This window comes from Gopherus flavomarginatus, chromosome 5, assembly GCF_025201925.1.
Source record: "Gopherus flavomarginatus isolate rGopFla2 chromosome 5, rGopFla2.mat.asm, whole genome shotgun sequence".
NCBI lineage: Eukaryota > Metazoa > Chordata > Testudines > Testudinidae > Gopherus > Gopherus flavomarginatus.
Window position 1 is genome coordinate 155,109,794 of NC_066621.1, and position 144,179 is coordinate 155,253,972.

The 144,179-nt window shown below is 42.7% G+C and overlaps 2 protein-coding genes and 1 long non-coding RNA gene across 4 annotated transcripts in view; 2 read left to right on the forward strand and 1 right to left on the reverse strand.

The window, feature by feature from the left end:
- The first annotated feature begins 7,190 nt into the window (after nt 1–7,190).
- SOS2 (SOS Ras/Rho guanine nucleotide exchange factor 2) lies at nt 7,191–103,289 on the forward strand. The gene is made up of 23 exons (XM_050954592.1): nt 7,191–7,323; nt 22,082–22,207; nt 26,249–26,380; nt 30,771–30,935; nt 31,439–31,642; nt 33,259–33,402; nt 43,271–43,381; nt 45,919–46,017; nt 58,647–58,774; nt 59,460–60,115; nt 68,424–68,505; nt 72,030–72,152; nt 79,447–79,550; nt 85,786–86,005; nt 87,091–87,210; nt 87,582–87,744; nt 89,772–89,889; nt 90,689–90,861; nt 92,883–92,999; nt 96,977–97,238; nt 99,160–99,201; nt 100,662–100,771; nt 101,374–103,289. The coding sequence occupies exons 1-23, from the start codon at nt 7,237–7,239 to the stop codon at nt 101,881–101,883; spliced, it is 3,996 nt and encodes a 1,331-aa protein (XP_050810549.1). The 5' UTR covers nt 7,191–7,236; the 3' UTR covers nt 101,884–103,289.
- On the reverse strand, nt 8,134–9,235 carry LOC127051853 (uncharacterized). The gene is made up of 3 exons (XR_007774625.1): nt 9,220–9,235; nt 8,549–8,598; nt 8,134–8,169 (listed from the first exon to the last, which is right to left on the reverse strand). It is a non-coding gene; the product is annotated as an uncharacterized LOC127051853 (long non-coding RNA).
- Nucleotides 103,290–134,548: 31,259 nt separating the features above from the next.
- Nucleotides 134,549–144,179, forward strand: part of VCPKMT (valosin containing protein lysine methyltransferase) — a 9,668-nt gene continuing 37 nt past the window's right edge. The window contains exons 1-6 of one of the 2 annotated variants that reach the window (XM_050954743.1): nt 134,549–134,798; nt 136,052–136,162; nt 136,546–136,618; nt 137,668–137,787; nt 139,831–139,941; nt 143,688–144,179. The exon at nt 143,688–144,179 is cut by the window's right edge and continues 37 nt beyond it. In XM_050954743.1, the coding sequence (XP_050810700.1) occupies nt 134,581–134,798; nt 136,052–136,162; nt 136,546–136,618; nt 137,668–137,787; nt 139,831–139,941; nt 143,688–143,702 (648 nt within the window). In that variant the 5' untranslated portion in view covers nt 134,549–134,580 and the 3' untranslated portion in view covers nt 143,703–144,179. The remainder of the gene's footprint in view (nt 134,799–136,051; nt 136,163–136,545; nt 136,619–137,667; nt 137,788–139,830; nt 139,942–143,687) is intronic. The other variant, XM_050954742.1, reaches the window with a different exon arrangement.

A 144,179-nucleotide genomic window follows, 5' to 3' on the forward strand; every position in this document is an offset into this window, starting at 1 on the left:
CTTGCTCTGAATCAGTGCCCTGCCCTTTCATTATTTACCACTCTCCCAATTTTTGCATCATCTGCAAACTTCATCAGTGATGATTTAATGTTTTCTACCAGGTCATTGATAAAAATGTTAAATAACATAGGGCCAAGAACTGATGTCCACTGGAAATACACCTGCTTGATGATAATTCCCTGATTACAATTACATTTCAAGACCTATCGTTTAGCCAGTTTTTAACCCATTTAATGTGTACCATGTTAATTTTATATTATTGTCATTTTTTATCAGAACGTCATGCAGCACCAAGTCAGACGCCATACAGAGGTCAGTATATCAAATCAACACTACTACCTTTATCAACCAAATTTGTAATCGCATCGAAAAGAGATATCACGTTAGTTTGACAGGGTCTATTTTGAATAAACCCCTGTTGATTGGCATGTATTACATTATTCTCCTTAACTTGTGTATTAATCAATTCCTGTATCAGCTGCTCCGTTATCTTGCCTGGGATCGATGTCAGGCTGACAGGCCTATAATTATGCCCATCATACTGTTTACCCTTTTAAAAATTGGTACGTTAGCTTTCTTCCAGTCTCCTGGAATTTCCCCGGTGCTCCAAGACTTATTGAAAATCAACAGTAACAGTCCAGCAAATGCCTCAGCTCTTTTAAAACTCTTGGATGTTATCTGGACCTGCTGATTTTAAAATGTTTAACTTTGGTAGCTTCTGTTTAACACCCTCTAGAGCTACGAGTGGGGAAGCATGAGTGTTCTCACCATGTGATGAGACTCTATCGTCTGCTGCTGTGCCCATCGCCCAGGATAAAGTATCCAGACTGCAGTGGTCAGCAGCTCCCAGTGTAGACTACTGACACTTTGCCACAGTTCTGGCAGCAGTGAAAGGGAGGTAGTAATTGCCAAGGGTGCCCTCCTAAAGTTACATGGGTTCCAAAGGAGCAGAAGAAACTGTACAGTAACTCCTCACTGAAAGTCATCCCAGTTAACATTGTTTCATTGACGACTCTCTTGTTTATTCAATTCCTTTTTGAAATCTTTCTTGTTTATCCAATTCCTTTTCGAAGTCGTCATCTTCTGAAGAATTGATGCTTGAATTATCTCCATTTCCCCATGAAGATTGAAGATGTCTCCAGGATGGACGCTCAAACAAGCTCAGAGTGGAGATGGAAGTTTGAGAACAGCCTGCTATTTCTGAAGGATGTGAACTTTCCAAAACCTCAAATTTGATTGTTGATGACTCCTTTTGTTGTGTTTCATTTTCTTCAACCTCTTTCGCCGAGTTCAAATGTAGCAATAGTTTTTGTTTTTTGAGTTGGCTAGCAATATCAAGGAGCCCTTCCTTTGCCTTTGGTATTTCCCTTGAGGTAAGAAGAATCCGATATTGTGGGTCAACATAAACTCCAGCAAGGAAATGAATGTTGTCAAAAAGCTTCTCTTTGAGTTTCTGCATGGAGGATAGAATTCTTTCTGCAATTTGTCCATCATTTTCTTGCAAGAATTTTGACAGTTTTCGCCATTCCTTCATTAAAACTCCCAAGGTTACATAGACAGCTTGAAGATTCACGGTTGTTTGGTTTGGCTTTGTCAAGAGGTCTCACAGGTTCTTCACTTTGCCCCATTCTGGTTTTGTTAACTTGAGTTCTCTTATTCCAGCAGCAGCCAGTTGTTCACAGTAAGATTGAAAAACGAGAAGCCAATCAATCATCGCAAATGTTGAACCCCAGTTAGTCACAGTATCCAATGATTGAGTTACCTCATGTAAATCAAGCAGAACACTTCAAATACTTGGGGTTCGTGGTTTGACAATTACTTGTCAAATTTTTGCCAGAAATTTCTTTGCATGTTCCTTGTTCAGTCCATCCCAGATTGCCAACTGAAGAGTGTGAATAGTCTTTTGGACTTTTGAGTCATCCTCATGAAGCCAGATGTTGGAAGTATGAGACTAAGGTCATTAACCCATTGTGCAGCAGCATCCATTTTGAGTTTGATTTCATCCATTCCTTTAGTTCCTTCATCAGGCAAAATAGCTTCATTTCTGTTCACATCCCTGTTCTCAGAGGTAGAAATGATTTCATTGTCCTCGCTGAAATTTTTAACAGCACACATCATGTTTGCTGCATTGTCAACGCAGATGCTCAGCACTTGCATTTCACTGATCCCAAATTTTTCTAAAATAGCTTTTACTTGATTTTTCACGTACAAAGAGTTGTGATGCCCTTCACCGTTGATTATGTCCAAGGTTTTTACCACAGCTTTATCTTTTCCTCCTCCGTAGTACTGAGTATTGATTGCAAGGAAATTTCTGTTTCCATGGGTTGCCACATGCATTTTCAGGTAGCACACTTTTTGCTCCAAAGCTTTCTTGAGCTCTTTGCAACCAGACTCAGCTGTGCTGACAACTATATGACACACTGCATCGTGCCCTGTTAAAATGCCAAGCTGCCGATCCATTTCACCTGCAATTTTTTTGAATCCTTTGTTCTTTAGCCTGAAGGTAGTGAGCAGTGTTGAACTCAAGCAAACCATTTCCCATCAGCCCTTCACGGAAAGTATTGGCATCCATGGTGACTGTAACCTTTGAGGACTTCAAATATGAATCAAGTTTTGTTTGCTCAATTTTGGGTTTCTTTTCAGATAAAGCTCTACAAAAAATCTTTTCTCCAGGAGTTTTCAAAGAGACAGATGAACGTTGTTTAGCCACATCAGCTTTCGGTTTTGCCTCATCTTCCTGGTCCTTTTTTGTAACCAGAGCCGCATAGTTTTCAGGATGGTTATGTTTTACATGCCACCAAAGGTTGAAACTTTTCACAGCACGTGCTTCTCTTGTCTTGAAGCTACATGGTTTGAGCTCACCATTCACTTCCTTTTCCACCTTGCACATTGCCGATTTCTTTGCTTTTCCCAAAAGCCCATATTAGGGCTTTTCAAATTCAAAAATAAAGACGTCGTTGAGATCCTTTTCCATAAATTGGCTATCGATCATGGGGGCAAATTTGATTTTTTGGTTGAAGCCATGGCCAAATCTTCTTGTGCTGCTACTGCATCCAAATGTTTCTTGTTATGATCTTCGAAAAGCAATGAACAAAAGCATTACATTTTTTTATAATGTACCTGCATGTGATATCTTAACCACTTAAGGTACTTTGAATTTATTTTGGATTTTCTGGACAAAAATGATCACATTTTCTTTTTACACAAAATTATTATTAAAGTATATTTTAATATTTTAACATTTCTTGCAGTTTTTATGAAATAAGAGGTATTTCAATATACATAATTAATATAAATTTTTTTGATAAATAGCCAGTTACTTTTTCTTATGAAATGTTGTGGTAAAATATTCAAAATATTTTCCAAGTTCTTAATTAATATCTCAAAAATGCTTTAATATAGATATATCAATGAAATTTGGTATGTGCCATAGCCTTAGTACGTGCTATCGCTGTTCTACAACATTAATTGTTGGGAAGTAACGAGGCTACACGTTTCCAGCCTGATGAAAGAAAAACATATTTCCAAAAATTTGCTGTCTTTACTAAAGCCTGTGCTTGCAACTTGAATCTGCTTTCCCACTGAAGTTTATTTCCAACATTCTATCATGCCACATCATTCAAATAAAATTATTTAAACTACAGGCATCGTGAGCTGGGGGGACTTGGCCAATTTTATTTAATATTTTTAAAATCTTTGACTATTTAAGAGATACAACCCTGGATATGATTTAATGCTAAAACGTTGCATTAAAATGATCTTAATTTATTTTGTTTAATTAACCGTTTCCGAGAAAACTGTTTAAAAATTTTAATCTGCTTAGATGCTTAGAATGATACAAACATTTTTACATATTACTTATTTTTCAACTTTGGAACCATACATTTTAAATGTAATAATAAATAAAAACCTAAAATTATTAACTTATTATGGAACATAATATTACCTGTCATAGCCAGGGGCAATCGACAATAAGCCTTTCTTGACAAATGAAATAAAAGTGACCAATCGTCATTTTGGGATGCTTATGGTTTAAATAATTTTGGATAATGTAATATGGTAGCACATACTAACGCTGAGAGACACACATAATTTCATTACTTTATATTAAAGCATTTTTGAGATATTAATCAGAAATTAAATTTTCATCACCTCCTTGAAAGGACTGTAGCTCCCTTAGGAAGAATTTTAGGACATGGGTTCACAGAAACGTTTTTTCTTTGGGATTCACCCCCAAAGTTGTGTTGGACATTTTCCAATCACTCAGGATATATCACAAAAATCACTCCTAATTTATGCAAAAATGTTTACTGTATATTTATATGCCTGCTGCACGTGACTTTTTCAGTAAATTTAAAATTACAAGCAACACTACCAAAACAACACTACCATTGAACAGATAACATATAAAATTACAAACAACACTACCATTGAACAGATAACATATAAAATAAGTCCGCCAGAGTGATATGGGAGCATGTACAAACGAACAAATGTACCAGTAACGGGAGCCTGTGTGAGAAAGGAGCTTAAGTGGTTAATATCTCTTGCAATATCTTAATATATCAATAAACAAAAACATTTTTTGCAATATACCTGTTTGTGTATCTTAAATATTGTGTCTTGCATCACACTTTTCTGTAATCGCAGCACTTAGCGTGTCTCGTTGATCAACCCTTACAGAAGAAGTATCAACACATACTAATCTAACTAATCTACGCGAGTATGTACTCACCTAACCTTGGCACAAGGGTGGGAGCTGTCTGCAGTGTTGCCGGATGTCTGATAATTATCTGAATCTTTAATAAAACATCTCCAGAAAACGTTGTAATTTTGTATCTGTACATTAAATCTTGATTTCGACTGAAGTGAGAATAACTGTGACATATTACGTAAAGTGGTAAAGTAGATGTTAATATAAATTGTTATACAATCTAAAACTTTTTGGCACCTTTAGGACTTTCTTGCTAAATATCATTCATTTTGGACTGAAAATGAAAAAAAACCAAAACAAAACTGGAGCAGTCAAGATTTTCTCTGCTCCGGTTCTGCTCCAGCTCCGGGCAAAAACCTGCAGCTCCACTGCTCCGCGCTCCAGCTCCGCTCCAAAGCCCTGTTTGCGGGAATATGCAATCAGTCAACCCTACGCTCCACTGATGCAGCAACTCATGCTGTTGGACGCCATCAGGGGTCGAGGGACATCTACCTAGAACACATCACCAGACATCAGCCATACCAGGAGAGAGGAGCTGGAGTGCGGATGAGAAGCACAGTCAGGAAAGTAACTGAAATACTTCCCCTATAGATTGTATATTCTAATGACTCTAAATCAGTGGTTCCCAAACTAGGGTTCATGAAATGTTACAAGGGGTTCTCAGAAAATATTCCCTAATGGCAGACAAAGCTGTCTCTAGGGATCCCAGGCAGCATGGGGCCAGCAGCCCAGACTTCCAAGAGCAAAGCAGATCAAAGCAAGCATATCTATCACACTGAGACAAGGAGTCGTCCAGTGGCACTTTAAAGGCTAACAGATTTATTTGGGCATAAGCTTTCATGGATAAAAAAACCTCACTTCTTCTGCTCAAATAAATCTGTTAATCTTTAAGGTGCCACCAGACTCCTTGTTGTTTTTGTGGATACAGACTAACACGGCTACCCCCTGATACTTATCTCACTGAGGAGATTTAAACTTCAAGACTCCTTATAAGAAATGGAAAGGGAGGTGGATATCTTCTGCTGTTTGTAAAATTAAATAGGCAGCTAATATTGTTTTTAAAATGATTATGAAGAACAAGTTTAAGCTTTGTTGTAACGTGCGTTGTTTGCCCGGACTGCTTAAGTCCTGAATGCTTGTGTAGGAGGAACTCTTTGAGTTGGCTTCTTAAATACCTTCGTGGTGTTTCACATCTGATATTTCTTGATGAAACATAGGAGCCTTGTCTTATAACAGGCTTATTCAAAGTGATACAGGCTACAAAAGTGAGATCTTGGAAGAATGTTGTTGTTTTCATAATGTAATAAAAATACTATAATGATAAATAACAATAATAAATAGTAATAAGCATGTCATAAAAAACAAATTTTATATTTCCAAGATCACTGCTTTTATAGTTTATTCTCAGGTAAAGGAGAAAATCCCTGCCAATATTCATTTTTAGGAGGGGGCTCATGAGACTTGACAGTTTAGTGAAAGGGGTTCAGAAGTTGTTAAAAGTTTGGGAACCACTGCCCTAAATTCTCCCTTACTGAGGGACCATCTACACTCAGTGCAATATTTGCTTTCTACCACCAAACTCTTCATGAGTGATGTACCCCTGTGTTCGGATTCTAATATCTAAACTATCATTAAATGTATCTAACTGTGGGTTATTGCTGCTGGTGTACTAATGTATCTGATGACTTTTAAAGCAAAGGTTGTATTTGTGAAGAATCAGAGGGTTAGGCGTGTTAGTCAGGCTCTGTAATCTGTAGTCTGGAGCTTGCCTCTCCGAAGTGGGTATTCACCCATGAAAATTTCTGCCCAATACTTCCTTTGTACTTGTGGAGAACCTAAGCACCCTGCCCCGTGTCCAGACACACTTTCCTTAACCTGAGCATTACATAAGTATTTAGCATTAGCTTTAATAACACGTTTAACTAGAGGAGGACGAGCCTGGGCTGGATGTGACGGACACTGGGGGCTGCTCGGGAGAGATGTTCTGACTAGACAGGCCGGGCCGGGCGCTCTCTGCACACACAGGCAGCTGCTCCGGCGCGGCCCCTAGGGGGCGCAGCTGTCACTCTGAGGGGGGGAGCCGCGCGCCTGCGCAGTGCCGCGCCGGAGGGAGGTGCGGCGTGAGACGGCCGCGGCCCAGGCAGGCAGAGGCAGGTCGGGCAAGTGGCCGGCAGCCCCTCCCCCCCGCACCCGGCCGGGAGCCCAGCCCCGGCCCCTCCGGATGTGATCGCTGGCCCGGCGGGGGGAGAGCGCCGCCCCCTGCCTGCGCAGCGCCCAGCGCGGCCTGCGGAGCCCGGCCCGCATGAGGAGCGGCCAGCGCCGGCCGGGCCGAGCCGAGGGCAAGCGGGGGCCGCCTCCTGGCGCAGGCCGGCCTGTCCCTGCCGCGCGGCGCCGCCCCATGCCCCGGGCGCTGTAGCCGGGGCTGCGCGCTGCGTTCCGGGGGCGGGAGGCCGGGCGGGCCCGGCGCGGAGCGGCGAGCCGGGCCCCACAGCCCCCGATGCGGGGGAGCCGCCGCCGGGGCCATGCAGCCGCCGCCGCAGCCCTACGAGTTCTTCAGCGAGGAGAACGGCCCCAAATGGCGGGGGCTCTTCGTGCCCGCGCTGCGCAAGGTCAGTCCGGCCGCCGGCTCCGGAGGGGTGAGGGGGTGTGACGGGCCTGGCGGGGCTCGGCTCGGGCCTCCGCTGCCCCCGCGCGCCTCCATCCTCCCCTACCTCTGCGCGCCAACCTGGGTACACCCCTGTGCGCCCCCTTCACCTCCTCCCCTACCCCCCCGCGCGCCCCCTTCACCTCATCCCTAATCTCATCACCTGTGCGCCTCCATCCTCCCCGGTCCCCGCGCACCCAGCCTATGTTCACCCCTGTGCGCCCCCTTCGCCTCCTCCCCTGTGCGCCTCCATCCTCCCCGGCCCCCGCGCGCCCCCTTCACCTCATCCCTAATCTCATCCCCTGTGCGCCTCCATCCTCCCCTACCTCTGCGCACCCACCCCATGTACACCCCCGTGCGCCCCCTTCACCTCATCCCCCGTGCGCCCCCTTCACCTCATCCGTCATCTCATCCCCTGTGCGCCTCCATCCTCCCCTACCTCTGCGCACCCACCCCATGTACACCCCTGTGCGCCCCCTTCACCTCATCCTCTACCCCCGCGCGCCCACCCTGTGTACACCCCTGTGCGCCCCCTTCACCTCCTCCCCTACCCCCCCGCGCGCCCCTTCACCTCATCCGTCATCTCATCCCTGTGCGCCTCCATCCTCCCCGGCCCCCGCGCGCCCACCCTGTGTACACCCCCGTGCGCCCCCTTCGCCTCCTCCCCTGTGCGCCTCCATCCTCCCCGGGCCCCGCGCACCCACCCTGTTTACACCCCTGTGCGCCCCCTTCACCTCCTCCCCTACCCCCCCGCGCGCCCCCTTCACCTCATCCGTCATCTCATCCCCTGCGCGCCTCCATCCTCCCCTACCTCTGCGCGCCCCCTTCACCTCATCCGTCATCTCATCCCCTGTGCGCCTCCATCCTCCCCGGCCCCCGCACGCCCACCCTGTGTACACCCCTGTGCGCCCCCTTCGCCTCATCCCCTACCCCCGCGCGCCCACCCTGTGTACACCCTTGTGCGCCCCCTTCACCTCCTCCCCTGCGCGCCTCCATCCTCCCCTACCTCTGCGCACCCCCTTCACCTCATCCGTCATCTCATCCCCTGTGCGCCTCCATCCTCCCCGGCCCCCGCGCGCCCACCCTGTGTACACCCCCGTGCGCCCCCTTCACCTCCTCCCCTACCCCCCCGCGCGCCCCCTTCACCTCATCCGTCATCTCATCCCCTGTGCGCCTCCATCCTCCCCTACCTCTGCGCACCCACCCCATGTACACCCCTGTGCGCCCCCTTCACCTCATCCTCTACCCCCGCGCGCCCACCCTGTGTACACCCCTGTGCGCCCCCTTCACCTCCTCCCCTACCCCCCCGCGCGCCCCCTTCACCTCATCCGTCATCTCATCCCCTGTGCGCCTCCATCCTCCCCGGCCCCCGCGCGCCCACCCTGTGTACACCCCCGTGCGCCCCCTTCGCCTCCTCCCCTGTGCGCCTCCATCCTCCCCGGGCCCCGCGCACCCACCCTGTTTACACCCCTGTGCGCCCCCTTCACCTCCTCCCCTACCCCCCCGCGCGCCCCCTTCACCTCATCCCTAATCTCATCACCTGTGCGCCTCCATCCTCCCCGGTCCCCGCGCACCCAGCCTATGTTCACCCCTGTGCGCCCCCTTCGCCTCCTCCCCTGTGCGCCTCCATCCTCCCCGGCCCCCGCGCGCCCCCTTCACCTCATCCCTAATCTCATCACCTGTGCGCCTCCATCCTCCCCGGTCCCCGCGCGCCCACCCTGTGTACACCCCCGTGCGCCCCCTTCACCTCCTCCCCTGTGCGCCTCCATTCTCCCCTACCTCTGCGCACCCCCTTCACCTCATCCCTCATCTCATCCCCTGTGCGCCTCCATCCTCCCCTACCTCTGCGCACCCCCTTCACCTCATCTCATCCCCTGTGCGCCTCCATCCTCCCCTACCTCTGCGCACCCACCCCATGTACACCCCTGTGCGCCCCCTTCACCTCATCCCCCGTGCGCCCCCTTCACCTCATCCGTCATCTCATCCCCTGTGCGCCTCCATCCTCCCCGGCCCCCGCGCGCCCACCCTGTGTACACCCCCGTGCGCCCCCTTCACCTCCTCCCCTGTGCGCCTCCATCCTCCCCTACCTCTGCGCACCCCCTTCACCTCATCCCTCATCTCATCCCCTGTGCGCCTCCATCCTCCCCTACCTCTGCGCACCCACCCCATGTACACCCCTGTGCGCCCCCTTCACCTCATCCCCTACCCCCGCGCGCCCACCCTGTGTACACCCCCTGTGCGCCCCCTTCACCTCATCCTCTACCCCCGCGCGCCCACCCTGTGTACACCCCTGTGCGCCCCCTTCACCTCATCCCCTACCCCCGCGCGCCCACCCTGTGTACACCCCCTGTGCGCCCCCTTCACCTCATCCTCTACCCCCGCGCGCCCACCCTGTGTACACCCTTGTGCGCCCCCTTCACCTCCTCCCCTGCGCGCCTCCATCCTCCCCTACCTCTGCGCGCCCCCTTCACCTCATCCGTCATCTCATCCCCTGTGCGCCTCCATCCTCCCCGGCCCCCGCGCGCCCACCCTGTGTACACCCTTGTGCGCCCCCTTCACCTCCTCCCCTGTGCGCCTCCATCCTCCCCTACCTCTGCGCACCCCCTTCACCTGATCCCTCACCTCATCCCCTGTGCGCCTCCATCCTCCTCTACCTCTGCGCACCCACCCCATGTACACCCCTGTGCGCCCCCTTCACCTCATCCCCTACCCCCGCGCGCCCACCCTGTGTACACCCCCTGTGCGCCCCCTTCACCTCATCCCCTACCCCCGCGCGCCCACCCTGTGTACACCCCCTGTGCGCCCCCTTCACCTCATCCCCTACCCCCGCGCGCCCACCCTGTGTACACCCCTGTGCGCCCCCTTCACCTCATCCTCTACCCCCGCGCGCCCACCCTGTGTACACCCTTGTGCACCCCCTTCACCTCCTCCCCTGCGCGCCTCCATCCTCCCCTACCTCTGCGCGCCCCCTTCACCTCATCCCTCATCTCATCCCCTGTGCGCCTCCATCCTCCCCGGCCCCCTGCGCACCCACCCTATGTACACCCCTGTGCGCCCCCTTCGCCTCATCCCCTGTGCGCCTCCATCCTCCCCTACCACCACGCGCACTTACCCCCCGCACCTCCACCCTGTGTACACCCCCTGTGCTCCCCCATCCTGTGCACCCCCCACCTCATCCCTCACCTCATCCCCTGTGCACCTCCCACCCTTTGCTACCCCCCATGTGCACTTATCCTCCGCCTACATCTCCTGCACCCCCTACCTTATCCCCGCTACACTCCTCACCTCATCTCACCTCCATCCCCTGTGCACCTCCCACCCTCCGCTACTCTCGCAGTCACTTACCCCCCCACATCTCCTGTACCCCCTGCGTGCCCCCTTCCTGTATACATCCCCGCTACGCCCTTCATTCTCATTCCCTGTGCACCTCCATCCTCTGCATGCCCGTCTCCTGTGTACATCCCTGTGCATCTCCCTCACCTCATCCCTCACTCCATCCCCTGTGCACCCGCATCCTCCGCTACCCCCCGCACTCATCCCCCCAGTCTCCTGTACACCGCGCACACCCCCTTCCTGTGTACATCCCCTGTGCACTCTCACTTCATCCCTGCTACCCCCCTCACTTCATCCCCCTATGCATCCCCCTCACATCATCCCTCAGTACATCCCTGAGACTGCATCCACTGTGCACCTCCCACCTCATCCCTGTGCACCTTCATCCTTCCCTACCTCTCGCATGCCCCCTTCCTGTGTACATCTCCTGTGCACCCCGACCTCATCCCTGCTGCACCCCTCACTTCATCCCTCTGTGCATCTCTATCCTCCGCTACGCTTCTGCGTGCCCCCATCCCTTGTACATCCCCTGTGCACCCCCTCACCTCATCCCTCACTCCATCCTGTGCACCTCCATCCTCCACTACCCCCAGCACGCACTTACCCAACCTTGTCTCCGGTACACCCTGCTTTACCCCCACCACTTGATTGCATCCCCTATGCACCTCCCACCTCATCCCCACCACATCCCTCACCTAATCCCGTGTACCCTCATCCTCACTACACCCCTCACCTCATCCCCTCTGCACCTCTCACCTAATTCTGTGCATCCTCATTCCCTCTGCACCTTCCACCTCATCCTCACTACACCCCTCACCACATCCTCTGTGCACACTCATCCGTGCTATACCCTTCATCTCCTCCCCTGTGTATCCTATCCCCACTACAGCCCTCACCACATCCTCTGTGCACCTCCGTCTCCTCTAATGCGTCATTTCTGAACCCTCCACCATGTCTACATCCCCGCTACATCACCTATCACATCCACACCCCTTTGCACCTCCTCTCACTACGTTCTCTCCCCCAATCCTGGGGCAGCCCCACCATGTCCCTGTCCCTTCATCCCCCTCCCTAGTGTACCCCTCCACTAATAATACATCCGGCCATCCCCTGTACACCCCACCACCACATCCACACCCACCCACCCCCTATGTGCAGCCCAGCCAGCCAACTGCTATACACCACGTCTACCCGTCTTCTATATACCCTCCACCACATATGCACCTACCTACCCACTATACACCCCCATTCCCTATACTCCCCCCAGCCACCCAGCCCTGTGCATACACATCCAGCATCCCCGAGACACCCGGTCCTCCTACTGGCCTATATTTGGTCCACCCCCTATGCCCACAGCCTTCTCCTCCTAATGCCCCTGTCCCCACCATGCATTCCTCAGCTCCATCTGATAGGTTTAATAATGTGCTCAACAGACTGTCATAGTAGGGGCTTCCATTACATAACAGTCTCTTTCCTGCCCCACACACCCAGCGATCCAATACGTTTCCTAAAGCCGCTGTCCCCACTTTACATCTAGTGCCTCTTTGTGTAGAAGATGCTGTTGGGTACTGCTGTGTGCATGCTAGACATTGAGGGGCCTAGGCAGGAGCATTCTGCCCCGTGCTCCTCCCCGCAGCACACTCTTGAATTTGGCTGCTGTGCTCATCCATGGGAGACTCCTCACTGTGCTACCAAGTTGTCTCCAAAACACCTTGTGTGAGCGGGCAGCCCACACACATACCATAATACCCTCCCAGAAGAAGGCTGTTATGAACAGTTGTCTATGAGATTCTGATTGGCTTACTAAGCTGCCCCTCGCCTACCTATCTCCTTCCTCCCAAAGCCAGACTGCTTTACAGAACTGTGTGAAAGACTGTTAAAGGGTACATCCTGTACCCCAATACCCGTCCCAAACCAGGCTTTTTCACTGACTGTCTTACTAGTGTCTCTAATGTACTCTGAGAAGAAAACAGCTGCTCCTGGTTATGTAGATTGTGTATGTTTGTGAGAAACAACTGCCCTAGTGCATAAATGGGAGAGAAGTTGTGTATGGGAAACTATTTTAATTGTAAGTTTCTTGGGGAGGGGTCTGTCATTTGGATAGGAGTTTATGTAGTGCCTAGCACAGGGGTAGGCAACCTATGGCATGTGTGCCATAGGCAGCACGCAAGCTGATTTTCAGTTGCACTTACACTGCCCAGGTTCTGGCCACTGGTCTGGGGGGCTCTGCATTTTAATTTATTTTTAAATGAAGCTGCTTAAACATTTTAAAAACCTTACTAACTTTACATACAATAGTTTAGTTATATATTATGGACTTCTAGAAAGACCTTCTAAAAACATTAAAATGTATTACTGACACGCGAAACCTTAAATGAGAGTGAATAAATGAAGACTCGGCACACCGCTTCTGAAAGGTTGCTGACCCCTGGCCTAGCACAGTGGGGTCCTGGTCTAGGTTTGGCATCCGTAGGCACTATCATACAAATAGTTAATCATAATAATTAGAGAGATGCTAGTGTGTGCTTCAAGGAAGGAAGGAGAGACTGTTTCTTTTTTCCAAAAGCAGTTTTAAGAGTGACATCAGATTGGTAGACTGCGTAGATGTGGGATACACACCTTTCGCCTCTTGTGTGTATCTGGGGTGGTGTTTCTCGTTATCAAAGGCCACCGAACTCAGCTAAATGCTCTTGTGGCCAACCTAAAGAGAGCACCTTGTCTGTAGTAAGAATCCTGGATGCTTTGCTTTTCACCCCTGAATTTCCTCTTTGGGTCAGTCAGAAGTTTAGAGCATGCCACACTGTGCAGCTTCCACCCCCAGATGCTTGCCAGGGTTTTAAAGCATGCAGCATCTCTCCATGCATGTTGTTCTTTCTGTATCTCTCCAGTTTCAGGATTACACTTAAAGATGGTAAACCTCTGTCCCTTCCCTCTGGATGAAAATGACTTATGGTGTAGCTTTACCAGTTTGATCCAAAAGGATAGGATGTATTTTAATTTCAAATTTTGTTAAGTTGAAATTTTCTTCTTGGGATCCTAAAACAAAAAATATTGATACAGTCTCTAGTCCGTTAATGTTATTGTTGCCAATTTACTGCTATAAACTTGGTTTTGTTATGAGGAAACAGAACTGGGGTATTTGAATTTCTCTAAAAGAGAGAGAATATGTGTGAATTTTTGTAAAAGATTCTTAGCTGCTTATGGAAACACCCACCCCCCCCATCAAAGTTCCTTGTCTGGAGTACCCACCCTTAATATGAAGCAATCCTATTGTAATGTGCATTTGTTTAATAAGTATGAAATGTCAAAGAGTCAAAGTAAAATTGTATCAGTGTTCCAATTATTGTAATCCCAGACAGGATATTAAAGGGCAATGTCAGGTTTAAAACCACAGCAATGAAGGTGTTTACAGTTTTAAAATTTTCTTTTTTAATGTGTCACTGTGCTGTTTACACATTGAACTTATTTCACTTTAGACTATGAAAACAGACAGCTTTGTAGTTCTGCCGGGCTTGGGTTCCAAATACTTAAAGGGAAGTTGTTTTGTTTAAAAAAAAAAAAAAAAAAAAGCTTCCACTGAAACTAAATGCAAATACATTAAAACATTTGTTGGTCCCAAAAGAAGCTATCAAAGGGGATAAAAATTGATAATTAAAAAAAAATCACAACCTGGATCTTTTATGTGAATACATTTTTATTAAAAATAATTCTGTTTAAAATTTGAAATTCTGGCTATGTTAAGGCCTAAATCTATTAATAAATAATTTAAATTAAAAAAAGCAGTACGTTTGCTGTTGGAGTTTTAAAGACAGTCAAACCACTGAACTGGTGGAAGTCCCTGGCTAAATGCATGGAACCAGAGTTTACTGAAGTGCTAAGCCAACCTTTGACAGCACTAGCACTAGCCTCGTCAGCAAGTTTAGAGAGAATATTTTCTTCATTTCAGTTTATTGATCAAGTTCATGTCAATTACTAGTTCATTCAAAGTTGAAAAAGCAGGAAAGTTTGTTTTTCTCTTCCCATCTATGAATAAAAATAAGCTGAGAGAGAAAGAAATCTTAGATCTTTTAGAACTAGTAGGATATTGTGACCAGAAACAATCAGTAAAATTCACTAGCAAAAGATATTTTCTTTGCTTAATATATCAGTTAGTTTTAAATGCAAAATGCGTTTTGATAAACATTTTTCTTACATATCAGCACATTTAAGGTAGTTTTATTTAAACAATTGTAAATATTTTGTGCATTTTATTTGAATTCCAATTTCCATCCCCATGCAGCTTGACACAAATCATAAATAAAAAATTATCTAGGAAATATATGTTCACCATTTTCTAACATAAATGTTAAAAATCAAGATTTGAATAAATGTGTGTTAAAATATATCATTGTTTAAATGTATAGAGAGGTAGTGTAGCAAACAGTACAAAATTATGTCTACCAATGAGTATCTGCTATTCTTTAGGAAAATAATTGATATACAAATACAAAACAAGATTAAAATTAAAGATTTAAATAAGGGTTTCCAGCAGGCTGATTTCATTTATAACAATCTTAAGTGTTACTTTTAATAAGTAAAACATTTCAAAGAGAAGTGTGTTCTTTTTTTGAAAAAAGAACAGGAGTACTTGTGACACATTAGAGACTAACAAATTTATTTGAGCATAAGCTTTCGTGGGCTACAGATCACTTCTTTGGATGCATAGACTGGAACATACAGTCAGAAGATATTTATACATACAGAGAACATGAAAAGGTGGAAGTAGCCATACCATCTGTAAGAGGCCAGTTGGTATGGCTACTTCCACCTTTTCATTCTCTCTGTATGTATAAATATCTTCTTGCTGTATGTTCCAGTCTATGCATCCGATGAAGTGAGAAGGGAGCTTACCGCAGGTCCTGTCAGATTTATTTAGACATAAGCTTTCGTGGGTAAAAAACCCACTTCTTCAAGATGCATGAAGAAGTGGGTTTTTTTACCCACAAAAGCTTATGCCCAAATAAATCTGTTAGTCTTTAAGATGCCGCCGGACTCCTTGTTGTTTTTGTGGATACAGACGTACATGGCTACCCCCGATACTTGACACCCTCCTTTCTTGTCATTCTCACAGGTTTCTTACCATGTCACCTGCCATAGTGCCCCAAATTCCCTCCTGGCTTCTCTTTCTCCCACTCTCACCCTCTCCTTCATTCTCCGTAATCTCACATCTCTCTGTCTCCCTCTCTTCCTCATAGTACAAGTATGCCCTAGTCTCCCCCATTCTGGAAACGATGTCCTTTGACCTCCCCACTGTGAGCCTGTTGTAACTACCACCCTGACTTCCTTTGTCTCCAGATACAGCAAGTGAGCCATTTACAGTCGCTGCCTTGAGTTCTGCCTTTCTGGTCTGGCTTCCACCCTGGCTTCACCCTTCACTCTATTAATACCACATTCATCAAAATCACTAATGACCTCATCCTTGGCATAACTCGGAGCCTCTACTTCAGTGGGTCTCAAACTTTTTTACTGGTGACTTCTTTCACAACTCAAGCCTCTGAATGCACCCCCCCCCAAATAAATTAAACATACTTTTAAATATATTTAACACCATTATAAATGTTGGAGGCAAGTGGGGTTTGCGGTGCAGGTTGACAGCTCACGACCCCCCATGTAAAGACCTTGCGACCCCCTGAGGGGTCCTGACACCTGGTTCGAGAACCCTGTTCTACTTCATCCTTAGTCTCCTCACTCTCCCAGTAGCGTTTGACACTGTTTCCTTTCCAGCCATGCCACCCCTTTGTAACCCTTCACTGGCTTCCCTTTCTTCACTGCATCACGTTCAAATTTTTTGTGGTTGTATTAAGGCAGTATGTAACTCTGCTTTCCCCTGCTTATTACATAGTTTCTTATTACATCCCCTGCCTCTGTGCCCTTTGCTCTGTCAGTCATTATAACCTCCAACCTGCTTTGTGTGCTTGTCTCATAATGCTCTGCTACCTTCCATACTTTATGCATGGAATGCCCTTTCTAAACTGGTTTGCAAAGCACTACTCTCATTTAAATCCCTTTTGAAGACCCACTTCTTCTACAGCATCCAAAAAAAACTATCTGACTACTTATTTAATCTATTTTCTGAGTGAATTGTTCATTTATGTGTCAGGGAGGGGGTCAGATATTGGGAGGGAGGAGCCTGAATATGCTGGAGTTGGATTGCTGTTTGGGAAGCAGAGTGGGTTGAATGGTGGCGGGAGGAACTGGCTATGTTTTTCTAAAAAGCAGTTAAGACGTGCCTATCATCATGCAACTCTGTATGTTGTTTCTCTCTCTCCTATTTATGTTTAGATTGGAACAGGGTCTGTGCCTAGAACAGTTTGACACTACCATAGTTTATAAGACCTTAATTCTTTTAACATTTCTGGAGGTTTACTTTTCTAGCCACTTTTAAGGTGCATGGCTTTTGTTCAGTGTCTTCTGGATCCTCTGTTTAATGGAATACAATCAGCTGAAAAAATCACAGTTATGTTTTACGACTATATTTACAGGTAACACCTAAGATTGCTATAACTGAAATAATTTGGTGAATTTTTTTTTCTGTATCTTCAGTTTGCATCTGACAGAACTTTAAGGTCATTATAATTTAATTGCAATAGGGCCCAAATCCTCAGTCAGGATCTAGAGTTACAAGTGTATAGGGAAGCACATTGCCTGTCATATAGATTTTATGATCAGAGGCTCTGATCCCTCAAGCTGATAAATTCAGGTGGGCCTCTGCGCTTATATGAAACTCAGTTGACTACGGTAGGATTTTGTGGGCACATAAAACGCTGTTGATGTGGATCCAGTTTGCAGGCTTGAGGCTTAATTTAAGATGTGGCATAAACAAATGAGTATGAAAAACAATTGGAAGGCAGACAAGGGCATCAGTAATACGATTATGTGCATAGTCTATGTAACTGCGCAGCTATATGGTTCCAGAACTTTTAAGTACTTTTTCCCTCTTCCTTTTTAAAAGAAGCTATTTTTTGTTTTGTAAATTTGAATAGTGGTATAAGTGAGCTTGGGACTGTGGCAGGGAAGAAGCCAGGAGAGCTGTTGGTGAATGATGGATTACGAAACATGGGCAGAAGATGAGTGGGTAAAGGAAAAGTGGCGTGTGCATTAGGGAAAGAGGCATGCCACTATTTGGGGAAATGAGTCCATGACATTAACAATGAAAGTCTTGGAGAACAGTCTGGGAGGAGGTGAATCCCAATGAGGAAGGAGTGGTCATGTCTGGTGCCCTAGTTCCTCCAGAGCTGCAATACCTGTAGTCTGGGGAGTCAGTTTCCTTAAACCCTACAGAGTCAGCTACCATTCATGCTACAGCTACACAGGATTTTATAACTAATTAGAACTACAATCAACCTAAGTGGTAATAAGTTATGCAGCTTGGCTTGTAGCCATATAGCAGATTTTCTGCTCTCACAGTGTTTGCATTCACACCTAGCACTCTACCTAATAGTGTTTGTAGGAATGATTTCTGGGACTCTGTTCCATGGTGACTCAGTCTCTGCACCACATCCTATGGATATTTTAAAAAATCTACACAGTGCAGAAATGTGGGATCTGTGTCTGAATGCGGTGTAGTTGTAGAGATTTGAAAAAGAGCTCTTGTGTGGCTCAAAAGCTTGTCTCTCTTACCAGCAGAAGTTGGTCCAATACAAGATATTATCTCACCCACCGTGTGTCTTGGATGTCTGCCTGCACAGTTATGAGCTGAAGGAGGAGTAGACTTACTTATGGGGTACAGTCAGTATGGTTAAGGGTTCCTGTTCATGCAGTGTAATACTTCTATGCATAGCTACTTGCAGGAATCAAACTGTGTCAGACTAGGCAGGTAAGAGGGTTGGCATACTGTTAAGATTCTCCTGTTAACTAACTGACCATGTGTTTTGTGGATATTAACTGTGCTTTTAGCTAGCTTTGTCTCAAGCCATTTAAAGGCCCCTTACACATGTTAACAGGGGAGCAGCAAAATAGTTAAATTTTGTAAAGGGACATTTTCTTTAAAAGGTGCTGGGTTAGAAACTGCATTTAAAAATTAGCATTGTCAAGTACCAAAAAAAAAATCAAGTTGACAATGTCTTTAACTCATTTATATACCTAACTCCATAACTCTCCTTTTTAGTTGGCTATTAGGAGTGACCATTTTCCAGCTAAACTGGGCAACTGGTGTGTTGAGACTTGTTAGACCTTGTTCAGTGTAAGGCAATCACTAATATGGCAGCACCTGGCTACTTTATTCCCCCCACCTCCCCAAATGTAAGTTTAAATCACCTGGAGAGAGAGACATTATGGGTTGGGAGGTAGAGTTTCCTGTACATTAAAGGGCACCATTATTTTTTTTTTTCCTTATGAAGAGATGGGAAAACATATTCTAAAAATAGAGAAAGAGACTGAATGAATCTGCTTTAGAGCTGTTTCCTGGATTTTAACATTTTGGTATCAGGCAGCTCAAGAGTTTCTTTTATTGGCAGTGATTTATTTATTTTTGACTTGTACACAGTGCATGGAAATACTGACTAGTGTTGGCAAGAACTTATGCTGCTTGATCTAGTAAATATGTAACCTGAATATTTTAATCACTCTGCTTGCTCCCAAATTTATAAAGTCTGTTCTTGAAGTTAATCAATAAGCATTAAAGTAGCACTGCAAAATTTTAGTCACCCACTTATTTAGGGTGAGTGAAATACCATTCGTTTCTAAATTGTAATCAGTCACTATTGGAAAAGGGGCATAAGCAGAATTTCTGTGCCTGATCTGGTAAACTTTTATGACAATCTTGCAAGGCTATAAATTTAACAAAGGTGTTTTATTTAAATATTCTTCCATAAATCTGACAGGTTTGTGAACTTTTTGCCATTATACTAACCTGTTTGTGGTAGGCATTCTTTTCCCTTTGAAACAGGAAAATTACTATATATCTCCAGTACCTCAGGTAAACAGAGGGACGCAATTTTCTGAAAAAGCAAGTGATTGTTTGAATGCAAATAAAGAAGTGGGATATTTCAATCTAGCCCTCCAAGAAAATAAATTCATATTTTTGGCATTATTTCTTTATAAAACACATGTGTTTGATATTGCATCTTTAGATATCATTTTTTAGTTTATAAACAATAAACTCTTGTTTTGTTTGTTTTTCTTACTACAGTGCTACTTTTTTTTTTCAATCATATGTTAGTTTTAGAAAGGGAGCCTTGTATCAAGTGGTTATGGACCTTGTCTTACCAGACCTTGTTGTGATGTGAAATATATCTAGGCAGTGCAAACAAAATACAGGCTCATTTTATTAATCCAGGCTAAAAAGAAAATTATTTTCAATTCTTCTTTTACTCTTAGTAGTTTTCTTAAATTTTGTTGTTGTTTTTAGAGGCAATTGTTGCCTCTTGCTTCTATATTCAGGATTTAATTGGACACAATCCCAAAAGAGAAACCCAATTTGTCCCTAAACTTGATACCATCGGTTTCATCCTTGGAATAGGTGCACCATGATTTTCTCTGAGGTGACATTTTTCCCAAGCATTTGGCAGCAGAAATGTTAGTGTCATTTGGAAGGAATTTTGAAGCTTTGCTTCATCTAGGCAGTTTCCCATTTCCTTGATTTACTTCTCCAGAGTAATCTTTGCGTGGTGTAGTGACCTATCAGGAAGTTCTATAGCAATCTTTTCCTAGCTAATGCTCCCATGGATGCAGTGAAAATCTTAACCAGAACCCTGGCAATCCATGGGACAGCCTGTAGGTAACTAGAGACTACTCCCTTGGAAAGGAAATACCCATGTGAAGCAGGTGCTGGACTCACTTAAATTTGCAAGTGATAAACTCTTGAGAAGGCATTAGAAGGGGAAAGAAAGCTGTTCAAGAACACTCTATGAAAAAGAAAAGCATGGACTTCCAGCCCAAGAAAGGACTTCAGGTCAGGCTCAAGGTATATCTGTTTTTTCATCCCTACTCTTGGAAAAAGTAAACTTCTGAGAAGGGAATCATCCTGCACCAAGGATAGGCAGTAGAATAGCCACGCATACTAATCTCACCCTCCCCTCCATGTGACTCAAAGGACTCTGCTCTGGGTCCCCCAGACCTAGAGGGAAGGGACAAGATCCCCTGCTTCTCTGATGACATCTGCTCAGAAGTCTTATTCCAGGGTGTAGCCAAGTGACTCACTACCTGATGCACCGCCTGTGATGTTGTGGGGGATTTTCTCTAGGTTAGCTGCCCAGGTCTGCTGGTGGATCCCTTTTGCCCTGTGACTCCCTGTCCTCCTTAATTTAGTCCTGTTCTTGGTGTCCTATTTGAGGGCAGAGATAAGGTTGCATGATGTGGGGAAGTGTCACTTCAAGTCATCATTTCCCAGTTATCCAACAGTGTTATCCATTATCAGATTTGTGTACCCAGTCCTTCTCCTTTATGACAAGGCCTTTTTGTCTCATTATTATTTATGTAGATTTTGATATCGCATTCATCACTGTAGTGTCTGAGCCATAGGTGCCAACTCTGTGGATGCTCTGGGGCTAGAGCACCCATGGGGGAAAAATGGTGTGTGCAGAGCACCCACTGGCATCCCCCCATCAACTCCTCCCCAGCTCCTCCAGCGCCTATGACTATGCTAGGCAAAAGGTTGGGGTTAACTACTCTCAATTTGTGCCTAATCTTGACAAGTGCAGTAACACTCATTTATTCTCTTGCTCATCCATGCACACTTCACACCAATCTCTTCTCCTCTCACAAATACACACTTCACATTTGTTTTTCTCACATATTGGACAGCAATTCACTAGCTGCTTCACCCCCTCAGCTCTGACATATCTTGAATCACCCAATCCATTCTCAAATCCACTCACCCCTGGCCTTTTCTCCAAGTAATTAATTCTGTTCCCTGTCAAATTCATCAGTTCTCTTTTCTCACCATCCCAGCTCCTCAGTTCTCTTTCTCCAGTCTATTAATTCTATCTCTGCCCCCCCTCCCCCCCAAAACAACAGCAACCCCTAATCAATACTGCTATTTTTAATGGAAACCGTTGCCGCTCTTCCTTCACTCATTCTGATGCTGAACCTGTGGTAGGGTAAGGGGATCTTACCTCTACAGTGGCTTTCTTACTGTTCAGGCAGCTGTACCATCAGTCTGCTTTTGAGTCACATTTTTAAAGTCTTCTTTGCAGCTATGTTTAGTTTTATCATTAAATGAAAGCTTGATAATGGCTTGAGTTGATGCCATTATATGTACTGCAGAGGAAAGCTTTCTGTTCACCCTATGCGCATGGGAATTTGCAAGACTGTAAAATACGTAGTCTTTTTAATCTGTTTTTGCTACCATATGCTCCTCCATACATCCTTCAATGCAGCTTCTGGTTGAATAAAATAATTCTGTTGTGCAGGTTCAGCAACAGGTTCATCCCAGTTTTTCAGCAAAAGAAGATTCCCTCTATTATATTGAAGAGTTGATACTTCAGCTGCTAAACAAACTATGCATTGCACAGCCACGGACTGTCCAAGATGTTGAGGTGAGAATGGCAAAGCTGTCTTAACTAATACTGGAAAACAGGTGCTTGCTTACAAAATGACTGTGCTCAACTATTGTAAGTAATCTAATGTTAATTTTTAACAAGGTAGAATATAAATAGGGAATTTTTCGTAAAGATAGTGTTCTGCTTTCAAAAATGGAGTTTAATATGAGCTGCAATTAGTTTCTGTTCAGAAGTTTCATAACTATCTGTAATATTTAAAACAAAATGTGTTGTGGTTTTAACAAGCACAGAACAGCATAGCTAGCTGCGAATGCTTTATATTGCTTTCGTTAAAATAGACCTTGAACTTTAGAATTAAAGCTTGGAGGAATTTAATCTTTCTTTTTAGTTAAGCCACAAAAGCAAAATGTAAACATTTTAATGTAATGAATTTAAACTGCCGATTTAGGTCCTGATCTTGCAACTGATAGTGAATGGGCAGGTTGCTGTTAGTGTATGCAAATATGTTGAACTCAGTGAGGCTCTGTCTCTGCACTGTCATTTACAGAATTGGGGCCTTAATGGGCTGCACTTTTTAATAGACACATCCAGAGTTATGTTGTAGTTTTAAATAGCTGCTGTCTTTCACATTAGAAAACTTGACTTTCTTAAAAAAAAAAAAAAAAAAAAAAAAAAAAAAGTGTGTGGGGGGGAATCAGCCTGACCTGCTTTGTAGAATATTGTAGAATATTAGGGATGGTCTAGACAGTATTTGGTCCTGCCATGAGGGCAGGGGACTGGACTCGATGACCTCTCGAGGTCCCTTCCAGTCCTAGAGTCTATGAGTCTATGAGACAAATTATAGCTATGTGTATACAGCACTTTCAGTCCACTGCAAGGTGATGGTCTCATCTAATGTTCTACAGATTTGTTACAGAAATGAATCATTTGTGAGTACTTATAAAAATGTAAAACATGTTTATTTATAAAATTGATTGCCTGGAGGGGTTGAGGTTCTTATCGTATGTAGTGCTTTTAAATACATTATTTGACATTGAGTCAATTGATTAATTGTTAATATTGGTTTATGATTGTTGTATATTGTTGTACAAAGACTTGTATAAAGCTAAATAAACTTATTTTGTATATGTCCCTTAATAGCCCTTGTTACTTCTAGCTCCCACCAACAGAGTCTGGATTTAAACTTTATATGAAAAGGTGAAAAGCTCTGTGTTCTATCTCCAGTCCCCAAGCTATCCAGTCCTCTAGAATATAGAGCAATGCTTTGCCAGGTCAGAGACTGTCACCTGCTCACCAACCCTTTAATTTCTGTCTTCTAATACCACAAAAGGAATGCTAAAATAAATTTGTGTGTGTGTATTAATTTCCTATTGGGTGTAATTATACTCCACTTGTATGAGCTAAAGATTTTAGGTATGTATTTTATTAAATAATTACACCAGTATATATTTAAGTAAGAAACTTTATGCCTATAAGATTCCCAAGTCCTCACGCATTGTTTCTTAGAGAAAAGAGAGATGCTAATCTTTTATAAAACAGCCAATACTTTTATCTGAGCAAAGAGTTCTCCGCACATAAGATTTTAGCTATACACAGGATTTAGTTTGTCGTATCTTTTAAAAAATGCTGTTTTTTTTAGGTAGTGAAATAATATTGATAAAAGCACTTAGTAATGTAACCTACCTAGACTTGATTATTTCATTAAAAATGAGGAAGTATGTTTAAAGAGTAACTGCAAGTTCCCAAAAACAGTGGTACACCTTGAAGGTCAACAGACTTAAACTCTGCCAGATGAATGCAGGAATGAGTTAAGGTCTATTTGTGGAGATCACTCTGCCACCAGACCCCTGACGCGTAAATCTGGAGATTGTTTGCTGTACACCTCAGCTGTTCTCAGTTGTCATGCTAGACTACAATTTGAGCAGTGATCTAAAAGCCTATTCATGCAAATATCTACACATGCAAGTAGCTCCCATTGGAGTAAATGGACTATTTGCATGTAAAGTTAAGCATGTGCCTAAGTGTAAACAGGAAGAAGCCCAAGGTACCCAAGACCCAAACCATAAAGGGCGTAATAGATTAGAAACAACACTTCCAATTTTTTCCAACTATAAACAGGAAGCCAGTGCAGTCTTAAGCCCAAGTGTCACATGCCCTCTGTGAGATGAACTGATAAAGTCAGTGGACAGCTATGTTCCACATTACTTTGTTTTCTGGAGGACTTTCAGGTGCAGTCCCAAGTGAAGTTGATTGTGGTAATCCAGTGTATAGGTCAGAAAGCTGTGAATAACTGTGGCAAGGCTTGCATCCAAGAGGAAAGGTTGCAATCTGTTTACCTGGTATAGGATGACAAAAAGGACTGTTAGCCACTATTGCCATGTGATCATTAAAAAGAACTTTGAATCTAGCAAGATCTCCAGATTATACACCTTCCTGTCAAAACATGGGCAAAAGCCATTTATTGAGGGGACACATCAACTCAGTCATCTTCTGGATGACTCCTGCAGCTAATGAGTAAAAGCTCTGTCTTGTCTGAACTGAGCTTCAGCAATCTAGCCCTCATCTAGATGTCAGTCTTGGCTAGACACTAGAAAAACTGTACCATTCAGTTCTGGTGACAGTTGTAAAGTAGAGTTGTATGGTGGCACAGCCCAAACCATGTGTCACATCTGATGTTGAGGGAGATGAGCATAGAACCTTGCAGCACCCCACATGAAGGCCCCTGGGAAAGAAGAGCAATTGCCCATGGCTACCTTCTGGGCCCACGGAGAAAGGAACAGAGCTTTTCATCTGTGTTCAGTTCCTACTTCTATCACAGACTCTCAGTGGCTGTGGACAAGTTACATCTCCTCTCTGTGGTTTAAGGTAGTGGTGCCCAACCTTATTACGCAGGAGGGCCACGTAAACCTAAGCTAGAGGTCTCCAAACTGAGGGGAGCAGAGGAACATTTGGGGGGGCACGGCGGAACCTGGGCCAGCCCCCATAGGGGCATGGAGGGAGCACTTCTTGCCTCTGCTCTGGCCCTATCTTGCAGCTCTGTACCCAATCCCGGCCCTGCCCCCAACCTCAGTCCCTGGCTCCGGCTCCAGCCTCGGCCCCCTTACTGCACTTGCCCCCTCCCCACCCCCCTGCTCCCAGCCCTGGCTTGGGGGGGGGCATGGGCAGGAGTAAGGGGGTGCATGACCCTGAAAAGTTTGGTTATCACTGACCTAAGCACAACCTTCTGTGGGCCAAAGAGCTTCTACATCCTTGTACAAACTAAAATTATGTAAACGTGATGACAAAATGCTAATGAATCAGCCATTAGTATATTGTGTTGAAGCAGGCCACAGGCCTTATGAAATGCTGTGGTGGGCCGTAGATTGGGCACCTCTTCTTTAGGGTATATCTACACAACAACTGGACACCTGTGGCTGGCCTGTGCTAGCTGACTTGAGCTCATGGGGCCCATGCTGCGGGGCTGTTCCATTGCTGTATAGACGTCTGGGCTTGGGCTGAAGCCCAGGCTGTAGGACTCCACAGGGTGGGAAGGTCCCAGAGCCCAGGCTGCAGCCCAGGCCTGAACATGGATACCACAGTGAAACAGCCCTGCAGTCCAAGCCCTGCGAGCTCGAGTCAACTGGCATGGGCCAGCCATGGGTTTTACTTTGCTTTGTAGACAGTCCTTTAATTCCCTATCTGTAAAATGGGAACAATCTCCCTTTGTCTTTTCCATTTAGACGGAGAGCTCTTTAGTATCCTCTCCTACTCTGTTTGTACAGTGCTCAGTATGATTGGGCCCCTGTCAGTGGGAACCTCGAAGTGCTGTCATAATGCAAATAACAAAGGGCAGGAAGGACTGTTTTGAGGCAAGATTTGAAAGGATGCTTGTTCTGTGGGAAGTAAAAGACTGTTCAAGGCTTAAAGGTGGGGCTGCATGAAAGGAGAAAAAACAAAGATTAAGAGACAGAGAGAAATAGAGCAGTTAGAAGCAAGGAAGCGATGGGGTACAAACATTAATAGGGAAATTAGGTGAGTGACTGTTTTGCAAGCTTCTGTATGCTGACTGGTTAAACTGCATTTCTTATGTTTGGGCAGGAGCGAGTTCAAAAGACATTTCCTCATCCAATCGACAAGTGGGCTATTGCTGATGCACAGTCTGCTATAGAGAAACGAAAACGAAGAAACCCTCTCCTACTACCTGTGGACAAGATACATCCCCTATTAAAGGTATTTTAGATAAGTCTAAGAGCTAATTTTTACTTTATGCTATGTTTTGCTTGTTTAGCCTAGTATCTTTAAATATTTCTTTTTAATTTGTGTGTAAACTATCATAGAAAAGACAAATCGAGATCAGTTTCAGATGTTGATTGGAAGAGTAAAACTAGCCGTTTTAGTATATTGGATTTACGTAAATGTAGCACTAAACAAAACTTTTGAATCTCTCTTGTTGTAGACTTCATTTATTAAAGCGCAGTTCTACTCTGAAAAGTTAAGTACGTAAAAAACGGTGGCACCTTACCCCACATATCTGCTCCCTTTAGGTATTCAGAGTTCTACCTGGTCACCTTTAGTATCTGCATTTACTGCTTTTTATTGGCACTGTAGAGCAAAAACAGCTGAGAGGGATAGAGCTGTATATTATTCCTTGTACATTAACAACAGAAATGTTTACTGAATTCCAATCAATTACATTTGTGCAGACCTGTTGGAGTCAAAAGATGTCACTGAGGCATAATTGGACACCAGTAGGTTTTCCAAGGCAAAACAGAGGTCCTAATTTGAACTACAAAACACTTATTATGGCGGGGGGGAGGGAGAAGGGATGTTTGAGAAGAAAAGTAGCCTAACTGACACTTAGATCCTAGGTTGAGTATATAGGGCTGGCAGGTAAATTTTACTTTCAAGCTAAGCAAGTTTGATATGGAAACCATTGAGTCACAAAAATTTAAACCCCCAATGCTATTTTTAGTGTCATTTTTCTTAGTGGAACAGCATTTCCAACTTTCCGATCAGTGCGGCTGTAGCAGTAGCTGAATTAAGTTCACTTCATTGCATGTGTAAATGGAAGAGGGATAGATATCCCTTCCTCAGCCTTCCTCCCCATAGCCTTAGGAAAAGGAAAGTAAGTCGATATTCCTTTACTCATTCATACTTGTTCCATGTCACCAAGTGTCAATAAGTGACAAGGAAGCTCTTAATAAAGAGACCACAGAAATAGCGAGGGAATAAAAGGCTATTGCTTTTGGAACATTGTAGTTTATTGATGGCTTACATTATGATTAATTTACAAGTATACTTTAGAAGGGAGCTATTAAAGATTAGCAAGGTTTGGGAAGCATTTCTGATCTGTACATATAATACGATATTATTTATACAGTGAAATTTAGCTGTAGTTAAGATATTTAGTAATTAGCCTTCTGAATAAGGACCATATTTTTCTAAGTAAAGAAATAACTGGTACTGCAACATTGACATGCTTAGTCTTCAGTTTATAAGTTAGCTTCTTTAAGGTCAGGGCAAACTATTTTTTTTGTTTTGTAATTTGTGTCAAAATGCTCATTTGCTTTGAAGGGAAGTAGGTTTGTTACACTTTCAGGGACCCTTACTGCTCAATTTCTAGAGTAGGTGTGGCTCTTAAAGTTACATCTCCTTTTCCCTTATTTCGAAATTTATGTTAAGAAATATTATTTAAATACAAAATTATGTACTAGCACGTGAAGATGCGGCTCCTTAAAAAACGTGGTGACATTCTTTTATATCACTGCAAATTACTTTAAAGGGTTTTTAAAAAAATTAAAACTGTTGTGCTATAATATGTATAGTTCTAAGAAAGAATTAACTGTCTAAAGTTCTTATGGTTTGACTAACACAGCATGTCTCAAGTACTGCCACTGTGGCCACATATGGCCACCAGGGCCTTTTCCTGCAGCCACAGTCCCCAGGCAGTGATTGGGGCGGGTAAAGCCGTGGTCCCTCCCCCAGGGGCCACCAACAGGGTTTGGATCCTGTGCCCCGCCCCCCTCCCGAAACACACATGCTGGAGGAACAGGCAGCTAGTGAGTTCACCACCTTCCTGGGGACAGTAGGTTCGGGCTCCAGCCCTGGCATGGCAGGCACCAGGCTCTGGCCATGGAGCTCCAACCCCCAGCTGTGGGGCTCCCCTTCCCCCATCAACCCTGGCCTACGCCAGCCCATCATGCATTCCCCTCATCTCCCAGTTCCCCCCTATCGACCTCCCCATCCAAGGCTTAATTCATCCCTGAGCTTGCCAGGACTGAGTAAGTCTACTGCTGTGAAAAGTGATATTTGTATGTTTGTTAATATCACTTTTCACAGCAGCAGACTTACTAGATAGCAGATCTTTTTAAAAAAAGCAAAAAAAACAACAAAAAAGACAAGAACTTTCAGAGCACCTTATTTGTGTTTCTATTCTGGTTCAGTAAGAATAGAGACAACTGTACATTATTTTTATTATTGAGTCTTCAAAAAGATTCAATAAATTACAATGATTTAGACATGTATATGTGCATATTTATTTATTTTTCCTAACGTTAATTAAGAATTTTAGGAAAAATTGTTAGTGGGGCTACCAACAAGAATTGGTAGCCACAGTTTGAGGCCACCAAAAAATTTGTTGAGAACCCCTGGTCTAATATACCTCACATCAAACTTAGCGGCAGGAAAAATTCTTGTTTGGCTTATGCTTCTTAACTAGTAGTGCCACTGGTTAAATTAGAAGAAACCACGAAAGCCTGGAAGTTCAATTTCTTGGGCATACTGTTGATTTTTCAAGTGAGGTTTTTTTTAAAGCCTAGGTTTATCCTGAATTAGTTTTACAATATCCAATGATTTATCATCTTTAAGTCAATCTTTTAAAATGCAAACGTTTCTCCCTATTAAGGTATTATGTGGGTTTCTCTCTCCATGCTTCATATTTCAAAAATGTAAAAGGAAATTCCTTCTGTAAGATGGTAGCATTGCTGAATAAAGTTAGCACTTAGCATAAAAAAAAGAAGACAGACAGCAGATATGTATTCGATACCAGGAAGACTTGAAGCCTTTTCAATTCTGTCTCTGGAATAATAATCAGACTCCTATCTATTGAGTATAATATCTTAGTTTATGACAGTGGTTGTGGGTGGCTGTTGAGAAGGAAAACCTAGCAGCTCTGAATAATGCTTTTCTTTTTGAAGATTGCTCATTACTAAGGCTAAGATTTTGTCATGGATATTTTTAGTAAAAGTCATGGACAGCTCATGGGCAAAAAAGAAAAATTAATGGAAGCCATGACCTGTCCATGACTTTAACCAAAAATGTCCATGACAAAATGGGGATCTTCAGGTCCCCACACTACCCAAAACGGGGCTAGGAGCTGTCTGCAGTGCCTGGGAGCTGCAGGGTATCCGTGCCACCTGCAGCTCTGGGGGTCCCCTGCCTCCTGTGTTGGCTGGGGGGGGTTGCCCCACTGCCCCTTGGGGTTGGGGGGTTGCCCTGCTGCCCGTGGCAGCTTGGAGCTCCAGGGGCCGCCAGAGGCACCACGGGTACCCTGTAGCTCTCTGCCCCTGCGAGCAGTGGGGGACCCTGCAGCTTCTGCCTGCCACAGGCTGAAGTGACGGAGGTCGCTGGAAGTCATGGATTCTGTGACTTCCACGACCTCCATGACTAAATCATAGCCTTACTTGTTACACCTGTAAAATCAGCTAGTGGGCAAATGTATAGGACCATAGTAGCTGGTTTTAAATGATGCATCCCAAAATATATGATGACATGATACAAGATTAATGATATTACTAAAATGTACACGCCTCTCTGTATTTATTCATGATAGTCCTATCACAAATATGCATCAGGCAAAAGGTGTGGGTGAAGTAAACCCTCAGCCGAATATGAAAAATATCATCCTGCTGTTTGAAATGTTTTCAGAAGTGGAACAATGTCTTCCGTGTTTTTCTCTTCTACTCCCAAAGCTTAATTAACCCCTTCATATTGATTTGAGTGTATGTGGTTTCTTCAGTTGCACACACGTTTTATCTGAACACTTCACTTAATTCCTATTTAAGGTTATATAAAATGGCCATACTGGGTCAGACCAGTGGTCCATCTAGCTCTGTAGCCTGTCTTTTGACGGTAGCCAAATGTTCTAGGATAATGGATGTGCTAATGCAAGGGGGCAAAAGCCTGCAAGAGATTTAGAGCATCCCATTTTTAATTCTGTGAAAGCCTACACATTTTGCATTACAAATGTAAAAGGAAGAATCTTTTTTCCTCCATTTTCCATGTGTAGGCTGTCATCCTGCAAGGATTTAGGCGTGCTTAATTTTAAGCCCATAAATGGTCCCACTCAAGTCATTTAATTTTAATGGGATTTGAAAAGCCATGTTTCTGTAGCAGGCAAAGTGTGACAGTGGCATGTTTCTAAGATCTTCCTTGGTGAATATTGTTGGCCACAGGCTCCCATTTTCTGTTCTGTGGTCTGGCTACTGCAGCTGTGTGTTAGCAAAGCAAATATCCTTTTGGTAAAAATGCTAATATCTCACTTTTCCAATAATGGTGCTCAATGTCAGAATAACTTTCAGGCATGACTATGATTTTACTGTGTTTTGTTTTCAATTTGCAGGAGGTTCTAGGCTATAAAGTTGATTATCATGTCTCTCTTTATATTGTGGCTGTTTTGGAATATATCTCAGCTGACATTTTGAAACTGGCTGGAAATTATGTTTTCAATATACGACACTTTGAAATCTCCCAACAAGACATTAAAGTGTCTATGTGTGCTGATAAGGTAAGAAATAATTGATTTGCTATACTGATGTTTAATTGGCTTAACGCTTCATTTAAAAACATTGTCCTTTAGTTCCCAACTGCATCATCCTGTTATGATTCTCATTATTATAACTCCTCTTTGTAATGGTAGATTCTCCACTCTAAGTGGTTTAGGAAAAAATAGTCTTTCTAGTTTCATCTTTATTAAATTGTTCAGAAACCTTTTTTGCTGAATTTCAGTTATCTTCATCATCAGGCAAAAGCTTTTTCAAGATGCCTTCTGTTCTTCTGAATCCATCTTTCGCTAATCCTAACTTGTTTTCCTGCTGCACTAAATTATAAAAAACACAGCATTGGCAGTTGATCCTGTCAAAGATTCAACATTGCTACCTGCTGATTTTTATTACAGAAAGTGTTGTGTTAAATACAGTTCACTAGTTTTTGAACAAATTGAGACCATTGAGTTTAAATGAAGGATAGAAATCAGACTTGTATAAAAACTTGACTTTCACTCTTTGCTAGGTTTTGATGGATATGTTTGATCAGGATGTTATTGGTTTGGTTTCGCTGTGTGAAGATGAGCCCTCTTCTTCAGGTGAACTCAATTACTATGAGCTAGTGAGAACTGAAATTGCAGAAGAAAGACAATATCTTCGGGAGTTGAATCTGATAATAAAAGTGTTTCGGGAAGCTTTCCTGTCTAACAGAAAGTTGTTCACACCGTATGTAAGTCCCTTTTTAATAGATTACTGTTTTAGTACTTAAGTACTTGCACGTCCATTTTCAACTGCAACTTAGCAAATTTACATTGCCTGTAGCAGATTAGGTGAAATTTGGCTTGAAGTATCCTAGTGTATAACAGAAGTGGTGACTGGTGCCTGAAATAAGAGGGAGGGACTGCAGGTAGCAGTCTTAGATGAATATTCTCAGACCAAGGTTTAAAAAGCAAGGTTCCCTGTTAGATGCAAACAATAGTTATAGTGCCAGATGGTCATGTGGGTAGAAAATCTGATCCTTATGCAATTATGCACCTGCACTTTACCAAGCAAGCAGCAAAGCAGCAGATGGAGGAGCTGTGGTTCCTAGGAAAGAGAGTACTAGGAAGAGGGGCTGCAGATGTCTCTCAAAAAGAGGAAGATGTGAAACCTTGGTAATTTACCTTAATTGACAGGGAAAGGGGAGAATTGATAAGGGGATGAAGAGAGATTTGGGGGCTAGGGTGTGGGCAGGGAGAGATGTGATGAGTTCCTGAGCATTGGGTGAAGTGGGGCAAGGCTGGAGCTAACTGGAAAAGAAACTGATGTCAGTCAGAGGTTGGAGTCAAGGGAAGGGTGCTTTCCAGATGGTGGGTTGGGGAAGACTGCCCAGATGGGTGTTTCTCTGAGATATGGGACACTAAAAGCAGGACTTGAAAAAGGAAGCTGCCACTTCCCTTTCCAAGCCCATCTGGTATTCTGAAAAAGTGACTGCATAGCTTTGATTATAAAGTTTTGTCATTGGGACCTGAGCTGGGGGCTGTTTTTAAATTTTCACTTCAGTTTAAGTTCGGAGACAGAAAAGAGCAAGGAGGGTGATGGAGGGGAAATAATGACAGCTTTAAACTGCCCCTCCCCTCCTGATTGTGGCCTGTTAGTGTACAGGCTAAAAAAGTTGGACCCCATTGTCCTACCCAGTGAATAATCCGTAGCCTCTCACAAGAAACACTGCTCTTGAACGCTGGATTGGTTACTGCACCATGCTCTTGGACATTTAAAAGTAAAAATCGTGCAATATTGGATCAAAGTGAATATGCCCAAGCATGATTGCTCAGCCTGAATTGACGCCTAGAACTTGACTTCCTTTCCCCTCTCTTTCTGTTGTCTCGTCTCTATTTAGGGTATGTCTGCACTGCACGTTCCTTATGGTGGCATGTAGAGCAGAGGCACTGCATAGACATGCCGATAGTGAGACACTGCTTAGGCGAGTAATGACAAACCTGAATCCTGTGGGTATACCCTACGTGGCTCTCTCTACGCCCAAGCAGTGCGTCCTCCATCTGCACTGCTAGTTTTAGCAATGCAGTGTCATGCTGCCTCCACACTGCTGGAGCTTTTCCCTGCTGCAGGGAAAGGCTCTGGCATGATGGAGGTAGCATAAAAAAGCTCCAGCAGTGGGGAGAGGCTCCACCAGGGTGGATGCAGTCTGTTTTCACTGTAGCATATAAGCTACATGTGCCTCACACACTGCTGCCAGTGTAGACAAGGCTTAGATAGCTCACACTTTATTTGAAACACTTGGATATCTGCAAAAGAGTAAAGGAAATGATAACAAATAGTACTAAAGCATAATTTTTGTTTTCTCAGGATATCGATACGATCTTTAGCAACATTTCAGATATTCATGAATTGACTGTGAAGCTTTTGGGGTTGATTGAGGATACTGTTGAAATGACAGATGAAAGTAGTCCTCATCCTTTGGCTGGCAGCTGCTTTGAAGATCTGGCAGAGGTGAGTTTCTAAAATCACTTCATAGGAATATTTTGTATCTTCATATTAAGCTAGTGTCCATGACTCTCTATCTCTGTGGAATGGACAATAAAGGGCATGTTCTGCTCCTCCAAAAAAATAAAAATGTTTATGTGGTTCTGAACAGAGAATGATGATAGGGCAATCATACAGAGCAATCTAGATTTCTTGGTAAGATGGGCCCATTCAAACATGCCTTTTAATACAGACAGATACAAGGTCATGCGTCTAGAAACAAAAAACAGGCCATGCGTGCATAATTGAGGGCTGTGTCTTGGAAAGCAGTGACTCTGAAAATGATTTAAGGGTCATAGTGGACAAGCAGCTCACCATGAGCTCCAAGTGTGATGATATGACAAAAAGGGCTAATACAATCCTTGGATGCATAAACAAGAGAGTAGGAGTAAGGAGGTGATTTTACCTCTGTATACGGCATTGGGGGACAGATACTAGAATACTGCATCCAGTTTTGGTGTCAAAATTTTAAACAGGAGGTTGGAAATTTGGAGACAGTGCAGAACAGAGCCACAAAAATTATTTGAAAGTTCCTTACAGTGAGAGACTTGGGGCTTGTCTACATAGGGACGTTCAGGAAAATAATCTGAATTAATCAACAAGAACATTCTCCGACCGACATGCACTGTGTGGCATACCCCAGTCACGTGTGCCCCCACTCTGAAAGAGGCAGAAAAGAGGTACTATGTCATACACACACACACACACCCCCAAAAAGGGGGGAGGTCAGAGTTTCTATTAAGTGAAATAAACAGTAGCATCCATGCTCCACCCCAACTGACAAGGAGGGCAAGAGATTGGATCTTATGGGCTGAAAGGTGTTCTCTTCAGCTGGCCTCTAGTTCCAGATCTCAAACTACCTGGCACTGATCGCCGAGTATGACTTCCTACACTATGGACAGATGGTGAAATTCATGGATAAGCTGCCTTCATAGGATTGTTCTGAATTCCAAGCAAATCTCGAGGAAGAAAAGTTGGTTGCTAAGTCCATACTTCAGGCTGCAGTTAATTCAGCAGACTCATCCTCATGCATTTTGGCAACTGGAATCATCATGAGGAGTGTAACCAAGATTCCCTCCTCAGGTTTCCCTAGAGAAGTACAGAACCCAGTTGAAGATCTGCCCTTTGATGAATCGCACCTCTTCAGTCAAAAGATGGATGATTCGTTGCAGTTGCTAAAAGCTTCTAAAGCCAACTTGAAATCCTTAGGCATATAAACGTCATTTCCAGAGTGAAAGTTTTATTGCCCACTGAGTGCAGAACTTCCCAGCTTTACCACCAACGGCCACAAACCTCCCCAGAAATGTCATTGGGCCCATAGTCCATCCACCTGTTCTGACAGTGCAGTCCTCCACACAACACACTCATTTTGCGCTTAAACGATATTTCTCAGCTTAACTAGAGAGCCAGCAGCCACCCCTTTTGGGGGCTGTCTCAAATTCTTTCTGTCAGTATGGAGCATGATTACAATGGGCAAGTGGGCCCTGGATGTCCTTCAGCGTGGCTATGCCATGAAGTTTATGGCACTATCTCCTCCGTATACCCCACCCTGATTCCGTTCTATGGATCACTCTCACGACAGTGTTCTTACCCTAGAGTGGATTCCATCCTACAGAGAGGAGTAGTAAAGTCAGTCCCTGCAGCCCTTCAAGGCATAGGATTCTACTCCAACTACTTCCTGGTGCCCAAGAAAAAGGGAGACCAATCTTGGGTCTGAGACACCTCAACTGTTACATTTGCAAACTGAAGTTCCTCATGGTCACACCTGTGGCTATCATCCCTTCGCTAGAAAAAGGCATGCGGTTTACAGCTCTCAGTATGCAGGATGCCTATTTCCATATTGGCATATATGCAACCTAGAGACAGTTCACCTCATGTTCACAGTGGGGCCCCAACACTTCCAATACAGGGTTCTCCTGCTCAGACTGCCCTACAAGTCTTCACAAAGATTTTCTCTGTGGTAGCAGCCCACCTTTGGCGACAAGGAGTCCTTGTCTTCCCTTACCTAGAGAACTGGCTACTGGCAGCATGGTCCAGAAAAACGGCGAGCTTCTTCTGCTCTTCTCCCTAGGAGTGCGCATCAAACAGAATCAGTAGAATTCGTAGGCACACGCACTGACTCAGTCTTCACATGCACTTATCCGCCAAAAAATAAGTTCCAGAGCTTATCGGACTTGATCGCCTTAGTGACCTCCAGTCACAACCAGAACTGACCACAAATGGGAGTTGCACGACACGTAGTTGCAGACATTTTCAAATGGGTAGGAACCTGATCTGGGAGTTCTTTACATCTCGCACCAAGACTAAGTGCCTCCACTACTGCTCAAGAGGAGGTCTCGGGACCCACTCACAGGGGAACACCCGGATCACTGACTGGTCGAACTAGATCAGCTACACCTTCACTTCATTGTGACTCCTGCCACGCATTCTTCACAAACTCAGACGGGAGCAGGCGACGGTCATCCTGATCGCCCTGTATTGGCCTCTCCAGTTTTGGTTCCCTCTTCTTCTCTGCATATCGAAGCATCCTCCACTCTTACTACCAGTGTTTCCGAGTCTACTCACACAACACAACGGCAGGCTCAGACACCCCAACCCAAGGGTGCTCCATCTGACAGCTTGGTTTTTGGATGGACACCTCCGCTAGTGCAGGAATGCTCGCCGTTGGTCTTATACATCCTCTCCAATAGCAGAAAGGACTCGACAAGGCAATCATACCAGGCCAAGTGGCTCATTTCACTGTCTAGGCCCAACAGAGCAGGCTTGCCCCCGAGGCTGTGGGCATTCCCGTGCTATTAGACTACCTTCTGTCTCTGAAGGCCTTGGGACTCTCTCTCAGCTCCATCAAAGTGCACGTAGCGGCCGTTAGTACCTTACACCCTCCTGTGGAGGGGCATTCCTTCTTCACCCACCACTTGACTGCAAGATTCTGGAAAGGCCTTGTACGCAAATACCCTCCCATCCAGACTGTTGCTTCTCAGTGGGACCTCAACCTTGTCCTCACAGTACTAAGGGCCCCCTTCCACCCCCACCCCCTCCCTTCGGTCTCTGGCCTCTTGCTCTCTCTTCTATCTAAGAAAGTAGCTTTCCTGGTTGCTATTACTTCTGCAAGGAGGGTTGGTGAGCTGGGGGCTATGATGGCAAAACCCCCTTTCGCTGCATTTCATAAGGACAAGGTTTCCTTGTGCCTGCATCCCAAATTTGTACCAAAGGTGGTTTCTCATTTTCACCTCAATTAATCCATACACCTTCCAGTCATCTTTCCCAAACCGCACACCTCAAATGAGGAACAGTGGTTTCACTTCCTTGATGTACATAGAGCCCTGGCCTTTTATCGACAAAGCCTTTCCAGAAGTCTTTGAGATGTGTGGTCCCTATGTGTATTCCAAACCCACCTTCCTTCCCCTCTGCTGTGGATTTGATAGGTCTGCGGTGGAGAAGGAACTAAAGAGACAGTCAGTCCCGCCCTGCCCTTTATCACTTGGGCAAAACTATGAGGCAATGCAAGGGCACGTGTGGACTGGCGGATACAACTACTTTGGAAAGCTCCAGCTCCGGGCACATGGCGCATTACCCTTAGTGGAATACAGATAGGGATCACACGTCTCAAAAACTTCCAGTTAAAGGTAGGTAACTTCTCCCTTACATTGATATATGTGTCCCTCGGGGTGTGAAAAATCCACACCACTGAGACACGTAGCTGTACCTACCTAAGTCCCAGTGCAGATAGTGCTAGAATTCGTCCATCAATCTTACTACGACCCCTTGGAAAGGGGGGGTGTTGATTACCTACACAGACAGGAGAACCCCTCCTGTCAGCATGGTTAGTGTCTACTCTGAAGTGCTGCTGCAGCGCTGCTGCTGTAGCGTTTGAAGTGTAGACAAGCCCTAAGATGAGTTAAGGCTGCTTTAATTTTGAATGAGAGTGCCCACACAGGGGTTTAATGTGGTTTAACCAATCCACTTTGAAAATTAATTTCCTGAGTGTCGCCATGTTGACAAGCCCTTAAAGAGCTCAATCTGTTTAGTTCATCACAAAGAAGACTAAGAGGTGACTAGATTACAATGTGTAAGTACCTTGAGGGGGAAGAAACACTGCGCAGCAGAGTGCTCTGTAGTCTACCGACGAATACCATAGCAGCTACCACTGGCTGGAAGTTAGAGCCAGAAAAATACAATTTAGGAATAAGGCAAAAATTTAACAGGGAGGGAGTTTGACCATTGATACAGACTACCAAGAGAAGTAGTGGACTGTCTGTCCCTTGATGTCCGCAAATCCAGACTGAATGCCTTTTTTGGATGCCTTAATCAAATGCAAGTTAGTGTGCTCAATGCAGAGGTAACTGAGTGAAATTCTATGGCCCTTGTTAGCTAGGAAGCCAGACTTGGAGGTGATGGTCCTTTCTGGTCTTAAACTGTGAATTCATTTATGAATGAATGAATTTCCAACTTATTAAATATTTCAGCCTGTAGTTAGGCTTCTTTGCCATTATCTTCCTAAGCAGGATAATTTTAGGGTAATTTCTTTTGCACTTCTGTGCTTTTAAACAGAATATATCTAGTTAAAAGTCAAATGAGAGCTCACTGCAACTAGCAACTGGTCCAAGTAAAGGTTACAGCGGTTCTTATGAAGAGCAGAGATTGTTCCTTTCACTTACCAATATGTCATAAAGACCTCTTATGATTTATGCAGTAAGCAAAGCCCTTTCAATGAAATACAGCCTGGATTTTTTATATATTTCATTTAACTGAAAGTTCTTAATGCAATGAAGAAGTAATTATGAAACTTACATCTAGGAAAAAAGCAGGTTCTATATTTGAGTGTGTTGAATTTAGTGGTAGGTAGGTAATATAGAGCAAGGTCACTTGGTAGGCTAGATGTGTTGTCTGAACATTTCACACATTTTATGATACTTCCATTCTTGTGTAAAACATATAAAAAAGAGATGCTTAGTGATAAAAACTAAAATACCTAGGTCTTACAGCAGCAGGTATATTTAAAGTTGTCTTAAGCATTTCCATTATAAAAGCCCTATGATTTACTTATAAAGTTAAATCACGTTTTGGGCTGGTCTATTTTCATAGATAAATTTTCTTCTGCAAATCTTGTGCAAAAATGGGGTAGCATTTTTGAGATGAAGGGAATAGAGAGGAAAGAAGCCTTTCCATTTTAAAAAGTTTTTCGCCTTTTTCTTTGGGTCTAGTGTGTTGGTGGTTTGGGATAGAAAGTTTCTAGACAAGTGACATTTTAGAATCCCGGTGAAAACCTCTTCTTGATCACATAACAATTTAAAAATTTATAATTACAGTACATGTTGATATCTAGCTCAAATATTCTAAAGCAAAAAAGGGCTGAAATATGCATGCATGTGTGGAACTTAAATTAATCATTTCTGTCTCATGGATATTGAATAAAACATGCCTTCAGAGGTGTATGTGATGATGTAAAATTCTGCTGTGTATGCTCTGTACACAAGCTGCAAATTCTCATAACTTTGTTAAATCAAAACCAGTTTTCCAAAACAACCACAACCATTGTAATGCTGAATGCAGCTTTCAGATATCAGTTAGTTTTGCAGTAGCCTAGCACCAAAAGTGCCTGCAGCTTTTTTACACTTGCATTTTATGATTCTTCTTCAAGTGGTGGTCCCTATATGTATTCCAAACATGGGTTTTCATGTGCGCCAGAGCCAGATGATTTTCGTAGCAGTGGCCATTGTACGTAGCTTTGTGTCTCAAGTGATGCTATATTAGTTTGTGTGGGTCAACCTCTCTTCAGTTCCCTCTTACCGGAATTGGAATCTCTGTTCCTCCACAGTCGTGGTTTTGCTACGAGAGCACTTTCATTCGCTTTTAAATAGTTTTTCTTGTTTTATTGTGAAGTAAAACAGTTACATTGATTGTTTTCTTAGCAGAAAAACAGTTGAAGGCATTTTGCCCAAACTTTAATAAAAAAAAAAAAAATCACCTTTGGGCAGAGACCATGAGTGGAAAATGCCTCAGTGGTGAAAATTTCAGAAAATTACGAGCATATGAACATAAAATGTTCTAATGCAGCTCTAACCAGAGAAATCGTAACCAGACAGTAAGTATAGGAAACGTGTCTTCAAATATGTTGTGTGGCTCCCACTGTTGTAGGTGCTCCTATGTCTCCTGCATGCGAGACTGGATTCTTTTGAATAGCAGTGTCTGTCTGGGCCTTGTGCAATGGCAGAAAGGGCAGAGCGACCACAGCCCTCCTTCAGTTCCCTTTTACCACCCATGACAGTGAGATGGAACCCAGCCGCTTTACGACCAGCTACTGCTACAAGGCTTCAAACTCACCCTTTCTTGGATAGTGTGGTGAAGAGAGAGTTTTCACCACTCTTCTCCCCTGTTTCCTTTAATTTGGACATTGCAATTAAAAAAAAGAGAGGAGACCCTACCTCCCGTGTAGTGGGGCAAGGTATTTTCATAGAATCATAGAATACTAGGGTTGGAAGGGACCTCAAGAGGTCATCTAGTCCAACCCCCTGCTCAAAGCAGGACCAATCCCTAGATTTTTACCCTGGTTCCCCAAATGGCCCCCTTAAGGATCGAACTCACAACCCGGGGCGTAGCAAACCAATGCTCAAACCACTGAGCTATCCCTCCCCCTGCACCAACATGACAGACTCTAAACCAGTTGTTTTCAACCGGTGATCCGTGGACCTCTGGGTGTCTGCAGACTAAAATTTCCAAAGGGGTCTGCACCCCCATTTGAAATTTTTTAGTGGTCCACAAATGAAAAACAGTTGAAAACCACTGCTCTAAACCCTGCCCATCCTATGATGGTCTCATCCTCCCTACTGACAGACACAGCTCTTGCCTGTTCTACATGGGGGAGAGCTGTATCCCAAGGTGCTTGGCGTGCCAGTTGTTTTCCTCTAGAATCTGTAATTGTGGGGGACTCATGGGTCACATTACATCTGCTTGAGTGATCCATGTGAATCACTCAGACCCAGAGGAAGTGACAGCTATCGAAGTGGAACTAAAAGAATCAGCATTAGCTACCACACTCCAAGAGCAGTTACTGAAAGAGGTAACTAAAGGGATGCTGTCAAAACTGGCACCATCAGCTTTGATGCCCTCAACACCAGTGACCTCAGTGCTGACACCTTCAACGTCAGAAGGACAACACTGAAACAATCCTGCATAGAGCATGAGCTCCAAGCAACACATGGGATCGTCCCACAAGGAGACTATGAAACTTAATTCCAAGGAAAGAGTCCTGAAGTCTGCCAAGGTGGGAATGGCACACGGTGAAGAACCTTGGCAGCAACCCAGAACCTATATTGATACCCTCAACCAAACTGAGATGCCCCACTGGGTGGCCAACTTTCACACCTTGTTCATGAAATATAATTTCCTTATCTTTAAGAGGTCTCTCCCTTCTTGTGAAAGATCCACCCAGCTCACAGGAAGTACTTGAGATTCACAGTGAGGCCAAGTATCAGAAGGGTAGCTGTGTTAGTCTGGATCTGTAAAAGCAGCAAAGAATCCTGTGGCACCTTATAGACTAACAGACGTTTTGGAGCATGAGCTTTCGTAGGTGAATACCCACTTCTTCAGATGCCAAATCACTGCCAGCAGAAGGTACTATTATTCAAACACTCCACAGCACTGAGAGTCTTTACAGCGTGGCTAGCAGAGGTTGCAGCATACCTGAGAAGGCAGAGCATCCATGTGTATGCTTACCTGCATAACTGGCTGGTCAACGGCAGATCCCAGCAAGAGACTGCAACAAACCTAGAATATTCTCCCTTCCTATTTGCCTGGAGGTCCTCCTAGTGAACTGTGATGCAGAGGATAGAGTTCATTGGAGTTATAGTAGACTCCAGGTCAGAGTGGGCATACCTATTAGAGTTCAGGTTCCTGACGTTGTGATCGCTATTACTTTTGAGATAAGATCAGACTACAGTGATTACAGACTTGCCTTGGGTTGTTAAACCATATGCCAGAGTTTCATATATGTGATGCTGCTTGTCAGACTGAGGCTGCTGCTACTTTGTTGCAGAGTTGACATGGTGCTGGACCCCAAAAAATTAAGCAGAGAGGGTATTGTTTTTGTTCCTCCTACTCAACAAAGACTTCAGTCACAGATGCACCAAGCAAAAGTTGTGGAGCCTACCTGGACCACCTGTGAATGCAAAGGATCTGGTTCCTGGAGAACATGGGAGTTCCCATAAACATCATGGAACTCAGGGCCATCAGGCTGGCCTGTGTGGTGTTCCTGCCTGTCCTCTGAAATTCCACAGTGTAGAACCTGATGGATGTCACATCTGTGATGCACTGCATAAACAAGGAGATGCATGCTTCCCGCCCCTCTGCCTGGAGGCCATCAAAGTCTAGATATGGTGCTAGCAACAGGGTTAACCCCAATGGCTGTTCACTTCCCAGGAGTCAGCATTGACTAGAGACTTCGTGAGAAGATAACCATGCCAGTCATGAATGGTCACTGCAGAGAGATGTTGTGCCAGTATTCCATTATTGGGAGGTTCCTGTATTAGACCTGTTCACCACCAAGGACAGTAACCCACTGTCATTTCTGTTCCAAGCTCACTGCCCAGCATCTTCCTTCCACAATGGAACCCAAGGCCTCCTTTATGTCTTTCCACCTGTTCCCCCATCTTCCATGGTGATTTCCAAATTCAAGAGTCACAGCCACGATGATTCTCATAGCACCACATTGGCCCCAACAGTTTTGGTTGACAGACTTGCTATAGATGTCCATTCAGCCATTGAACCGGCTCCTATAGTGCCTGGACCTGATTTTATAGCACCACGGCCAGATAGGTCATCCGGACCTAAAGTCTCTGCACCTGACAGCCTGGATGTTGGTTGGCTAAGTACTACAGCCTGGGACTGCCCTAGGCACCTCCAGGAGATGTGGTTACAGAGTAGAAAGAGAACAACCAGGAGAGATGTACCTCTCTGATCTCAGAATGGCTGGACAACAACCAAAGACGACAACCAGGATGACTTAATTGTCAACTTGGAAGAGGTTCTTGATCTTGGTAGCCTAACAAGGCTTTGCTCCTATGCAGGTACCACAGATCCTTGACTACTTGCTGTATCTGAAACACTGATCTTTTGTTCAGCTCCACTAAGGTCCATCCCATTCTGATCTCAGTTTGTCATCTGCCTGTACATTTGTCCATCTTCTCTCGCCCAGCAGTGAAGCTCCTCAAGGATGTGATGTATATTTATCCACTGGTCAAAGAGATGGCTCCTGCCCCAGAACTGTGTCATCCTGTCGAGACTCGGACTCAAAAGAAGACTCTTTCTGAAGACAGTCTTCCTAGCTGCAAGCACCTTGGCCAGGAGAGTGAGAGAGCTCCAAGCCCTTTGGGCTGATCTTCCGTACATGAAATTTGCTAGGAAATCAGGTCTTGCAGCGTGTGAGGCGCATGAGCACCTGAGGTGGGATCCACACCACACCAAAGTTACTGTGGGGGTAATCATTGTTTTCATATGTGTTAGTGAAGCCTTTTCAAAACATGACTTCTTGGTGATGGGATCACTATTGGACTGTAAGTAAGAATTTGCCTCTTGGCTACCACCATTTCATTAACATTAGTGTTAATGACAAATATGGTGATGCTGAGCAATGCTCACAACAGGTTTGTTCATGTATTAAAATGTACATTAATGAATTATGGGATATACTGAGTTATATTATTTTTGAGTGAGCTGAAACTTTCTTGAAAAATCACATTAACACATCAGATCTCAATAAGCAAATCGTACAGCTGAGCAAAAAAGATGTCCTGCATCCTTTTTCTGTATATACATAATTATTTCCTCCTTTCTTTAGGAACAAGCCTTTGATCCATATGAAACTTTGTCCCAGGATATTCTTTCTCCACGGTTTCATGAGCATTTTAATAACTTGATGGCTAAACCAGCTGTTGCGCTACATTTTCAGGTAAGTATGAAATCTCATTCAAGAAATACGACATTTCTTTTTTGAGATTCAGCCCATATTTCCTGTTTCCAATCAGTCTTTGGGGTTGGGGGAAATCCTAGTGGGATCCTGGATCATGATTTCTCCTCAGATTAAGGTATTTGGGCTGTGCCTCTCTTTTTGCAAATACTGGAGGCAGCTCAGACACGTCGGTTGTTCTTGGTCACTTCCCTTCAGCCCTTGTACTAGAGTCTTTGCCTCCAGCAAAGTGGTGACTTGGCATTCCTGCCATTTCCATTGCCACCCCCATTTTTAATATCAAATCAGTGAACAATGTGTTCTCTCTCTCTCTCTCTCTCTCCCCCCCCTGCACCACATACACCTTGTCCTTCATCCAATGGTTGACTTTTTTCAGGGATCCATTCCTTAACAGGACCACCCACTGAGCTCCTTCCCTTGTTTATTTTCCCCTTCCCCCCCCAGCATGGCAGATCCTGCTAAACAGTACCTGCAAATGGCTAAGAGTTCTTCATCTGGAAGGAGACTCAGAGGAGCCACAGAGGGAGAGCTCTGCCACAGTTGCTCCTATCCCACAGACCCTGCTTGGGCAAGGACTCAGTTTGGACAGCTTGTTAGGGTCTTTATGTCCCATCGTGCCAGCTGAGACTCCTCCCGAGACATCTCTTCAAGGGTGAGTCAGTCCTCTTCACCTTTTGGGACTCAGTAAACAAGACCATCATCCTGCAACTGATGATTCCTTGGTCGGTCAGTGCAGTAAACCCCTTCCCCCCCCCCCCCAAAAAAAAAAAAAAAACCAACCAAACAACAACAAAAATCACCACCCATGGCTGATCCACCTTTATAGGGAAAAGCTCTGGAGCCTTATCTCAGATACTCAGGTGAATACTGAGTCACTTGGGAAGGAAGCTGGCATCCTCTCTTGACTCTCTCTCTCCCCCCCTGCCCCTCCAATACTAAGAGTTGGACTGTGTTTGGGATGTTCCTTAGCATTTTGTCTCCGTCAAATTGGAGTAAAGGCAGAAGAGATATGGCCAAGCCTTCAAGTCCCATGGACAACCATGAGCTGCCTCTGGCAATTGCAGTAAGAGAGGTCCAGTCTAGATGTCTTAGACTGACAGATCATTTCCAGAAAGGAAAACATTGGATAAATAAATCTGTTCCATAGTTACTTAATTTTAAGGTGTGTCTGTGATTTCTCTCAGCTTTTTTTCTGATCCATACTTCAAGAAGTTGTTCCTTTCCCAGGATCCCTTGCAAATTCTTTCTCCTTCTCTTGCCTTCTGAGTTACTGTGTTAGTTAACTGATCAAAATGCAAAACAGTTTTAAAATAATTTTTGTTGATTAAATAAATACGTGAATCCCAAAGTTATTACGAATAGTATTATCCCGTGTATTTAATAAGATCTCCTGATTCTGTGGCATGTCAGAGGGGTAGATTAAGGCAGAATTTAAATATCTGGGCCTATGGATCTAGCAAGGATTTGGAGGGAAAGACACAGTGCACTTTGAGATCTGGAGAGCAGGAGGTAGCATTGAGAGCAGAGAGATGTGAGTCCCACAAACCCTTTTGCAGGATGGTAGGAGGTGGAGTACTTGAATTTCTTGTGGGGTACCTTTTGGTCAGATTGTCTCTGGGTCCCAAGTCTTTAAGTTTTCACTGTATTCCAGCACCAAATTCTGCAGGAATTTGAAATTCCTTCTGTTACTTATAGTAAAATATCCATTAAAGAAGTGGGTTTGAGCATATCTGACTGATCATAATGTTTTTCAAGCTTTATGCCTTAATACCCTATCTTCCCAGACACAACTGTGTGCTTTAGGATATGTCTGCTTAGTCATGAATATGGTTTCACTATAGAATTCTGCATGTTTTTAATTTTTGGCTTTTTGAGCTAGTGCTAATTAATAAGAAAAGGAAATGCATAACTAGTTTTTTGTGTAGATATTAAAACCAGGTGACAGGCTTTCCTGAGGAATATTTGGTTAATGCAATGGAAATCTTGATCGTGGAAAAACTTAAGCTTTGTGGCTGATACTGAAGATAGTGCTGAAGTATGCAGTCTGTTAAGGATAAAGGTCCACATGGCTTTGTGTGACCTGAGAGCTGTTTGTAAATTTTCTAGTTAGCTTGTTGCAGCACATTGTATGTTGATTTGCTATTTCTGGTGAAAATAGAGGTAATCACAGTGAAACTGATAAGTTGCCTATTTTATGAGGTTGCCACTGCAGATTCTCACTGAGGCAGTTGAGGATGCTGTATCTTGCAAGCAATGGGTGAATTTTTAGTAGCAAACTGGGAGCATGTGTGCACTACCCTCTGATCTGTCCTGCTTTTAAAAATTGTGCTTCCAGTATTTGCAATGCACTCTGCCTCCTGGCTCACCATCTCACCACACCTTACTCATTCAAGCTCTTCTAAAGATTCACTATATCTACATTTCTCACAAATTAATAAAACTCTGGAAAAACCTCTCAACTTCTTCCCTCCATTTTTGGGCTTATATGTGGTAATAATGCCACTTTTTTTTCTTTTCAGTCTATTGCTGAAGGTTTTAAAGAAGCTGTACAGTATGTTCTTCCACGGCTTATGCTGATCCCAGTTTATCATTGTTTGCACTACTTTGAATTATTGCAGGTAAGACAGTAGTGCAGTTTCATTTAAAGTATGAGTAATTTTAGTTTAGGAAATTAATTTTTATTTACTGTGCATGAAGCTAGGATGTGAATATAGTTAAGGATAATTTTAACAGTAGTGATTGCATGATTAGTAAGTAAACTGTTACAATATGTTATTAATATTAAATCATGCAAAATTCAAACTTCTCCAGTTCTCAAAGCTTCCATAAATCTTCGATTATTGCTTGTGTGCTGTGGCATGTGAGGTCTATTTTTTATTAAATTGAATTGGCATGTAAATGAGATTTTCATTAATTTTACAGTGTGAATTGCTTTTAATTCTTCATTTACATTTATTTCATACATTTTACTAATTCAGTAAAAGATGGTTCAACTCAATGTCCAGGCCTCTCAGCTCAAGGCAAGCAAATCTATCTTACTATTTTTGGAAAACTTGTATTTCACACTCAGCAAAATCAGAGTAATCTATTTTGACTATTCAGTAGTTGCTTTGGGTTCCAAGTAGACAAAGCTGAGAAATAAAGTAGAATCTTTGAAAGCATGGCACATTTTCTCCATAATGAGGATAGAAGAAGAGTACATCCACAACACTCCTTTAAAAAAAAAATGTTGGAGAGGCTTTAATATTTTGTACCTTAAAAAGTGAGGTCATTCACAAGGATTTGTGGAATCCTGATTTAGTTGGTAGTTAAATTATATTCCTGTAACATTTTGTTTTCAATAGCTTTGTTACCAAGAGCAAGACTGCATAGTTTGGGAACTGATGTGGATTTATAAATAATTCTACGTGTTGGGAAATAGAGACATAAACTATACAAAAAATAATCTGCGAGTATGATCAAAGATTACCTCTGTATCTAGTGCTTCTTATGTGCCCTGGCAAGGTAGTCCACACCACAGTAAATGTTTTTGCAGGTAACCCTCTTCATAGCACCTGATAAATAGTATAACAACATTTCCGCATACCTCCATTTGTGTGTATTTGTTTGCTTCTGATTTGAGTTAATGGAGATAGGGACCCAGGCAGGATAGAGGGTCCATCAAAAAGCAGAAATACAACTCTTGTTGGGAGTATGAGATAAGCATTATAAATGAATAAACAAAGAACAGAAATGTGACTAAGGACAATGCAGTATCTTGGCTATAGGGAGTGATCTTGGGACACTTGTAGCCTCAGAGATTTTTAATCATTGTAGACCGTGTGCCAAAAATGTTTGCCCATCTCTGGGGTAGTAGACATGTTGCTAAGAAATAGATTTGTAACACATTCATGAACAAGTGAAATCTTTATAGTTTAATCAATCATTCATTTAAATGAATGAAGTGACTTTGGGTTATTTCTTAAATTTTATTATTGCATGAGTGCTAAGAATTTTTTAATTAAGCTCACAATTAAAAAGATTACATTACCTAAAATGTATTGTGTGCATATTGCAATGGTGTGGGGCTTGCCTTAGTGTACGGTCAGTTTGTATTGTCATGCAACTAATACAGCCTTTCAGTTCTATATTGCTAGCTGGTCGTTGCGTACAGTTCCAAGGATGTACCTGATATGTGTGGGAAGAAATACCAAACTTTGCAACCTAAAACTTGTATCACATTGTAGCACTCAGACAAGTTAAAATCTACTTAGCAGTGAAAAAACTGAATGGAAACTCAGGTTAACAATATTGGGTTTTTCAAGTATTTAATTCTGTTAATGCATAAGATGAACATTTTTAAATGCTAGTTTAATTTTCATTCTTTATGCTGTTTACTTTTTGCAGTTCAGTCAACGTTAGATAACGAAAACATAATGGGTTTTACTTGGAGTCTCCTTAGCACAGGGCTATAATGTTTGGATTGCCAACAGCCTGTAGTATGTTTAAATCTAAGTGGTTTCCTTGTATTTTTAATCTGTGAAAATATTTCTACTGTTACTAAGTTTTGAAACAACATTTTTGAACATCTAAATTTTTGTTCCAAGCACCTGGGCTTTGTTGTGGTTAGAAGATGTAAATTGCCTTAATTATAGTACACTTTGAATGCCTTCATGAAGTTAATAATTTTATTTGAGTGAGACTTAAAAGATAAACAAAATACATATCATTTTTGATTCTTGGAGTAGCCTGACTTGTTTTAGTTCAGAAAACATAAGTCTTCATACCACTAGCATTAATTGGCTATACTTTTGTGGGTCTTTTTGCCAGCCCTTGGTATAGGGTCAGTACTAATAGATGTGTAAGTACAGTGTTTGTTTCAAAGAAGAATAACCCTAGGAAGAACTTAATCATTGATAGTTGTTCTCTTTCCCACAGCAAAATGCATTTTTAAATGTGATAATTCTCTGACATTTTTGGAAGTACTTTTCTTTAAAATGTGAATACCTGAACCAGTTTAGTGGCCCTGTGATGCAGGAGGTAAAACTGATTATCTTAATGTTCCCTTGCTGCCTTAAAAAAAAAAATTATGAATAGGCTATATCTTAGTATTTAGTTGAAATATGAAATCTTAGGCTCCAATCCTGCAAAGACTTAAGCATGTGCATAAAATTATGCATTGAGTAGTCTCACTGAAGTCAATGGACGTACTCACAGTGCATAAGGTTAAGTACAAACATAAATCTTTGCAAGATTAGGACCTTACAGTGTTTAGACAGTTTTCAGCTACAGGATCTAGTGTTTAATTTAGTGTGGTGTTTTCACTTTGGTGTTCTGTGCAATTGAGGATTATACATGCTTTATTTACAAACTTGCTAGATCTTGTTCTAGAAGACTTGTTGCTATTTATATTACAAAATGCAAAACAGAAAAGGTACATAAATCTTTACTAGGTAAGTTTGGTCTTGTCTTTCTACTCTCATAAGAGACTTTTTGTCTGTAGAGACTTTCAGCACACCAATAACTCCTGTTAATGCTAGTGAGAACTACATACACACAGCCTCTGCATGAATGGAAGAACAGACTGTTGGGTATCATTAACTTTGTTTTTTACCTTTAAGTGTAGAAGCTTGTAAATAACTGCAGAAATATTTTGCTGTATTTTTTTTAAGTTTGCATAAAATGATCTTGTTTAAGTTATAACTTAAAAATAGGTGAAGCCTCAAGATGATACATGGGCAATACTTGGGCAAATTTATTCTTGATAATAGGAAAAATCCAAAGCATTTTTACTAAGTGAGATGTATTTTGATTTACATGCAAAGATGAACGGAGTACAAGGCTTTGGGGCAGTGTTCTAGCTCAGCTACAGCGATTGCCACTAAAAAAATCAGCAATTACCCAGTTATTTGTCCTTTTAAGTATACAGAGGGAAACACTGAAATCTTGAATACCATTGTATACTACATATTGGGAATGTTCAAAAAAGAACTAGATAAATTCATGGAGGATAGGTCCATCAATGGCTATTAGCCAGGATGGGCAGGGATGGTGTCCCTAGCCTCTGTTTGCCAGAAGCTGGGAAAGGGCGACGGGGTGGATCACTTGATGGTTACTTGTTCTGTTCATTCTCTGTGAAGCACCTGACATTGGCCACTGTCGGAAGACAGGATACTGGGCTGGATGGACCTTTAGTCTGACCCAGTATGGTCGTTCTTCTGGGAAATGTTGCATCTTTAATGGTGACAATGAATATTTTCAGGTTAAAATTTGCACTTCTTATTACATTGTGAAATCTTCTGCTCAGTGATTTTTAAAAAATCCCCAATGTTGGTGTATATTCAGAAAGCTACAGAGAACAATACTTACAATATATTAATGCCATTACATAAGTTGTTGGTATTCCTTCTCCTTGAATGCTTTAGTAACTTCATCTCAGAAAGAATGTAGCAGAAATGGAAACAGTCTAGACAAGTACAGCAGAACTCTTAGAGGCATGAAAGAGAGGTTTCGTGTTTCTGAAGGCATGAAGAGAGGTTAAAAAAATTAGGACTACTTAACCTCAAGAGGAGAAGATAAATAAAAAAAGCAACTGAATAATGGTATATACAACAATAAATGCTCCAGAGAAGGTCAGTCAGACACTCCTCTTTATCCTTTCATCTGTGTGCAGATCTGGTCGCTCCATCTCAAAAAAGATATATTGGAATTGGAAAAGGGTTTAGAGAAGGGCAAGAAAAATGATTAGAGGTATGGAACGGCTGCCATATGAGGAGAGATTAATAAGACTGGGATTGTTCAGCTTGTAAAAAAAGATGACTAAGGGGGGGGATATGATAGAGGTCTGTAAAATCATGACTAGTGTGAAGAAAGTAAATAAGCAAGTATTGTTTACTCATAACACAAGAACTAGGTCACCAACTGAAATTAATACACAGCAGGTTTAAAACAAACGAGGAAGTATTTCTTCACACAACGCACAGTCAACCTGTGGAACTCTTTGTCAAGACTATAACAGGATTCAAAAAAGAACTGGATAAGTTCATGAAGGATAGGTCCATCAATGGCTATTAGCCACGATGGACAGGGATGCAAAGCCATGCTTTGAAGTGTCATATACTCTGTCAGAGGCTGGGAATGGGTGACAGGATGGATCACTTGATGATTATCTGTTCTGTTAATTCCCTCTGAAGCACCTGGCATTAGCCACTGTTGAAAGACAGGATACTAGGCTAGATGGACCATTGGTCTGACCCAATATAGCCGTTCTGAGGTGCGGAGATAACTTCCCCTGTGGCATATTAGTACATAATTTCCTGTAATAGGAATTTTACATCTTATTCTAAAGTATCTGGTACTGGTCATTGTACTAGATAAGCCATTGCTGTGGTTCTGTTTTGGTGTGATCCTGTGTGCAGTGAACTCTGCACTGGGATATAAATCTACACATGTTCCCTGGCAGATCTAAGGACTGCAGGGAAGCCTGTCTGTGGTTGATGTTTCAGCCTGTGGACTAGAATAGCAATGTTTGTATTTCCATGTGCTCCATTTTCACACAGAGGTTTTGGGCTACTGCATTCTTTAAGCTACAGATCCCTGCACAGTTATGCACAAGCCCACCTGTACAGCCACTCCACTCAGGACTTCCCTCAAAGGATATTACAGGCTTGTCACAGAGGTTCTGAGAGAAGGAATATTGATAATAAAGGGGTTTGATCTTGCAGTAATGCTGAGAAACATAGGTAGCCAAGTATAGTCTGCATAGGAATTCTGCAACTAGTTATAAATCTTAGAATATTCTGCAGTTCAAAATACGGTGATTAACTTTGTAATTATCGAAAAACTCTAATATCAAATGCACATTAGATTGAGTTCCTTGATGATCACAAATTCAAGGAGATCATAACCTCTGTCTTGCTTCAAAGATATCTGCTATAAAAATACTGTTTATCAGATTTCCAGACCAGCTTTATAAATCTATTTCAAGGAACTAAAAGAATTTATCTAAACCCTAGACAAGCTGCCAAACAGATTCAGACTGTTGTGCCATTCAAGTAAGGAAGGAATGCGACCTCAGCGTCGAATCCATGGAGACTTTCCTTTATTAATGAACTATCATATTCTCCACCCTTTTAAACTGTGACTGAGGACAGGAGGGAGAGGGATAGCTCAGTGGTTTGAGCATTGGCTTGCGAGTTCAGTCCTAGACGGGGCCGCTTAGGGATCTGGGGCAAAATCAGTACTTGGTCCTGCTAGTGAAGGCAGGGGGCTGGACTCAATGATTTTTCGGGATTCCTTCCAGTTCTATGAGAGAGGTATATCTCCATATATATAGACAGATTATTAATTATCTTTTTGTTGATATTTATCTTCAAATCCACTCACTTCCGAGATCTCTTGCATAGAATGGCGTGTTACATAGCTGCCAAACAACCCAACAGATATCAAATTCTGTCTTTTTTCCCTTTTACTATTGTTTAATCATTAGAAGCAGGTATAGAGAATGAACAGCAGCATTTTATAGACTCTCAGCACCTTATCTTTTGTAATCACCAGTGAGAAATATATATGAAAAAAAATATACCTACTCACTACATTATACAACATTTTTCTTATGTTGAGCATGGTGTGTTTTCATGCTCTGTAGTTTGAGGGTATAATCACAAAATGCCACAGCTAATCCAGTCTCTGACCTGTCCTGAACAGAATACTAATTAGTGCAAAATTGCATAATGATCTTGTGATGGACAGCCTTAGGAGATAAATGTTGTCTTGTCCTTGACCACCACTGGTTGGTTGACTCCTTTAGTAAATCTGTGCCCAGCACATTAGTTCGTCTAACATAGCATAAGACAACAGAAAAGTGTGTCAGCACAATAAGATAATATTATTATAGTACTCTCTTTTGGCATTCTGTTACATCAATAAGGAAGAGTGTCTTAACATTTTGTCAAGAACTACAACAACTGTACTCTGCAAACATTGTCTCCAAAGTATGTTCAGGTGCCAAGACATGAGACCAAAAGCAGAAATATAATTAATTGAATTCATTCTACAATTACAAAGGGACATTTGCACAGTTTTAGAGCGTGTTCCAAGAGATTAGATCCACACAAGATCATCCATTTTAGAATACCAGAGAGAAGGAAGGAACTAAATACCACAGTTCAATTCTTCACAACCAATAGTTGTGTTTATCAGTGGTCAGAAGAACTCTAATGCCCTTTATTCCTGTTGTCGGTCATTTCCTTCAGAAAAGATTAAAGAAGTTGACAAAACTGTCGTGATTGTCAGTTTACCAGTATTAATATTCTGTCACATCTCTGCCAAAAACTTGTTTCTCTTTTCTTATCCTGTGAATAGCAAATAAATTGCACTCCTATGTTGATTTAGTCGGAAAGCTTGGCTGTAAAGGGCAAGAACTTGAGAGAGTAAAGTTTGCCAGAACAAGTTGCCTGAAATGGATTCGGAAAACTCAATATGTTAGAAACCAGAAATGGGAGAGATTTCTGTATATCTTTACACAAAATGAAAATAGATGCCATGTAATGTCCACTAGCTACAATTTTAGACTATTTTCTGGAGCTGTTTCACTAAGCTAAATACAACCTTTTTATCAGTGTATGCCAGCGATGGTCTCTCATTTTGGAAAGAGTTTGGAAGAAATGCTCCTAGGGACTCTGAGGAGAAGAATCATTATATTGTCACAATCCTTAGCTACTTGCGTGCTTTAGGACTTCATAAACCTCGTGTCATTTTCCCTTTGCTGTTTTAGAGTTTCTGCTTATGAAGTGGAAAAGAGGGGTTAGTCACCATGGCAAGTGCCTTATTTTCTCTTCCCTATACTCTTCTCAGCATGCGTAATCCTCACAAATTCTCAGATATAAAAGTTCTTTGATTTCCATGATATACAGACTGGGGAATGTTTGGCCGTCTGGAAAATATAGTGGTAGTACTTTGAATCACATAAAGGGAGAGGGCCCATCTGGTCAGTCCTGTTATCTCAATTACTTTTAGAGCCAGCTAAATATTCTTGCTGAGAGAGCATACTGGGAAAGAAAAAGGCGGCTGCTGCTATACTGAGTGATTGTGGGTAAGATTCCTCTTAAAATACATAGGGCAAACATGAGTTAGCCCATAGCGGGTGGCAAATTGGCTTGATTTTGGCCTGTAGACCAGTGTGCCTGAATTTTCTTGTCTACTAAGTTTTTCATGCAATCTTAACTTACAAGGGGAATTTACAGTTAAAATCATATAGACTGTTCAGTTACTCATGATAATCTAATGCTGTTAATATTTTATGAACCATTAACTTAAAGAATGTGAAGTTTTCTGTAACCCCTTTTTTCTTACAAATAAGTGTTGAGATAGACTCATAGGTCAGAAGGGACCAATCTGATCATCTAGTCTGACCTCCTGCACAAGGCAGGCCACAGAACCCCACCCATCCAATTTTATACAACCCCTATCCCAGGACCGAGTTATTGAAATCCTCAAAAATGGTTTGAAGACCTCAAGCTGCAGAGACACCACCAGCAAGCGACCCGTGCCCCACGCTGCAGGGGAAGGCGAAAAACCTCCAGGGCACCTGCCAATCCGCCCTGGAGGAAAATTCCTTCCCGACCCCAAATATGGCGATCAGCTAAACCCTGAGCATGTGGGCAAGAGTCACCAGCCAGCACCCAAGAAGGAGTTCTCCGCAGCAACTCAGTACCCATCGCATGCAACATCTCCCCGCAGACCATTGAGCAGACCTGTCTGGTGGTAATTCAAGATCAATTGCCCAAATTAACGATCCTATCATAACATCCCCTCCATATACTTATCAAGCTTTGTCTTAAAGCCAGGAAAGTCTTTTGCCCCTACTACTTCCCTCGGAAGGCTATTCCAGAACTTCACTCCCCTAATGGTCAGAAACCTTCGTCTAATTTCAAGTCTAAACTTCCTAATATCCAGTTTATACCCATTCGTCCTCGTGGCTACATTAGCACTAAACTTAAATAATTCCTCTCCCTCCCTAACGTTAACCCCCTTGATATATTTATATAGGGCGAGCATATCCCCCCCTCAGCCTTCTTTTGGCCAGGCTAAACAAGCCAAGCTCTTTGAGTCTCCTTTCATAAGGCAGTTTTTCCATTCCTCGGATCATCCTCGTAGCCCGTCTCTGAACCTGTTCCAGTTTGAATTCATCCTTCTTGAACATGGGACACCAGAACTGCACACAGTATTCCAGATGGGGTCTCACCAACGCCGTATACAACGGTACTAACACATCCTTATCCTTGCAGGAAATACCCCGCCTGATGCATCCCAAAATCGCATTTGCTTTTTTAACAGCCGTATCACATTGGCGACGCATAGTCATCCTGCTATCAACCAGTACCCCAAGGTCCTTCTCTTCCTCCGTCGCTTCCAACTGATACGCCCCCAACGTATATCCAAAATTCTTATTATTAATTCCTAAATGCATGACCTTGCACTTTTCACTATTGTATTTCATCCTATTTCTATTACTCCAGTTTACAAGGTGGTTCAGATCTTCTTGAATAGTATCCCTGTCCTTCTCCGTGTTAGCAATACCCCCAGCTTGGTGTCATCCGCAAACTTTATTAGCACATTCCCGCTCTTTGTGCCAAGGTCAGTAATAAAAAGGTTAAATAAGATCGGTCCCAAAACCGATCCTTGAGGGACTCCACTGGTGACCTCCTTCCAGTCCAACAGTTCACCTTTCAATACGACCCTCTGGAGTCTCCCCTTGAACCAGTTCCTTATCCACCTTACAACTTTCATATTCACTCCCAGCTTTTCCAATTTAACTAACAGCTCCCCGTGCGGAACCGTGTCGAACGCCTTACTGAAATCTAGGTAAATTATATCTACCGCATTTCCTTTATCTAAGTAATCCGTCACCTTCTCAAAGAAGGAGATCAGATTGGTTTGGCACGATCTACCTTTAGTAAATCCGTGTTGCAATTCGTCCCAATTACCATTGACCTCTATGTCCTTAACTACTTTCTCCCTTAAAATTTTTTCCAAGACCTTACATACTACAGACGTCAAGCTAACAGGCCTATAATTACCCGGATCACTCTTTTTCCCTTTCTTAAAAATAGGAACTACATTAGCAATCCTCCAGTCATACGGCACAACACCCGAGATTATCGATTGCTTAAAAATTCTCGCTAACGGGCTCGCAATTTCACGCGCCAGTTCCTTTAATATCCTCGGGTGGAGATTGTCCGGGCCCTCCGACTTCGACCCATCGAGCTGTTCAAGTACGGCCTCTACCTCAGTTGCAGTAATATCCACTTCCATATCCACATTCCCGTTTATCATCCCTCCATCATCGCAAGGTTCCTCACTAGTCTTATTAAAAACCGAGGCAAAGTACCTGTTTAGATGTTGGGCCATGCCTAGGTTATCCTTAACCTCCATTCCATCCTCAGTGTATAGCGGCCCCACTTCTTCTTTCTTTGTTTTCTTCTTATTTATGTGGCTGTAGAACCTTTTACTATTGGTTTTGATTCCCTTTGCAAGTTCCAGTTCAATGCGGCTTTTAGCCTTCCTCACTTTATCCCTACATGTTCTGACCTCAGCAAGGTAGCTTTCTTTACTGATCCTGCCTTCCTTCCACTCCCTGTAAGCTTTCTGCTTTTGTCTAATCCCCTCTCTGAGTTGCTTGCTCATCCAGTTTGGCCTGCAACTCCTGCCCATGGTTCTTTTCCCCTTTCTCGGGATGCAGGCTTCCGACAGTCTCCGCAGCTGTGACTTAAAGTAATTCCAGGCCTCCTCCACATTTAAATCCACTAATTCCTCCGTCCAATCCACTTCCCTAACTAATTTCCTTAACTCTTTAAAATTAGCCCTCGAGAAGTCAAAAACCCTAATCGCAGATCTACATTTGTTTATCCTTCCATCTAGTTTGAACTGAATCAGCTCATGATCACTCGAACCAAGGTTGTCCCCTACCACCATTTCTTCTACGAGGTCCTCACTGCTCACCAACACCAAGTCTAAAATGGCATCCCCTCTCGTAGGTGCTTCAACTACTTGATGAAGAAATTCATCCGCTATCACATCCAGAAAAATCTGACCCCTATTATTCGTGCAAGTACTCGTCCTCCAGTCTATATCCGGGAAGTTGAAGTCCGCCATAATCACACATTTCCCCTTTGTGTTTACTTCATTAAAGACATTAAAGAGGTCTCTATCCATATCCCAATCCGATCCCGGCGGTCTGTAGCACACCCCAAGCACTATCTCAGGGGAAGCTCTAGTTGCTTTTTTACCCAGCATGATTTTTGCCCAGACGGACTCCGTCTTATCCATTCCATCGCATCTTATTTCGCTACATTTAATTTCATCATTGATGTACAAGGCTACTCCCCCACCTTTGCCTTTCTTCCTGTCTTTTCTGAACAGCACATAGCCTTCAATACCCGTGCTCCAGTCATGACTACTATTCCACCAGGTTTCGGTAATCCCTATAATATCCGGCTTCACTTCCTGTACGAGTAACTCCAGTTCCTCCATCTTGTTACCTAGGCTCCTCGCATTAGTGTACAAACCTTTTAATTTTCGGCGTTTGGCGTCAGTGACATTCTTTCCCCCGTCGTGCACAAACTGTCTGCCACCAGCATCACCCGTTACTCTGGTTTCTACTCCACTATTCCTCCTTGGATCAAATCTTGGGGCCGCAAGGGTATCCCCGCTCACTTTGTTTACTTCCCTCTCCAGGTTATGTTCTGATGAATATCGACTATGAAAGCTAATTAGATTTTTGTAAATCGGTGCGTTCCTGCATAGTGGAGAAGGAAAAATCTTGTTTTCCCTAGGAAGTGAAGTAAACATTATCATTGGAGTTGATCATTTGTTGCTAGTTTTAAATTTGGAATTTCAAACTTCATCTTTGCTATTAGAGAGAATGGTATACGAAGTTGACCTTTGCTCTTACCCATCTGCTGGACTTGGTTGTAGTTATTACAACAATTTGTAACCCACTAAAGGCATGTCTATGCATACAGTGCTTTAGCGGCGCTGCTGTAGTTTGTGTGGTGAAGATGCTCTATGCTGACAGGAGAGAGCTCTCCAGTTGCGTTGGCATAAAAAAACATCTCTGCAAACGGCAAAAGCTGTCTCACCAACTTAGCGCTGTACACACTACAGGTTATATTGATGTAATTCACGTTGCTCAGGGGGTGGAATATCCCCTGAGCGACATAAGTTTTGCCGACTTAGGCTGTAGTGTAGACATAGCCTAATAACCCTTCCTCAGCTGCTTTCTTCTTCCCTGTCTTTCCTCCCTATGACTGCAGAGGTGTTAATGGGCCACTTTACCTGGAATGATTCCTTAGAATATGTGCTAACTACTTATGCTAAAAGAACAGGAGTATTTGTGGCACCTTAGAGACTAACAAATTTATTTGAGCATAAGCTTTCATGAGCTACAGCCCACAAAAGCTTATCCTCAAATAAATTTGTTAGTCTCTAAGGTGCCACAAATACTCCTGTTCTTTTTGTGGTTACAGACTAACACGGCTGCTACTCTGAAAACTGTACTTATGCTAAATAATCTATTCCACCTTGCATTCAGCTGTGGCTCCAAGTACCTTTCCCAGACCTGAAGAAGAGCTCTATGCTGCTCAAAAGCTTGTGTCTCTCGCCAACAGAAGTTGGTCCAATACAAGATATTACCTCACCCACCTTGTCTCTAATGTCCTGGAACCAGCATGGCTACAACTACACTGCATAGTTAATTGAAACACTATTAAACTACTAAAAAAGTGTGTCATTGATGTAGTACTGATATACAGCTTCAGGACTGTTCCAAGCCTCTAGACTAGTGAACACCTCTAACTTCAAAGGCCAATGATCATTATGAAACAGAACAATGTAAGTGAAAGGATTTAAAGAAAAATATCCTGTAGGGTTTTTTGACAACTCACAGTAAGGTTCTCCAGTATAGGATGAGGAAATCTTTCTTTATCTCAGAATCTTTCCCTTTCACGCACAAGCTCACTCTCTCAGTCAAAAGCTATTATTTTTCAGGGTATCTGGTAGATGTGTTTTCATTTTAGTAACTACTTTGACAGGCATTGGTGGTCTTATGGGTGAGATTTGCAAAATCACTCAGCATTGGTTATTGACTTCAGTGGGATCAAAGTCAGGTGAACACTGAGTGTTTTTGAATATATTTGTTTTTGTCTGTATATATCTCTAAAGAAAACCTGTTAAGTTGGACAGAAATGGATTTGTTTTGTCATTGTAGCAATTGCAGGAATGCAGTGAAGATGAAGAAGACAGGGAGTGCTTGAAACAAGCCATTACTGCTCTTTTAAATCTCCAATGCAGCATGGAGCGCATTTACAATAAATATTCACCTAGACGGCGGCCTTGGTAAGAATACAATCAGGGAAGCCTCTTGTACCCCAAAGTAAGTTAGAAGGAAGATATCTGGAGGTGGCAGTGTTTCCCTATTTCCCCCTTGGTTGACTTGTGTAAAAAAGCAGCATGTTTTGTTTGACACTTGCACATGCCAAACATCAAAGCTAGCAGACTTCAATCTGTTGCCTTTCCAAGAGTATTCACTTGCAACCCTCCATACCCCATTCGTGAATAGTTTAAAGCCTTTTCTACACTGCTACTTTACAGCGCTGCAACTTTCTCGCTCAGGGATGTGAAAAAACACCCCCCTGAGCACTGCAAGTTTCAGCGCTGTAATGTGGCAGTGTAGACTATGCACCAGCACCAGGAGCCGCATTCCTAGCGCTGGTGACTACTCCCCTTGTGGGGCGGGTTGTGTTTTTTTGTTTTTTGGGGGTTTTTTTTTTTTTACAGCACTGGGAGAGAGCTCTCCCAGAGCCGATGCCACGACTACACAGCCACGTTAATGTTGCTAGAGAAGACATACATGTAGTCTTTCCTTGGCAATTCACTGTCCTTTATACGTTTGTGGTTAAGCATGATTATTTGGGTTGGGGGAAAAAAAATAGCACACGGTGTTAAATTTAGTGGTGTTTTTTTCAATCTCTGCGGCAATTAATACGGAAGAAGCTAACTAGATAAAACGGTTTGTTTCTAGGGAGACAATTTGTCGTTTCTACAACCGCCAAGTAAGAAGCAAGCACCTGGCCATCAAAAAAATGAATGAGATCCAGAAAAATATTGATGGTTGGGAAGGCAAAGATATTGGCCAGTGCTGCAATGAATTCATAATGGAAGGTGTGCTGACAAGGATAGGAGCCAAACATGAACGTCACATATTTCTCTTTGATGGTTTACTGATCAGCTGTAAAACTAATCATGGACAATCGCGGCTTCCAGGTTACAGCAATACAGAATACAGACTTAAGGAAAAAATTATCATGAGGAAAATGCAGATCATTGACAAAGATGACACTTGTGAATACAAACATGCTTTTGAGCTAGCGTCTAAAGATGAAAACAGCATAGTGTTTGCTGCCAAGTCTGCTGAAGAGAAGAACAATTGGATGGCAGCTCTGATTTCCCTTCAGTATCGCAGTACACTGGATCGAATGCTTGACTCAGTGTTACTGCAAGAAGAAAATGAACAGCCACTGAGGCTGCCCAGCCCAAATGTGTATCGTTTCGTAGTGGAAGATTCTGAGGAAAACATTGTTTTTGAGGATAATCTGCAAAGTAGGAACGGAATCCCGATCATCAAAGGAGGAACTGTAGTGAAACTAATTGAAAGGCTAACATACCATATGTATGCAGGTATGCTTTATTTTATTTTTTCTATATTTGACACATTTTGTAATATCTTACTAATTCTTTAAGTAATGTTTGGATAGCCAATAAGATTAATCTTTTGTCTCTTGCTTGCTTTCCCACTGAATAGCTGTGTAAAGTCAAGATGTGTGTCATAGTTTAGGGCCAGGAGGGATCACTAGATCATACAGTGTGACTTCCTGTATATGACGGGCCACAAGCACACTAAACCCAACAACCAAAATGAGACCCAAGTATTACAGCTCACAGGAGAGTGGACTGTTATGTGCCAGAGGCAGAGAACAGGAGGGACTGAGGTGCATCAGTGCTTGAGGCCCCCACAGTGGCAGGTAAATGACTATGAGATATACCCCGATAATCCTCGCAAGTGAGCCACACCCACATGCTGCAGAGGAATGTGACAAACCCCCAGAAACACTTCCAAACTGACCTGCCTATCCTTCCTGACTGTGAGCAAGAACCAGCCAGCCAAGCACCTGAGAGAGACAATGGTTGATGCCATCTCAGAGCCCTGGCCCACCCCATGTCCCAACTCCAGCTGTGGCCATCCATAACGCTTCAGAGGAACGAGATGTTAAAAAACCCCTCTTGGAATGCATGCAGAAAAAGAGCACGTTAGCTTATTAGGTAACTTTAGTAACACTTCAGTTAAGGGATGAATGAAAGAAATTAAGAGAAAATGCAATGGAAGTTAAAAACTTGATATTGGTAGGATTTTTGTAACGTTTTTCAGATATTTATACTTAGTTTTCTGTTTTATAAGACTGTCAGCTTTGATTGTAGGTTCTGATTAGGTGTTCACATTCTAGCAACTTTTTAAATGTTACTGAATACTCCGATTTTTTTCAGCAACGATTGGTACAGAATTCAAATAGTAAGCCTTCAAAACTCACCCCTGTTTTTTACAGCTAGAATTAACTGTGAATTGGATCTTGTTGAGTGACACATCTTAGAAGTGGACAAGTAAAGCAGTATTTAATGTTGATGACATGTTAAAATTCCTGTGTCCTTAATCTGCCTGAACCTTGTCATAAGGCTGTGCTGCTTGGTACATCTTCCAGCAGCAGGTTGCAGCACAATGCAACCTGAGTTTTCCTTCTCCAGAGTCTCTAGTAACTCCATGTCAGCTTTCTTGCCTCAATAATACTCCTCCTTTGGGCCAGGGTTTTTTTGTTTTGTTTTGTTTTAAATTAAAAAAAAAATTTTTTTTACAAGAACAAAGTCCAAATAGTCTGTGACAGAAGTCCTGAAGTATAGTCCATCTGTCACTCCAGTGCATGTGTCAGTCCATCTGTCACTCCAGTGCATGTGTTAACAATAGCTGATTGTTAACTTAATTGTCCATATATGGTGGGTAGAAGTATATTTGACCAGTCTCTTGTAAAACACTTCACTTTTCTTTTCTTGATGCTTGGAAGTTTCTTCACTGTATACAGATATCAACTGGTATCTTCAGGGTGTGATATTTTCTGGTGTCTTTGGTCTGTGGGATGCAACTTAAACAACTTTTGTTAACATATTAAAGTTTTGGTTTTTCCTTTTTTGTTTTTGTTTTCAATAACCCAAACTTAATACACAGTTTAACTTAGTTTGTTTACAGTGTAATAAGCACAATGTAATAGGGACTGAGTCTTTTATAACACAAGCTATACTTTTTGCAATTATTACATAGACATTCATTTCCATTTGAGATGCATTACTAATATTTCATGGTAAACGTAATGCTTAACAGCTAAAATAAATGCTCACTCACAATCTTCCATGCGAAGGTGTATTGCTTTCCCTTGCTGAACACTTTGTTTCAGCAAAAGAGTTAGTAACATAATTTTAACAAGCTTTTCAGAGTTAATTTGCTTGCGATACCAACTTCACTCTTGCTAGCTGTTTAGAAGCACAAACTTTAGCCACCATTGCTTCCCATTAACATAACATAACAAAAGAAAAGCATGTAAAATTAAATCAGCTATAAAATTAACCCAAAATAAATTTTAAATACAAGTTCATGAAAATTTTTTGAGGGTATTAAACTTTGATGATGTTTTGTTGTGTTTGGGAGCCAAAAGTGGAAACCTGTTAGAAACGTGTAGACCTGTTGACGTTGTTTGGTTAGCTTTATGATTAAATTGTTAGCTTTATGAATACATTTTTTGCTATCACATTCTTATAGCTATATTTAAAAGTACAAACAAGTTTATGAAAAGCCCAAACAAGAAATTGACATTTTGTTAATATTCTCTTTACCTTAATGTTGAGGTTTCCCCTTACCTTTTTTCTTTGAATAACAATAAAAAATACTTAAACATAACTGTTTTCAAAAAGAGAATTCTTTTTGTTTGCAATTGCATTATTTGTTGAGGCAGAAATATACGTACATATATTTGTAACTGAAACCTTTTTGAACTTTGCACAAAAAATTGGTGCTAATAATACTGTAATTATACCCCAACAATGATCTTAAAATAGTGTAGTACCACATATACATATAATTTTATATCCTTTTTAAAAATTGACTTTTGTTGCAACAACAACAACAACAAATAAAAAATAGTCACGTGACACATGACATACAGGACAAACTTACAATTAAAAACAACTGGCCCCAGAATTCTGTTCATAACCATACAAAATAAGGCAAACACAATAAAAAAAATAAAAAGGATTAAACATTTGAATAAACAAATTATTACCTTATTTAAAACTTGTAACATAAATTATTAAAAAATATATTAATTGCCAAATGTATTAATTTGGTAACAAGGAATTTTGTATTACTTTATATTTAACATTACTTTAAAACTCTGCTATATGGAAATAAGAAAAGCCCATGTTTCAAATATTAGTTAGTGGTTAGGATTAGAAGCAGAGGGTGCATTTCTGTTGCTTGGCAACCATATCTTCAAGAAAGTTAGGAATAATTCTAGCTGTTGCATTCCTAAAGGGTTAAAATAATTAATTTACTTGATGTATTTAAAGTAAAGTTTTTACCTTGTTTTCTTATTGTTCCTTGTTTTGTTCTTTTTTCAATTGCTTTATCTTTTGGAGGTTTCTGTAAAAACTAACTTTTAACTTTTAAAACAGAGAGAGAACAGAAGTGAGGAAAGGCAGGGGAAAAAGGGTGGGGGTGAAGAGCAACCTAGGAAGGTATCAAGTATCAGAGGAAAGACTGTGTTAGTCTGGATCTGTAAGAGCAGCACAGAGTCGTGTGGCACCTTATAGACTAAAAGACATATTGGAGCATGAGCTTTCACGGGTGATGCATCCGACGAAGTGGGTATTCACCTGAGCCAAGAGAGATTAACTCTGTCAAGGTATTTGAAAGTACAGGCAGCAGCAGCGAGTTTAGCAAACTGAGGAAAGGAAAAAACTTAACTGGTATGTACAAATATTTGAGAAAGGCCGTTATATTTTTAGATATGAGTGCGGAGTGTGGATCAGTGGGTTAAAGCATTTGGGAACCTGCATAGTTGGGAACCACGCCCCTGTTTTTTATCCTGGCTTTGAGAGGAGAGTGGGGGTAGTTACCTGTTCTTGTAAAACCTGAATTTGTTACCCCAGTGTGTGTTGCTTTTGTGTACATGCCAGATGGATGGCGGGAGTGCCCGTTTTTGCTGCAATGAACTGTTTTTGGGCAACTCCATGTGTTAATGCATCAATTCTAGGTGTTAACCCACATAATTTTGGGTATTTACTTGTAAATTCTTTTTTATTCACTCCCCTGCGATCAAGTCGCAGCTTCTGTCTCTTAATGTGCTCTGTGAACTGTTCCATTTTTTCCTTCATTTGATTTACCAATTCAGTGAAAGTATTGTTTGCTACTCTTTCCTTCTGTGTACTTACTTCTCCTGTTCTGACAGGCACCAATCTAGGTCCTAGTTTAGGTTTTGCCAAAACCTTGCTTTTATCATAACGTGGTGGTTGCACTGCAGTGGACCCCGTTTCATCTTTTAATTTTACTAGGGCTGCCTCTTTCCATTTCTGTCTCCATTCTTCTGGCACAGGGTAGCTACCTGAAGCCTGCTGTTTACCACCAATATTTATAACAGGGGACGGCACATGTATTTTTTGTAAGTTCCTTGCAGTTGTTTCCAATGTTTTATTCTGTTCCTGTGCTGGTTGTTTCTGGGCTGCTCGCCACCCTGCAAGGGGCGGTGGAAGTATTCCAGGGCTGTGTAACTTTTTTTAAAAATTCTTTTAACTCTTTCTTTGTTGCTGTTACTTGCCCCACCAATTTTGTGGGGTGCTGTTTTAACCATTCAACAGCCATGATTATAGTTTGCAGTAGTTTACATTTTAAGGCTACAATCTCTGCCCTAGCCTTACAAATTACATTACATGTTTCTTCCCCATTATATTTTTTTAAACTCTGTGGGGATTTGCAGGGAGGGGCTAAGGGGGTTCCCTAGTTTGTGGTTTTCTGCCATGTTAGATTGCGATTCCTACAGTGGACAGCTCGCTTACTCATCAGATCAGCAGTCGGGGTCATTAATGTTGTCAGTAGCTACCGCTGTGGTGCTCTGCTCTTGTTCGATGATGATACAGTCGGCTGCGTGCATGTCCCCTCTGTGTGCTGCCCCAGCTCTGCGCAGATCGCTGAAACAGCAGACCCCGAGAGAACCCCCAAAAACCACAGACTCTAGTAAGGTACAAAGGAACCTGAGCCAGGTTTATTGTCAAACAAAGCACAGTAATAGTTTCCTGTAGACTCTACAAGACATACTACAAATTTGTGCCCCCCCCCCCCACCCCCGGCAATGGACCGGCTCAGTCAGTGGCAGGACTTTCCACTTCCCCCTAGGCCAGACGAAGTGCACTCTGGGACCTACTTTTATACAGTTACAGGACAGGTTACTCATCCCTACTGACGTATTGAGGTACAGCCCCTTGGCTCATTAGGCTGCTGTCTCCTCCTTTGATCATGTTGTTTCAAACAGATAGATCTGTCCATCATGCTATCCTTTTGACCCTGTCTTTAAGATGCACCTGCCTGTTTCTTGTTATCCTGGTGGAGTGTTCTGATGCCATCTTGGCACAAGTTCCTCTTATTAGCACTTATGTGTGGATGCACCTGCTTCCAGCAGCTCTCTTATCGCCAGCTTCTGTGAGTGGGGCCTGCCTGTGGCTCACAGCCCAGCTTTTGCTTAGCAATGTCTGGAAGTACATTGGTTCAGGCTTCAGGCGTCAGACTGGGCCTTTGATATAAGAGTTTTTGTTTCAGGGCCTCATCTTACTACACCTGGGTTCTTCATCAGTCCTCTCCTTCTTCCAGGGCAGCCAAGCCAGCCCTTTCAGCTGGCGCAATTTCAACCCCCATTTCTCCCAAAGCCTCTCTGCTGGAAGTTCATCCATCACTTCTCCTGTACTACTAACCTCTCATATCCCAGACAGGCAAGCAGGTTGGCCTTCCACTGGCTCCAGTTCTCTAGGTGGAGACATCAGTGGATAAGAACCTTTGCTGCTGGCCTGCCTTTAGCCCTCCTGAGCCTTTTGCTTCAGCTCTCTGGCTTAGAAGTCAGCAGGCAGCTCCCTTTGCAGCTCTCTGGCCTTCAGTCCCCTCTAGCCTTGGCTCTCTGGCTTGAGGAGGTCAGCCAACAAAACCTTCTATTGCTGTCTTGCCTTCAGCCTTTTCCAAGGAACCATCTGCAGCTTCCTTTATGGGCCTCCTACAAGTCTTCTGGTCTCTGGCAGCTGTCACCTGCCCTCTTCCTGACTTACCCTTCCCCTGTCTCAGTCTCTCCCCCTTTATAATGCCCCAGGTGCCTTCTTTTAACCCAAATTTCAGGAGGCAACCAATGAATTAGGTGCGCTGGCCTCATCCTTCCAAAGGGCAGTTACCACCCTGTGACAAACACATTTTCTTTAGTTGTAGTATCATTTGTGTGAGTGCAAAGTGACCCCCACTTTTAAAATATGGTGGTGTTTCTATGACTCACAAAAATATTCATCTTTCTGCATTGATTGCTGTGCATTAATAGTAGTTCTTACATGGTAGCTGTGGGAGTTGTGGCAGCACAGTCATTTATCATCATAGCTAGTAAACATAATCCTTGAGCTAGTAGCTGTTTAGTAAATCAAGCCATACAATTACTGTCTTGTTGACATATTAAGGTGATTGTTGTTTGAGGTGGCCTCTGCATATTCCAACTTATATAATGCATCCTGCAGTGCCAGTGAGCTTCAGGAATCTTCAAGAGTAGCAGTGCCCATGGAACTACTCAACCAACCTTTCACAGCAGTGTGTATGTGGAGCCACAGGTCCTTTCAGTAGCTAGTTTTGGGGTAGGACCTTCACTAGATGCCCAGAATGCTTTATCTTGGGTGTGTTGGCCAGATTATGTTAGCTTGTTACAGATATTATAGTATTACATAAGCTTTAGGTAGACTTTGTTCCAGTGTGCAGTTCAGATTCTTAGACTGACATGTAATTAGTAATATTAGGATGAAATTAGAAGAAAGTGTAGTTGAAAATGTACACTGTCAGAGAAAACCTGAGTCTCGAATGTATTAGCCTGTGAAATAATCTCATAAGCGAAGTAATGGAAGGTCCCATTGCTTAGGACTTTTAAAAGAAGACTGAGCAAACCATCAGATTGGCTTTCCCAAACTGTGGTACACTGGCCTGTTGTTCTATGCATTCATTTGGCTGAATGCTCCATGCATGGAGTTGGCTGATGTGATTGCAGAGCCATTGGCCATTGTCTTTGAAAACTCGTGGTGATCGGGGGAGGTCTCGGACGATTGGAAAAAGGCAAATATAGTACCTTTTAAAAAACGCCTTTAAAAAAGATAAGGAGAATCCGGGGAACTACAGACTGGTCAGCCTCACCTCAGTCCTTGGAAAAATCATGGAGCAGGTCCTCAATTGGACTTCATTATTAAGAGCATTGCCAGCAAATCGGAGGAAGTGATTATTTCCCTCTATTCGGCACTGGTAAGGCCACATCTGGAGTATTGTGTAGAGAAAGAATGTGGACAGACTGGAGATAATTCAGCGGAGGGCAACGAAAATGATTTGGGGGCTGAGGCATATGACTTATAAGAAGAGGCTGAGGAAATTGTGGTAATTTAGTCTGCAGAAGAGAAAAGTGAGGGGGAATTTGATGGCAGCCTTCAATTAACTGAAGGGAGTTCCGAAGAGGATGAAGCGAGGCTGTTCCCAGTGGTGGCAGATGACAGAACAAGAAGCAGTGGTCTCAAGTTGCAGTGTGGGAGGTCTGGGTTGGATATTAGGAAACATTATTTCACTAGGAAGGTGGTGAAGCACTGGAATGGGTTACCCAGAGAGGTGGTGGAATCTCCATCCTTAGAGGTTTTTCAGGCCTGGCTTGACAAAGCCCTGACTGGGATGATTTAGTTGGTGTTGGTCCTGCTTTGAGCAGGGGGTTGGACTAGATGACCTCCTGAGGTCTCTTCCAACCCTAATCTTCTATGATTCTGTGATCTCACAACGCTTTTTTTCAGAAGATAGGTAAACCAATAAAATTTTTAGGAGCTGCTGCTTAGAAAATATCTGTGTGGAACAATCCTGCAAGTGTCTAACTTGTATGATTTGGAATGATGAAACAATGGTGCAGCCTTACACAAAATGGTAGGCATATTTGAAGATCTTTATGCATACAAAAATTACAACTAATAAATTAGAAAACCCAAATCTTTTATGGTTAAACTGAAATAGCAAAAGGAACTTACTAAGTTGCTATATGTTGTATTATAGGTGGCACAAGTAGCAATGCCTATAGTTAAGGTTGCATGATCCTTCCCATTATATAAGACCTTATTTTCGGTTGCTTATAATTTTTTGCAACTCTAACCATTTGGTTGAAATTTTAGGCAGGAATGTTCTGTGCTGAGTGTCTCTAGCTGACTTTTTTTTTTTTTTTTTAATTTCAGAAAAAAAAGTTCAACCATTTCTCAGATCAAAGTTAAGGAATAATATGTTTTGCCCTTGTTAAAGTTCTTACAGCCAATTTGTTGAGAATTTCTAGTGCCTCCATGGAACAGGGACTTGAAATTTTACACTTAAACTAAACTGATATTTCCTAAATTTGAGTGCCTGACTTTGCAATCTATTATCTTAATATAGATTTTAGGTGTAATGTTTTTTAAAAACTAGTAATGAAATTTGATGTAATTGAATCTCACTAAAAAGGTTTTTTGAAGGTAATTCTTCATTAGCATTAAACTTTTAATTGGCATTAATAACTTTGTCTCTTATGGCCATAATTTTTATCACCAGTGAAAGTTGAAATCATTGTATAAAATTCATTTTGTTCATTTTCTTGTTTTCCCTTGACAGATCCTAATTTTGTTCGCACTTTCCTTACTACCTACCGCTCCTTTTGTAAGCCACAGGAATTGCTGAGCTTGTTGATTGAAAGGTAAACAACAAACACTTATTTTGAAGACTCTAGGCTTTTTCAGTTTAGATTACTTGCTCCTTCTCTTCTGATGTTTGCAGTGCAATATGGCAGCATGTTTTGATCTGATTTAACCATCCCATATATAGGAAAACTTTATACATGTCATGAATTGTCTTGAAATAATATTTTTTTTTTAAAAGGAAGGGAGAGGAAGAAGAGGGAATGAAATTTTAACAAAGGCTTATTTTCTCCAAAATGTTAAATGTCATTGAAGTTAAATAGATGTTAACAGAAACAATATACACATGACTGTAGGCCATGTGAATACTAGAAAAATACAAATAATTGTAAGCTATATTTATACTAGAAAAGTACACTGTTTAAAATCAATGTAGCTAAATTGGTGCAAACCCCTAATGTGGACACCCTTAAAACAGTAACCAAGTGCAAGCCTGGGGGTGTCTCTACACAGCAGCTGGGAGGATGCTTCCCAACATGGGTAGACAGACACATGCTGCTCGAGCCAGCATGTTAAATGTAGCAGCAGGCCGCGGCTCTGTTAGCTGCCCGAGTATGCATCACCTGGGTTTGTACTCAGCTGGCTAGCCCAAGCTTTAACCAGTGCTCTGCTACTTTCAGTAGCAACTTTCTGAAGCTAAAAGTTACAGGCCCCGTTTTTTCTTTTGTATTAAAATTGTATTTAAATTGTAAATTACATTTCAGTGTTTTGTAGATGTCTTTGTTGTCTAAGCTTTAGACAAGGGGTCTCAAACATTGGCCGGCCCGCGGAGTTATTTCCTGTGGCCCACCATAGGCACCGACTCCACCGGCAGCCAAACTCCCCTTCCCCCACGCCTCCCCTTCTCTCCCCCTCCCCCGAGCATGCCGCATCCCAGCTCCTCCACTTACCTCCCAGCACTTCCCACTGCCAAACAGCTGTTTGACAGTGCTTAGGACTTTCCAGGAGGAAGAGGGTGGAGTGGGGATGCAGTGCACTTGGCGGAGGACCAGAGAAGAGGCGGGGATGGGGATTTGGGAAGGGATTGGAATAGGGGCGGGGAAGGAGTGGGAAGAGGTGGGTAAGGGGCAGGGCCTCATGGACTAGATGAGCAGTCTGAGGTATGAAGTTCAGCACATATGATTCTTTGCTGTGAGTAGTTGGGAAGAATGTTTGTTAAAAGTGGCAATGTATTTCGTATGAATAATTACTTTAAAAAGTTCCTGCCATTACAGCTGTGTTGATAGACTGTTAGTATAGATCATCATCAGTGTTACTGACCACATAAGGAATAGTTACAGGTGTTTATATTTTATTAAAACCTCTCTTCGCATTACAGTTTTTTAAAAAGTTAATACATTGACTTTTAATAACATACTATATTACTCTTCGTTTTTTTCATTTTTGACTATTCTTTTGTATCTTTGTGTGAAAAGGTTTCAGTGATGCGGCCCTAGGGCCAATGTACTAGTTCTCATGTGGCCCTTGTGGTGATTTGAGTTTGAGATTCCTGTTTTAGACCCTGATCCTGTAGATACTTAATGCACATTATTAAAATTAGGCATGTGCAGGGCTGGGTTAAGACCATCCAGGATCCTAGGCGCACCATGATGTGCGGCCACCATGGCTTCACCTCAACAACTCACCCATCTTGGAGTGCCAGAGGCAGGAAGCATTGTTCTTCTGCCAAAGAGAGGCACTGATCCTGTCCTGCTATCCCCTTCTTTCCCCTATAAGCAACAGCAGAATTTCCTTTCTTTCATGGAGAGGCCAGGGTGGTAACAGGGGCAGGCCAGTACTTAATCCAGTGGTCTGGGCCTACTGCATTTTTTTCCATCTGCCATACATAGTCCTCTGCTAGAATGGTAAGAGTGGATCTTGGCATTAACATCTGTGTAGATGTCACACCTTTCAAAACTGTTCTTTCAGATTGTTTGCAGACATCACTGCATAGATTATACTTGGGTCACCTTTTCAAGCTTCTCTTTGCCTGCAGCTATATAGACTAAAAACTTGCATGATTAAAAAAAAAAAAAAAAATGAAAGCGGATATATACTGCCCTCTGTTGTGTGACTGTGCGAAATGGGGCCCTAGGCACAGGTCTGTTCCTCAGTCTAGCCCTGAGCATGTGCCTGAGTGCTTGCACAACTGATTGAAATCCTTAGATTTGTTCAAACCACAGGTTCAAATCCTGGCAGAGTTGACTGAGCCCTTCAACTTTACAAAAAGAGTAAAATAAGTTCAAAATGCAGATTACTGGTGGGGGGGTTTCTGGGGACTTAAAAAAAAAGTTACTATATATTCTGCCTGGACATTAAGGAATCTGTGTTAGTTTTCATACGACGGAATATCTGACACAACCTCCTTGACACAACCGTTCTTCCACCCTCATTGTGTGCTGTGCTCTGGTTGCTTACCTCTGTCCCAGTGGTGAAGCTGTGTCTGTGAAGCTTTATTGGGATCCTTTGAAATGAAAGATGCTACATCAATTTCACTGTACAACACATAGCACAATGGGTTCTGGTCCATGACTGAGGGCTCCTAGGTGCTGAGGGAATACAAATAATTAATAATAGTGCTGGCAGTACAGTGGTTATGCCTGAAACGGCGCTGCCATTATAAACACTTATTTTCAGCCACAATTTTAAACTGAAACTTCATGCCTGTTTGCGCTGAGATGACATTTTTGAAAGTTTGATCCATTTGGCTATTTTTGAAGTATGTTGCCTGTCTTCTGAGGCACAAGAATTAAAAATAAAGATGGTAAAAAACAAGGCATGTGCTTGTATCCTCCTCCTCCTCCCTTTCTTTTTGCCTTTTTAATATAAACTTTTTTGGATCCTGGGCCAATGTGTTTGTAGTACGATAATGGTCCCATCCTGACCAAGGCCTTTGGGCATTACCCAGCTATCAAACAGCGATGATAAAAATTTTGTTATGAACTGTATAGTCCCATAAACATACGCAGTGATTTTAAAGCTATATAGAGGATATGATCCCTACCAAAAGGAGCTTGCAGTCTAACACGAGGTATAGAACTTCTCAGGTAACACAGAGTGCAGAGAAATCAGTAGGGTGACTATAATTTAAGCGGGATTCATGGATGAAATGGGTTTATTTGGTTGGCAAGAAATGAGCAGTTAAAATGAATTATACAGCTTGACAAGACGAAAAGGAAATAGTGGAGAGGGGGAGGCAAAGAGATTAACTGAGATGTAGACATGGGTTGTATTATGTAGGACCTTGAAGATAAAGATCTTTAATTTGGTGGCTAGTGTCAGGACACAAATGAAGGCTAATGAAATTATAAGCTTTTAAAAGAGCAGTACTTCATTCCTTAACTTTTCATCAATGTACCAAAGGTGTGGATTTTCAGATAGTCTTGAAGTAAATCAAACCTGGAATTAGAGCAGCATATACCCACCCACTCATGCGTTGCTGGGGAGTTTTCAGTTTACTTAAACCATTTTAATTATGTTTTTACTTAATTGGTTTTATATAAAAAGGTTTCGTCAATAATCAGTTCTGTGTTTTTGTTCATAGGTTTGAAATCCCAGAGCCTGAGCCTACTGAAGCAGATAGGTTGGCAATAGAGAAAGGAGAGCAGCCGATCAGCGCAGACCTGAAAAGATTTCGCAAGGAATATGTCCAGCCAGTACAACTCAGGTTTGGGTGCCTTTATATTTCCTGCATCAGATCCAAATTTTAGTTCACTTTGTGTATCCTGTTTATGAAGACACAACTTACTGTGAAGACTGACTACAAGTGTTAAGTTGTTAGTGTGGCCAAGCTATGGACAATGATAATCCAAAGACGTTATGATTAGTCATTTAGAATTCTGTTGGTTGTTACAATCATATGTCTGTTCCATGCTGCTCAGAACTGAAAACTGAACACCCTACAAAAAAAGCCTGTTGCTCATTCCGTTAAAATGGGTACAGGTGAGGTATGTGCAATTAAAATTACTCCTCTTATATTGAATGACTGTTTTAATAGGTTATAGCCACAAAGGTAGCCTAAGCTGTTAACCCTCTTTCTTTTTTCTCTTCAGTTCCATTGCTTTTTTCACTCCCTGTTTCAGCCCAGTTGATGTATTTGTACACAGGTAGCTTCTCATAGCTGTGCAGTTTTCTCTGCAGCACTATTGATCACCATAACTGGTCTGAGAAGAATTGGTTTCCCTCTGAAGTCTGATCTGTAGAAATGTTTACAATAGTACTTCAGAGAGAAATTGCTGTTTCTCCATTAGTAACTCCAGTCACTCAAGAGCTGTGGAGTCAGCCAGGCTATTTAACAATAATAAATTGAATTGGGAGCTACTTTAAGGCTCTTAATTCAGCCTTTTAAGGTTAACACTTTAAAGAACTAAAGCCGCATTTAAGATAATCCTGTTGGTGAATGCCTTGTTTTCATCTTGTCCCTCTGGTAGTAAGCAGACTACCAATGTACACCCTGATTAGGCATAGTGCTTTTAGAGTGTGGATCCCTAACTTTGTTTGCTATTAAAATAACCTTTTTACATTTGTTTTTCAAGAGTTCATGCGATGTATTTTTCTACTTTGATAAACTATTTGTAATACAAAAAAGAAATAGAGTGGGAAATTTATAAACAGTTTCTTGCTACTAACTTCTATAAAAGAATTTTTGTGACTTGTTGCCTCCTTTTATGGCTTGATGAACTGTTTGGAGCCTGTGTCTCTCGTCCTTTTTTATGAGCCCAGATTTCTATCTGTTCAGTAGGTCTGGCTGAAATCCAGTTTTTATTGAAAGATTTTCTGGTGCTCTTTCTTTCAGCATCAGAGGGGTAGCCGTGTTAGTCTGGACCTGTAAAAGCAGCAAAGAGTCCTGTGGCACCTTATAGACTAACAGACGTTTTGGAGCATGAGCTTTCGTGGGTGAATACCCACTTCGTCAGATGCATGTAGTGGAAATTTCCAGGGGCAGGCATATATATGCAGGCAAGCTAGAGATAATGAGGTAGTTCAATCAGGGAGGATGAGGCCCTGTTCTAGCAGTTGAGGTGTGAAAACCAAGGGAGGAGAAACTGGTTCTGTAATTGGCAAGCCATTCACAGTCTTTGTTTAATCCTGAGCTGATGGTGTCAAATTTGCAGATGAACTGAAGCTCAGCAGTTTCTCTTTGAAGTCTGGTCCTGAAGTTTTTTTGCTGCAGGATGGCCACCTTAAGGTCTGCTATAGTGTGGCCAGGGAGGTTGAAGTGTTCTCCTACAGGTTTTTGTATATTGCCATTCCTAATATCTGATTTGTGTCCGTTTATCCTTTTCCGTAGCGACTGTCCAGTTTGGCCGATGTACATAGCAGAGGGGCATTGCTGGCATATGATGGCGTATATTACATTGGTGGACGAGCAGGTGAATGAACCGGTGATGGTGTGGCTGATCTGGTTAGGTCCTGTGATGGTGTCGCTGGTGTTGATATGTGGGCAGAGTTGGCATCGAGGTTTGTTGCATGGATTGGTTCCTGAGCTAGAGTTACTATGGTGCGGTGTGCAGTTACTGGTGAGGATATGTTTCAGGTTGGCAGGTTGCCTGTGGGCGAGGACTGGCCTGCCACCCAAGACCTGTGAAAGTGTGGGATCATTGTCCAGGATGGGTTGTAGGTCCCTGATGATGCGTTGGAGGGGTTTTAGCTGGGGACTGTATGTGATGGCCAGTGGAGTCCTGTTGGTTTCTTTCTTGGGTTTGTCTTGCAGTAGGAGGCTTCTGGGTACACGTCTGGCTCTGTTGATCTGTTTCCTTATTTCCTCATGCGAGTATTGTAGTTTTGAGAATGCTTGGTTGAGATTTTGTAGGTGTTGGTCTCTGTCTGAGGGGTTAGAGCAGATGCGGTTGTACCTTAGTGCTTGGCTGTAGACAATGGATCGTGTGATGTGCCCGGGATGGAAGCTGGAGGCATGAAGGTAGGCATAGCGGTCGGTAGGTTTTCGGTATAGGGTGGTGGTAATGTGACCATCACTTATTTGCACCGTGGTGTCTAGGAAGTGGACCTCCCGTGTAGATTGGTCCAGGCTGAGGTTGATGGTGGGGTGGAAGCTGTTGAAATCACAGTGGAATTTTTCCAGAGACTCCTTCCCTTGGGTCCAGATGATGATGATGTCATCAATGTAGTGTAGGCAGAGAAGGGGCGTGAGTGGACGAGAGCTGAGGAAGCGTTGTTCCAGGTCGGCCATAAAAATATTGGCATACTGTGGGGCCAAGAAACTGCAACATCTACTCAGGACACTCCCTATACTAACACCGGAACAAATCAACATACCCTTAGAGCCCCGACCAGGGTTATTCTATCTACTACCCAAGATCTACAAACCCGGAAATCCTGGACGCCCCATCATCTCGGGCATTGGCACTCTCACTGAAGGACTGTCTGGATATGTGGACTCTCTACTCAGACCCTATGCCACCAGCACTCCCAGCTATCTCCATGACACCACTGATTTCCTGAGGAAACTACAGTGCATTGGTGAGCTTCCAGAAAACACCATCCTAGCCACCATGGATGTAGAGGCTCTCTAAACAAACATGCCACACACAGATGGAGTACAAGCTGTCAGGAACAGTATCCCTGATGATGCTACAGCACAACTGGCTGCTGAGCTCTGTGCCTTTATCCTCACATGCAACTATTTCAAATTTGATGACAATATATATCTCCAGGTAAGTGGCACAGCTATGGGCACCCGCATGGCCACACATATGCCAATATTTTTATGGCCGACCTGGAACAACGCTTCCTCAGCTCTCGTCCACTCACGCCCCTTCTCTGCCTACACTACATTGATGACATCTTCATCATCTGGACCCAAGGGAAGGAGTCTCTGGAAAAATTCCACTGTGATTTCAACAGCTTCCACCCCACTATCAACCTCAGCCTGGACCAATCTACACAGGAGGTCCACTTCCTGGACACCACGGTGCAAATAAGTGATGGTCACATTACCACCACCCTATACCGAAAACCTACCGACCGCTATGCCTACCTTCATGCCTCCAGCTTCCATCCCGGGCACATCACACGATCCATTGTCTACAGCCAAGCACTGAGGTACAACCGCATCTGCTCTAACCCCTCAGACAGAGACCAACACCTACAAAATCTCAACCAAGCATTCTCAAAACTACAATACCCGCATGAGGAAATAAGGAAACAGGTCAACAGAGCCAGACGTGTACCCAGAAGCCTCCTACTGCAAGACAAACCCAAGAAAGAAACCAACAGGACTCCACTGGCCATCACATACAGTCCCCAGCTAAAACCCCTCCAACGCATCATCAGGGACCTACAACCCATCCTGGACAATGATCCCACACCTTCACAGGTCTTGGGTGGCAGGCCAGTCCTCGCCCACAGGCAACCTGCCAACCTGAAACATATTCTCACCAGTAACTGCACACCGCACCATAGTAACTCTAGCTCAGGAACCAATCCATGCAACAAACCTCGATGCCAACTCTGCCCACATATCTACACCAGCGACACCATCACAGGACCTAACCAGATCAGCCACACCATCACCGGTTCATTCACCTGCTCGTCCACCAATGTAATATACGCCATCATATGCCAGCAATGCCCCTCTGCTATGTACATCGGCCAAACTGGACAGTCGCTACGGAAAAGGATAAACGGACACAAATCAGATATTAGGAATGGCAATATACAAAAACCTGTAGGAGAACACTTCAACCTCCCTGGCCACACTATAGCAGACCTTAAGGTGGCCATCCTGCAGCAAAAAAACTTCAGGACCAGACTTCAAAGAGAAACTGCTGAGCTTCAGTTCATCTGCAAATTTGACACCATCAGCTCAGGATTAAACAAAGACTGTGAATGGCTTGCCAATTACAGAACCAGTTTCTCCTCCCTTGGTTTTCACACCTCAACTGCTAGAACAGGGCCTCATCCTCCCTAATTGACCTACTTCATTATCTCTAGCTTGCCTGCATATATATGCCTGCCCCTGGAAATTTCCACTACATGCATCTGATGAAGTGGGTATTCACCCACGAAAGCTCATGCTCCAAAACGTCTGTTAGTCTATAAGGTGCCACAGAACTCTTTGCTGCTTTTATCTTTCAGCAGTACGTAGTTGCCTGAATGACTACTTTTGGCTGCTTCTTATACAAGCTACATTGGGGACATGAAATACTCTTAAACTAGTGGTTTTTTAACAAAAAGTGATCCAAGGGCCCTAAACTGCCACAGAAACAGCATTTAGGCTTTGTGGGAAGGGGCAGTTTAAAACTGTCATTTACTTCACACTCTCTTGTGGCTTATTGTTAAAATGTTGTTCTTGGGAGAAATTAGAATTGTCTGTGGCTTCTAATAGCTTGTGTATTTTCTATATGCAAACTGATAATGGCTGGAATCAGCTGAAGTATTTTTGTTGACAAAGTGTACATGAAACTCTTAAATGGAGGTAAGTTGATTGTGGTGGAGGATACCCAGCTATGGAAGCTGCTTTTTCTGGTCCCTTAGCAGCGCTTGAGTTTATTGACTTTCAGAGCATGGTGCAAAGTATATCTTGAATCTAGGCCACTACAAGTTATGGTCTTATGGGGTGGTATGGAGAGAGATTTGTTTGTGGGGGTTGATTTGGACAGTTTTAATTTGTCATGCATCTAGATAACAAGGCAGTAGGCCCAAATGAATCTAATAAAGTTTGAGGCATCAGCTCAAGGGGGTTTTTTTGCCTGGAGGAGAAGAGAGAAAAGCCAAGTTTCTCATCTTAAGAGTTCAAAGGACAATTGTAATCGTACTTTGGTTCTAAAGGTTAATTTGACGCTTAATGTTTAAGAAAGTAGAGAGAAGGCAGGTGAAAACTTGTATTTCCTGATCTTAAGAGAAAAAAGTGGATCTTGTACTGTTCCTTTCATGTGAATAAAAGAATATAAAAAAGTCTAAGATTATTATTATTATTATTACAACATTGACTTTTGATATATCAGCTTTTAAAATGAAAAATGTAAATAGGAAAGAGACACAATTAGAAAACCTTTGCCTTTTTATAAATGGTAAATGTTAACTAACTTTTTCGCTTGAGAAATTTGCTAATGATATAAGAATGTTGGATTTTACTTTATTCTTTTGTTATGCAGAACTGCCAACTGTAGTCAGTAACGTATCATTTAAATCAGTTTCTGTACCAAATGACTGGAGGATGGCTAATGTGTTGCCAATTTTTAAAAAGGCCTCCAGAGGTGACTCCGGCAATTAGAGACCAGTAAGCCTGACTTGAATACCAGGCAAACTGATTGAAACTATAGTAAAGAACAAAATTTTCAGACACAGAGATGAACATAATTTGTTGGGGAATAGTCAACATAGATTTTGTAAAGAGAAATCATGCCTCACCAATCTACTAGAATTCACTGAGGGGGGTCAGCAAGCATGTGGACAAGGGGGATCCAGTGGATATAATGTATTTAGATTTTCAGAAAGCCTTTGACAGGGTCCCTCACCATAGCCTATTAAGCAAAGTAAGCAGTCATGGGATAAAAGGGAAGGTCCTTCCATGGATTGGTAAGTGGTTAAAAGAAAGAGAGGTAAATAGTGATGTCCCCCAGGGGTTTGCACTGGGTCTAGTCCTATTTAACATATTCATCAATGTTCTGGAAAAAGGGATAAAGAGTGAGGTAGCAAAATTTGCAGATGATACAAAAATACTCAAGATAGTTAAGTCCCAAGCAGACTGTGAAGAGCTATAAAAGGATCTCTCAAAACTGGGTGACTGGGCAACAAAATGGCAGATGAAATTCAGTGTTGATAAATGCAGAGTAATGCACCTTGAAAAACATAATCCCAACTATACATATAAAATGATGGGGTCTAAATGAGCGGTTACCACTCAAGAAAGAGATCTTGGAGTTATTGTGGATAGCTCTCTGAAAACATCCACTCAATGCGCAGTGACAGTCAAAAAAGGGAACAGAATGTTGGGCATCATTAAGAAAGGGATACATAAGAAGACAGAAAATATATTGCTTCTGTATAAATCCATAGTATGCCCACATCTTGAATAGTGCCTGCAGATGTGGTCACCCCACCTCAAAAAAGATATATTGGAATTGGAAAAGGGCAGCAAAAATTATTAGGAGTATGGAGCATATGCCGTATGAGGAGAGATTAATAAGACTGGGACTTTTCAGCTTGGAAAAAAGACACCTAAGGGAGGATATGATAGAAGTCTATAAAATCATGACTGGTGTGGAGAAAGTAAATAAGGAAGCATTATTTACTCCTCCTCATAACACAAGAACTAGGGGGTCACCAAATGAAATTAATAGGCAGCAGGTTTAAAACAAACAAAGGGAAGTATTTTTTCACACAACATACAGTCAACCTGTGGAACTCCATGCCAGAGGATGTTGTGAAGGCCAAGACTATAACAAGGTTCAAAAAAGAACTAGATAAGTTCATGGAGGACAGGTCCATCAATGGCTATTAGCCAGGATGGGCAGAGATGGTGTCCCTAGCCTCTGTTTGCCAGAAGCTGGGAATGGGCAACAGGGTATGGATCACTTAATGATTACCTGTTCTGTTCATTCCCTCTGGGGCACCTAGCATTGTCCACTGTCAGAAGACAGGATACTGGGATAGATGGACCTTTGGTCTGATGCAGTATGGCTGTTCTTATATTCTTATGGTTTACAGTTTTGGGTACAATCTTCCATTAATCTCTCCTCTTTTTTAAAAAAAAACTGACTATTAAAGCTGCAAAGTTATGTTCTTAAAATTCCAGGATTATCAAAGTTAAGTTTCCATACTCAGTTGTGACTCCAAACTATTGTACATATGCATTGTGATGGTCCTTAATTACATGATTGCCTACTGTAACTTCTGCAGAACCTGTGCTTCAGCAGTGTGCAGGTTGGCTGGACTTGAGGGTTCATAAAAATGTAAAAAATTTTTTTTCCTCCCTCTCCTTCCCCCTTATTTTTCAGGATATTAAATGTTTTTCGACACTGGGTAGAACATCATTTTTATGATTTTGAAAGAGATCTGGAGTTGCTTGATAAACTGGAGACATTTATTTCAAGTGTAAGAGGTACGGTAACTGTTACAATCGATTTTGTTCTTTTTACTTTCTAATACATTCTGGGGATCTATTCCTGCTAGCTCTTACACACGAGTAACTTTACTCACGTGAGCAGTTCTTTTTACCTGTGTAAGTATTCCAGTTGAAGTCAAATCTCGATGCATACACATTGCAAGATTAAGTCCGAAACCTAAATAATATCAGACATTACTTTGTTGTTTTATCAAAGCTTATTTAGCAGTAAATATTGTCATTGTCTGAAACCAGTATGGTCTCTCTAGAATGCAAAACATCTTTAGGTTTGGAAGAATTAGTTTTTTTTATCAGCAAATATAAATTTCCTCGGACACACAAACCAACAAAAAAATATTTCCATTGATGATCATCAAAATTTACAGATAGGCAAGAAAAATGTTGCTTGAGATTATATTAGAGTTTGATTTAAGTGTATTTACTTTATATAGACTCATAGACCTAAGGTCAGCAGTGACCATTATGATCATCTAGTCTGACCTGCACAATGCAGGCCACAGAATCTCATCCACCTACTCCTGTAACAAACCCCTAACCTATGTCTGAGTTATTGAAGTCCTCAAATTATGGTTTAAAGACCTCAAGGTACAGAGAATCCTCCAGCAAGTGACCCGTGCCCCACGCTGCAGAGGAAAGCAAAAAACCTCCAGGGCCTCTGCCAATCTTCCCTTGAGGAAAATTCCTTCCCGACCCCAAATATGGCGATCAGTTAAACCCTGAGTATGTGGGCAAGTCTCACCAGCCAGCACCCAAGAAGTAGTGGTAACTTAGATCCCACCCCATCTAACATCCCATTACAGACCATTGGGCATATTTACCTGCTAATAATCAAAGATGAATTAATTGCCAAAATTAGGCTATCCCATCATACCATCCCCTCCATAAACTTATCAAGCTTAGTCTTATAGACTCAGAGACTCTAGGACTTGAAGGGACCTCGAGAGGTCATCAAGTCCAGTCCCCTGCCCTCATGGCAGGACCAAATACCGTCTAGACCCTCCCTGATAAACATTTATCTAACCTACTCTTAAATATCTCCAGAGATGGAGATTCCACAACCTCCCTAGGCAATTTATTCCAGTGTTTAACTACCCTGACAGTTAGGAACTTTTTCCTAATGTCCAACCTAAATCTCCCTTGCTGCAGTTTAAGCCCATTGCTTCTTGTTCTATCGTTAAAGGCTAAGGTGAACAAGTTTTCTCCCTCCTCCTGGTGACACCCTTTTAAATACCTGAAAACTGCTATCATGTCCCCTCTCAGTCTTCTCTTTTCCAAACTAAATAAACCCGATTCTTTCAGCCTTCCTTCCTTCTTGAAGCCAGATATGTCTTTTGCCCCCACTACTCCCCTTGGAAGGCTGTTCCAGAACTTCACTTTGACATGATATCGACAGTTTGTGTTTTAATGGTTATAAAACAAACTCTTTGAATCTGTGTCTACTGTGATCACTTGTCTGACTCCCCCATAATTTCCTGAAACTGTAAACATTTGAATTGATAAAAATCGGAAAAATAATCAACACCCAGAATTTTGCACAGTGGTGATAATTTAAATAAAAAAAAGTGTAAAAAAAATAAACCAGTATAATCTAAATATTTTTAATTGAATTCTGCCTCTTCCCAATTTTAAGTCCCTAGAGAAAATTTTTCCTCAGTGAGAAGAAAAATTTCTTCCCTGCAGGAACACTGATCCCTTCCCATTTTACCATCCTTGTCGTGAAGACCCTGCACAACCATTACTCTTCCAGAAGAGGAGAGCTGAACAATAAAAACCTTTTAGCTTCAATTACTGTTACTTCCTTAGGTCTTGTAGTTAAGGTTGCAAGTCTGTCACTAAGGTCATGGATGCCATGACTTTCTGGGAACTCCATGACTTCTGCAGCAGCCGATGTGACTGGGCCAGGGGCTGCCTGAGCAGTTCAGGCAGCCTCTGGGACAGCCGCACTGGCTGCTGCTGGGGCAGTCTCGGTTCACCATGCCTCCCTGCAGCAGCAGAAGTTTGGCTGTGGAAGGGTGCTCAGGGCTGGGGAAGGGGGTTGAGGCACGGGAGCGGGTGAGGACTCCAGCTAGTGCTAACCTTGAGGGACTCCCCGGAAGTGGTGACATCCCTCCCTTGACTCTTAGGTGGAGGTGTGGCCAGGCGGCTCCGTGTGCTGCCTCCGCTCACAGGCTTTGCCCCCACAGCACTCATTGGCCGTGGTTCCTGGCCAACTGGAGCTGCAGAACCACAGCTCGAGGCAGAGGCAGCATGTAGAGCCCCTGGCTGTGCTTCCACCTAGAAGCTGAGGGACATGTCTCCGCACAGAGCCAGGTAGGGAGCCTGCCAGCCCCGTCAAACACATACACCCCAGCAGCAGTGGGGGTCCCAGGCTGCGCGCCACCAACCTCCTCTCTCCCCACCCCTGGGCCGCCCTCCCACCCCCCAGAATGCCCAAGATTTAGTCAGGGGTATATAGTACAAGTCATGGACAGGTCATGAGCTGTGAATTTTTCTTTACTGCCCATGACCTGTCCATGACTTACTAAAAATACCCGTGACTAAAATATAACCTTACTTATAGTTGAACAGTGTGATAACATTCCCTAAAGCAGTGGCCTTCAACCTTTCCAGACTATTGTACCTCTTTCAGGAGTCTGATTTGTCTTGTGTACCCCCAAGTTTCACTTCATTTAAAAACTACTTGCTTACAAAATCAGACATGAAAATACAAAAGTGTCACAGCACACTAGTACTGAACAATTGCTTACTTTCTCATTGTTACCATATATTTAGGAAATAAATTGATTGAAATATAAATGTTGTATTTACATTTCAGTATATCGTATATAGAGCAGTATAAACAAGTATGAAATTTGTATGAAATTTTAGTTTGTACTAGGGCTGTCAAGCATTTAAAAAAATAATCGCAATTAATTGCATGATTAACTGCTCTGTTAAACAATAATAGAATACCATTTATTTAAATAGTTTTGGATTTTTTTACATTTTCAAACATATTGATTCACTTACAATACAGATCCAAAGTGTACAGGGCTCACTTTATATTTTTTATTACAAATATTTTCACTGTAAAAAACCAAGAAATAGTATTTTTTTTAATTCACCTAATACAAGTACAGTAGTGCAATCTCTTTATCATTAAAGATGAACTTACAAATGTAGAACTATGTACCAAAAACCCTGCATTCAAAAATAAAACAATGTAAAACTTTAGAGCCTATAAGTCCACTCAGTCCTACTTCTTGTTCAGCCAATCGCTGAGACTAACAAGTTTGTTTACATCTGCAGGAGATAATGCTGCCCGCTTCTTGTTTACAATGTCACCTGAAAGTGAGAACAGGCATTCGCATGGCACTATTGTAACCAGCGTCGCAAGATGTTTTCGTGCCAAATGCACTAAAGATTCATCTGTCCCCTCATACTTCAACCACCATTCAAAAGGACATGCATCCATGCTGATGATGGGTTCTGCTCCCTAACAATCCAAAGCAGTGCGTACCAAGTCATGTTCATTTTCATCATCTGAGTCAGTCAGATGCCACCAGCCGAAGGTTGATTTTCTTTTTTGGTGGTTCAGATTCTGTAATTTTCGCATCAGAATGTTGCTCTTTTAAGACCTCTGAAAGCATTCTCCACACCGTGTCCCTCTCAGATTTTGGAAGACACTTCAGATTCTTAAACCTTGGGTTGAGTGCTGTAGCCACCTTTAGAAATCTCACACTGGTACCTGCTTTGTGTTTTGTCAAATCTGCCATGAAAGTGTTCTTAAAATGAACATGTGCTGGGTCATCATCCAAGACTGCTATAGTGTGAAATACATGGCAGAATGCAGGTAAAACAGAGTAGGAGACATACAATTCTCCCCTAAGGAGTTCAGTCACAAATTTAATTAATGCATTTTTTTTTTAAACAAGCATCATCAGCATGGAAGCATGTCCTCTGGAATGGTGGCCGAAGCATAAAGGGGCATACGAATGTTTAGCATATCTGGCATGTAAAGACCTTGTAATGCTGGCTACAAAAGTGCCATGCGAATGTCTGTTCTCACTTTCAGGTGACATTCTAAATAAGAAGTGGGCAGTATTATCTCCTGTAAATGTAAACAAACTTGTTTGAGTGATTGGCTGAACAACATGTAGTACTGAGTGGACCTGTGGGCTCTAAAGTTTTACATTGTTTTGTTATTGAGTGCAGTTATATAACAAAAAAATCTGCATTTGTAAGTTGCACTTTCACGATAAAGAGATTGCACTATGCTACTTGTATGAGATGAATTGAAAAATACTATTTCTTTTGTTAGCCAGTTTTACAGTGTAAATATTTGTAATAAAATAACAATATATAGTGAGCATTGTCTACTTTGTATACTGTGTTGTAATAGAAATCAATATATTTGAAAAGGTAGAAAAGCATGCAAAAATACTTAATAAATTTCAATTGCTATTCTGTTGTTTACCAGTGCAATTAAAACTGCCATTAATCGCTTTTAATTTTTTTGAGTTAATCGTGTGAGTTAACTGCAGTTAATCAACAGCCCTAGTTTGTACTGACTTTTCTAGTGCTTTTTATGTAACCTGTTGTAAAACTAGGCAAATATCTAGATGAGTTGAAGTATCCCCTGGAAGACCTCTGCAAACCCCCAGGTTTATGTGTACCCATGGTTGAGAACCACTGCCCTAAAGACATGAGCAAACTCCCTTTGCAGTCCACTTGGAGAGTAACATTGATGTCAACTGAATCTAGATGACTCTTTGGCAATGCTGGATGTCACTTTTAGGTTACCAAATTAACCATCCTGTAGTACAATTTTGAGTTACAAATTTAAAAAACAGTTGTTGATCCCCTGTTGGATTGACAGTCACTGTATAAGATTTTCCTGATTAAATACAGACTACTTTTGACCAGTTTCTTGAAAGGATTTTGGTTTGAAATCCCTGGTCTAAAGACTCACTGTGTGTTTAATAAATGTACAGTACATAAAAATCTTAGTGTTCAAAAGTAAACATTTATAAATGTTTATTTTTTCAAGTCTTTATGCTGCAGAGTTGTTAACAGGCCACTTCACCTTGAGTGGTCTCTTATAATAGGTGTTAACTACTTATGCTAAACAGTCTTGTATTTAGCTGTGAGTCTGAGGGCTTGTCTCCACTTACCAGTGCATCAACCCTGCGGCGATCGATCTGCTGGGGGTCGATTTAGCAGATCTAGTAAAGACCTGCCAAATCAACCACAGATCATTCTGCCATTGACTCCAGTACTCCCCCGGAATGAGAAGAGTAAGGGGAGCTGACAGGAGAGCATCTCCTGTTGACATAGCGTAGTGTGGCACCCGCGGTAAGTAGATCTAAGCCGCATCGAGTTGAGTTACACTACTAATGTAACTCAAATTGCGTGGCTTTGATTGACTTTCCCCCATAGTGTAGACCTGCTCTGAGAGTCTGTCTATACTTAAAACACTGCAGTGACACCTCTGTAACAGTTCAGTGAAGATGCTACCAACAGGAGGGATTCTCCCATTGGCATAGGTAATCCACCTCTCCAAGAGGTGGTAGGGCTCTCTACATTAGGAAATTAGGCCAGTTTAACTGTGTTGCTCAGGAATCTGGATTTTTCACACTCTGGTTATACCAACCTAATTTCCTAGTGTAGACCAGACCTGAGTACCTTTCCCAGACCTGAAGAAGAGCTCTGTGTAGCTCATGATTCTCTGTCACCAGCAGAAGTTGACCCAATAAAAGGTTTTACCTCACCCACCATGTCTCTCTAATGAACTAACACAAGATATTGTAAAGTCATCACACAGCTAAAAACTGTAAACTTGAACAAATAGGGCCAGACTATCAAAGTTAAGTACAAAACAGGTGCATCCAAAAATATGCACTCTTTGTGCCTGTGTTTGCATATGGAAATAGGTAACTGCATGCCTAACTTCTTTGCACATGCAATTTCCTGATTTGCATACACAAATATAACCTATGGTGGGTGCACAAATTGTGTTTGTTAAAGAAAATAATTTGGCCTATGAACTTGAATTTTTCTATCTCATTCTATAAAATGTATACAAAGTTGTTAATCTTTTCCTTAAGTACTGAATGCTAACCTTATTTCATATCATTCTACTAGTTAACAAGCAGAAGTGTACATCAACAAAAGTATCATTTGAAAAAGCTGTTTAAAAACGTTCATACTAATGATCTATGTTTTTTTACAGGCAAATCCATGAAGAAGTGGGTAGAATCCATTGCTAAGATTATCAAGAGAAAAAAACAAGCTCAAGCAAATGGAATTAGTCATAACATTACCTTTGAGAGCCAACCTCCCCCAATTGAATGGCACATTTGCCACCTTGGACAGTTTGAGATGGACCTCATGACACTACATCCAATAGAAATTGCTCGTCAGCTAACACTTCTAGAATCTGATCTCTACAGGTAGTTGTTCAAAAAATGTGTGTGTTCCTTTGGTAGCTTTTTGTTGGCTCCATAAGTCACACTATTTGCACTAGTCAGAAGCATGAATTTCCTTTTCTGACAGGAGAAAACTGGCAGGATTAATATGGAAATCTAAAAGTATGTTGCTTTTATTTGTAAAAATAAAAAAAGGGCTGGTTGCCATATGTAATCCCACTTTACATGGGAAACGATGATCTCTGCAAACACTTTTAATACCTACCCTGTATTTGGATTTCATTTGTAATTGAAATATTGAGTTAATCAAATTGCATTCAGCTTTAGCAAGTAAAAAATCTTTAATTTTGTAGAATCAACCTGAAGTATATTCTTCTCTTTTACTTTGCAAATCATAAGGTTTGCTCACCTTCTGTCCTATACCAGAGTGTTTATCCATCAACGTATTAGGCTGGTGTCAACATAACCAAACTTGTACAGTAAATAATTAGGACACTAAAATGCTGCAGTGAGTAGACAACATTCAAACATAATATGTGAATTTTCAAAATAAAAATTTGGGGATATCTTATAAAAAATGCTTGTAGCATCCTAAAAAGAACTTTATTCTCTAGGGGCTCTCATAAAAACTAAGGTATTTAAACGGATTTTTGAGAGTTGCATGCTACAATGGCAGAAGGACTTCTAATAAAATATTTCTTTTTGCACATCAGGCTTTAACAGGGTTTGTCGATCCCCATTTCAGCAACACATTACTCGTGTTTACTCATTAGACAATGAGAAGCTTTCTTTGTTCAGGATGCTTATTTCTTCCTTCAGAAGGCAAAATTGAGTCCTTAGAAATTTTTTAATCTGAAAATACACCACTGATGTTCTTTTAACAGAGACAGGCATTTTCCAGAGTCCATTAGTGTCCATGTTGAAATACCAGTCCAGTGATTATTTTGAATGACTGTTCCATGATGGATTATATTGAATAATCTGTACCACATGTCAAGTAACAAGTAAGGGGAAGAAATATGTAATAAGTCTTCTACCGCAAACATGGAACATATGAATATTAAGTATTAAACATTCCTTGCCTCATACTTAACATTTTCTTTCAATAGGGCAGTGCAGCCATCTGAACTTGTTGGGAGTGTGTGGACTAAAGAAGATAAGGAAATTAACTCCCCAAATCTATTGAAAATGATTCGGCACACTACAAATCTTACTCTTTGGTTTGAAAAGTAAGAACTGGGGATGTTAACGTATTGACATGGAATCAAGCTGAAGTTCAAGGATCGCTCAGATTTTCTTACAGTTTAAAGGAGATTCCTTTATTTTGAATTATAAAATAGTTGTGTATTTCAGTAATCATTACCTTAGTTAAGCATTGATTTTGTACTTGGCACAGTACAGGACATAACCAAAAATCTGCAAGGCAACATACTCCTTTTAAGTTTTAAACTGCTTATTTCAGTGAAAACACTGGGAAGCTTAGGGTAATGGTCTTTATTTTGATCTCCTGTTCTCTGTGGTGACTAAACACTAGATTTCAGTGTGTAGCAAAGCGAATTTCCTAATTCCAGCATTTCCTAATACCATATTTCATGACTAGGTGCATTGTGGAAACAGAGAATTTTGAGGAGCGAGTGGCTGTGTTAAGTAGGATAATCGAAATTCTGCAGGTTTTTCAAGAGTTGAATAATTTCAATGGTGTGTTGGAGATAGTCAGTGCGATGAATTCTGTGTCAGTGTACAGACTAGATCATACATTTGAGGTAAGTCTCTTCTGAGTGACTTGTGCATCCTTCTTAAGAAACTATCAAGAAAAACAAATCATATACCATTTTTTGAATAAACACTGTTATTTTACAGTTACTTTATAAGTGTAATGTGAAATACTCATGAGGAATGTTATATAAAGTAGCATTCTAAGGGTCCTGGGTGCCACAGGGTATTTGTAATGACATCTGGAGTCTTTCACCTGTAGTTTGACAGCTCAAATCCAGCATGGTAATGATTGAATGTCATGACTAAGGCTAAGATTTTGTCATGGATACTTTTACTAAAGGTCATGGACAGGTCATGGGCAAAACAGAAAAATTCACAGAGGCCGTGACCTGTACCTAACTTTTATTAAAAATATCCCTGACAGAATGGGGATCTGCGGCTCCCTATACTACTTCAAGCAGGGCAGCTGCAGGGACTAGTCAATCCTCGCTGCCTGCGGGAGCTGGGAGCTCGGGGTTCCCTGCCACCCAAGGGGACCAGGAGCTGCCACAGCAGCAGGGAGCTCAGGGGGTCCCTGCCACTCCCGCTGCCTTCCACTGGGAGCTCGGGGTTCCCCCGCAGCGCTACCCCCAATCGCAGGAAGCTGGGGGTTTGTCGCCGCCGCCCACTAGGAGCTGGGGGGTTCCCACACTGTCCCAGGTGGCAGGGAGCTCGGGTTTCCTCTGCTGCCTCCTGCTGGGAGCTCAGGAACCATGGCCAATGGGAGCTGTGAGGAGCGGCACCTGTTAGACAGAGGCAGTGTGTGCTTGCAGATCCGCCTGGCCGCATCTCCGCCAGAAGCAGCGGGGATGGGGAGCCGCTGGAGATGAGCACGCCCCTTCCCACCCCCCCATCCGGCACCACAAGCCCCCTCCCACACCACAAGCCCCTGCCTCAAACCCCCTCCCAGAGCCTGTGCCCCGCAGCCCCTACCACACCCCTGCCCCACACTCCACCCCTCATCCCCCTGTACTCCAAAGCCCTCCCTCTGAGTTAACTGGCACCCCCTGTTTTCCTGGCATACCAGTTAAAAACTTTTACTGCACCTTGAACTCTAATCTGGGAGCTGCAGAATTCTAGCTAGGGGTCAGGGAAGAGAAACTGTGAGAGATGCAAGTGACCCCTTTCTTCTTTCGCTGACCGAAGAAGATCCATGCATAGGTTTGGACATTTACAGAGAGTTTAATGCTCAGGAAAGAACTTAAGCACATGCTTAAGAACATTGTTATCAAGGAATTTTTTTTTAAGCTTTGCTTTCCCAAATGGGGATGCTTGCCTGTATCTTGGTCAGAGTGAGTGTAAAAGAATCTGAGGCCAGTTTTAGCAGATTCTGGGGAAAGAAGTTTAAACATTGGGGAACATTGGTGAGTTTAGGAAGAAAGTGTAAATTGGTTACTTTTTCACTGAAAATGAGTGTGCAGTAAACTAATAAATTCCACTGAAGTAGACTGCTGAAGTTCAGAAGACAGTTTTGCACAGAAGGATGGAGTTTGTGTTGTATGGAGAAAAATATTTTTACTAGTATCAGTGCTAGATGCTGATAACTAAGTTTGATTTGTTTAGATTTGAAATAAATCATACTTAAAACAGTTGGGATTATTTTTGTAAATTGATTAAAGTAAAAATAATCATCTGTATTTACAGTAGTTTGACATTTCCATGTGATGCATCTTAGGGCTCTGTCCACACTACAGAGCTTATGCTGGTGAAGTCCCCTGGTACAGAAGCAACATATGCTGACAATTTTTTTTGCCGGTAGACACATTAGCTATGTTGGCAGGAGCCCCCTTTTTTCAGCATTTCTGCATCTACACCGGGAGTTTCATCGGCAAGTTTTAAGCCATAGAGTCAGGGACAGTTGATGTAGTAGTATACTGAAAACTATTTTAAAACCCACTTAAATTCAAATATTGTGAGAAACAAGGGGGTTTTGTTAATTTATAGATAGATAATATAAGTATGAAGGTACCTTATTTTCACTAACCAAACCATGCAAAAGACACATTGTTGCTTTGTTTTCTCTTCAATAAATTAGGCCTTACAGGAGAGAAAAAAGAAAGTTTTGGATGAAGCAGTAGAACTAAGTCAAGATCACTTTAAGAAATACCTAGCTAAACTCAAGTCAATCAACCCACCCTGCGTGCCTTTCTTTGGTAAGTTGTACTACAGGGTTGGAGATAAGTTTCTTCTATTGGCTTTCTTTTAACATTAAAATGAGCTACAAATTAAGATGCTGAAAATGCACTGAGTTTTTTTTTTTTAAGGTTTTACATTCTGTACTCTGAAGAATTGCCCTTGTGTTATGCATAATTTCTGATTTATTAGATTTTTAACATTAGTGTTTGTGAATAGTTAAATTCAGTAACCTCTGTTACACAGTGTTTGCATATTGTGTAAATACTACATGTTTTTGTTCTCTTGATACAGTAAAATTCTTGCGTTTTCAAAAACAATTTTGTAGAGGCTGAGATTACTGCTCTTTTGGCTAGTTATTTGCCTTAGAAGCTTTAGTATTCCTTTGCAATGTATTTTCTATAAATTTGGTTTTCTTCCAGTTTTAGAAAGTCCATGGATATTGCTGTTGTATGCAGACTTAAATTCCAATGAAAATAAAATAGGGTTTCTCTTAAACTTTAACTTTATCTCACATTTTGGACACTGTTCCTTTCTGGATGACCTAAGCATGCTGAGGAGTCTTGTTGGAATGTGACCTCCTGACCATGACCTCAGTATAAGCAGATAAAACTTGTTCCCTCTATAATATATTTAGTTTTCAGAGAGAATGCATAGCTCATTTGCTCTTTCTGATTAATTCAGTATTGGTGCATTGAAAGAAATGATTTGCTCTCTTTTTATGCTGAGGATTTCTTTGCTGGCATTTATCAGAAAAAATGAAAACGAGTTGGGGTGAAATGTGAAAATCAAAATTCTTTTTTTATATATATATATTAGGAATCTATCTAACAAATATTCTGAAGACAGAAGAAGGGAATCCAGACTTTCTTAAAAGACAAGGGAAAGAGTTAATCAACTTCAGTAAGAGGAGAAAAGTGGCTGAAATTACAGGCGAAATTCAGCAGTATCAAAACCAACCTTACTGTTTACGGATAGAACCAGAAATACGGGTAATCAAAGAACAAATACAATAGGTGTATACTTTATGTATGTGTGTGCATGTATGTGTGTACATATGATAAAAAAAACTTGTGGCAGATACTCTACTGATATTCTTGCTAGGGTACTAGTAGATGTGGGGATGACTGCCTTAATAGTGCAATAACCATCATTGGTAAAGAAAAGTGTGTGCATGAAAGCATATATTAATTCTAAATCCTTAATATATAGTTCATCACATATATCTCATCTGCTCACTACTATACAGCAGACACTTCTTATTTTTGCTATTGCTATACGGTACTTCACTAGCTGGAGCGGAGTGAATAGGATTAGAGCAAGAGGAAGAAAAGTTATAAAACAACATGAATATATGATGAGAAACTAACAGTTTCTGTGAAGAAAGTTTGCTGCTCTGATATGTTAGAATCCTTTGTATGTATCCAATTAATCCCAAACTCCTTTGACAAGGTTTCTGACAAGAGGCTACTAAGGAAGTTAAATAGTCATAGGGCAAGCAGTTACGGATTTGAAAGTAAATGAAAAAAAACAATGAGTAGGAATAAATGGTCATCTTTCAACGTGGCAAAAGGTTAACAGTGGTTTTCTCTAGGTTCTTTACTACGACCAGTGTTTAATATATTAATGAACTGTAAAGGGGATGAACAGTTAAGTGGCACAATTTGCAGATGACACAGAATTAGATTAGCCTCACACTCGAGAATATTGAAGAACTCCAGGAAGACTTAAAGCAAGATGAATTGGCCACGTGATGCCAGATTAAATTATTGTTGGCAAATGTAAGGGAATGCTCGTTGGAAGGACTTATTTAAACTACGTATACTCAGTGATGGGTTGTTCAGTAACTGTAATCACTCAGTTAATTAATTGTAACCTCCTGGGCTGTTTTGTGGACAATTCAATAAATGTCTGCTCAGTTTACAGCACCAGTCAAAGAAGCAACACAATGTTAGGCTGCATAAAGAATGAGAACAGTACTGAAAATATCAAAATGCCATTCTTTAAATCTACGCTATGCTCTCACCTGAAATAATGTGTACAGTTCTGGTCACTCTGAAAACTGTAGCTGAGTGACAGCATTCTTTGTATTGTGCTGTTCATTATTGAGAACAGTTCTGGAAAAGGGTTAAGTGATATAATTTTAAAATTATGAAGAGGAGCATTGGAATATTTTGAAAACAAATCAAGATGACAAATATAGTAATCGTAAGTTATAGGTTATAAGTATTGATGTTGGTAAAAATAGAATGTTTGAAAACGAAGGAACTGGAAGATCTTGGTGACTGCGTTGAGATACTTGGTAAATCATCTACATAACTACAAAGCATTTTACAGATTATTGTTAATTTAAAATAGCTCTGTTCATGTGATTTAAAATAATTCCTTTAGTCAGTAAATTTTACATTATCATTAGACTAAGCAGAATTCAATTTTTATAATTTTGACAGATAATACTGATGTTCATTTTAAGCATTTTTTAGATTTTTATCTATTTAAATTTTCACAGTTGCAGGAAAATATGGGTGGAGTGTCAGAATAGGTCAGATCAGACAAAAATTATGTAGTAGCTGCTGAGATTCAAAAAGTTAAGGTTTATAACCCTTAAAACAAATTGTCAATATTACATGTCAAAATATACAAAATAAATATCCTTAAATCAAACTCTTAAGTTTTCAAGCAGCATTTTTCTTACTCTGCCTGTCCGTAAATTTTGATTATCATCAATGAGAATTTTTTTTGTTGGTTTGTGTGTGTACGCTGAAATTGACATTTACTGGTAAAAATCTAATCCTTTCAAGCCTTATTACTATTAACTTGTATGTTTTTTTACTGTCATTTGCATCAGGACTTGTTGCTGTATTTTTCCAGGAATGAATTAACAGTAGTATAAAAGCTGCATGTAGTCAGTGAAATGTTCAGATTTCATTGAACAGTTTTGTATTTTCTATATATGCATATGTTGTTAAGAGCATATAAAATTATTTATTTAAACTTGTTTACCTCATTTTAGCGGTTCTTTGAAAATCTCAATCCTATGGGAAATGCACCAGAAAAAGAGTTTACAGACTACTTGTTCAACAAATCATTAGAAATTGAACCTCGAAACTGCAAGCAGCCGCCTAGATTTGTAAGCTTTTTCTTGTCATTTGTTTTTAAGTATTTTAAATCCACTCATACTTTAATAAATTAATATGAATATTACTATTAATAATGTGTATTTACTTCCTTTGAAATTATAGATGTTTCTTGAGTTTTTGTCACAAGACGTTTTATTCCAAAACTGTTGGTTTTTTAGTTTGAGATTATTTTAGTTCCTAAAAATACACCTCTTTTGGCGTTATAGGCAAATTGTGTTTTACAATAATATGTTGGAAAGAATAGCTTAAAAAGTTTGATTTTATGCAGTGTAGTTCTTCTCTTTAGAACCTGTAAAATGGCTTGATAGCATTGTGAAATGCTTTTAATTTCAAAATGTGGAAAAATCTGCATAAAATAAAAGGGAGAGACCTTTGTAAAAGCATTTTGAAATAAATGTTAATTGGTATTTTTCTCTGACATTCAGAGGAATATTTTCAAAAATAAATTTCACTTTCAGAGCTAAATGGAAATTCTCTTCACTTCAGTGCTGAACTGAAATATGCTACAAAATTTTAAATGAGGTACAATCTGCTTGTGAAGCCAGATAGTGTTGATTAGTTTGTCATTTTAATTAACGTTTTACTTTTGAAATAACTGCTGAAGCATAATGTGATTTTCTGGATATTTTGCCTCATAGAAAACTTACTATTATGTCATTATCTTTGCTGTAATTCTTGGCAAGTCAGGAGTGCCTTTTTCTTATTCTTGGGGTAAGAGAACCATAAAGCAGTTAACAGTTTTTGTGTCTTAACGGTGATTAAGGTTATACTCCTCCCCTACCAAGAGAATCAGATGAAGTGCTGCTGAAGTAACGCCTCCTTAAAAACATGGTGCCTGTAGGTATTCCACATGTGTATACGCATGTGCACCACGTGCCTGAGATTGGAGAGTTTTGCTCAGTTGTTCTCCTTGTGCTCCAGATGAGGATGTAAGAAGCAGTGCAGACTGCCACCACTCCAGTTCCTTCTTACCGTCACCTGGCCTGAGTATGAATCCTCATTGTCCATAGATTTCCTTCATGCTTCTTTCTTCTTCAAAGCTGTAAATATATTATAAATAGCTTTTGGTATTTTAGTGTAGTTAGAGTTTTAATCTTGGTGTATTTGATGATAAAATACTTTCTCCTCACCTCAGGGAGTCTCTTCCCATGGACAAAGATTATGCCCAGAGTCCTGAGTTTAAGAGCTGCATCTCCCCCGCAGCCCTTATTACCCCCCCCTCGGCTCCCACTCCTTCTCTGTGAGCACCAACACTGCCTCTATTATATGGGAGAGGCACATGTCTCAGCTAAATGCAGTGTTTCTTGCTCATTTTCCTTCAAAACCATGAGACATGAGAGCTCTGTCTCAGAGCCTTTTCTGTAAGATGTTATGAGACCTCCGTCTGATCCAGGCCCGGGAGACCCACCTGTACATTGGCCTCAACCAATGAGCAGTGTCCCAACAAGCACAAGCCCAGGAGAGAGAGCCAGAACTGCTGAGCCCAAGGAGTCGCCATACAGGACTTTTCGTCAGAGTCAAGGGCATGCTAAGCATAAGGACAGATTTTCTTCCAGGTCTTTTTCTGAGAGAAGGGATCCCTCCCTGTCTCTGTCCAAGCCCAGTGTGTCCGCACACACAGTTCTTAAAGATTTAAGCTCACTTAAACTTTCTGATCATGAGGGCAAAGCACAGAAGAGAGAAGATCTGCTGGTACTGACATCAATGCCAATTCATAAGGATTGGCACCCACCAACCCCATTTAAGAGCTCCTAAGTAGACGCTTTGGTGCTACCGACCTGTCCCCGACCTGCTGCTCATGACGACTGTGGTTGCTCTGGATTCATTGGTCCCAGTTACTGGATTGCCCCAGACTCAGGATGAACCTAAACTTACACTTCATGGGAGGATATCTTCACTTTTTCTTATTCATAGTCTGTTCTTTTTTGAACATGAAAAATGTGAACATAGGAGGAAACTACCTCGAGGAGATGGGAACATTCCCCTCCTCAGTCCATAGGTAGGAGCTTTCACCCACTGGTTCCAATAGCTCTGCTATTTGAACAAGAACTGGCACTCTCTTCGGAGGAGTTTGGAGGCTCTGGACATTTCTTGTTTCTGGGCCTTCTGTGACTGTCAACCTATCCTCTCATCAGCATCCAACTCTTCACGTATCTACTACCTTGGAACAGCAACAAGTATCCCAACCCATGGCCCCTTCACCTTACAGCCTGGTATTTGGATGAGCATCAGATCTAGAATATTCATGCTTGGAGATCATTGTTTATTCTCAACCAAAGAAGGAAAGAGTACAGCAGAACGTGTTATTTGGCTAAATGGAAGTTTCTCTTCCTGGGCGCAATGTAATCGGTCCTCCAGAATCTGCAGATAGTCCAAAACGTCAGGGTTATCCTGTCCCTGAAAACTTCAGGGCTTTTCATTAGTTCCCCTGCAGTTCATCTAGCAGCAATCAGTGCCTTCCATCCTCCAGTAGGACACTTCATTTTCCTTTGCCTTCACCCAAAATTTGTCCCAAAAGTAATTTGAGTTTCACATAACTCAACCTATCCACTTACTGGTATTTGTTCCCCAGAGCTTATGCTTCCAGTGAGGAGAGAAGACTTCACTCTCTGGACATCAGATGAGCGCTGGTGTTCTACCTGCAAAGGATGAAATTGATTAGAAAATCATCAGCCTTATTTGTTGCTGTAGCAGAACAGTCATGAGGGCGGACATTATCTGCTCAGAGACTGAGTGAATCTCCAGCTGCATCATTCTATTCCTCCTCCAGATGAGGTGACTGCCCATTCCACTAGAGCACAGGCAACCACAGTGGCATCTCTTTGAGAGGTGTATCTATATGAAACATCTATAGTCACTGTACATTATGCATTAGTTCAAGCCTCCTCTGCAGATGTAGCTGATGGAACTGCAGTATTACAACCATCTATACCTACTGCATCCCCGACCCTTCCTGTTTAACTACCTGTTTATCAATCACTCACATGTGGAATACACATAGGGACCAGCACTCAAAGACAAAAGTATACTGACCTGTAACTGGTGATGCTTCGAAATGTGGGATCTCTGTCTCTATTGCATGACCCTACCCTTCTTTCCATCTTCTTCAAATTCTTCTGATTTGGTGATAAGAGAGGAATTGAAGAAGCATCTGTCCGTCCCGCCTCTTATACCTTCAGTTGGAGTATAAGGAGAACATCTGTGTTGATGCGGACCAATGGACACTACTTGATAGCAATCTCTGATCTCAGACACACTAGAAACGGACATCTTGAAGAACCTTCAGTTACAAGTCAGTAACCTCATGCAATTTAGATTAATTCATGCTTCTTTTTACTGCAATGTCACATCAGCTGCACTTGTCACTCTTACGAATAAGAATTGTATACAGACTAAATCAGATACCAGAGTATATAAAAATAAAGAAAAAACTATTCTTATTCAAAGATTCCTGTCTCCGGGGATTCTGACTCTTGGATCTATGCATGTGGATAAGGGCCTGGTGAATTCTACAGTATAAGCAATAGGATTGTCACGTCACCCTTACTGTGAGGTGGTTTGACTGCCCCTGTACTCTGGCTCCTTCTGACTACATTCTGCAAAAGAGCTCCCCTGGTACACCACTTGCTGACTCCCATGGTTTGTCCTGATTGACACACATCTGAAACTCCAGACTAACAATTCTTTGGTCTTATTGAAAGGAAGATTTCTTGAGCGGAGCAAATTTTCACAATTTTATTAAAACCCCAGAAAGAGTAGTTTGTAATAAACAGTGACAGACCTGTTATAAACTTAGGCCCATTATAAAAATTACTTACCATTAAACAAAATTATGATTTTTGTTCAGAGTGTTGTACTCAATTCCTTTTTTGTTTATTTTTTCCAATGTCAGATAGTGGGTTGGCATTTTTACTGTTAGTTTACTGTACTAAATACTAGTAATATTAATCATGATTACTTCCTTTAGCCTAGGAAAACAACATACCCTCTAAAATCTCCTGGAATAAGGCCCAATACTGGCAGACATTGTTCCACCTCTGGAACCTTGCGAGGTCACCCAACGCCCCTGGAAAGGGAACCATGTAAAATAAGTTTCAGTAGAATTACTGAAGCAGAGCAGGAGTCAGCAGCATCGGCTCCGACTTCTCCGAATACGCCATCTACTCCACCAGTGTCTGCCTCTTCAGAACGCAGTGTATTTTTAGATATTGATCTCAACAGTTCTTATGGTATGTGTATAATATCTTTTATATTTACTGGTTGTTCTTTCATTTGATATTCCACCTCACCTCTGCATAGGCTCTTGTTGTTCCTTAAAAAATGTTTTGCTATGGCAGGTGACACCAGGTGGTGCTGTTAAACGTAGTCTTCTTTCTGTGTTCTTTTTCTAGTTGCAAGCCTTTAGTCCTGGAAGAAATGCACATGATGGTGTTCTTGGTTTTTACAAGGTCCTGTATAGAGGGAGTTATACAAGTAACAGGAGAGTTTGCTCTTTGCCTTGGGCTTGATAGGGTCAATTCTTGAGGCATAGTTGCTTCTTGGAAGCCAAGCAAGGATGTTGGGATTCCTGAAAGGTGTTGCCTTTCTGTTCAGAGAGAGAGAGAGTGTGTGAATAACAGAAGTCATATCCAGACTCTGTGTTACTGATTTTCTCCTTGGAAATATCCAAGTATCTAGTACTGTTTGGCAGAGAGGCGGCACTGGTGTCACAAGGGATGCTGGTGTTGAAAGAAGGGGCACCAACAAGAATGTTCTGCTATTTAATATGGCATATCATCTTTATTACAATGCCAAAGCAAGTCTCATTTGTAGAAGAAACTGTAATGTACTGGATTTTGATAGTGATGGAATATAAAGCAGCTTTGGAAATAAATTGGAAGCCTTTCTTAAGAGAAAGGATGGGGACAATTGAGAAAATAGAGCAACCCACTAAAAAGTTTAAACCCATGAGCACCTTTTCAGCAGAGTGTTGCTGCTGGGAGTGGCAAAGGATGATGGGTCCTTAAAGCTTCAGAGAGGCCTGAAATGGTATACGGTGGTTGCCAGCTGCTGAGGTTATGCTTGGGAAACTTGTTCCAAACACAGGCCTGTCATGTTTGCCCTTTCTCCCATAAATGACATGTGAATGTTCATGGAAGTTACAGGCTTAGCCAGCAGAGCTGGTACCTACTTCATCCGCACTGTTGAACTAACGGTGTTTCTGCTGCGCTCCTTGCCTATAGAAGCTATGCACCAAGTACATAATGGAAGTCAACATCTAATGTTGTTCACAAAAGAACCTAAACTCTATGCCCTTTCCTCCCCCCTCTTAAAACAGCTGTCCCAAGCACAGCCACGAAAGTGGTTGTTTCTGGGAGAATGCTGCTTGCCCATTCAGATCAGTCCTATGACTACCTGATGAGGGTGAAGTGCATTCAGGTGAAATTAACTCCTACACAGAAGGTCAGCACATGGCGTATGCACCACTTAAGCCTTTTTTTGAGGGCTAAAGTAGGGCTTTTAAGTAGTGCATAGGTTCGGTGTTTGTCATCTGTGCTGGAATGAAGTCCACCCTCGGTATTTCCTCTCCCCTCTCAATCTGGTTGCTCTGTGTTGCGCTGTCAGTGGGCAGTTGACCATTCATGCTTGTTTGCTTGTTGACAGATTTGGGTGCCAGGATCCAAAGGATACAACTACCACCCTGTGATACCCTCTTAGTACATATTGCATGGGCTGGAATGGAAGGATAAGAGTTATGTTCACATATTACCATAAAACTAAACACCAGAAAGGGGATTACATAAGAAACTTGAGTTTCATGTGGCAAATAGTGAGGGCTCTCCAGCCTCTAGGTAAAAGATGACACGGGTGGTTGATGGTGTCAAAATTCAGTTGTAATTTCCTATGTTTCTAGTATTCAGTATATTCTTAACTATAACTTTTTATTAATACTGTTTAAAATGCCATATATTCTTCAACAATAACTTCCAAAGCTTTTGGCCTCAAAATATTTATATAGTAGAATGTGCCTTGTTTCAACAACAGATTTGATAGTACATCAGAGATATTTTAAAGATGCACCCCAGGGATGTTTTATAAACAGATGAAGGGAAGGGGGAACACTGTTTTGGTGGCAAAATTTATTTTCTGATCCATTTTTCATTTTATTAGGTAACAATAGCATCTTTGCTCCTGTCCATTTGCCGCAGTCAAGTGAGTACCCTGACTCCTGCAGTTTGTCGATAAATTCTTTCCACTTTCTAAATGTACTTTTGTACCGTAAGAGCCTAAGAATAATGAAACTCTCATAGTAAAGGTATAAAATGTTAGACCAGTTCATTTAAAAAAAAAAAGGGGGAGGGTTTCACACGTTAGGCAGAGCATACAGTAAAATGATGGATAAAATCTAAGGACTGCTTGGGTTTGAACTTAGCAAATAACATTAGTGTTTTTCCCACTGTTGCTCAATTGATAAAGACTGGCTAACTGCACAGATAAAGTAACTAGATATTAGGTTGTTGGCATTAAAATCTCATGCAAGTATTTGCTCTACTGTTAGGGAGAGAGAAGGTACTTTCCGTACCGTATGTGGTGATCTGACACTGTATTCATATGCTTAGTACATCTGATATACAACTGAGAACAGTGCTGCCACCTGTGCCTATCCTCTTGAATAAAAGCAGGCATTCTTATTTGCAATTTGATTTTATTAAAATCCAGAATTGTAGAATACAGTACAAAATTGGGAAAACAAATCCACTTAATATACTGATCTGGATCATGCGCATAAATGGAAAGAAACAAGCTATAGCAAGAGCCAGTGTTTTCTTATTTAAATGCCTAACGTTTAATATTTTTCTGAACAACTCTTAAATATCCCTTTTTTTTTTCCCTCCAAAGAAAAAAAAGGTGGAAACTTTTAAAGAGGATGAAAGAAGTTGTAACAGTTGGAGTCTTATGTACTATTTTTGTCTGCTCTACCATTTTTTCTACTGTGTGATTGCAACAGAACTGCATAAGTAGCTCTGTAAACTCCAAATGTGAAGGTGTATTCACTTTTTGGGCAGAAGGAGATGGTTTTCCATACCAGTTTTTTATTTAAACATATGCCAAAACCACATACACCACTGCATGCTTCCAGTTAACGACAATGAATTCTTCCTCATGAAAAAGCTTCCAAATGAAAGTTTCATTGTCTACTAGCTTTTCTTATCAGGCCTTCATTTTTTCATCTTCTAAATATAGAGAGCATAGGAAGACTGTCAAATTGAGGCATTCAGTATTGCTTATTCCTGCTGTATGAGTATATATTGTACTTCATACAGAAGTCTGTGAAATGCAGTGTGTAATTACAAAAATGACTGGTAAAGTAACTTCCTTCAGCTGGGCTGAACAATTAGAGATGCCACTGAATACCAAGAATCTGTTTTATGCAGCATTGTTGTAGCCCTGTCGGTCCCAGGATATTAGAAACACAAGGTGGGTGAGGTAATATCTTTTTGGACCAACTTCTCTCACCAACAGAAATTAGTTCAATCAAAGATATAACTTCACCCACCTTGTGTCTGTAAGAATCTGTTTGTTAGTTTGCTTCTAGTTTTGTCTAAAAAAATTCAGAATGTTTCACTTTACTGTATTGTGCACCACCTGAAACTCACCTTATCTCTCTTTAGAATCTTTCTTCAGTTCGTGTGGTAGTATACATAAACTAAGTGAAGAGCCTCTGGTTCCTCCTCCACTTCCTCCACGCAAAAAGTTTGATCAGGAGGCTTCTAACTCTAAGGTGATGGTGTGTGTGTGTTAGTTAAATTATCTTGTTAGTAAACATGTTGGTGGATTTGATAAGCTTTATGAAACATTGGTCTTTGACATGTGCACAGTGTTCTAATGTAGTGTAATCTTGTTAATTCTGATTTGTTAATCTTCCAACCTAATAAATCTCACAGAACAGGCAGCACCCTTACCCTGTTTGCCCCACTTCTTAGCAAAAACTTAATAGCAGAGAGCTTGAACTGAGGTTTCATATTAATAAGATTTCATTACTATTACAAAATACATGGCAATACTAGTCCTAGTACAATATGAAGTAGCATAATTAAACTGCAGATAAACGATATGAACACAGTACACTATGATGCATTGCTTTTTGTTTTGTGGGTGTGTGTACATATTAGAATGATTGTAATCTTGGGGAAAAACTCTTACCACTGGGTTTGTAAAAATCAGTTCTCTCAACCTGATGTTTTGCCTGTTAAAGGCTACACTGTGTCACTTTTTCAAGTAGCGAAACCTTCACTCTACACCTTCATTCAGCGCATGTCAGGAAATATATTACTTTATAGTAAATGAAAGGTTCTTTGGGTGATTTCTTTTTCTGTATTTCAGGGAAGTTTAAAATCTGATGATGATCCTCCTGCTATTCCACCAAGGCAACCTCCTCCTCCAAAGATACAACCTAGAGTTCCTGCTTACAATAATCCATTTGATCAACTGCTGCATAGTCCACCCCCACCCCCTCCAAGAGACCCTCTTCCTGACACCCCTCCACCAGTACCACTTCGGCCTCCAGAACACTTCATAAACTGTCCATTTAACCTCCAGCCACCGCCAGTGGGACGCTTTCACAGAGATCCAGATCGGTTCAGGGAAGCCAGCACATGCCCAAGCTCACCAAACACTCCTCCAAGCACCCCCTCTCCAAGGGTCCTGCGTCGCTGCTATATGCTCAGCTCAAGTCACAACAACCTTGCCCATCCTCCAGCTCCTCCAGTCCCACCAAGGCAAAATTCTAGCCCTCAGTTACCAAAACTGCCACCAAAGACTTACAAAAGGGAACTTTCCCATCCTCCTTTGGACAGACAGTTTTTGCTAGAAAATGCAGAAACTCCTCAATGACCTTAGCCATATTAGTCATTGACACTGGAATAGTATTTGTAAAGTTCCTTTTTATTTATTAAAAAAGGCAGTGTATTTTAGTACTTTCACAAATAATGCTCTTACAAAAGTGCTGCTGATCAAAACAAAGTTAAAAATTAGAAAAATAAGAATACACCCTCCGCTCTTTGTCTACTCCCACAGCATTACCCTCAGGTGATCAGTAGCATTGCCTTGTCTCAGATCCTCAGTGCCGACAGCTATGCCAGTATAAAGATTATATATTTTGCACTGTAAACTACACTACATGAATTTAAACTATCAGTTCATTGCACTGAGCCGAAAAAAAGGTGCGTTTGTGGAATTTTTCAAATTTGAGCACTAGTGGCCTTTAAAAAAAAAAAAAAAAAGAACAGTGGAATTATGACACAAGCATGAGGGTGGATAGTGTTATTGATTTTAAACCTCTGGCTACTTGCCTTCGAATTTTATGTAAATCTAGGAAGTTTGTGAATGACAATTACTGTTCTCAAATTTTTAATGCCATGTCTTAATGTCCAGTCATTTGCTGCTGAAGATGAAAAAGAAAAATGGGTTGAAAATCTAAATGAAGATATCAGAATGCACTATTAGTTTTGATTATTTTGACAAATAACCTAGGACTACCTAACCCAGTTATTGGAAAGAATCCCTAGTATTATCATGCATCTTGTTCAGATGTGCCTTTTTGTTTTGGCAGGCAAAGGTGTCTTAAGCTAAAGATCAGAGGGGTAGCCCTGTTAGTTTGGATCTGTAAAAAGCGACAAAGAATCCTGTGGCACCTTATAGACTAACAGAAGTATTGGAGCATGAGCTTTCGTGGGTGAATACCCACTTCGTCAGATGCATTCACAGGACTCTTTGTTGCTTTAAGCTAAAGAATTGCCTACTGTTTCGGAGAACAAAGCTATATGCCATGTATGTACAGTTGTTTATATTGTATATTTACAGATAATGCTAATAACCTGTATAAATTTAAGTGACTTGAGGCCTGTAATACAGTCTGCTACTCTTGCAATCTTATACATTCAGAAGCATTTCCTATGGCTTAGGAACAAAGTCTTGCCTTCCAAACCTAATAACGTTCTTTAGCTCTAACTTCATTTAATTACAAACTCCCTTTTGGAAATTGGTAGCATTTAAACCAGCAAACACTTAAAGCTTTATTAAACTTTTTAAACTGAAAAGTGAATGGAACTTTTCTTTGCCAGTTGAACTACTTGTGGTTTGAACTGGTGTGAGAGTGAGTCTGTTTTACTGGTAGTACTGTAGCAGAACTTGTAAAGTGGCCAAAAGCCACATTTTATTTACTGGTCTGTGGCCTTTTACTGTGCTTTGTATCAGAGTTCTTAACGAGATTAATAAATCACCCCAGTCTTAATTTGTAAGAGATTGATCAATGTGTGTTCCTTGTAAGATGGGGGTGGGGAATACAGGGTCTGCAAGGATGTGGAAGATTCTGATATTCTTTCATGCCACTTCTGCTAAGTCTGACAAGTGGTTTGCGTTCCTATCTGCAGTTAGCTGGCTGTGAGAGGGCCCCAGGCAGAGAAGTCCTACCCATCTGGAAACCCACCAGGAGTTTTTAACCCCTTCCAGCAGAGGAGAATGTTTCATCAAAGGTTTCTTTAAAAAATTAAGTTCAAGAAGAATCAAACAAACTGAAGACAAATCTCTTTTAAAAAAACCCCAAACACTCTCCCTTTCCCTCCTCTTAGTCCAACTCTTCTTCTGAGGAAGGATGTATTATATATGAATAAATATTAGGGTGAAAAGAGATTATGATGATTTACTCTGACCTGCGTAACACAGGCCGTAGGATTTCATGCAATAATCAAACCAAAACTTCCTACTGAATTAGAGCATATTTATCAACTTCTGGGGCTGAATACTCTGACAAAGAGAAATTAGAAAAGATTTTCCATCTGGATTGTTTCATCACCATAGCTAAATATGCCATCAGTACTGTTGAAAAGCTGGGCTCCAAATCTCCTGGCAAAATCCCTACTCGCTCAGGTCAATTCCAGTTCAAGTTTGCCAGTCCATTTTTCTTTCAAGGGTGTTACTAGAAGTAGGACTACATAGACAATTTGAAGAGGCAAGCAGTCCTTTCAAATTCTACAAGCTATGGGAACCCAAACATTCCTTGCTTTGTGTACCTAAAAGAGGTGTCCAAGCAGTGTCACTAGACAAGAAGTTTATCCCATCAGAGGAGATCTTCCTTTAAGTACCCTTTAAAAAGTGAGGGCCACTGTAAGAATGGATTTTTGAAGCTTCAGCAACTTCCTTTTTCACAATTTCTTTTACTTGATGTGATACTCTCAAGTCATTGAACCTTACAAGCAGAGAGTAATTCATTTTAACATTCATGAGGCTACAGTCTTTATAATAGATTCATTCCTGGATCTCAGAAGATTTGCTGCTCAGATTGACATTCAGCTCAGCTGTCAGATGGCACAGCTAGCTCATCCCTAAATGGCAGATATGTGTCCAGAACAGATCCTGTGTTCCTCCAGATTCAAAGGAAAATGGCTTCTTGGTGGGATAGCTGTAAAAGCATTGGCTAATAAAGCAGCTGCATACAAGAGAGATCTCCATTGGTTCTTATTGAGAACATGAACCAAATGAAACAAGGAACCAGAAACTCAGGTTTCAAACTAGTGTCTTCAGTTGGTGATTTAAGGAATCCAAATTCCTAGTTTATACAGCATTGACCAGTCTCAATCTTACCTACTAAATAATTATAATGGTTGATGGCCTGCAACGTAGAGCTCTCATGGATCACCTCACATCCCAACGATCTTTGTCCCGAAAAGGAGAAAAAGAAAAGATAACCCTATTAGAGTTCAGAACTGCAAGATTAGCCCTTTCACTTTCACCACCATGTTAAGGATCATGTTATCAGTGAGATGGTGTTGTAAGACAGTGTCTTATATAACCTAAGGATGGGGTGGGAGGGATGAGGAGTACCAAATTACACTCAGAAGCTGTGTCTCCTGGACAGGCACAAAGCTGATTGTAGAATACATATAAAATCAGATGATTATAGTTAGCTTAAGTAAGGTTAAAGAAATACGTGTTGTAAAGAAAGACTCTAACTGTTGAGTAAAGGAGAGGCTTTGAAGGTAACGACTTACAGAGCTAGACGAAATGAAGTAGTGAGGATGTCTGGTTCAAAGAATAACTAATGAAATCAGGGGAAGTTTCTGGAAAGAAGACCTCTGAAAGGGATGACTGCAGATGGTTGTAAATAAGGCCTGGTCTACACTACGACTTTAGGTCGAATTTAGCAGTGTTACCTCAATTTAACCCTGGACCCGTCCACACAACGAAGCCCTTTTTTCAACTTAAAGGGCTCTTTAAATCGATGCCTTTACTCCACCTCTGACGAGGGGATTAGCGCTGAAATCGGCCTGCTGGGTCGAATTTGTAGTAGTGTGGACTGTGACCACCCTGGACAGCGCTCTCAACTCACATACACTGGCCAGGTAGACAGGAAAAGGCCTACGAACTTATGAATTTCATTTCCTGTTTGGCCAGTGTGTTTGCAGAGCTCATGCAGAGCTCATCAGCATGATGTGCACATTTCTGGGGCACATTGCCCTGCCCGTACTTTGTGCGACGTCTATGACCATGTCCCTCTTGTCACCGCGCTGCCGTGGGCTCCTCGCCCGGTTTTGCGTGAAACAATTGTCTGCCGTTGCTCTGACGGAGGGAGGGACGACTGACAACATGGCTTACAGGGAATTAAAATCAACAAAAGGGTTGGCTTTGCATTAAAGAGAAACACAACTGTCACACAGAATGGCTCCCTCAAGGATTGAACTCAAAACCCTGGGTTTAGCAGGCTGTTGATTTCACAAATTGGGTCAATTTCTTTTTTTGATCCACTCCATCTATCTTTTCCATCTTTGGCTGGCAGCAGATGGTGCAGTGTGACTGCAAGCCATCATCATCTCCTGGCTGCTTGCCAGAAGACAGTGCAGTACAACTGCTAGCCATCGTCATCTCCTGGGAGCTTGGCAGAAGATGGGAATGACCTGGCTGAATCACTCCCATGTCTGCCCAGGCACCCCTTACCGTTCTCACTGAGGTCGGCTAAAAGGGCACCAGGAACATGATGACGATGGCTATCAATCATAATGCACTGTCTGCTGTCAAAAGGCAATGAGCTGCTGCTGTGTAGCAATGCAGTCCCACGTCTGCAAGCACCCAGGAGACGTACGGTGACGTTGAGCTGAGCGGGCTCCATGCTTGCCATGGTATGGCGTCTGCATAGGTAACCCAGGAAGAAAGGTGCAAAATGATTGTCTGCCATTGCTTCCACGGAGGGAGAGGGGAGCCTGACGACATGTACCCAGAACCACCCGCGACACTGTTTTTGCCCAATCAGGCATTGGGATCTCAACCCAGAATTCCAATGGGCAGTGGAGACTGCGGGCACTGTAGGATAGCTGCCCACAGTGCAATGCTCCAGGAGTTGATGCTAGCCTCGGTACTGTGGACACAGTCCACCGACTTAATGCACTTGGAGCATTTTGTGTGGGGACACGCACAATCGACGATAAAAATGATTTCTAAAAAATCGACTTCTATAAACTTGATCTAATTTCGTTGTGTAAACATACCCTGAGACAGAATCTGTCTTCAAAAGAGTCAGCATGGCCCTTCCCACCTCCTATGCCAGTGTTAGCTCAAAAATTAGGGCCGGTGTGAACCCAGGTGGAAAGGAAAAACTACTGGTCAGCAAGGAGGAGGGGAAAAGAGGGAGGAAAAGCCTTGGGGGGGTGGGGAAAGGCAGTTGTAAATCTTTTCTGGATGAAGACTGGAAAGAAGAGTGAACTGTCTCCAATTGGTTTTAGCTGCAGTCAGTAATTGGCAATGGCGTCACTTGTTTGTTAAAGAATATAAATAAGGAAACTCTTAAAAGGTTCATTGCTAACACCTGCCTGACCATGCTGGAGCCGACCAATGTGTATCTAAACACCCCTGGGTTTATTCCAGTCGTAAGTATCTTGATCAAAAGCTTATAAATGTTTTGTTACTGCCTGGATATAGTAAATTCCTTATTCTTTAGGCTCTGTAGGCATGTTTAGCGCAATACTGTTAGGCCTTTGGATTTAATAAAGGCATTTATGGTTATATTAGTGTTGTGATAATATCCTGTATAAATATTAATAATTCTAACATCGTTACTAATTTTGAATATATACTGTAAAAGGGAGGAAAAAACAGAGCTAAAAGCAGATTGATAAATCCATACAAGTAGTCCCTAATTGTTCAAAGGGCAGTCAGAATTCCATGAGTGGACTGTCACCTTGCTGCCTAATGCCACAGCTCTTTCCCTCCTTATGTTTTGTGTGATGGCTTCTACTTCCCAGTCATCATCCTCTGCCGGTGAGAGGGAGAAGCTTTCAGGCTACACCGAGCTCTTCTTCAGGTCAGGGGAAGGTACTCAGGGCTTGTCTACACTGGCACTTTACAGCGCTGCAAATGTCTTGCTTGGGGGTGTGAAAAAACAACCCCCTGAGCTCAGCAAGTTTCAGCGCTGTAATGTACCAGTGTAGACAGTGCACTAGCACTGGGAACTACACCTCTCGTGGAGGTGGGTTTTTTAGAGTGCTGGGAGAGCTCTCTCCCAGCTCTCTGCCGCAGCTACCCAAGCCAGTGTGGACTAGCCCTCAGTGTCGCAGCTAAATACAAGGTGGAACAGGTTGTTCAGCGTTAAGTAGTTAACACATTGTAAAAGACCATTCAAACTGAAGTAGCCAGTTAACACCTCTGCAGCCACAGGACAAAAAAGGGGGTTAGTGGGTGTGACATACCAGGGTACAATCTGGACCGTTGAATAGCTGTGTCCCCTTCATTCTCCAACCTGGAGTGCCTTTTACACTGCTTCGCTGTGAGAGCAACCAGTTCCTGGCCTCCCAGCTATACAGTACGAGTGCTATAGCCAGCCACTCTTGAATTACACTGCAGAGTAACACCAGCAAATTCCCAGTTCCAGGGTTTCCCGCAGATGTGTCTTGTACTGCACAGCCCTCTCCTGGGCAACATAAGCTCATATAAAGTCCATCATTTTATTAAGAGAAAATTATATGCACAAAACCTGTTATCTCAAGTAGAGTCTCCCAAACACTTCAATCCAAGCACACTGGTTTAGATAAACAATAAAATAAGTTTATTAACTACAGAAAGCTAGATTTAAGTGATTGTAAGTAATAAGGCATAAAAGTCAGCACTGGTTACAAAGAAATAAAAGGCAAAGCACTACTCGCACCTAACTTAACAAGCTAGTGAATTCAAAGCAAAGTCTCTCGTGTTCTAGCGGTTTTACTGGCTGAATTCCTTTCTGCCAGGATCCCTCCCCAGTCCAGTGACGCTTCCTTATCCTTCAAGTGTTATCAATGCCATGAGTAGAGATGAAAGGAGAGGTGATTTGCAGGGTCCCAGAACCCCAGACTCCAGACCAAGCCTGAATGTCTACACAGTAACTTTACAACCCTGTGAGCCTGAGTCAGCTGACCCAGGCCAGTTGCGGCTGTTTAATTGCTGTGTAGATATACCTTTAGTGCACTGGATGAGGTACACCATATGTGACAGGCATGTGTAGGACCCATGGATCCTGAAATTTTGGGTTTGTTTTATCATTATAGCAATGGAGATATGTCTGCAGGTTTTGCATCTGTTGTTATGGCAGGGTCTGGTGCCACTTTGAGTTGGTTGGTCCTGGGGTGTGGGGAGGTTGGCAAGTTTGCAGTCGGAGGGTTGAAGGCCAGAAGAGAGAGCCTGGAAAAGATTTATTTCAGGATTTGTCTTGCTTCAGATTCCAACCACTGGATCTAGTTCTGCCTTTTTTTTCCTGATGGATTAAAGAGCCATCTACTACCAGAAATCTTCCCTATGTGATACTTGTAGACCATGACCAAGTGGTCTCTCAACCTTCTCTTGGATAAACGAAATAGATTGTATTTCTTTAGCTTTGCACTGTAAGTCACATTTTCCAGCATGCAAATCATTCTAACAACTCTTTTCTGAACTCTTGGAAAAAACTTTTCTGGTGAGTTTACAGGTTGGTAGGTTGGTGAGTTTTAACCTAAATGAAGCTGTCGCTCATAGTGTTAAATTACCCATGGCCTGTCTGCAGAGAAGACAGTCCTTTGGGCAGGATTAGCAAACCCGGCAATCTGGAAAATAAAATGATCAGATAATACAATTTTCTATTTTTTTTGCTGCCTTTAATCATTATAAAGCACCACAAATCATAAACTAATGTTGATAGTGGTTGCTGCTTATATACTCTTCATAATTACAGCAACAATCTGAGGTTCTCATAGGCTATATAATTTAAAGGGCTAGGAAAAAAGCAAAAGTGCAAGTAGTTTATGGATTTACCAATGCACCTGAATCCTAAAGTCTGCTATTTTGTGAATAGATTAAAGAAATCTTGGATGAGTGAAGGGAGAAAAGGATTATACTGCTATTCTAGAAGAATGGCTAGTCACATTCACTTTACTAATCCAGATTTAAAGAGTTTTGAGCAGTTAAAACATCAGCCCACTCATTACCAGTGGTGTTTTCAAGGCATTTATTCTGGTGTTGTCATAAACAGATAGCTAAGGGTTAATGTCTCTTTCACCTGAAGCACCTGACCAGAGGACCAATCAGGAAACCGGATTTTTTCAACTTTGGGTGGAGGGATTTGAGTGTCTGAGTCTCTTGTCGTCTGCCTGCTTTCTCTGAGCTTTGGAGAAGTAGTTCTACTTTCTAATCTTCTGTTTCTAAGTGTAAGAACAAAGAGATCAGATAGTAAGTTCTATGGTTTCTTTTCTTTGGTATTTGCATGAATATAAGTGCTGGAGTGCTTTAATTTGTATTCTTTTTGAATAAGGCTGTTTATTCAATATTCTTTTAAGCAATTGACCCTGTATTGTATCATCTTAATACAAAGAAACATTTGGATGTATTTTTCTTTCTTTTTATATAAAGCTTTCTTTTAAGACCTGTTGGAGTTTTTCTTTACTTCAGGGAAATTGAGTCTGTACTCACCAGGGAATTGGTGGGAGGAAGAAGTCAAGGGGAGATCTGTGTGTTGGATTGCTAGCCTGATTTTGCATTCCCTCTGGGGGAATAGGAAAGTACTTTTTGTTTTCAGGATTGGGAACAGAGAGGGGGAGTCTCTGTGTAGTTTCACAGAGCTTGTGTCTGTGTATCTCTCCAGGAGCACCTGGAGGGGGGAAGGGAAAAAGGATTATTTCCCTTTGTTGTGAGACTCAAGGGATTTGGGTCTTGGGGTCCCCAGGGAAGGTTTTTCAGAGGGACCAGAGTGCCCCAAAACACTCTAATTTTTTGGGTGGTGGCAGCAGGTACCAGGTCCAAGCAGGTAACTAAGCTTGGAGGTTTTCATGCTAACCCCCATATTTTGGACGCTAAGGTCCAAATCTGGGACTAAGATTATGTCATGGTGGCAGCGGTGGGATATAGACAGAATCCAGAAGCCAGTAGGAATATTATATTTTTCTTTTCTCTGCTAAGGGCTTTTTAGCAGAGAGAGAAACAGTTGGTTTTAAAAGGGAACCAGAGAGAATTTTTTTTTTCTGCTCTCTCTGGCAGTTTGTGGCTTGCATGTTAAGCGAGAAGCCATTAAGAGACTGTTGAGGGTCTTTTGTCATGCAATAGCCCTCCCATTAGGAGGCAAGTACCATCCCTTATATGCATGCAAATAAAGTGGTTTTTCTGGTTTCCCTTCATTGAACATTAGCTAGAGAGAGAAAAGGAAAAAAGCACTGTTGCTAGGCAGACTCCAGGAGGGAACAGAGCCTGCAGTTCAGAAGATAAACACCGGAGGGCCCCCCAACACAAGAAAACGGGAACCATGACTTCTAAGGCAAAAATTGACGCCGAAGAACAAATCAAAGAAGCTGAACACAGGCGACAACTGGAAATAAAACAAAAAGAGATGGAGATGAAAGAAAGAGAAGAACAGATCAAAGAGGCAGCCTACCAAAGAGAACAGGCAGCCTTCCAAAGAGAACAGGCAGCCCAAGAGGCAGCACACAAAAGAAAACTAGAAGAAGAAGAGGTGGCCTACCGAAGGAAACAAGCAGAAGAAGAGTTGGCCCACCGCCGAGACATGGAAAAGCACCAAAAAGAGAATGAAGAGAAGGAAAAACAGAGAAAACATGAACTGGAGTTGGCAAAAGCTGGGCTGCATGTGCCAGCCAACCCTAACAACCCGGCGCCAATTATTGCTCCACAGCACAGGAAATTTCCCACCTACAAGGCAGGTGATGACACCGAGGCCTTCTTGGAAAATTTTGAAAGAGCCTGTCTTGGGTACAGCATTCCCGAAGACCAGTACATGGTAAAATTGAGGTCACAGCTCAGTGGACCTTTAGCAGAGGTGGCAGCTGAAATGCCTAAGCTGCAAATGAATGACTATAAACTTTTTCAAACCAAGGCCAGATACCGAATGGGGATAACCCCAGATCATGCCCGTCGGCGCTTCAGAACCCAAAAGTGGAAACCCGAGGTGTCATTTCCCAAACACGCCTACTACATTGCAAAAAACTATGAGGCCTGGATAACAGGAAACAACATTCAAACCTTGGAAGAACTGAACCTCCTCATACAAATGGAGCAGTTCTTGGATGGTGTTCCTGAAGACATCACACGGTACATACAAGATGGAAATCCCAAAGATATCGCTGAGGCGGGGGAGATTGGAGCCAAATGGATGGAACTGGCAGAAAGCAAGAAAGCTACTGTCAAGGGGAACGATTACCCCAGGGGGCACACAGACCATAAACCCTACAACCGAGGACAGCCAAAGACCCCACATACCACCCAAGTAAAGCCACAGATACCCTACCCTTCAACCTCACCAGTCTCCAGTAACTCACCTCGGCCCAGTGACCCATCAGATGAAAGATGCTTTAAGTGTAATGAACTGGGACATATCAAGGCCAACTGTCCAAAGAACACCATGCGAGTGCAATTCATTACACCACCATCACACCAAAGATCCCCAGGCCCGGATGCCTCTCAAATACCCTTGGAGCGAAGGGAAAATTTGAGAGTGGGCGGAAAGAAGGTTACTGCGTGGAGAGACACGGGGGCACAAGTGTCAGCTATCCACCAATCCTTCGTTGACCCCAAATTCATCAACCCAAAGGCCAAAGTTACAATTTACCCCTTCATGTCACAAGCTGTAGACTTGCCTACAGCTCAACTGCCTGTCCAGTACAAAGGCTGGTCAGGAATGTGGACTTTTGCAGTCTATGACAATTATCCTATCCCCATGCTACTGGGGGAAGACTTGGCCAACCAGGTGAGGCGGGCCAAGAGAGTGGGAATGGTTACACGTAGCCAAACCAGGCAAGCTTCCAGACCCATTCCTGTTCCTGAGCCGTCCACAGAGGCCCCGTCTGTGTTACCAGAGACCCAGGCAGAGGTAGTGGACCCGGATTCCATGCCTACCACTGAAACAGCCACAGCATCTCCAGTCCCAGGCCCGGAACTGGAACAGCAACCAGCACCAGCAAGTGCAACCACATCTTCAAACTCAAAGCCAGAGGGCGCCAGCGAGCCAGAACTGGCAGAAGCAACAGACAGCCATACCCAAAAGGCTCAGCCAGAGCCTAAAATACCCTCAGGTGCACCAGCGGAGAGCGGTTCACCAGCAACGGAAACAACCCCATCACCTACATCGCTTCCAGAGGGACCAAGCCCAAGTCCACAGTCTGAGGAAGAACTGGTGACCCCAGCCTCAAGGGAACAGTTCCAGGCTGAGCAGGAAGCGGATGACAGCCTTCAGAAAGCTTGGGCGGCGGCACGGAGCACCCCACCGCCTCTCAGCTCTTCTAATCGATCCCGGTTTGTTATAGACCAAGGACTTTTATACAAGGAAATTCTTTCTGGTGGACACCGGGAAGAATGGCAGCCGCAAAAACAGTTGGTGGTTCCAACTAAGTACCGGGGGAAGCTCTTAAGCTTAGCCCATGATCATCCCAGTGGCCATGCTGGGGTGAACAGAACCAAGGACCGGTTGGGGAAGTCCTTCCACTGGGAGGGGATGGGCAAGGACGTTGCCAAGTATGTCCGGTCTTGTGAGGTATGCCAAAGAGTGGGAAAGCCTCAAGACCAGGTCAAGGCCCCTCTCCAGCCACTCCCCATAATTGAGGTCCCATTTCAGCGAGTAGCTGTGGATATTCTGGGCCCTTTCCCAAAAAAGACGCCCAGAGGAAAGCAGTACGTACTGACTTTAGTGGACTTTGCTACCCGATGGCCAGAAGCAGTAGCTCTAGGCAACACCAGGGCTAACACTGTGTGCCTGGCCCTAACAGACATCTTTGCCAGGGTAGGTTGGCCCTCTGACATCCTTACAGATTCAGGGTCTAATTTCCTGGCAGGGACCATGGAAAAACTGTGGGAAACTCATGGGGTGAATCACTTGGTTGCCACCCCGTACCACCATCAAACCAATGGCCTGGTTGAAAGGTTCAATGGAACTTTGGGGGCCATGATACGAAAATTCATCAACGAATTCTCCAATACTTGGTACCTAGTGTTGCAGCAGTTGCTGTTTGCCTACAGGGCTGTACCACATCCCAGTTTAGGGTTTTCACCATTTGAACTTGTGTATAGTCACGAGGTTAAGGGGCCATTACAGTTGGTGAAGCAGCAATGGGAGGGGTTTACGCCTTCTCCAGGAACTAACATTCTGGACTTTGTAAGCAACCTACAAAGCACCCTCCGACACTCTTTAGCCCTTGCTAGAGAGAACCTAAAGGATGCTCAAGAAGAGCAAAAGGCCTGGTATGAAAGACATGCCAGAGAACGTTCCTTCAAGGTAGGAGACCAGGTTATGGTCTTGAAGGCGCAACAGGCCCATAAAATGGAAGCATCATGGAAAGGGCCATTCACGGTCCAAGAGCGCCTGGGAGCTGTAAACTACCTCATAGCATTTCCCAATTCCTCACTAAAGCCTAAAGTGTACCATGTTAATTCTCTCAAGCCTTTCTATTCCAGAGACTTACAGGTTTGTCAGTTTACAGTCCAGGAAGATGATGCTGAGTGGCCTGACGGTGTCTACTACGACGGGAAAAAAGACGGTGGCGTGGAAGAGGTGAACCTCTCAACCACCCTGGAACGTCTGCAGCGGCAACAAATCAAGGAGCTGTGCACTAGCTTCGCCCCATTGTTCTCAGCCACCCCAGGACGGACTGAACGGGCATACCACTCCATTGATACAGGTAATGCTCACCCAATCAGAACCCCACCCTACCGGGTGTCTCCTCATGCCCAAGCTGCTATAGAACGGGAGATCCAGAACATGCTACAGATGGGTGTAATCCGCCCATCTACCAGTGCATGGGCATCTCCAGTGGTTCTGGTACCCAAACCAGATGGGGAAATACGCTTTTGCGTGGACTACCGTAAGCTAAATGCTGTAACTCGTCCGGACAACTATCCAATGCCACGCACTGATGAGCTATTGGAAAAGTTGGGACGTGCCCAGTTCATCTCTACAATAGACTTAACCAAGGGGTACTGGCAAGTACCGCTAGATAAACCTGCCAAGGAGAGGTCAGCATTCGTCACCCATGCGGGGGTGTATGAATTCAATGTCCTTCCTTTCGGCCTTCAAAATGCACCCGCCACCTTCCAGAGGCTGGTAGATGGTCTACTAGCTGGACTGGGAGAATTTGCAGTTGCCTACCTCGATGATGTGGCCATTTTTTCGGACTCCTGGCCCAAACACCTACTACACCTGGAAAAGGTCTTTGAGCGCATCAGGCAGGCAGGACTAACTGTTAAGGCCAAAAAGTGTCAAATAGACCAAAACAAAGTGACTTACCTGGGGCACCAGGTGGGTCGAGGAACCATAAACCCCCTACAGGCCAAGGTGAATGCTATCCAAAAGTGGCCTGTCCCACGGTCCAAGAAGCAGGTCCAATCCTTCTTAGGCTTGGCCGGATACTACAGGCGATTTGTACCACACTACAGCCAAATCGCTGCCCCATTAACCGACCTGACCAAAAAGACCCAGCCAAATGCAGTTAAGTGGACTGATGAGTGTCAAAAGGCCTTTACCCAACTTAAGGCAACGCTCATGTCTGACCCTGTGCTCAGGGCCCCGGATTTTGACAAGCCATTCCTAGTAACCACAGATGCATCTGAGCGTGGTATAGGAGCAGTGCTCATGCAGGAAGCAACAGATCACAACTTCCATCCTGTCGTGTTTCTCAGCAAGAAACTGTCTAAGAGGGAAAGTCACTGGTCAGTCAGTAAAAAGGAATGCTATGCCATTGTGTACGCCCTGAAAAAGCTACGCCCATATGTTTGGGAACGGCGGTTCCAACTACAAACTGACCATGCTGCACTAAAGTGGCTTCATACTGCCAAGGGGAACAACAAGAAACTTCTTCGTTGGAGTTTAGCTCTCCAAAATTTTGATTTTGAAATTCAGCACATCACAGGAGCTTCTAACAAAGTAGCTAATGCACTCTCCCGTAAGAGTTTCCCAAAATTCAGTAGTTAAAAAGTGTTCTTAAAATGTAAAAGTCTGTTAGTTATATACTTAGGAGTATATGTACAGGTGTATGTGTTGTATTAATCTGTTTATTTTCAAGTTCTAGAAGGAAATCGCCGCCAGTGAGCTTCCCCACTGTCTGCAATTTGGGGGGCGTGTCATAAACAGATAGCTAAGGGTTAATGTCTCTTTCACCTGAAGCACCTGACCAGAGGACCAATCAGGAAACCGGATTTTTTCAACTTTGGGTGGAGGGATTTGAGTGTCTGAGTCTCTTGTCGTCTGCCTGCTTTCTCTGAGCTTTGGAGAAGTAGTTCTACTTTCTAATCTTCTGTTTCTAAGTGTAAGAACAAAGAGATCAGATAGTAAGTTCTATGGTTTCTTTTCTTTGGTATTTGCATGAATATAAGTGCTGGAGTGCTTTAATTTGTATTCTTTTTGAATAAGGCTGTTTATTCAATATTCTTTTAAGCAATTGACCCTGTATTGTATCATCTTAATACAAAGAAACATTTGGATGTATTTTTCTTTCTTTTTATATAAAGCTTTCTTTTAAGACCTGTTGGAGTTTTTCTTTACTTCAGGGAAATTGAGTCTGTACTCACCAGGGAATTGGTGGGAGGAAGAAGTCAAGGGGAGATCTGTGTGTTGGATTGCTAGCCTGATTTTGCATTCCCTCTGGGGGAATAGGAAAGTACTTTTTGTTTTCAGGATTGGGAACAGAGAGGGGGAGTCTCTCTGTGTAGTTTCACAGAGCTTGTGTCTGTGTATCTCTCCAGGAGCACCTGGAGGGGGGAAGGGAAAAAGGATTATTTCCCTTTGTTGTGAGACTCAAGGGATTTGGGTCTTGGGGTCCCCAGGGAAGGTTTTTCAGAGGGACCAGAGTGCCCCAAAACACTCTAATTTTTTGGGTGGTGGCAGCAGGTACCAGGTCCAAGCAGGTAACTAAGCTTGGAGGTTTTCATGCTAACCCCCATATTTTGGACGCTAAGGTCCAAATCTGGGACTAAGGTTATGTCAGGTGTGCTTACAATATTTGTTTTTTAAACAGTCCTTCCAGATTTTGGAATCCTTTATTGATCATATGTTCTGTAAACTGAAATGCTCAGGGAGATTAGAAAGGCTACAAAAACAGAAATAATGGGGGGTTTCAACTATCCCATATTGGCTGGTAACATGTCACCTCAGGGTGGGAGGCAGAGAACATTTCTAGACACCATTAATGACTGCTTCTTTGACCACATGGGCCTGGTCTACACTACGAGTTTATACCGAATTTAGCTGCGTTAAACCGCATTAACCCTGCACCCGTCCACACAACGAAGCCTTTTATTTTGATATAAAGGGCTCTTAATACTGATATCTGTACTCCTCCCCGACGAGGGGAGTAGTGCTGAAATCGGTATTGCCATTTTGGCTTAGGGTTAGTGTGGCTATAATTCGATGGTATTGGCCTCCAGGAGTTATCCCACAGTGCACCCTTGTGACCGCTCTGGACAGCAATCTGGAGTCGGATGCATTGGCCAGGTAGACAGGAAAAGCCCCGCAAACTTTTGAATTTCATTATCTGTTTGGCCAGTGTGGAGATCAGCACAGGTGACCATGCAGTCTGAGAATCGAAAAAGAGCTCCAGCATGGACCGCACGGGAGGTACTGGATCTGATCGCTGTATGGGGAGAGGATTCCATGCTCACAGAACTCCGTTCCAAAAGATGAAATGAAAAAACATTTGAAAAAATGTCCAAGGCCATGATGGAGAGAGGCCACACCAGGGACTCAGTGCAGTGCCGTGTGAAAGTTAAGGAGCTCAGACAAGCCTACCAGAAAACCAAAGAAGCAAATGGAAGGTCCGGGGCAGGGCCGAAAACATGCCGCTTCTATGCTGAGCTGCATGCAATTCTAGGGAGGTCTGCCACCACTACCCCACCCCGGTTGTTGATTCTGAGGGGGGGGGTGGTAATCTCAGCCATACCTGAGGATTCTGTGGATGGGGAAGATGAGGAGGAGGAGGAAGAGGACGAGGAGCTTGCAGAGAGCACACAGCACTCCGTTCTCCCTAACAGCCAGGAGCTTTTTCTCACCCTGACGAAATTACCCTCCCAGCCCTCCTAAGCCACTAGCCCAGACAATGAAGCCATGGAAGGGACCTCTGGTGAGTGTACCTTTGTAAATATAAAACATGGTTTAAAAGAAAGTGTTTTTTAATGATTAATTTGCCCTGAGGACTTGGGATGCATTCGCGGCCAGTACAGTTACTGGAAAAGTCTGTTAACATGTCTCGGGATGGAGCAGAAATCCTCCAGGGACATCTCCATGAAGCTCTCCTGGAGGTACTCCAAAAGCCTTTGCAGGTGGTTTCTGGGCAGGGCAGCCTTATTCCGTCCTCCATGGTAGGACACTTGACCACGCCATGCATGTAGCAAGTAATCTGGTATTATTGCATGACAAAGCCTAGCTGCGTATGGTCCCAGTGATTGCTGGCATTCAAGCAACATCTGTTCTTTATCTTGCTGTGTTATCCTCAGGAGAGTGATATCATTCATGGTAACCTGGTTGAAATATGGGAATTTAATTAAGGGGATGGAGATGGCCATTCCTACTGAGCTGTTTGCCTGTGGCTTAAAAGTAATCCTTCCCTGCAGTTAGCCAAGCAGAGGGAAGGGGGGGCGGGGGTGATTGACACTGAGCTTTTTTGCATTTGGCTAGCAGGGATGCGGTGGGGGAGGGGTGTGTGGCTAGCAGCGATCTTCCATGATACCAGCCATGCGGTGGTAGGGGGGCTAGCAGCGATCTTCCATGATACCAGCCACGCAGTGGGGGGAGGGGTAACTGGATTGTAGGGGGGCCTGGTGCTGCACGTTAACAGGAAAGAAGCAGCACTCAACGGGCTTTGCTTGTTATCTGAGAAAGGAGGGCGCTGGATATATGAAGCAGAATAAGAAGCCGAAAGACAATGGCTTACCATGGCCGCATGCAAGCTGAATTCCGCTGCCCAGACCTGTGTCTGATCTCTGACACCAAAGCCGCAGGCACTCAATATTAAGATGCAAAATGCGACCTTGTACTGAAATCACATGTGCTATGTAAGGTGAATAGTGTTGTTCACCGTGAAAGAGTATAACCATTGTTCTGTAAAATGTATCTTTTTAAATATTTCTCTTCCTTTTTTCCCTTCCTCCTGCAGCTGCAAATTTTTCAAGTCTCCCTCCTCCTTCCTGAAGGCTATCTCAGATAAGGCGGTGGAAAAAAAAGACGCGAGACGAAATGTTCTCAGAAATCATGGAAGTGACCCGCAATGAAAGAGCTCATCTGAATGAGTGGAAGGACATGGTATCAAAGTACAAGAAAGATGACAGTGGCCGTGAGGACAGGAGGGACGAACATGAGAGGTGTAGGCAGGAAGATCAGCAGTGGCGGGATGCAATGCTGGGGCTGCTGCGTGATCAAACTAACATGGTCAGGCGTCTGGTGGAGCTTCAGGAACGGCAGCAGGATAACAGAATGCCGCTGCAGCCCCCGTATAACCACCCTCCCCCCTCACCATGTTCCATATCCTCCTCACCCAAACGTGTAAGAACACGTGGGGGTAGGCTCCGTGCCCCCGCCCTCTCCACCCCCGTGGACAGCTCAACCAAAAGGCTGTCATTATTTAGAAATTTTTTTAGTGGCCTTTTCCTTCCCTCCTATCCTCCTCCCAAACCCCAGCTGGGCTACCTTGTCAGTTCTCTCCCTCTTTTTATAATTAATTAATTAATAATACATGATTTTTAAATGAGAGTGACTTTATTTCCTTAGAAAGGAAGCTGTGGTCAAAGGGGGAGGGTGCGTGGCTTAAAGGGAATGAGTCAATCAAGGGTGGGGGGAGGTTTTCATCAAGGAGAAACAAACACAACAGTCACACCGTACCCTGGCCAGTGATGAAACTGGTTTTCAAAGCTTCTCTAATGCGCACCGCTTCCTGGTGTGCTCTTCTAATCGCCCTGGTGTCTGGCTACGTGCAATCAGTGGCCAGGTGTTTTGCCTCAGCCTCCCACCCTGCCATAAAGGTCTCCCCCTTACTCTCACAGAGATTGTGGAGCACACAGCAAGCAGCAATAACAATGGGGACATTGGTTTGGCTGAGATCTGAGTCAGTAATGTGCGCCAGCGCGCCTTTAAATGGCCAAATGCACATTCTACCACCATTCTGCACTTGCTCAGCCTGTAGTTGAACAGCTCCTGACTACTGTCCAGGCTGCCTGTGTATGGCTTCATGAGCCATGGCATCAAGGGGAGGCTGGGTCCCCCAGGCTAACTATGGGCATTTCAGCATCCCCAGCTGTTGTTTTCTGGTCTGGCAAGTAATTCCCTTGCTGCAGCTGTTTAAACAGAGTAGTGCTCCTGAAGACGCAAGCATCATGAACCTTTCCCGGCCATCCCAAGTGGATGTTGGCGAAACATCCCTTGTGATCCACCAGTGCTTGCAGCACCACTGAAAAGTACCCCTTGAGGTTTATGTACTGGGTGCCCTGGTGCCAAGATAGGGATATGGGTTCCGTCTATCACCCCCCCACAGTTAGGGAATCCCATTGCAGCAAAGCTATCCACTATGACCTGCACATTTTCCAGAATCACAACCTTTCGTAGCAGCAGCTTAGTGATTGCTTGGGCTATTTGCATCACAGCAGCCCCCACAGTAGATTTGCCTACTCCAAATTGATTCCCAACTGACCAGTAGCTGTCTGGCGTTGCAAGCTTCCAGAGGGCTATTGCCACTCGCTTCTCAACTGTGTGGGCTGCTCTCATCTTGGTATTCTGGTGTTTCAGGGCAGGGGAAAGCAAGTCACAAAGTTCCATGAAAGTGCCCTTACGCATGCGAAAGTTTCGCAGCCACTGGGAATTGTCCCACACCTGCAACACTATGCAGTCTCACCAGTCTGTGCTTGTTTCCCAGGCCCAAAATCGGTGTTCCATGGCTAGAACCTGCCCCATTACCAGCAGGATCTCCAATGTGCTGGGGCCCGCAGTTTGAGAGAATTCTGTGTCCATGTCCTCATCACTCTTGTTACCGCTCTGCTGTAGCCTCCTCCTCGCCTGGTTTTGCAGGTCCTGGTTAAGCATAGACTGCAGGAGAATGCGCGAAGTGTTTACAACATTCATGATTGCTGTCTTGAGCTGAGCAGGGTCCATGTTTGCCATGGTATGGCATCTGCACAGTTCACCCTGGAAAAAGGGCGTGAAACGGTTGTCTGCTGCTGCTTTCACGGAGGGAGGGGTGAGATTGTACCCAGAACTACCCGCGACAATGTTTTTTGCCCCATCAGGCACTGGGATCTCAACCCAGAATTCCAATGGGGAGACTGCGGGAGCTATGGGATAGCTACCCACAGTGCAATGCTCCAGAAATCGACACTAGCCTCGGTACGTGGCGCACACCACTGAATTAATGTGCTTAGTTGGCCGTGTGCACTTGACTTTATACAATCTGTTTTAAAAAACCGGTTTCTGTAAAATCGGAATAATCCCATAGTGTAGACATACCCCTAGTCCTGGAACCTGCAAGAGGAGAAGCAATTCTTGATTTAGTCCTATGTGGTGCACAGGGTCTGGTCTAAGAGGTGAATATGGCTGAACTGCTTAGTGATAGCAACTATAATGTACATTTAACATGCTGCGGGGAGGGTGGAATACCAAAGAAACCCCCCACAGTAGCATTTAACTTCAAAAAGGGGAACCACACAAAAATGAGGAAGCTAGTTAAACAGAAATTAAAAGGAACATCACAAGAGTGAAATGTCTGCAAGCTACATGGAAACTTTTTTAAAAATTTCACTATAGAGGCTCAAATTATATGTATGCCCCAAATAAAACAAAAACAGCAAGAGGGCCCCAAGAAATGCCACCATGGCTAAACAACAGAATAAAAGAGGCAGAGACCAAAAGACATCTTTTCAAAATTTGGAAGTCAAATCCTACTGCGGAAAATAGAACGGAGCATAAATTCTGGCAAGTCAAGTGTAAAAGTATAATTAATCAGGCCAAAAAAAATTGAAGCTCAACTAGCAATAGTCACATAAACTAAAACCAATTTTTTTTTAAGTACATGAGAGGCAGGAAGCCTGTCAATCAATCAGAGAGGCCACTGGACGATGGAGGTGCTAAAGGAGCACTCAACGAAGACAAGGCCATTTCAGAGAAGCTGAATTAATTCTTTGCATCTATCTTCACTGCAGAGGATGTGAGAGAGATTCCCACATCAGTCATTCTTTTTAGGTGACAAATCTGAGGAACTGTCCAAGATTGAGATGTTCATTGAGGAGGTTTTGACAGTAATTAATCACCAGGGCCAGGTGGTATTCACCTATGAGTTCTGAAAGAACTCAAACATGAAATTGCAGAACTGCTCATTGTGGTATGTAATCTGTTGTTTAAAAAGCATCCTCTGTACCAGATGACTGGCGGATAATTAATGTAAAGCCTATTTTTAAAGAAGCCTCATGGGGTGATCGTGGCAATTACAGGCCAGTACGGTAAATTGGTAGGAAGTATGGTAAAGAACAGAATTATCAGACACTTAGATGAACGCAGTGTGTTGAGGATGAGTCAACACAGCTTTTCTAAAGGGAAATCATGCCTCAGCAGTCTGTCAGAATTCTTTGAGGGGGTCAACAAACATGTGGACAAGGGTAAACAAGTTGATATAGGGTACTTGGACTTTCAGAAAGCCTTTGACAAGATCTTACACCAAAGTCTCTTGCGCAAAGTAAGCAGCAATCGAATGAGAGGGCAGGTCTTATCATGGATCAGTAACTTGTTAAAAGACAGGAAACAAAGGGTAAGAATGGTCAGTTTTCACAGTGGAGAGTTATATAGCTGGGTCCCCTAAGGATCTGTACTGAGATGAGTGCTGTTCAACATATTCATAAAAGATTTGCAAAAATGGGTAGACAGTGATGTGGCAAAGTTTGCAGGTGATACAAAATTATTCAAGATAGTTAAATCCAAAGCAGATTCCGAGGAGTTACAAAAGGATCTTACAAAACTGGGGGACTAGGCAACAAAATGGCACATGAAATTTGATGTTGATAAATACAAAGTAATGGACATTGGAAAACATAATCCCAACTATACATACAAAATGATGGAATTTAAATTAGCTGTTACCACTCAAGAAAGAGATCACGGAGATATCGTGGATTGTTCTCTGAAAACATGCACTCAATGTGCATCAGCAGTCAAAAAAATCTAACAAAATGTTAGGACCGTTAACAAAGGAATAACAAGACAGAAGATATCACAATGTCACTATATAAATAACCTTGAATATTGCAAGCAGGTCTTGTTGCCCCATCTCAAAAAAAGAAATGGAATGGGAACAGAGAAGGGCAACAAAAATGATTAAGGGTATGGAACAACCTCCACATGAGGAGAGATTAAAAAGCTTTCTTCAGCTTGGAAAAGAGATGATTGGGGGGTGGGAGGATATAATAGATGTCTTCAAAAGCATGAATGGTATGGAGAAAGTGAATAAGGAATTTATATTTACCCCTTCACATAACACAAGAACTTGGGTTCACCCAATGAGATGAATAGGCAGCAGGTTTAAAGCAAACAAAAAGACATACTACTTCACACAACGCACAGTCAACTGTGGAACTCATTGTCGGGATGTTGTGAAGGCTAAAAGTATAACTGGTTTCAAAGAAGAACTAGGTAAGTTCATGGAGGACAGGTCCACCCATGGCTATTAGCCAAGATGATCAGGGAGGCAACCCCATGCTCTGGGTGTCTCTAAACCTCTCATTGCCAGAAGCTGGGAGAGGATGACAAAGGCTGGATCACTCAATAATTGCCCTGTTCTTTTCATTCCCTCTGAAGCATCTGGCACCAGCCACTGTTGGCAGACAGGATACTGGGCTAGATGGACCATTGGTTTGACCTAGTGTGGCCATTTTTGTTTTCATATGTAAACTTGCAATTATGGACTTTCCTGGAAATATGTTTTTAGGCTGCTTTGCAACATTTAACGTTTTGATGGTCTAGTGCATGCATCTCTGGTCAGCCTCTGACTCAGTGAAGCCCTTGAGTATTAGTTTAAATCCCATCGATTTAAAATTAAGCATGTACTCAGGTGCTTCGCTGGCTAGGAACGGACTCAAGTCTATGTTTAAATGCTTTGTTCAGTCAAGGCCTTATTAAACTGTCCATTTTCAATACTCAAAGAATACAAATCTGCACAATAAGCAGAGTTCACAAAACATCAATGCATGCATAGTAGCTAACTTTCAAATGATAGAGCAGGGAATTTTTTGTGTTTTGGTGGGGGAGGGTTTTGGGGGAAGGGGGTTGAGAAAATACATTTGAAATGTCAACTACAGATTTTGTACTGGCAACCTGCAAAAATATGGGAGAGAATTCTTGGAGTGGGGGGAGAGGATTTTTCATTTTTTTTTTAGGCTTCTTTGTGAAAAAGAAACTGCTCTTGGACTGAACTTTATCATGCCAAGCTTCCCTGCAGAGAAAATTAAATAGATAAAACCTTTGATGGAAATCCTGATAAAATAAAGAGTGAGCTCTTTAGTCCCTGGTAAGTCACCATTGCTCAACTGAGGATTTCCCTAATAGGATTTCACTGCCATAATAGGATGTTCTAGAACAGGGGGTGTCAAGGTATTTTTCCCACTTTGAACTTTAGCGTCCTAAAAGTGGGGACCTGCATGTACCCTTCTAAGCTTAATTCCTAGCTTAGATCTGATAGCGCCGCCACCAGCCAAAATATAGTGTTTGGCACACTTTCTGTTCCCCCAAAACCTTCCCTGGGGAACCCAAGACCCAAACCCCTTGGGTCTTAAAACAAGGAGAAATAAACCATTTCCCCTCCTCCTTTTCCCCCTCCCAGACTTTCCCCTCCCTGGGCTACCCTGAGAGACTACACTGATCCAAACTCCTTGGACCTTAAAAACAGAGAGGAATTAACCTTCCCCCCACCTCCTTTCCCCTCACCAATCCCTGGTGAGTTCAGACCCAATCCCCTTGGGTCTTAAACAAGGAAAAAAATCAATCAGGTTCTTAAAAAAGAAAGCTTTTAATTAAAGAAAGAAAAAGTAAAAATTATCTCTGTAAAATTAGGATGGAAAATGTTTACAGGGTATTCAAATTCATATAGCCTAGAGGGACTCCCTCCCCCCTAGCCTGAAATTCAAAGTTACAGTAAACAGAGGTAAAATCCTTCCAGCAAAATACACATTCACAAGTTAAGAAAACAAACATAAGACTAATCTGCCTTTTCTAGCTAGCACTTACTATTTTGAACATGAGAGACTGTTTCAGAAAGATTGGAGAAACCTTGGGTGCACGTCTGGTCCCTCTTAGCCCCAAGAGCGAACAAAACAAAAAAAACCAGCACAAAGACTTCCCTCCACCAAGATTTGAAAGTATCTTGTCCCCCTATTGGTCCTCTGGTCAGGTGTCAGCCAGGTTCACTGAGCTTCTTAACCCTTTACAGGTAAAAGAGACATTAACCCTTAACCATCTGTTTATGACAGGGGGTGTCATAACATATTTCCCAGATTTGGACCTTAGCGTCCAAAATATGGGTGTTAGCATGAAAACCTCCAAGCTTAGTTACCAGCTTGGACCTGGTAAAGCTGCCACCACCCAAAAAATTAGAGTGTTTTGGGGCACTCTGGTCCCCCCAAAAACCTTCCCTGGGGACCCCAAAGACCCAAATTCCTTGAGTCTTACAACAAAGGGGAATAAACCATTTCCTCCCCCTTCTCCCTTCCAGGTGTTCCCTCCCTGGGTTCCTGGAGAGATACACAGAAGCAAGCTCCGTGAATCTAAACAGAGGGACTCCACGCTCCCCGTTTCCAGTCCTGGAAACACAAGTACTTCCCTCTTCACCCAGAGGGTATGCAAAGTCAGGCTTAGTAAATCTAACACAAAGAGATTTTCCCCCTGACTTCTTCCTCCCACCAATTCCCTGGTGAGTTGCAGACTTAATTCCCTGGAGTCCCCACTAAAGAAAAACTCCAACAGGTCTAAAAAAGAAAGCTTTATAAGAAGAAAGAAAAATACATAAAAATGGTCTCTCTGTATTAAGGTGACAAATACAGGGTCAATTGCTTAAAAGAAATATGAATAAACAGCCTTATCCACAAAGAATACAATTTAACACATTCCAGCAACTACACACATGTAAATACAAAAAACAAACAATATAAACCTACTGTCTTATCTCTTTGTACTTACAACTGGGAAACAGAAGATTAGAAAGGCAGGAGACAGAAAGATCACTCTCAGAGCCGAGAGGGTCAGACACAAGACAAAGAACTCACACAAAAACTTCCCTCCACCCAGATTTGAAAAAGTCTTGTTTCCTGATTGGTCCTCTGGTCAGGTGTTTCAGGTTACTGGTGTTACCCCTTTACAGGTAAAAGAACATTAACCCTTAGCTATCTGTTTATGACAGGGGGTCTCAACCTTTTTCTTTCTGAGGCCTCCCCAACATGCTGTAAAAACTCCATGGCCCCCCTGTGCCACCACAACTGGTTTTTTGCATATAAAAGCTGTTGTCAGACGCTACCGGTGTGGTGCTCTGCTCTGTTCAATGTTGATATCAATCGGCTGCGTGTGTGTGTTCCTTCTGTGTGCTGCCCCAGCTCTGTGCAGATAGCTGACCCAGCAGACCCTAAAAGAACCCCCAATGACCACAGACTCTAGTAAGGTACGAAGGCACGTCGGCCAGGTTTATTGTCGAAGAATAACACAGTCTCTAGCTCCTGGGCAAACGAAGTCCAAGGTGCTGCTAAGGTCCTGCTAGCAAGTACATATGTGCTCCCTGACAATGGACTCAGCTCAGTCAGTGGTGGGACTTTCCACTGCCCCCTAGACTGGACAAAGACACCACCCCAGGGATGCATTCTTATACACCAGTACAAACAAGTTACACATCACTCCTGACGTATTGAGGTGCAACCTCTCTTAGCAAGGTACAACCCTTCTACATAGTAAGGTGCCACCTCTCACCTTGTACATGTTGGTTCGAACAAAACAACTCTCATATTCCCCTTTTGACCCTGTCATTGGAATGAGTCAGCCTGTTCCTTGTTATCTGTGGTGAGTGTACAAGTATGCAAATGTTCTGATATCTGGTGTCCAGTACCTTTGAGGTATGTATCTTCTTGCAGCATCAGCCCTTTCCTTGCCAGCTTCTGTGAGCAGGGCCTGCCTCTGGCTCACAGCTTAACTTTGCTTTATGTTAGCAAAGTCTTGACCATTACTTTAGTTCAGGCCTCAGGCCTCTGATAAGGGTTTATGTTTCAGGGCCTCATCTCACTACAAAAGCCAGGGCTGGAATTAGGGGGTAGAAAGCAGGACAATTGCCTGGGGCCCCACGCCACAGCAGGCCCCACAAAGCTAAGAAGCTCCGACTTCAAACTTCAGCCCCTGGGGCAGAGCTTGGAGGCCAAGGCTTCAGCTCTGCACAGAGGGGCTTTGGCTTTCTGCTCTGGGCTCCAGTGAGTCTAACACTGGCCCTGCTTGGTGGACCCCCTGAAACTGCTCACGGCCCCCACAGGGGGCCCTGGACCCGATTTAAGAACTGGTGTCCTAGAGCACAAGGGAATGATTCTGGCTGAGTAAGCAGATCCTTGGGAGTTGCTTATCTACTAGTGACTGATTCAAGTAGCCTTGAGATTGCTGGGATCCAGTTGGGAAGCCCACATGGGACTCCCTATGCATTACAAATTACTTACAGTTATGTTTGCAGGATTAGGCCCAGTGTTCACATGTAGTGTGTAAATTGCAGCCTGATTCAAGAGAAAATCTCTCACTTTTGCAGGACTCTTTACACAATTAAACTCTTCTCAAAGCACAGTGTGAGCAGGAACATTTAGAAAACAAAGGAACATTCCAAAATAGGATAACACCAATGACGTCTACAGATTGAAATTGTGGTGGTTAGGGTACAGAAGCGGCTGTGACCCAAAGCAGCTCATGGTTGAAGGCAGCTTAGGCTCCAACCAGAAGGGATCAAGGGAAAGCCAAGATAGCAGTACATTAGCATTTCAAATTGCTCATAATTAGAGGGGAGAGTAGAAGCAGCAAAGATGCCAAAGGAAAAATGTGAATCTGCTGGCTTTGAAGCCCACATCTAGAAATTGAGGTCAAAGGCAGTTGCTCCTCCATAAAAGTTTAGAAAAACAGATGGAATGTGATGAAAACATTTTACTAGCAAGGAACTATCCCTGTCTTCTTCAGTACTCCCATTTTGGATCAACAGATTTGGGCTTTTCCTGTTATTCCTGAAACCTGAATGATTTCCTAAGGTTGTGACTTGGCTATGACTGACCTGGAATGGTTTCTGGCATCTGGACTTTTCCCCTTCAATTTTTACTACAGTTCTTTAAACGGTTTCCAAATCACTTCTATTTTTCAAAAAGATACAGCCACAGTTTGAGTTTAAAAATCTGTCGTAAATGCGGTAGCTCTTGTGTACCGCAAAAGAAAGGCGTTAGCACTAGACAAGAGAGGTGAAAGGAAATAAGGAAGGCTTTTTACAAATGTCCAAGGAAAAATACCAGCAAAAGACGTCTATTAAGGGAGAATTGACAAGGTTCAATTGATACTGAGCTGCTTTTAAAAAACCTCTTTAGAAGTTTGAACACTGCTGGATCAGGGCTGCTTAAGCATGTTAGTAACTTTACATATATGAGTAGTCCTACTGAATTCAGTGGGACTGTGTATGTGCATAAATACTCATGAGATAGAGGCCTTAGGTCATAATGAATAATTGGTAAAAAGATGCTTAAAAATGTGAATCTATTCATTCAAATCCATCATCTGCATAGTGTGCATCCTAGGATTCACGAATGTACTTATTGAACTCCTAGTTGTACCCAAAAAGCCAGAAAGTGGGGATTTACCCCAAAGATTGAGTGGTGGGGCCCTAATTTAAAAAATAAAAAGTCAAGCAATCCTGACAATTACTGATTGATAAATCTAATCAGTCTCTAGTAAAATAAAGGAGACCTGTTCAGAGCAGATGTCCTTGGCATGATGATAGACCTGCCATGGCCTGACTACAGTAGGGCTCCTACAGCACTAAATCCAGTATGAGTGAATTGTTTAAGCAGGCCTGCACAACATGTGGCCCGCGTGGGCTCAATGTGCAGCCCGCAAGGGGTGAATAGGCAAGCAGCGGCTGAGGGAGGGGAGGCTGAAGACGTGGGTGGGCAGTGGCGGGGGGTAAGGAGATGAGCCGAGAGGGGGCTGAGGAGGCAGGCAGGCAGTGGCGGGGGGTAAGGAGGCAAGCTTTTAATTAAAGAAAGAAAAGTAAAAATCATCTCTGTAAAATCAGGATGGAAAATACTTTACAGGGTAATCAGATTCCTATAGTCCAGAGGAACCCCCTCTAGCCTTAAGTTCAAAGTTACAGCAAGCAAAGGTAAAATCCTCTCAGCAAAAAAGGGACATTTACAAGTTGAGAAAACAAAAATAAAACTAATCCGCCTTGCCTGGCTGTTACTTACAATTTTGAAACATGAGAGACGGATTCCAAAAGATTTGGAGAGCCTGGATTAACGTCTGGTCCCTCTCAGTCCCAAGAGTGAACAACACCCCGAAACAAAGAGCACAAACAAAGACTTCCCTCCACCAAGATTTGAAAGTATCTTGTCCCCTTATTGGTCCTCTGGTCAGGTGTCAGCCAGGTTTACTGAGCTTCTTAACCCTTTACAGGTAAAAGAGGCATTAACCCTTAACTATCTGTTTATGACAACACCTCATTCATTCAACAGGACAACTGATTACAAAGTGTGGGGGCGAGGGGTTTATACTACTTCTAGCAAAAAGACATTTTTCTTTTACCTTAATTATACTATCTTAGGGGCCTGCTATAACATATTACCAAGGTTTAATACCACTGTTTCGGTGGGACAGCGATGGGGAAGGAGGGTTTGTTTTCACGGGGCAGGCGGTGCTGGGGGAGGGAGTATTTCAGGGTGGCTGGGCAGCACTGGGGGGGGTGTTGTGTTTTGCGGGAGCTTGGCAGCGCTGGGGGGGGGGTCGGGGGAGGTCGGCCCTCAGCTGTTTTCTTTGGAGTAATATGGCCCTCGCTGCTTTACGAGTTGTGCAGGCCTGAAAAGCTACAGGGAAGTCTGTTAAAGTTTCAAGTTTCCCACACAATTGTTAAGAAAACATGCTGTCGATCATTAGCCAGGTTTATCCTGACCACAAAGTGTCTGGGGGTAGAGAACTGGAAGAGTGGACATTAAAGCCACTTACAACTCCAACACTTAGCTATAGTTCTGAAGGGTAAAATTAAGGCCATGTTTACACTACAATGTTGGTCAACACAAGTTACATTGGTGTATGGCCACTGCAATTAGCATATCACTTGTGCACATACACACTTGGCTGCTTGTGTTGGTGCTCTGTGTACTCACTAGAAGTACTTGTGTCCCCAAAAACTGCGGTGCACCATCAGCGGATATCCCAGTGTGCCATGCGCCGACACTCTGGCACAATGCCTTTTGGGGAATTTTCACAATGTGTTGTGGGGCACACACGAGTTAGTGGGGACTGGGAGCAATGGGTCAAGTTCCCATCATGCAACTTTCTCTATCCTGTAATGCCATCCTTATTCCATAATTGTTACACCTTTATTTAGCAGGTGCAGAATGACAGTTGGATGTGCTCCCTATAGATTGAAGGGGCACTGGTGCTGTTTACTCACTATATTAGATCTGAGTGAGAAAATATTCCAAAGGTTATAGGTGCCTGTTGTGTCCTGCATAATATCTGTCAGGCAAAGGAGGAAAAGTTGCCACCAAGATGGAGAGCAGAAGTGGAGTGCCTGTCTGATCTTTAGCAGCCAGACACAAAGAAGAGCTCAACGCGTAGCTATGTGGGTGAGGGAGGACTTGAAACAGCATGCAGTGGTCAGCCACATTAATGTGCTGTGCTGGATTGTGCTCTGTCTGGCCCAGAAGTTTTGGGGTGATTAGGAAATTTTGTAGTGCTTGGTGGACATTTATGAATATCACCCTGTCTTTTAGTGGACCTATGAATTATGTGGTGCTTACTGTATATTTATAATTCTTACACTGTGTTTCTCATTGACAGGGCCGGCTCTAGCCATTTCGCCACCCCAAGCACGGCAGCATGCCGCGGGGGGCGCTCTGCTGCTCGCCGGTCCCGCGGCTCCGGTGGACCTCCCACAGGCATCCCTGCGGACGGTCCGCTGGTCCCGGGGCTCCGGTGGAGCATCCGCAGGCACGCCTGCGGGAGGTCCACCATAGCTGCGGGACCAGCGGACCCTCCGCAGGCATGCCTGCGGGAGGTCCACCGTAGCTGTGACCAGTGGACCCTCCGCAGGCACGCCTGCGGGAGGTCCACCGGAGCCGCCTGCCACCCTCTCGGCAACCGGCAGAGCGCCCCCCGTGGCATGCCGCCCCAAGCACATGCTTGGCGCGCTGGGGTCTGGAGCCGGCCCTGCTCTTTGAACCTGAGTTCTGTGGTCCTGTTTGTGGGAACTGAGCAGCGCTAGTCATTCTGATGTATATGCTATGACGTAATAAAGGTGAACTTACAGTAGATTTCACTTAATAGAAGCCTCTCAGTTCCCTGGAAATAGTTGCTACTATCCAGAAGATGCCAATAAGAGGAAGGTACTGTTTTCACAGGGGAGAGAAAACTGAGTGGAACAACTATACGTTGTACAGAACAGCAGTTGTGAAGCTGCTTATTAACTGTCAGAATTAGGGAAAAAAACCAAACACGATACACAGCAATGGATACACTGTACAGTGTACCACAATCCTGTCTCCTGCTCTGTTTTACCTGCATCTACCACATATTTCATGTTATAGCAGTCTTGGATGATGACCCAGCACGTTGTCCATTTTAAGAACACTTTCATGGCAGATTTGCCAAAACACAAAGAAGGTACCAGTGTGAGATTTCTAAAGATAGCTACAGCACTCGACCCAAGATTTAAAAATCTGAGGTGCCTTCCAAAATTTGAGAGGGACGAGATGTGGAGCTTTCAGAACTCTTAAAAGAGCAACACTCCAATGCGAAAACTACAGAACCTGAACCACCAAAAAAGAAAATCAACCTTCTTCTGGTAGCATCTGACTCAGATAATGAAAATGAACATGCGTCAGTCTACACTGCTTTGAACTGTAATGGAGCAGAACCTGTCATCAGCATGGATGCATGTCCCCTGGAATGGTGGTTGAACTATGAATCTTTAGCGCATCTGGCATGAAAATATCTTGTGACACCGGCTACAACAGTGCCAGGAGAATGCCTGTTCTCACTTTGAGATGACATTGTAAACAAGAAACAGGCAGCATTATTTCCTGCAAATGTAAACAAATTTGTTTGTCTGAGCGATTGGCTGAACAAGAAGTAGGACTGAGTGGCCTTGAAGGCTGTAAAATTTTACATTGTTTTATTTTTGAATGCAGCCTTTTTGCACATAATTCTACATTTGTAAGTTCAACTTTCATGATAAAGAGCTTACACTACAGTACTTGTATTAGGTGAATTGAAAAAGATTATTTTTTTTACAGTGCAAATACTTGTAATCAAAAATAAAGAGAGCACTGTACACTTTGTATTCTGTGTTGTAATTGAAATTAATATATTTGAAAACGTAGAAAACATCCAAAATATTTACATAAATGGTATTCTATTATTGTTTAACAGTGCAATTCATTGCGATTAATTTTTTAAATCGTGTGATTAATATTTTTAATTGCTTCACAGCCCTACTTTGTACAAAGTATGTTTTGTAAGGTATCATCTGAAAACTCACAATTTGCTGGTCAATAATGTCCTGATAAAATATGTGTGGCAACAAATTCCACTGTACGGTGTTATTAACACACGTTCCAAACTGAGGCTGGCAAGCAGGTCTGTCTTGCACAAAGCAATGTGTGCTCAGCTTACTTTGCATTTTAGTAGTAAACAGAGTTATCAGCCAAGAAGGGGAAACAAGGGAAGCTCAAACAGGTGAGAAAAATGCAGCAGGGAACATCCTTCCACATAGCCTTTGTGTCTCCTGGTAACCAGCTGGAAATGTTTTTCAAAAGGGGGACTGAAACTATAAAAAGGAGGGGTAAACACCTCAAGAGACCCCACTTTTTTTTAATTGCTTGATAGCCCTAAATATTTCTAGTTGGTTCAGTGAACAATTCTATTTTCCTTCTGAGATACTGACATCTGCTGGTGAGAAAGTAAATATGAATCATTTACTGATCTTGGTTCATCTATCAAACTATAACTATAAATGCATGAGTTGCATGATAAGGTGAGCGTGTCTGTTTCTCCAGGATGCATGTCAAACCGTCTAAAAGTACAGAACAAAGCTGCAGTTGCATTTCTAGCATATCTTGTCTTTATGATAAACATATTTCCCTCCCATACCTCTCAATGGTGGACTTCCTGTGGCTCAAACTTGTTTCTACTGAGGGCAATGGCAAAACTCCCTTGCACTTCAGAGGGGACAAGATCACACTCCCATGATTCTATAGAGTCAACTATTGGTAACAATTCCATGTTTGATGCAGTATGTAAACCTACTGCAGTAAACAAGAGGTTTTGATGGACATGCCTTTGTTTTAATTAAATAGTTACTTGTAAGTGGCACAGCACAGGATTGCCTCTTGAAATTTTGTTTTCACAACTGCAGTGTGTTATCATGACAGACGTAAGCTATCATTTATAAAGCATGCAGTGCCAAGCATCCACCCACTCCTCATTCAAGTCCCTCTTTAAAATACACATCAATCTGATGAGTAGATTACTGTTGTATTGTTGGTGGGATCGTAATATGGTCAGCACCTCCTTTTGCATTGCCTTTCCTGAATTGTGTGGTTTGCCTGTTTACTGTAGGTTCTGTATTTTACAGGGCTGAATAGACTATTGGTGCTCAGTACATAGTCATATACAATTGGGAGAGCCAGAAATAGCAACTAACTTGGTGCAGTTCTGCTCCAGCTGTCAGGTTACTCGCGGGTTCAGTCAGGGTTCTCCTTCCCCAGGTTACGGCTGCTCTGGATCTTTGGCTGTAGGCAGAGAAAAGGTTCTGATACACAGCTTCCCAAAGGGGACCTTCTAGTACAATTATGCATGGGGTCATGTTTAGGAGCCTCAGTTACCACCTTCTTAACAAGCTGTTGTGCCATGACAATTGATGGAATATCAAACTCAGGAACCTGTTTGGGAACCTCTGACTCAGAGAACTCTACTTTCAGGAAGTATTTGATGATTGTGGACAGTACATGCAGCGAAAGCAAGGGTTCTCAGCCTATTTACTCTTGTGGGTAAATATTACCTGTATGGCCCCGAGGCCGTCACATGGGCTGCAGCGGTGTGCTGACTGGGCCACAAGCAGGCCATGGGCCGCAGGTTGAGAACCACTGGAATAAAGTCTGAATGTTGCACCGTCTTGCTTTTCTCTCTTTTTATGCTGTACTTGCAGAACAATCACCAGAAGACTGGAGGGGAGGAGAGAATTGGAAAGAGGGAGGGGAAGGAGCTTCAGCCTAGCAAAGCCTCACAATCTGATAGGGTACAAGGAAAAATACTAGGTGGGTTGTGAGATGCCCAAATCCATGATAGGTGTGTGCGTGTGTGTGTTCCCAAGTCTTCTAGGGGACCGTGGTTTCAAAAGTGGGTGCAATAGCCCCCTCCCCCAACCAGCTGTGCAGGGCAGGGGTGTGGGGTAAAGGGGCAGGCCATGCTCTTCGCTGGGGGCACAGGAGCATGGTTTGGCAGGGATAGAGATGCCAATGGGGTGAGGGAGCTGGGGAGATGGATGTTGGGCATCATCTGGCAGCGGAGGTGGGGATGCCGGTTGATGCTGGGGGAGGAAGTGGGAACTGGTGGAGACACCGGCCCGGCCGGGGGGTGACAGGATGGTCAGGGAGGGGCACAGCCGGGGGGGCATGGGCATGGGGGGGGCACAGTCAGGGGGCGGGAGCACGACCTGGGGACACAGTCAGGGGCAGGGGGCACCGTCCCTGCGGTAGAGGAGAAGGGGATGCGGCGGGCAGGGGCCGGACGCTGCTCTGGGCCTGGCCCGGGCCCGAGCTGGGCGGGGCGGGGAGGCGGCGCCGGGAGCGGCCTGCGCTGTGAGGAGCCGGGCCGGCGCCATGGCGGGGCCGGGCTTCGTGCGGACGCTGGAGAAGCGGGACGGCTCGGCGCTGCGGCTGGAGCAGCGCGGCGCGGGCGGGGTGGGCTGCGTGGTGTGGGACGCCGCCCTGGTCCTGGCCAAGTTCCTGGAGCGCGGGGCCCCGGGCCTGCGCCGCTGCGCCGTGCTGGAGCTGGGCGCGGGCACCGGCGCCGTGGGCATCATGGCGGCCACGCTGGGGTAGGGGTAGGGCGGCGGCTGAGGGCTCGCCGGGCCCGGCCGGGCTGTGGGGCGCCCCTGGCCATGGAGCCCGCTGCCGGGGTGGATCCGAGCTCCAGCGAACCCCACGTCCTGGCGGGTCGGAGCTGGGGCCTTAGCTCACTGAAGGGGGGGCCCTGTGAGGGGGCCCCGCTGCTGATCCCCGAGGCCGGGGCTGCCCTCAGGGTATGTCCAGGCCACGCACCCAGCTGGGGGCTGTGAGTCGGGGTTGAGGCCGAGCGCCCCCCCCTTCTGTCTGTGCAGGATCAGGGGGCGCAGCCAGCGCAGGGCCTGGGGACTGGGATCCTGCTGGGACGTGGGGCTGTGCCCTGTCCGTCTGCAGTGTGGACGCAGCTCAAGCTGCAGACCCGAGTCAGAAGGGCTGTGTCGTGCGGTGCGGCTGTGAGACCCGGGTCCGGTGTTGTAAACCCAGGTTTACTGCGCCGTGTGGAGGCTCAAGCACAGGCCTGGAAAAACCTCCCGGGTCCCACACGCCTGGGCTTAATGTTCAGTGGAGACGTACCCAGAAGGCAGATCTGTGCTGTAAAAAAAGCAACCGTGGCAGCAAGTCACAGAGCCTGGGTCAACTGACTTGGTCCTAAAAATTGCAGTGTAGACGTTCCAGCTTGGGCTCTGAAATCTAGCAAGGGGCATGGGGCTCAGAGCCTAGGTGCCTGCCCAAGCCCGAACAATTTTTAGCCTTGCACCCAAGCCTCGTGAGCCCATGTTAGCTGACTTGGGCTGGTCGTGACCATGCTCCAGGGTTTTTGTTTGTTTTTTGCAGCGTAGACTATGCTGAGTGACCACCGGCGAAGAGAGTAACAAAAAGTCAGTCAGTTTTTAAAGATGGGCCTTTAACTGAAGTTATACAAATTTACATTGGAACCCACCTGGGAGTGCTTTAGTTTAAAGTACAGGTGGGGCCTTCAGTACAAATATCACTCTGTTTTTATACAAGGATCCTACTTTGTAGGAGCTGTAGCAGAATCTTGTTTTCTTCGTGTAACCCTCTTAAATCTTATGGCAAGTTGCATTTTGTGAGCCAAGTCTTTCCATCAGAACAGGGTGTGAATTGCTGAAGTAACTCAGCAGGTATTAAGTCATGACTTTAGTTTGCAGTAGCTTTCCAAAAGGAATGAAAGAGGTTACAGAGATGTTTATTTTCGAACAATAAGGAGTCTTAAATTTGTGTTTCTGGGCTTCCTTTTTATGAATTAAAAATATTTATTTTGTAGGGCAGATGTGACCGTTACTGATCTTGAGGAACTTCAGGATTTGCTGAATATTAATATTGAAAAGAACAATCATCTTGTCACAGGCTCAGTTCAAGCCAAGGTACTGAAATGGTTTGTATAACCTTTTAATCTTGATATTTAATTTATACACAATTGCTGTATAACTTTAATAATAAATATTGGTTTTATCAGAGCACCTGGGAGCCCTAATCACAGACAAGAACACCCTTGGGCTAGGTACTGTGCAAACAGAACAAAAGGAGAGCCTTGCCCCAAGGAGCTTACAGTCCAAGTTCAAAATATGTTTGGAAAATGTGATATGATAGATTACTTGTAAAAATGGAAATTCCCCTAAAATATACAGTGGAATAAGTAATGGCGGACTTAACCCAAAGTCATATAGATTTTGCGCTAAATGTTACATTTTTAAAGCATACAATTTTTTTTCTATAATTAAAATTTGCATTTTATGTTTACCTGTTCACTTTTTCTAGGGGAGAAGATGTAAAAGAATTTCTGCCTGCACCAGATTATATAGTTATGGCAGACTGCATTTACTATGAGGAGGTAACTATTTGAAAACCATAGGAATAATGCGTTTGATTGGAAAGAACCTGGGAATTTTGGATTTGGTGTGAGAGACTGCAATTCATATTGAAATCTTTAAATAAATATAGGCACTAGTTTTCAATCTATGTGGCTCAGAGGAACATTATTTGATGGCTCAGTATTGAATGATGAATTTTAAAAGCTGTAATTTTAAGAATGAGCAAATAACACATTTAGGATCATGTGGCACAAGGCCTGAATCAGGTCTTTTGAGAGCAGTAATTCAGAATTGTGGCCAATCTTTTTTTTCAATGGAGTTGTAGGGAAATAAAACACTGCTAGCTGATACTGGAGAGTTTCACCATCTATTGATGGAAATCATATAAGATGATGCTTAAAGGCTCAGCTTTATCTCCCGTAGGTAATCCCTATGGGTCTGTTGGGAAGAGAAACCATGCTTCAGAAAGTGGCCCTTCTGGTCCATCACCCTCTGCAGAACTCTCTCCCTGTGGTACACCTGAGCTGAGGCTAGCACAAGATCTGGGCTGGGGAAGCAATCTCTGACTCTACTTTTAGTTTTCTCACCAGCCTCCAGATCCTCCTCCCTGTAACTCTGAGCCCTTTTTTCCTGGAGGACAATCTCTAGCCTAAATCGCATCTTTAAATTAAGTCTGGTTAGATTTTTTTTAATTTTTGAAAACAGGTGTCTAAGTCCAATGTGTTGCTGTGAAGAAAAAGTAATCTTGCATATTTCAAGGAAACAGCTACTTTTGCAGTGTGGGATATCCATGGCTTAGATGATATAGATGTATAGGCTGATCTATGTATGTAAAATGTGTAAAAGGCCATTTTTCTAAGCAATTGCGTATTGTAACTTGTTTTTCCGTTTATCCTTTCTGCTACCTACATGTCACTTGTCCTAGTACTGTACTAAATATAACTAGCTGTCCTAAAAGTAAAATAAGAAAGTGTCCAGTTCGGCGAAACTTGGCTCTAGTTATGGAATGTAATAGTAGTAAAGTGAACTTTGAAGTCTAAGTGGCAAATACTTGATTTCTTTTGGGCAGTCATTAGAGCCATTACTGAAGACCCTGAAAGACCTTTCAGGTCCTGATACCTGTATCATATGTTGTTACGAACAAAGGACTATGGGTAAGAACCCGGAAATAGAGAGAAAATACTTTGAGGTAAGTGTGCTTTGCTGTCACACATGCTTTGTGTATATGAGGACTGTGTAATGGTTCAGTTGAAATCCACAGACCCTTCTGTGTCTCTGTACAAGTACAATGCATAGTACAAGTCAAGTATGTTTGTTGTGGGAAAATTCCATGTGACTTTGAATGAGAACACTTTTACAGATGCAAGGAAGGAGTTGATCACCAGTTCCTTATATTGTATTTTCTGACTTATTCGTAGATGCTAGCTATGCATTTATTTAAATAATCTCCTCCTTTCTTGGGAAAAGAAATTCTTTTTTTTTTTTTTTTAAACACCTTAGTTCTGCATTGATGCTTTTGATAATTCACATTCATTGTGAGCATAGTAAACCAGACTCACAAAGGTAGTCAAATAGTTGTCTGTGCTGCTTGAAAGATCTTATAAATTAATGAAAGAGCACCACATGTATGTGTCAGTATCTGCAAAAAGAATAATGCAGTCAGCTTTATAGACATGAATGCATTAGCATTTTGATTTCCCCCCACCCCAACAGCTGGCTTAATATTCCCAAACAGGGTCTGAGAGTCAAAATTAGTCCTTTCAGTTTTTTTAAAGAAATCTCTTCAAAATGTTCTTTTGAAAGCATAGGCTTTTGGCATATTCAGAATATAGCTACAATTTTCAGAAGTATCAGTGTGACTTAGGAGCGTAAGCCGCAATTTCACAAATGATTTAGCAGTATAAATCTCATTGAAATGCAGTGGGATTTAGGAGTAGAAGTGCCTAAATGAGCTTGGAAAATCAGGTTTAAACTGTTAAGTCACTCAGGGTATGTCTACACAGCAGTTAAACACCCACGGCTGGCCCATGTGAGCTGACTTGGGCTTGCGGTGCTTGGGCTGTGGGGCTGTAAAACAGTGGTGTAGGCATTTGGGCCTGGGCTGGAGTCCGAGCTCTGGGACCCTGCAGCCCAAGCCTGGAAGTCTACACTATAATTTTACAGACTTGCAGCTCGAGCCCCATGAGCCTGAGTCAGCTGACACAGGCCAGCCATGGGTGTTTAATTGCTGTGTAAACATACCCACCTTAAGCACTTTCAAAAATTTCCCCCTATATGTCAATATTAGAGCATGAGTACATGGCATAGAGGAATTATATCTTGGTCTGGGAACCTCATTGTCACAGAATAGTACTTCATAGCTGGTAGAAAAACCAAATCATGGGTAACAGCTGGATTCCCCAGAGGTGTTGCCGGCCAAATGGTCAGAAGTTGTGGAGGGGCTAGTGAGTCCAAAGTTTGGCCCTGCATCTGCAAAGCGCAACTGTTGCACATGAGCACCGGGGGGCCTACAGAATGCATAGTATGGGCTGGGGAAGAGGGCAAGAATTTCAGAATAATGTCTGTGTGTGCCAGCATTACCAATACTCTGAGCATTGCATTGGCTTTGGGGTATGTTTCATGGTAGTGGCCCTAACAATATCTTGAATGGTTTGGAACCTGCTTACCTGAGGAATACTGCCTTGTTGCAAGAGTTGAGATCAGTGCTGGTGCTGGAGCCAGTGCTCCCACTGTATAAACAAGAGCGGGTCAGATGTTCTCATGCTGCAAAGGCCATCTCTTTTTCACTGGCATCTGTGGAGGCTGGGGGAAGGATGGGTAGTGATATGATGTCGTTCGGCCTAGTACTTTAGTTTTTGTGGAAGAGCCTTTTAACTGGAATGTAAGAACTGGAGATTTAAGGAATTGAAACACTATTTTGACTGATTTTAGGTTTTCCTGTTGGTTCTTAAATTTTGGGAAGCTTGTCTGACTCTGGATTTGCACCAGATACATTAAAATTAAAATAACTGTGCTGCGTGGTGTTTTTTAAGGAAAAAAAAAGATTAATTAGCTAAATCAACAAACTTCTGTGGAAGAGAAGGATCCTTTGTGCTATTTTACCTCCTGAAGCATAGCTGCTTTATGCAGAATATTTTAGGACCGTCAGTGAAATGAATGCACTTAAAGGTATGTAGAAATGTCAACATTGCTAGAAGTATTTTGCTTACTGCCTTTTATGTTTTAATAACAGCTGCTCCAGAAGGACTTTGAGTTGGAAAAGGTTCCACTGGAGAAACATGATGAGGAGTATCGGAGTGAGGACATTCACATCTTGAACATCCGAAGGAAAAAAAATGGCAGGGTATTTTTTATTGAAATATTGGAGATAGTTTTGTGAATTCTTGACAGTGTGGTTTACCTAGCATAATTTGAGCTGGTGGGTGAGTGTGAGAAGACAAGTAATATTCAGCCACCGTTCCCAATGCTACAGTATGCAGCAGTTACGGATACATATTAGTATGGTTAGACATTCCATGAGCAAGACATTAGACTGGTTGGGAAACAAGGTTAATGTCCAGTTCACATTGCAAACTGGAACTACATTTGTAACCGGGCTGTGGACAAGCAAACTGGAACTGGGTTCCCTGATGTGGTATTGTAGTATAGAGAGATCTGAATGGCAACGTTTAATAGCTTCGGAGGGAATAGTATTTCTCTCAACTTCTTGATTGATACACTACCTAAATATTGGAAATGGCTGGTTTAATTGGGCCAGATGAGGGAACTTTAACTTTGCAAAACATCTAGCTTAAAAGTGAAATAAAAAGTTTTAAGAATAGATATCAAATAAGGCCCCAAGTCTGCAAATACACTTGCACAACACAGGCTTTAAAAGGAAGCTTGTTATGTTGAAATATTTGTGGAGGAAAAAGAATTTCAGGTTTAGTTGCTTTAAAAAACATTTTTTTTTAGTAGCAATTTGATGTCTAACCATGAATGCCGGTGAAAATGAGGTAGGATCAGAGGCTAAAATAGGGAAAGGACAAATTAAAAATTACTTAGACAAGTTAGATGTCTTCAAGTCACCAGGGCCTGATGAAATACACCCTGGAATACCGAAGGAACTGACTGAGGAGATAACTGAGCCATTAGCATTTTATCTTTGAAAAGTCATGGAAAATGGGAGAGATTCCAGAGGACAGGAAAAGGGCAGTTATAGTGCCACTCTATGAAAAGGAAATAAAGACAACCCTGGGGAATTACAGGCCAGTCAGCTTAACTTCAATACCTGGAAAGATAATGGAGCAAATAATTAAGCAATCAATTTGCAAACACCTAGAAGATAATAAGGTGATAAGTAACAGCATGGATTTGTCAATAACTAATCATGTCAAACCAACCTAGTAGGTTTCTTTGACAGGGTAACAAGCCTTGTGGGTGGGAGGAATCGATAGATGTGGTATATCTTGACTTTAGTAAGGCTTTTGATACTGTCTTGCATGACCTCATAAGCAAACTAGGGAAATACAATCTAGATGGAGCTACTATATGGTGAGTGCATAACTGGTTGGAAAACCATTCCCAGAGAGTAGTTTATCAATGGTTCACAATCAAGTTGGAAGGGCATATTGAGTGGGGTCCTGCAGGGATCTCTCCTGGGTCCAGTTCTGTTCAGTATCTTCATCTTACAAAATTTGCAGATGATACCAACCAGGAGGGGTTGCAGGTGCTTTGGAGGATAGAATTAAAATTCAAAATGATCTGGATAAACTGGAGAAATGGTCTGAAGTAAATAGGATGACATTCAATAAGGACAAATGCAAAGTACTCCACTTAGGAAGGAACAGTCAATTCCACACATACAAAATGGGAAATGACGGTCTAGGAAGGAGTACTGTGGAAAGGGATCTGGGGGGGTCATAGTGGACCACAAGTTCACAAATGAGTCAATAGCGTAACACTTGCAAAAAAAAAGCTAACCTCATTCTGGGATGTGTTAGCAGGAGTGATGTAAGTAAAACACGAGAAGTAATTCTTCCACTGTACTCTGCGTTGTTTGGACCTCAACAGGAGTACTGCGTCCAGTTCAGGAAAGATGTGGACAAATCGGAGGAAGTCCAGAGAAGAGCAACAAAAATGATGAAAGGTTTAGAAAACATGACCTGTGAGGAAAGATTGAAAAAAATTGGGTTTATTTAATCTAGAGAAGAGAAGACTGAGAGGAGACAGGATAACAGTTTTAAGTACATAAAAGGTTGTTACAACGAGGAGAGAGAAAAATTGTTCTCCTTAACCTCTGGAGGTTTTTTAAGAGCAGGTTAGACAAACGCCTGTCAGGGATGGCCTTCTATATAATACTTAGTCCAGCCATGAGTGCAGGTGACTGAACTAGATGGCCTCTAGAGGTCCCTTCCAGTCCTACGATTCTATGATTTACAGTAAAGTTGTCTGTTGTTTGGAAGAAAACAATAGCTGGCAAGCCCTGAGTTCGCTCATGTAATAAAATGCTTTAGTTAACATCTTGCACATTTTACTTACCTTGAAAAGCATAGTACAGATGCTTTTATAGTGAATTATAAGGCAGTCTAGGTTCATTATAGCTCCTGAAAATGTCAGTCCTCTGAAATGATGTCTTGTAATCTCTTACAGCAAAACCTAGCAAATTCCAACTTGATAAAAGTATCCTACAGAAACAGTGCCCTAAACTACTACTCTTTCTTCAGTGCTGGAAACAGAAAAGTGTCACAAGGCTCTGTGAAATTAGGCCTTTTGTACATTTATACCAATAGGCATTTAAAGTGGAGATTGGAAAAGGGTAAACTGCTTAAACTCTTCAAAAAAGAGTGACTCTCCAAAAAGCACTAGAGAAAAACGAAGAGTTGATGTGGGAGTGCTCTTTTGCTAAATGGGACAATTGAGTTACTTTTGGATATCTTAGGTGTAACAACGTTGTACTGGAAACTTTAAGGATACATGGTTTCTAACTTGGAATTACCTATTAGAGCTAGTCATTACCATGAGTTTCATTATGTTCCCTTTAGGCAGACCTGCACAACATATGCGGCCCGTGGAGGCTCACTGTGTGGCCCGCGGCAGGGAATCAAAGGGCTCTGGGCTGCCCACAGCGGCGGGAAGCCCAGAGCTCTTTAAATCCTAGCCACGACCGGGCTTCAAAGGGCTCTGGGCTGCCGACAGCGGTGGGGAGCCCAGAGCTCTTTAAATCTCAGCCGCGGCCAGGAATCAAAGGGCTCTGGGCTGCCCGCAGAGATTCCCGGCCGCAGCTGAGATTTAAAGGGCTCAGGGCTCCCCACAGCTGTAGGCAGCCCAGAGCCCTTTGAATCCAGGCCGTGGCTCCAGCAGATGGGCTGGGGCTGGGATTTAAAGGGCTCGGGCTCCCCTCAGCGGCAGGAGCTCTCTGCCCTTTAAATCCCTGCCCCAGCCCCGCAAAGCTCTGGGTTCCCCTAGCCGCCAGAGCCCCGGGCCCTTTAATTTGCCCCTGACAGCTCCCAGCCACCTCTTCAGCTGGGATTCCCTGGTTGATTTAAAATTAAGTATCACCTCCCCACGCCCAACCTTCCTTTTTAGCCCACAGATGATTTGGTGGGGCAGCGCTGGGGAAGGAGGGTTTGTTTCTGCAGGGCTGGGCGGGGGTGTTTCTGCAGGGCCGGGAGGTCCGGAGGGGGGTGGGGGTGTTTCCACGAGGCCGGGGTTTTCGGCCCTCAGCTGTTCTCTTTGGAGTAATGTGGCCTTCACCACTTTACGAGTTGTGCAGGCCTGCCTTTAGGAATAATGCTTAAGACCATCTGCATTTTTCTGACATTTGCTAAGCACAGGAGTCATTGGAAGGAACTCAATACAGGTTTATGTTAAACTTGCTGCTTGTTGTAGGGACAAACATTCTAATGCACAGCCTAGCACTGACGCTGGTCTATGGATCAGGTCCTTGGAAACTTTGTTCATGTTAGCTAGATCATGTTCTTTCTATGTGATGTAATGTGGAGAATATATTTTACAGAGTGTAGTGACAGAACATATCCAGAGCCAGTGTGTAAATACAAGTGGGCCATTTAAAAACCTGTTTGAATTTTAATTTTTTTTTTTTAACAGAATTTCCCATCATGAGATCTTTGACCATGTTATCTGATTCTCTGGAGAGAAGAGAGAGTGTAAATTAACTCAAAGAGGCTGTCTCCAAAGCTGTTCATGGCTCATCTACAGAATGTCTTCTGGACAGCGGATTTGAGATGAGATATAAGGAGACAGTGGGTCAGTCGTTATAGAACCACAGGCAGTATCTGTCTTAGAGGACAAACGTGATCTGTTAATATTGACAAAGCAGCCTCACCAAGAGAGAGCTAAAAATGGGACTGAAATGTAACCTAGACTGATGTCCTGTTCATGGGCCAGCTGTATAGATGGGAGGGCTACACTGGTGAATCGGAGACACATACAGTGTGCTGAGTTCAAACAAATCAGATCCAAGCGTTCAATAACAAAGCCTGTCTGAACAGGAGGGCGTGCAGGAAGCTGAAGGTCACCCACTTTTCCCGAAGAGGAAACTCCTTATCCTGACTGAATTTTACTTTAAATTTAAGAGCA

Coding starts and splice junctions, on each gene's coding strand:
- SOS2 (XM_050954592.1), top strand. CDS start 7,237: ATGCAGCCGCCGCCGCAGCCCTACGAGTTCTTCAGCGAGGAGAACGGC. Junction 22,208..26,248: donor GGACTGTCCAAGATGTTGAG/GTGAGAATGGCA, acceptor ATGTTTGGGCAG/GAGCGAGTTCAAAAGACATT. Junction 72,153..79,446: donor GTCCAGCCAGTACAACTCAG/GTTTGGGTGCCT, acceptor CTTATTTTTCAG/GATATTAAATGTTTTTCGAC.